General features: G+C 40.7%; 1 protein-coding gene and 1 non-coding gene across 3 annotated transcripts; one reads left to right on the top strand and one right to left on the bottom strand.

Annotated features, from left to right (window-relative positions):
• The first annotated feature begins 7,168 nt into the window (after window positions 1-7,168).
• On the top strand, window positions 7,169-7,275 carry LOC142461897 (U6 spliceosomal RNA). The gene has a single exon (XR_012787066.1). It is a non-coding gene; the product is annotated as a U6 spliceosomal RNA (small nuclear RNA).
• Window positions 7,276-19,393: 12,118 nt separating this feature from the next.
• GCC2 (GRIP and coiled-coil domain containing 2) lies at window positions 19,394-87,441 on the bottom strand. Of its 2 annotated transcripts, none has more exons than XM_075563356.1 (23): window positions 87,240-87,441; window positions 86,848-86,904; window positions 84,175-84,259; window positions 80,593-80,660; window positions 70,953-71,057; window positions 67,107-69,575; window positions 66,393-66,465; window positions 58,896-58,996; window positions 58,699-58,797; window positions 52,797-52,916; window positions 52,136-52,300; window positions 51,889-51,993; window positions 50,026-50,188; window positions 45,395-45,495; window positions 45,221-45,298; window positions 44,467-44,604; window positions 41,748-41,869; window positions 40,187-40,363; window positions 37,531-37,748; window positions 34,267-34,461; window positions 33,446-33,585; window positions 31,628-31,739; window positions 19,394-20,998 (listed from the first exon to the last, which is right to left on the bottom strand). In XM_075563356.1, the coding sequence occupies exons 1-23, from the start codon at window positions 87,312-87,314 to the stop codon at window positions 20,928-20,930; spliced, it is 5,037 nt and encodes a 1,678-aa protein (XP_075419471.1). In that variant the 5' UTR covers window positions 87,315-87,441; the 3' UTR covers window positions 19,394-20,927. The 2 variants fall into 2 exon arrangements, with proteins under 2 accessions (XP_075419471.1, XP_075419469.1); XM_075563354.1 differs by having other exon boundaries at window positions 19,395-20,998; window positions 31,538-31,739.
• Window positions 87,442-119,814: the final 32,373 nt, after the last annotated feature.

Below are 119,814 nucleotides of genomic sequence, written 5' to 3'. Positions count from 1 at the left end.
GCCAGAGAGGCATGCTTGCCTGCAAGGCTGACATGAGGCTATCCTGTCTGAATAACTGTAGGTCTCACGTCTGTAACCTGTTACCTTCCTAAATAAAGCCCATAATTGTGAGTTTGTCTGTGTTCTGCGTGGCCATTGCAGTGAATTATTAAACACAGCTAGGAAGCAGACAGTGCCCTAGGAGGGACAGTTGGTGTCAGAATTGGGAAGAGAATCAGAACATTGAGGCATGTCTGACCGCAGTGTCATAGGAACTAGCCTTGGGCAACTGATGTTCACTTTCCCTTTTCCCTTCTAAAGTCAGAGGAAATCAAAGGAGATTAGATACCACCACATGCCATTCTTTGTACATCTTGCCAGCAGTAACTGCTCACTTTGGTACTGGAAAGGTGATTTTCTAATAATTCTGTAATTTCTGGCGGATAATTCAAGAAGCTGGGCTATCTGAAGAATGGGGAATCAGCATCGAAGGAAGACTCACTAGCAACCTGCAATCTATAGACGACACAACCTCGCTTGTTGAAAGCCAGAAGACTTGAGCGCTTGCTGATGAAGATCCAGGACTGCAGCCCGCAGTATGGATGACAACTCAGTGCACAGAAAACCAAACTCCTCACAGTGGATTACGAAATAACATCATGGGGGAACTGATTACAAGGATCCACATGTGACCTCCTCCCTGGGAGAGGGACGGCAGAGAAGGGGGGGAAGGGAGACTCCGGATAGGGCAAGATATGACAAAATAACGATGTATAAATTATCAAGGGCACATGAGGGAGGGGGGAGCGGGGAGGGAGGGGAAAAAAAAAGAGGACCTGATGCAAAGGGCTTAAGTGGAGAGCAAATGCTTTGAGAATGATTGGGGCAGGGAATGTATGGATGTGCTTTATACAATTGATGTATGTATATGTATGGATTGTGATAAGAGTTGTATGAGCCCCTAATAAAATGTAAAAAAAAGAGGAATGTGGCATCAAAGAAAAAAGAATATTCTAAAAAGTTTTAAAAATGTGTAGAAATAATTTAATTAAATTTTTCATCCCCCAAATGTAAATGTTTTGAAGAGGAATGCCACTAAGGTGCACTGGACCTAAGCCAGGCTGTTTTCAATCATCTTATATGCATCTGAGAGGTGGCAAATGGTTAAAGAAGAATAAAGACAAATATATTCTTTCGAATTAAGAAGTCGGCAAAGAATCGTGACTATGCCATAGACTGTCAGAATTTAAAACATCTATCTTGTAAACTTGTGCGTCCAGAATTCACCTTAGGAGCGAGGAAGGTGAGACTTGATCTTCGGCGTCAGTTCCTGGAGAAAGTCATCATCCTTGGTGAAGCAGAGGGTCAGGGACAGCAAGAAGGCCCTCAAGGAGATGGACTGACAAGGTGGTTTCAGCAGCGGGCTTACGCAGGGCACCACCTGGTGGCTGGAGCGGAACAGGGCAGCGTTGTGTTCTGTCATGAGTCAGTGCCAGCTCAATGCAACCTAACCATATCAGCAGGTGCTTGGACATTGGTTAATTAGGATTTATCTGTGTGGAAGAGTTGTCCCTTCTCCCCAATTTATTTACTTATGCATAGAACTCGTGGGCACTTGTTTTATCCGTTGGCATTGTAACTCAGTACGATTTATTTATTCTCAGCCTTGGTTGCTAGGAATTCTTTCAGGTTGACTGTTGTGTCTATTTTTTTAATAGTTTTATTAGGGGCTCATACAACTTTTTTTGGCTGTTCAATAGCTTTTAATATTCTAGTTGCGACTCAACAAGAAAGATACAGAACATTGTCTATGTGAACTTTGCTATGACAACTGACTTAGTTATTCCCTGAGCTCCCAGGTCCAGTTAGTTACTCATCCCCACAAGGTGGTTATTTAGGGCTAAAATTTCCCATTCCATTGCCCCATTTATTCAACCATGTACATGTGTTTTGTATATTTATGACATATTTTTGTTGTTGTTGTTTTAAAACATTTTACTAGGGACTCATACAACTCTTATCACAATCCATACATACATCAATCAATATTGTAAAGCACATCTGTACGTTCTTTGCTCCCCATCATTTTCAAAGCATTGCTTTCCACTTAAGCCCTTTGCATCAGGTCCTCTTTTTTCCCCTCCCTCCCCGCTCCCCCCTCCCTCATGAGCCCTTGATAATTTATAAATTATTATTTTGTCATATCTTGCCCTGTCCGATGTCTCCTTTCACCCCCTTTTCTGCTGTCCGTCCCCCAGGGAAGAGATCACATATAGATCCTTGTAATCGGTTCCCTCTTTTCAACCCACTCACCCTCTACCCTCCCAGTATCGCCACTCACACCCCTGGTCCTGAGGGTATCATCCGCCCTGGATTCCCTGTGCCTCCAGCTCCTATCTGCATTAGTGTACATCCTCTGCTCTATCCAGACTTGCAAGGTAGAATTCGGATCATTATAGTTGGAGGGGAGGAAGCATTTAGAAATTGAAGGAAAGCTGTGTTCTTCATCGGTACTACATCGCACCCTGACTGACTCATCTCCCCTAGACCCCTCTGCAAGGGGATCTCCAGTGGCTGACAAATGGGCTTTGGGTCTCCACTCTGCACTTCCCCCTTCATTCACTATGGTAAGTTTTTTTTTTCCCTGATGGGGCTCATACAACTCTTATCACAATCCATTCATACATCAATTGTGTAAAGCACATTTGTACATCATTGTCCTCATCATTCTCAAAACATTTGCTCTCCACTTAAGCCCCTGGCATCTGATCCTCATTTTTACTCCCCCTCCAAGTTCCCCCTAGGATATAAATATTTATGGAGGCAATTGCCACCACTTTCTTCTGCAGAATTGTTTTGGATTTCAAGCATCGGCCTGTTAGCAGTTGAACTGTGTGTGTGTGTGTGTGTAGGTATAGCCATCTTTCATTTTTTAAAAGCATGAATATTTAAAAAAATCATTTTATTGAGGGCTCATACAGTTCTAATCACAATATATACATCCATCCACTGTCAGTATTTACATCTTAAAGGACATTTTACTTGGTAGAGGCTGCAGTCTCTCTTCTCCATTACTCTTTTACTCACACCCTTCTCTTTTCTTCTTCTTTTTAAAAAATTTTATTAGAGGCTCATATAACTCTTATCACAATCCATGCATATACATACATCAATTGTATAAAGCACATCTGTACATTCTTTGCCCTAATCATTTTCTCTTTCTTTTCTTTTTTTACATTTTATTAGGGGCTCATACAACTCTTATCACAATCCACACATATACATACATCAATTGTATAAAGCACATCCGTACATTCTTTGCCCCAATCACTCTCAAAGCATTTGCTCTCCACTTAAGCCCTCTGCATCAGGTCCTCTTTTTTTTTTAATTCATTTTTTCTCTTTTCTTCTTAAAAAATAATTTTATTGAGGGCTCTTACATCTTGTATCATAATCCATATATTCATCCAGTGTGTCAAGCATATTTGCACATATGCTGCCATCATTTTCAAAACATTCTCTTCCCACTTAAGCCTGACGTCAGCTCCCCATTTCTTCCCCCTCCCTCCCCCAGCCACCCTCCCTCATGAACCATTCATAACTTATAGACGATTATTTTCATATCTCACATCATCCTCCGTCACCCCTTTTCCATTGTTCGTCCCCCTGGGAGGGGGGTATAGGTTGATCCTTGTGATCAATTTTCCCTCTCTCCCCCACCCTGCCCTAATCCTCCTGGTATCTCTACTCTCATTGTTGGCCCCGAGTGGTTTATCTATCCTGGATTCCCTGTGTTGTGGGTTCTTATCTGTAGCTGTGTGCATGTTCTGGTCTAATCCGATTTGTAAGGTAAAATTGAGGTAATGATAGTAGGGGGAATAAGCATCAAAGAACTAGAGGAAAGTTGTGTGTTTCATCAGTGCTATACTACACCCTGACTGGCTCATTTCTTCCGTGATCCCTCTATGAGGGGATGTTCAATTGTCTACAGGTAAGCATTGGGTCTCCACTCCATACCCCACCACATTCACCTTGGGTATGATTTTGTTCTGGGTCTTAGATGCCTGCCAACTGATCCCATAGAAACTTCAGGATCACACAGGCTGGTGTGCTTCTTCCATGTGGGCTTTGTTGCTTCTCGGCTAGATGGCCATTTGTTTATCTTATAGCCTTTAAGGCTCCATATGCTATATCTTTTGATAGCCAGACACCATCAGCTTTGTTCTCCACATTTGCTTATGCACCCATTTTGTCTTCAGCGATTGTATTGGGAAGGTGATTATCACAGAATACTGGATTGATTGTTAGAACAAAGTGTTCTTGTGTTGAGGGAGTACTTGAGTCAAGGCCCAACGTCCATCTGCAACCTTCATTCTTAACATATAGATATGTGTACATAGTTCTATTCCCCTCTCATTATATATATAAATATATATTTACATATGTACATAGTTCAATTTACATTTTGAAAGAGGAACTTAACAGTCCCATTGCCCGTTATTTAGACCTCTAAAAATGTCTATTGCTTCCTGGTTCTTTCCTCTATTTACTTTTACTTTTCCCCTTGTCCCACCATCATGTTCAGCCTTCATTCGGGTTTAGTAATTCCTCACTGCTACATTGCCCTTGATTAAGCTCCACTAGGCATACTATGCCCTTCTCTACATTGATTTTAGTTCACTTGTTGTTCTATTATCCCTGGGTTGGTTCCCCCGCACCCCCTTCCTTTCTCCCACCTCCCCTTCTCCTATAACCCCCCAGAACCATTGATCCCCTTCTTTTCATCTCTGAATTGTTCATCCCAGCTATTTTATCTAGATAGATATGCAGATACATTAATAAGTGCAAAAACCAAGCAATGCCGAATAAAACAACAAAGGGAGTCAAGACCAACAAAACAATAAAACAACAACAAAAAGAAAGTCACTGACAAAAAAGAAAACGCCTATAAATAGTTCAAGGTCTGTTTGTTGACCTTTAGGGGTGTTTTCCTGTCGAGTGTGATAGGGTGCCACACTCTGTCTCCAAAGCCCATTTTTGGTATTCCCCAGGGATTTCATCACTCTGCTCCCCTTGCTGCTCTGTTGCATGCCCTTAGGGTTTCACCCCAGCGTGATGGGGTCAGTTTGTGCACAATTCCTGTACTGTGTCTCCAGTATCGTTCCCCGCAGCCCTATGGGTCAGTGAGGGACGTGGGTCTTGTGATGGGACCGGCCCTATGGTCCTCGCTGTGCGTTGTCTGCTCTGAGCAGGAATACCATCCTCGGGGTTTGGTGGGCCAGGATGACCTCCCCTCCTTCTCCTTCCCAAAGCACGAGTTCTACTGATACCGCTGACTCCAATATTGGCTCTCTTGGCTTCTTGGTAATTTCTTCCTGATGGTGAGCAGCCTGGCTTTCAATGTGCGAGGCTGAGTTCTCAAAGCCAATGTTAAATGCTGTTTGGTAAAATGGAATGATTTTATACCCGTGTTTAACTCCGGACTCATGAATTTTTATTACTCTAGGGGTTAACATAAAACATTTACATATTTTCTATTCTTCCGGAGAAAGCAAGATTTTAATTCAGTCTGTAATCCCTGAATCAGATCCGTAGTAAGCATTACAAAAGGAGTCTTGAGGTTCTTGGAGAGCTAATTTTTCTTGGCTAGGATTTTCGGAGAGCAATCTAATTAGCTGATGGATAATTGGCACTAAAATAGGACTGACCCTGGCCTAATCTACTGAGTTCAATGTACACTTTAGAAGGGGAACTTAGCATTCCCAAACACTATGTATTAGTGGACTGGAGGAGGAGGGTGCATACTTTGAAGGGAGAGAAGATATTTTACTCACTCTTGGTGGCTTTTAGAAATTGAAGGTCAAAGACCCTAATTTGGCACTGTCTTCCTAGAAGTTATCTGGGGTTAATTGCAGGCCTTAATAGAGTGACTATATTAGCATTTCTAACAAAGTGTAACACAGGACATATATGGGGACCCTATAAATAAATTATTTTCCAGTGTAGACAAATAGAAACAGATAAAATTATTTTTGGCAATATAGTTTATTGAATTAAGCTTATTTGCAATGTGAAAATTCCAATGTGTTGATTCATTGCTAAGTATTGCCATTTTACTATTTTTTGTATTAATGTTATCAAATCTGGTTAGTTTTTATACTTATGGTACATCTAAGTTTGAACAGCCAGAATTCAAGCTTTCAATAGTCGCATGTGGCTAAAAACCCACTGCTATTGAGTCAATGCTGACTCAGAGACCAGGAAAGGGTCTGAGACTGGAACTTTTTACAAGAGTAGAAAACTCCATCTTTTTCCTGCAGAGGCTGGTGGTTTTGAACTGGTGACCTTGGGGATCACAGCTGAACACATAACCACTATGCCATCAGGGTTCCCACATGTGGCTAATGGCTACCACATTCGTCAGAGCTATTCTCAAAGGAATTCCTTTTAGAAAATATTTCATAGTTGTAGGCTAGGCTGAATAATTTTTCCACTTCCAGGAAGGGAAGCATAAATAGTGTAGTCATGAAATTAACTGAGCTGCATATTTTATGGGCCTCAGGGGAAACACACATGATCAGAGAGAATGATCTCAGAAATTCAGAATGAATCATATGAATTAAACATTAGGCAATGTCCAACTCAACACGAGTTTGGGTTTACAGTAAGATCACAGTGTACCATCAAATAGAAAAACCCAAACCTACTGCCACCAAGTCAATTCTGACACCGAGTGACCTACAGATTAGAACAAAGTAGAAGTGCCCCACAGGATTGCAAAACTGTAATCTTGATGGAAGCAGGCTGCCAGTGCTGGCTCCTGAGGGGCAGCTGCGGGGTTTGAACCGCTTACCTTTCTGTTAGCGGCTGAGTGCTCAACCCTGCTCCTCTAGGGCTCCTTTCCACCAAGCAGATTTCCCGATTATACCATGAATTAATCGGCAACAGAAAAGTGGGTGAAGGGATACGTCGGACAGTGTAAGATATGACAAAATAATAATCATTTATAAATTATGAAGGATTCATGAGGGAGGGGGAATGGGGAGGGAGGGGGAAATGAGGAGCTGATATCAAGGGCTCAATTAGAAAGCAAAGGTTTTGAGAATGATGATGGCAACAAATGTACAAATGTTCTTGACACAATGGATGTATGGATGGATTGTGATAAGAGTTGAAAAAGAATTATCGAGTGCTTGCTTCGGTAGCACCTATACTAAAATTGGAATGATACAGAGAAGATTAGCATGGCCCCTGCGCAAGGATGACACAAAAATTCATGAAGCATTAATAAATTAAAAAAAAGAATCAATCGATACATTGTTCTCTAGACCCCTGCAGATCCATACTTTGTGAAATGATAGTTCATTAAAAATTGGGATTTAATATGTATATAATATCATTCCATATTTTAATTGAGATTTATTTATTTATTTATTAAGCATTTTATTAGGGACTCATACAACTCTTACCACAATCCATACATACACATACATCAATTGTATAAAGCACATCTGTTCATTCTTTGCCTTAATCATTTTCGAAGCATTTGCTCTCCACTTAAGACCTTTGCATCAGGTCCCTTTTCCCCTCCCTCCCCGCTCCCCCTTCCCTCACGAGCCCTTGATAATTTATAAATTATTATTTTGTCATGTCCTACATTGTCCGATGTCTCCCTTCATCCCCTTTTCTGCTGTCCCTCCCTCAGGGAGGAGGTCACATGTAGATCCTTGTAATCGGTTCCCTCTTTCCAACTCATACAATTGGGATTTAATATGTATATATCATTCCATCATTCATTTTTTTGGACATCGTATCTTACTGAAACATTGTACCTTAAACAGCATTCATGAAAATAATATAAACAAACAAACACATTGCTATCAAGTCAATCCTGAGCCATGGCAATGCCACGTGCCGCTGAGTCGAACTGCTCCGCAGTTTCCTTAGACTTCCTATTGACAGAGCAGATAGCCAGCTCTGTCTTCTGCGGTGTTCCTTCGGGGTGCTGCTGGTGGGCCATCTTTTAGGCTAAGACACAAGCGCAAGTCATTTCCGTATGAAATCCATTGCCGTAGCACTCCTTCTGACTCTCCGCACCCCTGGAGCAGAGTGGAAGGGTCCCATGGGATTCGAAGGCTGCAGCCCTATGGAAGCAGTCACATCTCTCTCGGACAGAGGGGCTGGGGGGTCCGACGACCAGCCTGTGGTTAGCCACCGCGACGTCACGACTGAGCGCCTTTTGTGTCCTCCAGAGACTAGATAGTGAATCAGAAAGCCCTAGGGTTTTCTAGGGTGTGATAAAATTGGTTCACTGTCAATAAAACCCAACTCCACGGCACCTAGCGAGGTTGTATTAGGCAAACCTTTGGAACCTGGAAAGGAACCCTGTGGCACAGTGCTCAGGAGCTCAGCGACGATCCAAAAAGTTGGTTTAGGCCTTGGGACTGTAATTGCAAGGTCAGCAGTTCACACCCACCAGCCTCTCCTGGGAAAAGGGAGAGGCTTTCTACTTCTTTTAACAGTTATATAATCTCAGAAAGCCACAGGGCAGTTCAACCCTGACTTTTTTTGAAAAAAAAAAATCATTTTATTGGGGGCTTGTACAATTCTTATCACAATCCATCCATTGTGTCAAGTACATTTGTACAATCACCATTCTCAGAGCATTTGCTTTCTACTTGAGCCCTTAATATCAGCTCCACATTTCCCCCCTCCCTCTCCTCTTTCACCTGAACCCTTCATAATTCATAAATTATTTTTTCATACCTTACACTGTCCGACGTCTCCCCTCACCCACTTTTCTGTTATCCATCCCCCAGGGAGGGGGTTATATGTAAGATTCTTGTAATTGGTGCCCCCCTGCCACCCCACCTTCCCTCCACCCTCCGGGTATCGCCACTCTCCCCACAGGTCCTTTAGGGACCATCCCTCCTGGACTCCCTGTTCAACCCTTTCAGTGGCACTATGAGCTGGAATGGACTTGATGGCACCGAGGCTCTTTTTTAATCTTTATGATCTGCATGGGAGCTCAGGGTTTTTATTTGTTTGTTTATCTTTAGGTCTTTCCTATTGTGGGCTCAAACTGTCAACATTGCAGATGCAGCCTTTGCACGGAGGGCGCTGCTCTAACAGTTCAGTTGATCTGACTCAGCGATCCGCTGGGGCAGAGTAGCACTGCTGTCCGGGTTTCCAAGGCGGTACAATTGGGACACAGACACCCTTGTCTTTATCCCCTGGAGGGGCTGGTGGGTTTGACCTGCCAACCTTGTCGTTTGTCGTCTAACACCTAACCCACTGGGCCACCAGGGCTCCTAAAAAGTATTATAAACAAAACAAAACTCATTGCCGTCAAGTCAGTGCTGACTCATGGCAACGCCCTGTGGGTTTCCGAGACTGTAACTGTTTACAGGAGTAGAAAGCCCAGTCTTTCTCCTGAGGAACTGCTGGTGGTTTCAAACTGCCGACCACACAGTTCGCAGCCCAATGCATAGTCACTACACCACCAGGGATCCTACATAATATAAGCCACCTGTTAAATTTCTCAGAGTATGCCCGAATCCCTGCCTCACACTTTTACATACAAACTGGACTGTGACAGTGTCAACATAAACTAACAGTGCTCTTAAAAAATGTAACTTTTTCTAGAACCTGGTACAGCTATTTAATGTAAGCATGGTCATGAGTTTTGTTTATTAATTGCTCTTCATGTTTATATGTCTTTTTAGTATTATAACTAGTGGAAAAGAATCTCTCCGCTGACAACTTGTGATGAGACTTTTAGGTCTTCAAGATCTTTTCTAAACTACCACGGGAAGCTGAAAGAGTTCCATTCTCACCTATGTCTTCTTGTTACTTGTTTTGTTTTGCTTTTTCTTTTGGTGGGAAACACACACATGCACACACAAATACCAGTCAGAAAAACAGGTCATTAAATAACACCGGAATTAAATCTTACGGCTCTTAAGATATGCAGGCTAGCCTTCATTTCTTGGGAAAGTTAAGACTGAAGTTGAAACCAAAGGACTTCTCAAGGGAGTGTGACCTTCCGGAAACCTCCTGGGGGGTCAGCAATGAGGCAAGACATCATTTCTCAAGAGAACTCACTGCTATCGAGCCATTTCTCTGAGTCAGACTGCCAGGGGAACGGACTCATCTGCTTGGAAGGTTCATGGGCAGACTGCTCCTTCGAGGCTCAAATGGTGAGTCGTATCACGCCTACACTGGCTCTGTCACCAAGAGGAGCCAGTCCGTGGAGAAGGGCAGCATACTTGGTGAAGTAGTGGGTAGGGCAAAAGAGGAAGCCCCTCCCTCAGGGAGATGGGTAGACACAGTCTCTGCAGCAAGGGGCGCAAACACGGCAGCAATCCCGAGGGTGGTGCAAGACCAGGCAGTGCTTTGTTCTGTTGTGCAGAGGCTGTGTGGTAGTTACATAACCTGGTGTCAACTTGAGACTTAAGAGTGAAGGGGTGGAGTTTAGCCTGTCAATCAGGTCACAGCTTGAAGACCTCATTTGGAGGTTTAACAGAAATAAATAGTTCACTGGAGGCCACTTCCTGCTTCATCTTCCTGCTGATAAGACATATGGAGCTATGCTGATGGAGCTAGAGGCCTGGAGCTGGAGGAGCCACATAGAGAGCCACACCAGTGTTAAGATGCTTCCACTGCCAGTGGATCCATGAGATTTTCCACCCTTCCACCCACTGCCATGATCTTCCTGCATTTGGCGTCACTGCATGTGTTGTGTGAGTCTGAAGAATTTGTACACTGGTATCGGACATATGGGTTAATATTGGACTTAGGGACTTGATCTGGGGTATTTTCTCAATATACAATTGCTCTTTCATAAATACATGAGTCTCCCAGGACTTGTTTCTCCAGTCAACCTACTAGACTAACACAGGGTCCTTATGCATCAGACTTGATGACACATCAATGACAATAGACAGCAGCAGCGTATAGCATGTATTATGCTTGCTGATGTTGGGTGGCACAGAGTCCACTCTAATAGTGACCCTATGTACAACAGAAACAAACGACCCAGACCCTTTGCAATTGTTCTTGTGTTGGAGCTCATTGTGGTAGCCACTGTGTCCGTCCATCTTGCCTTCTGCTTTTTCTCTGTCCCTTTACTTTTCAAAGCATGGTTCCCTGACTGGCTTTTCTTCACAACATATCCAAAGTACATGAGACCAAGTCTCACCATCCTTGCCTCTAAGGATCAAATTGTACTTCTTCCAAGACAGATTTGGTTGTTCTTTTGGCATTCCATGGTGCTTCCAATATTCTTCACCAGAAACATAATCCAAATGCATCGATTGACCTTCAGTCTTCCTTATTCAGTGCTCAACTTTCATGCAGATGTAGCAATTGAAAATACCATGGATTGGGTCAGGCACATCTTAGTCCTCAAAGTAACATCCTTGCTTATCAACACTCTAGAGCAGGCGTCTTTAAACTACAGCCTGTGGGCCACATGAGGCCCGCCGAGGACATTTATCTGGCCCGCCAGGTGTTTTTGCCCCATTTGTTTTTTTTTAACTTCAAAATAAGATACGTGCAGTGTGCATAGGAATTTTCTCATAGTTTTTTTTTAAACTATTGCCCAGCCCTCCAATGAGTATGAGGGACAGTGAACTGACCCCCTGTTAAAAAAGTTTGAGGACCCCTGCTCTAGAGAGGTTTTGTACAGCAGATTGACTGAATTTACCCAAGATCATTTGATCTTGATGACTTCTTTCATGAGCATTGATTGTGGATCAAAGCAAGAAAATCCTTGACAACTTCAACCATCTCTCTATTTATCATGGTGTTACCTATCGGTCCTGTTGTGAGGATGTTGGTCTTCTTTACAATGAGTTGTAATCCATACTGAAGGCTGTAATCTTTGATCTTCATCAGCAAGTGCTTCAACTTCTCACTTTCAGCAAGCAAGGTTGTCATCTGCATTTAGCAGGTGGTTAAGAAGTCATTTCTCCTGGCTCACCAGGCCTTCCTTGAGGACGATGACCCCAAATTAGAGCAGCCAGTCCACAGAGAGGACCACATGGCCAGCCCCACTATGAGACATGATGCCCTTTACTGACCCATGCCCCTGCGGGGGACAGCACCAGAGACACAGTGTGGGAATTGCGCCTCACCTGATCCCGCCACACTGAGCAAAGCACTGGTGAAGCGCAACGGAACAGCAAGGGAATGGAGCAGCAAGGTCCCCAGGGAATGCTGAAAGTGTACTTTGGGGCTAGGGCGTGGTGCCTCAACAGACTGGACTGGAAAAGGCTCCTAAAGGCCAACAAACGATCAATCCTTGAACTAACTACAAGTTTTTCGTTCTTGTGTTTTGTTTTAATCATTGTCAGTGGTTTGTTGTTGTTTTGTTGCATATTATTGCTTGGTTTTGCTGTCTTGTTTTTGTGCATGTTATTATCTCCACAGGTCTGTCTAAATAAGATAGGCTGGATGAACAATCTGGAGGAGAAAACAATGGGACCGACAGTTCCAGGGGGACATGGGATAGGGGAAGGTGGGGGGAAAGGAAGTGGTGTTAACAAACCTGGGGACAAGGCAACAAGTGATTCAAAATGATGGTGAGGTGGGAGTGGGAGGCCTGGTAGGGCATGATCAAGGGTAATGTAATGAAGAGGTATTGCTGAAACCCAGGTGGGGACTAAGCATGATAGTGGGACAGGAGGAAAGTCAAGGGAAATAGAAGAAAGAGCTAGGAGGCAAAGGGCATTTATAGAGGACTAGATAAAGACATGTATATATGCAAATATATTTATATAGGAGGATGGGGAAATAGATCTATGTGCCTCTATTTATAGGTTTAGTATTAAGGTAGCAGAAGGACATTGGACCTCCACTCAAGTACTCCCTCAATGCAAGAATACTTTCTTCTATTAAATTGGCATTCTATGATGCTCACCTTCCTGACACAACCGCTGAAGACAAAGTAGGTGAATAAGCAAATGTGGTGAAGAAAGCTGATGGTGCCGGGCTATCAAAAGATATAGCATCGGGGGCCTTAAAAGCTTGAGGGTAAAACAAGTGACCATCTAGCTCAGAAGCAACAAAGCCCACATGGAAGAACTCACCAGTCTGTGTGATCACAAGGTATCAAAGGGATCAGGTATAAGACATCATCAGAACAACAAAAAAAATCTTACCATAGTGAATGAGGGGGGGAGTGCAGAGTGGAGACCCAAAGCCCATTTGTTGGCCACTGGAGATCCCCTTGCACAGGGGTCTAGGGGGGGAGAGGAGCCAGTTAAGATGTGATGTAGCACCAATGAAAAATACAATTTTCCTCTAGTTCCCAAATGCTCCTTCCCACCCCCACTATCATGATCCGAATTCTACACTGGTACAGATAGAAACTGGAAACACAGGTAATCCAGGGCAAATGATCCCTTCAGGACCAGTGGTGTGAGTGGCGATACTGGGAGGAAAGAGGGAGTGGCTTGGAAAGAGGGAACCGATTACAAGGATCTACACGTGACCTCCTCTGTGGGGGATGGACAACAGAAAATGGGTAAAGGGAGACATCGACAGGGTAAGATATGACAAAATAATAATTTATAAATTATCAAGGGCTCATGAGTGAGGGGAGAACGGGGAGGCAGGGGCAAAAATGAGGACCTGATGCCAGGGGCTTAAGTGGAGAGCAAATGTTTTGAGAATGATGAGGGCAATGAATGTACAGTTGCGCTTTACACAAGTGATGTATGGATTGTGATTAGAGTTGTATGAGCCCCTAATAAAAATGATTTTTAAAAAAGTCATCTCTAGTCCTGATACCACATTCTTCATCAGATAAGTTAGCTTCTCTTGATTATTTGCTCAGCATACAGATTGAATAAATGAGGACACAAGGCTGACGTACACCTTTCCTGATTTTAACCAGGCAGTCTTTCCTTGTTGTTTATGCAACGACCTCTTGATGCACACGAGACAATGAAGTGTCCGGGCTCCTATTCTTGTCAAGACTATTGAGTTTGCTATAATCTAGCCAATGCCTTTGCAGAGTCAAAACACAGGTTAACACCTTTTGGGTAGTTTCTGCTTTCAGATAGTATCCATGTGAAGTCAGCAATGATATCCCTTGTTCCATGTCCTCTTCTAAATCTAGTCTGAGACTCTGGTAGATCCCTGTCAATGTACTGCTGCAACCAATGCTGGATGATCGTCAGCAATGTTCTACTTGCATGTGACGTCAATGATATTGTTCTATAGTTTGAGCATTCTGCAGTCAAATGCTCTACCACTGAGCTATACCCCCATTTTGAGCATTCTGTTGAGTCACCTTTCTTTGGATGGGTACAAATATGGATCTCTTCCAGTCAGTTGGTCAAGGAGCTGTCTTCCAAACTGTCTGGCATAGATGACTGAATGCTTCCAGTGCTTCCTCAGCTTGTTTAGACATTTCTATTGGTATTCAATTCTGGAGCTTCGTTTTGGGCTAATGCTTTCATATAAGCAAAAACAATCCTACTGATCAAAGAAGTTCAAGGCGCACTGAAATAATGGAATATCGACTAATTCTGTTTGCTACAGTGACTCTGTGTATTTTCTTTTGATGCGTCTGAATCAATCAATATTTTCCCCATAGATTCTTTCAATATTGCATCTAGAAGTTTAATTTTTTCCTGAGTTCTTTCAATTTAAGATATGTTGAAGGTGATCTCTTTTGATTTTCTAAGTCTTTGCACATTTCGTTATAATACTTGGCTTTGTTTTGTTGAGCAGCCCTTTGAAATTATTTGAGCCATCTAAGAGAAACACCAAAAATGAGGTACCAGGGGAAACTGCTTTTATGAAAAAATTAACTGTGACCAGAGTTTCCCCAGGGGATGCCACTGGGTGCACCCATTCAGATCAGGGTGTTTTTTTGGCCCTCTTCGTATGTTCTCCACTGTGAATCTTCACAGGGCTTACCTTTCTCCTGCAGAACAGCGAGGGGTTTGAACTGCTGACCTCGTAGTTAATCCTCCAACATGGACCCACACCACCACCAGGGTTCCTTTTCTGTTTAGCAGCTCACAACAGAACATCCTTTTACTGGTAGACTAATCAAATAAGGGTTTTATTGTAATCAGTAAGTAAATAAGAAGGTTAGGGAGAGTTCGCCTCATGAATTAAAACAATTCTTTGTTCTCAAGTGGATCACTCTTAGCATATCTAGCTGTGGTACTAGTTCTTTGAAAGCTGGGAGAAGAAGTGGTGCCTTTCTTATGTTAAATCATATGGCCTCCTGGGTGCCCTGAAGATTTCATTACTCTCTTCATTGGCCAAACCTTGGCTGCCAGGCCAACCCTGGGTGTTACAGAACTTTGCACAGTATCTTGTTAAAATCTAAAAATGGAAAAGAAAGTGGGGATGGTTGATGTGTTAAGCTGGGTTTTCTAGAGAAGCAAAACCAGTGAGACACTCACCCACATACTTTTACACACAATACAGATATATATGTATAAAGAATAAAGGGGGTTTATGTTAAGAAAGTGGCTCACATCACTTCAGAAGCAGTTAAGTGTAGTCTGTATGTCAGATGTTAAACCACAGCCCTGATGGAGTAACTACCGGGGCTGGGGGTTGGGGGGAAGAGGAGGAAGGGAGGGGAAGGTAGGGAAAGATGAAGTGATAAAAAGAGAGAGAGGGAAGGGGAGATCAAGTAGGAGAGGGACACACACACACACACACACACACACACAACACACGCTCAAGCATAAATCATAGGCTGCAACCTGTCTTAAAATGTGTCTTTACACTCAATACATCTCCAGCTGTAGCATTAGCTAAAATGTTTGGAAAAGAATAAAGTACTGTATATGCCATTAGTAAATCTGTTTTGCTAGTTCAGTTAAAAGCCTGCCAGTTTACTTAGGTAATTGTCAAATCTAATACATGGAGCACATGCAAAGTTCACTGTGTATAATAAATGCCCCAAACCAGAGGGCAGGAAATGATGAGGTATCCACCTTCGAGGAGTGTACACAATCAGCTCTAAGACTCCACAGAGTGAGTCCCTCTCAGCACCCCAGCAAGATGGACCCACAGTTGCCAGCTGCTTTGGACCAAAGGCCACTCAAGGGCTGTGACTTTTCCTGTTTTGTTGTTTTTCTCCAAGGTCTGTGTGGTTTCCTTCTTCGGGCACTTCTGTTCGTCTTCCCCATTTGCCAGTTTAAGTTTCCAGAATAGATAGTAGGAGGCCAAGTCAAAAAGTATTGCTACTGGGGGTTCCAGTTCGTATATGGGTTTCTTCCATAGAAAATGTGTTTAAACATACCCCTGCCACTCGTGGATGGCTTCAGACAAGTCTCGGTTATTCACTTGTCTTAAAAAAAAAAAGGTTCAGTGGAAACAAGTTTGTTAGGGGATCTGCAGGGCCAGTTCAATTCAAGTCAGACTGATATGGTGATTCAAGTCAGCTGAGAATGTTATGGTGATGGCTTCCTAGTATTTCAACAGGCTCATCTTGTTATATTTTCTCCCTGTACACAGTTCATTCGTGGAAGCCTATTAGGAAGATTTGAAGACTGAAAACTGAACTGGGAAGAATAAGGCCAGGAAAGTGGAACCGAGAATTGTTTCCCATCATGACAATGCACCTGCTCATTCTTTGAGGGTAGAGAGTGCTGTCCTGTGAGAATTTCATGGCACCAGGAAGTTTACCCAGGCTTAGGGTACACAGAGCCCAGTTCAACGGAGAACGGTGTGGAGCAATACCTCTGGGTTGAGGCTCGCAGTGGAACGGTACTTGCATAGACTCCGCAAACCTAGTGTCCAAAATGACACGTCACTGGAGAAGCTGATGTCACAAGTGCAATTGGCTTAAACCCCAGGGGGATGATTGGCGATGTTCTACTGTTCACTCTCTGTGGGTTTTTGTTTCCCCACCTTTAGTTTGCTTGTTTTTGTTTGTCTTTTGTTGTCTGCTAGTTGGTTTGTTGCTGTTCTTGGGGTAGATGGTCTTATGGGGTTTTTAATTTGTCATATTACGGCTGACAAAATAAACGAGTCATGCATATCGCAGGGACAAGCAGATGTGGATCCCGGGTCCCCACTGAATGCTAGCCCCAATCCAAGAACAGTTAGTTCTGAAAACATGGCCCTGCTCCATACTCACCCTCATGTAACAACCATTGAAGACAAGGGTGCTACAGCAAAGTGTGGTGAAGAAAGCAGAAGCTGTCTGGCCATCAATCAGAATAGTGTCTGGGGTCTTAAAGGTTCATATTCAAACAAGCATCCATCTATAAGCAAGGCATCAACCAAGTTCACATGGAAGCAGCATACCAGTTTGTGTGATTTGAAGATGACAATAACAAAATTCAAATATGACAAAGGCTTAAATTGTGAACATCCAATTTGTACATGGCTATGGAAGGCGGTGGGAGCCTACCCACCAACAGACTCTCTAGTCAGATTAAGGTGCTGTCAGATCCCCACTGGCCAGAGGCAAGGGTCTCGAACAGCTCTACTGTAAGATAGGGATAATTGTAATCATGACTATACTGGATCGATCGTGATACTTGGTTACTCCTCCCTCTTGACCCAATCTGAAATTCTTCTAGGTGCAAGGATTTCTTGTTACATGACAAAAATTTCTTCCCTGGCCTTTTGAATATTCACTTTATTTCTGTTGGGTTTTCCAGTTTGTAAAGCACAGTAGATACATACAGACAAGAACTGATGCATCTGGCCTTCTGTGATGCTCACCCCCTGACAAGATCACTGAAGACAAAATAGGTGCATATACAAATGTGGTGAAATAAGCTGACGGTGTGGTACCTGCTATCAAAAGATATAGAGACAGTCGTAAAGGACTGAAGTTGAACAAGCAGCCATCTAGCAGAGACGCAACAAGCCCACATGGAAGAAGCACACCAGCCTGTGCGATGCTGGGGTGTGGATGGAATCAGCTAACAGGTACCAAAAAACTCAAAACAACTCTCACTCTCATGTTGAGTATGAGAGGGGTCAGAGCAGAGACCAAACACCCATCTGTAGACAATAGGACATCCCCTCAGAGAAGAGTCACAAGGAAGGGATGAGTCAACAAGGGCGCAGTATAGCACCGATAAAACACAACATTCCTCTGGTTCTTTGAGGCTTCCTCATCTCCCACTATCATGACCCCAGTGCTGCCTGTCAGTGCTGGTTAGACTGGAACATGAACACTAGTACAGATAAGAGCTTACCACACACAGAATCCAGGTCAGACAAACCCCTCAGGAACAGAAATGCAATTAGCGATACCATGAGGGTAGGGGAAGTGGGGAGGAAGGGAGATCCGATTGCAGTAGTAAGACACATAACCCCAGTCCCCCGCCACCCCACCTCCCAAAGGGGGTGAACAATAGCAACATGGGTGGAGGGAGACAGTGGTTGGTATAAGTTATGACAAGAATTGTGAATTGTAATTTATAATTTATGAAGGGGTCATGAGGGTGGGAGGGGTTGGAGTGAGGAAAAAAGAAGAGCTGATACCAAGGGCTCAAATAGAAAGTAATTGTTTAGAAAATGATGGCAATATATGTACAAATATGCTTTATACAATTGATGTATGGAATATAAGAGCTGTAAGAGCCCCCAATAAAAGGATTAAAAAAACAAACGAATGCAAGGGTTTATAAGGGAGGTAGGGAGCACAGAATTAATGGTGATCACACAAATCATTTTAAAGTTGATTTAAAATGGGGGAAGCAAGATAAAGTATTCTAAAATTGATTGTGGTAGTGACTGTACAACTCTTCTTGATGCGAAATAAAACAAAAACCCAAACAAAACTCTTCTTGATACGATTGAACTATTGGATTGTGTGCTATGTGGATTAAGTGCCAATAACATGGTTAAAAAAAGATAATTTCACTGGAAACCTACTCCATCCACCCTATAGCCCTAATATCGTCCTTTTCAGGTGCTTTTGTTGCCCAACATCAAAGCACATTTAAAAGAGCACCCATGGTTTGAGTCCAAGCTGCTGTTTTGATGTGATGTGCTACAAATCGCACAACACAATTCTTTGGGATAGGATCAGAAAGAGAAACATGGCCATCAGAAATACTGAGACCTAGACGGAAGGAAATAGCTTTGCCTTTTAACATGTGTTTGAAGTTTCTATACTTTCTGTAAAAATACTTCTGGACTTCCCATCATAATCTCTGCCAAATTATTTGTCCTATTGCCACCTTTTCAGAACAGAAAAAAAAATTAACTCAGTGCCCCCACTTGGAGATTAAAAACCATCACCCAGGCTAAAGTGTAGGTACCTGCTTTTGCAGCCCCCTGGGTCGTTCCAGCGCCCTCCACCTGTGGTATCAAACCCCCACAGAGAGACTAAGAGAAAAGAGAATAGTCACATAATATAGTATACAGTGAAACATATTTAATAGTAATATTAAAATAATCATGACATTTCCTCTCATTGCAGAAACCATGGAAGAATATGTTTTATGTAATTAAAGTAAGTTTACATCATGCAAAAGGTATTTTAATGATTACATTCATTGGCAAAGGCTATATTTCAAAACAAGTTTTTATAGATTTCAGAAAGCCCAGACTCAGAGAAAGTGAAATTTATTTAAATACTATTGAAGTTACAGTGTATGCTATGGGCATACTCATATTCACAGTTTATAAAGTAAGAAAAACTAAACATTTTAAATGTCAGCTTTGAAAATTGCTACATTTTCAGTATGACATTCACTAGTTAGGTTTGTTCTTCTAAAATGGAAGGAAAAGACATTTAGCAGAACATATTTTTTTAAAGAACAAACTCAACATGTCAGCAGCAAGTGTTTGTGACACTGGAAGTCAACGTTCGGATCAACCAAAGTGCAAAGATAGCTCTCTGAGAATGCAAAAGCAGAGCATAGGCTGGAAGGCTTTGGAGAACCTCACAGAGCACACTGCGTGGTGCTTTCACGTGAAAGCAGTATTAAAATCGAATTCTCTAATGTACAAGTGAAGACACAATTTTGATCTGGGCAATTAAGTATATTCAGGGGCGTCACAGGGCAGCAGTCCCAGTATTCGTGGTTGTCGATGAGAACCGTGAAGCTGGAGCACTGGTTCACGGGTCTCTTTGAGATCTTGGATGGAATGCTTATGGAATAACATGTTCTGAGGAACCATATGCTCAGAATAAGTCACTGTTCTGATAGGCGTTCGCTTAGGGGATGAAATTCCCCACACCTTTATGGTACTCAAGTAGTACATTATCACAAGAGTTGGGGAAGACCCCAAGAAATTACCTCCGAGACACCCAATGGTGTTATACCAGCCAATACGGGGCTTCTGAAAACATAATCAGTTTTGATTTTGCAAGAAAAAAAGAACAGTTTGTATTTTCTTAAAAACTTCATTGTAAAGGTAATAACTAAATAAACTTTCATTTTAATTTAGCCCATTATCAACTGCAGTGTATTTATAGTCTCTTACTTAATACTTAGAATGATCAACTTATCAATAAAGCATTCTCCTTCATATCCTAACATCAAATTTTATCTAGCAGTTTATAACTGACAGCAATCTGATTGTGTAAGAAAAAGTGTTACCATCTTATTTGAGTAAGTTCCAGTTACATTATTGAAATTTAGTTCAACTTTAAAATTCACAGTACTGCCAAGGAAGAGGCGGGTCCTGAGGGTTCAGAGAAGAAGGAGGAATGAATCCATTCTTCACGTTTTAATTCTGGCAATGAGCAGGGAAGACGACAGAAATGCTGGTCTCTGTGACACTGAACCGAAGGACAGTGGACTGCTATCAACACTCCCAACTGTTCTGCAAGCAGAGACCTTTTAATACATCTGTCATATATACACACAAATATACGTAGATGTAATGTCATGCACATACTCTTTGACAAAAGGATGACAGCAATTGCCTTGAATCATTTTTTTGCCAAATGGACTCTATTTGGTTAATAAGTGAAATGTTTTCTTTCCACCTGTCTATCGGAGTCCAGACCAACTATGCAGATAAGATGCCCATCCAGAGGAACGGGAAGCATTTTCTTCCTCGCCTTTGGAAAGTAAAAAGGAAAAAAAAGGTATTAAGATTTCTCAGTGTAAAAACCAACATTCCAGAACCATGGCAGTATGAAATTTCATTCTCCTTCTTTTTAAACTGATTATATACTATCATTTTATGCTTCCGATTTTACTTAAAAATAAAACAATGAAATGATATGCAATGTTACATAATCTAAAACTGAAGTTTCGGATAAATGAAAACTTAGCTATAATTTTAATTTTAAAATTAGCTCTAATTTCTTAGCTGAAAAATGTTTCTTTACAAATAAACAATGTTAACAGAACCAAAATAAAACAAAACAAAATCCCAATCCACAACAACCTGGAATCCACTGCCGTTACGTCACTCCGGAGCCATGGCGACACCATGGAGGGTAGCTGAGGTTGTAAAACTTAAAAATCAAACACAAACTGCTTGTTGTGACTCAGGTGATACTTCACACAGCACAGCAAAGGTTTTGCCTTCAAGAATTTATGCACATTGTTTCCGTTTATCCGTCTTCTCAGTGTAACTATCCCTTACCATGGCCATTTCCTCCCTGTGCTCCCAGCTGCGTTTCTCTTCACCTCCTACCCCTGCCCTTGGATCAACTCTGTGCTCCTTCCACTCTTCCAGGATGCGGCCACCGGGGCTCCTGCTGCGTACAGTGCAGACCCCAGGGAATAGTCACCATTCTACACACACTTGGATGCTATGACTCTAGTCTGCTTTGGAATAGTTACATATTTTTATTACATAATTCTAAAATAAAGTCCCTAGTACAACTAAGTTTCATGAAAAGGTTTGTTGTTTTTTTAAGCATTCATTTAAAGTAGAGCCCTTTGTATAAGCATTCATTTAAAGTAGAGCCCTTTGTATAACTTAGTGTAGAATCTAAAAACCTTAGAAGATTCATGGCAAGTCTAAAAAATAAACCAAATCAAACCCAAAAGACTGGGTTTTGTAACTCATTTTAAAGTCAAGTTTGTTTTACTGATGGTAACGCTGACCTCTTTTAAGGTCTAAAAGGCAGCACAGATCCGATCCCACGGACGAAGTACAGATTGTTAGTAAAGGAGAAAGAATGGAAACAGGAAAAACTGGAAGTGGGATGATGACTGTACATTAAAGGCACTGCAGTCCACGAGAGGAAACAAAACGTGTATGAACTCTCGAAGGTAAAATCGATAACCTGAAGGGAGGGGAAAAAAGAGGAGCTGACACCAAGGACTCAAGTAGAAAGAAAACGTTTTGAAAAGGATGATGGCCAAAATAAATAAATAAATGAATAAATAAATGGGAAAAAAAAAGAAAGGAAAGAAAAGGATGATGGCAGCATATGCACCAATGTGCTTGATATAACTGATGCATGGACTGTTATGAGAACTCTAAGAGCCCATAAAATGATTTATGAAAAATAAATAAAATAAGAAAAAATTGATGACTGCTCTGTAAATCTTCACCCAATTCACAATAAAGCTTTTTTTTTTTTTTTAACAATAAAGCTTTTAAAAAAATCACGTTTCGGTATGTAATTTTATGAGTTCTGACAAATGCATATTTGTGTATCACACCTCCAACCAAGAAAGAGAACATTTCCACCACCTCAAAGGAAATGTCATGCTATTTTGTTAACACGTCTGAGTCCTTGACAATCATGGATCCGTTTTCGGTGTGCCCTTTTGCCCTCCCCAGATGTCATGTAAGCACCATCGGTTGGGGTTCCACGGACTCAGCGCACGGCCTGCATGTGCACCAGCAGCCACCCCTTTGGATTGCTGAGGAGTATTCCACTGTGCTGCACGACGGATCAGTCATCCACAACCTTAAGGCTAGCTAGCTGTTTCTGGTATTAACAGTTTAAAATAAAGCTGCTAGAAAAACGGTTCACAGGTTTTTATTTGTAAAAAGCTAAGGTATTTATTTACTTTTCAAATTCATTTTATTGGAAGCTAACACAGTTATTGCATTATCCTATAGTTCAATCACATCAAGCAGTATTGCACAACTGTTATCACAATCAGTTTCAAAACATGTGCTTCTTTGTCGAGCTCCTTGCTATCAGGCCCCTTTACCCCAGTCTACTTCCCAGGAGCCCTCCTTACTCCACTGGCTGCCTGCATAGGTTCAATGCTCACAGGTTTTAAACTAACAGTATTTTTGGTGATAGATTCATATTTTAAGAGTAACATTTTGTGGGTTTTGGTATATCCACAAGGCACACGTGTCGATATATCTGCCTGGTCAGCTGCGGGCAAAAAAAGAGAAGGAACTTGCCCAGGCAGGATGGGCACAGTGGCTGTAAGAATGGGCTCAAGCGTGAGAACAATTGTGAGGCTGGCCTCTGCTGCACCAACGGCCACGACGACTCAGACCAACTAGCTGGCACCTAACAACAAGAGCGCACAGGCTTTTATGTGAACATAGGTTTTAAATTTCTCCTGGGGATATAATGAGTGGGATTGTTTGAGTATATGTGTAATTTTAAAAGAAACTGCCAAGTTCTTCCAAAGTGGTTATATTGTTTTGTAATTTAAAAGTACTTTATGATCCACAGAAATAAATCCATGTAGTAGTTTAAAAGTTTAGAGACATTCTAGAACTTCCAACCAGTTTCAGAAAGAGCATCCTTACTTTTTCCTTTCTGAATTTCTATACCTGTTAAACAACAACAATAAAGAAGGAACATGTCATTACATGTCACTGCTTCCCCCTTCTCCTTCTGAGAAGGTAATGGGAAGTTTAAGGAAAGTAGCCATCATTAAGCTGCCATGCGTGTTACCAGACCCCCTACCTGCATTTTCACATAGATCAATCAAGCTAGCAATGGAGATAGGACAGCACAGCAAAAGCCGAGTTTAGTCCTCAGGCAACCGAATTCTGCCAACTACCATGTGAGCTTGGACATCAATCTCTCTGTTGAAGCCTTTAGAAAAAATCTCAGCCTGAAACCCAGAGACAATAACTGGACTGAGTTTCTTGGGGTGAAGGCAGGGGAACATGGGGCACTAATGAGTACAAGAAAGAAAATGTTCTAAAACAGATTGAGCACAGCTCTTTTTAGGTATGGATAAACCATTGAATTATATATGTGAATTATCTATAAATAAAACTATTAAAATTAAAAACCCAACACAAAACCCAGTCCTAGCCAATACCTTAATTACAGACTTGTAAAAGGCCACGAGAGAGAAGAACTTATTAAGGTACTTCAGAATTCGTGATCCACAGAAACGGTGAAATCATAAATGTGGATTATTTTAAGTTGCTAAATTTATAGTAATTTATCATGCAACAACACATAACTAATACACTAATCAAACCAGATGCTAGTAGAAGAAGATATGAAAATGGCTTGTAAGTACAGAAAGAAGTTCTCCATTTGAATGCTTTAAATGCATGAGATTCATTCTTAGTGGCAGACACTGACTGGGGTGCCTCAGTTCCTTGCCAGACGGCAGCTGGCTTCATTAAAGAGTACAAGCTGAGAAGTCTGCAAGCACGACTGAGTCATAATCCAGAGACTGGTGGGGTCTCCATGACTGTGACCTTTAGTCCCCCTTCAGGTCTGGAAATGAACTCACCTCTGTTTTAGGATAATCAAGCATTTAAGTTAAAAAGAAAGGGCAGTATTTAACCAAGAACAGAGAAGAGAGGGTTAAGCCATCAAACGGAATCCCAGGAGGCAGTGGGATAAGTGAGGATACTTTGAAGGGAATGCAAGGATGAGTGGAATCAAGATGTGCATGAATTGTTGAATGTAAAACCTATGATCTGCTCTGCAAACTTTTACCTAAATCATAATAGTTAAAAAAAATACAGGTCATAATTCTTTCTAACCTAATCATGGAAGTGACAATCCATTCATCACCTTTGCTGTAATCCACTGGCTAGAGGCAAATCACGAGTGAGGACTACATTCAATGGGAGGGAGCAGATAATCAAAAGCATGAATGCTAAAAGACAGGGATGATGGGAGACAATGCTGTTAAATTACGTCTTCTCGTTTGCATGGATCCACACTGCCATAAAGCTGGAGGAAGAGATGTTCCGTAGGGAGCTGGATGGATACCTGGCCACTGACTATGTCTTCCCCCTAACAGGAGTTGGCCTTGTTCGCAAGAATGCGCGTCTGATGGCTGTAATCACGCCTAAACTGAAATGCAGATGCTAACATGTTCACACTGAATGGGTGGCATACACTGAAGTGTAAGACTTATGACACAGTAAGAATTCAGCTGCAATGGAGATCCCCTCATAGAGGGGTTTAGGAGAGGAGATGGGTTAATTAGGGTGTGAGGTAGTACCGATGAAGGACACAGCTTTCCCCCTGATCCTGGATGCTTCCTCCCCCCAACTACCATGATCCGAATTCTACCTTGCAAGCCTGGATAGGACAGAGGCTGTACACTGGTACATATGAGGGCAGGAGGTACAGGGAATCCAGGGTGGATGATACCTTCAGGACCAAGGGTGTGAGGGACGATGCTGGGAGAGTGGAGGATGAGTGGGTTGGAAAGGGGGAACTGATTACAAGGATCCACATGTGACCTCTTCCCTGGGAGAGGGACAGCAGAGAAGGGGGGAAGGGAGACTCCGGATAGGGCAAGATATGACAAAATAACGATGTATAAATTACCAAGGGTACATGAGGGAGGGGGGAAAGGGGAGGGAGGGGAAAAAAAAAGAGGACCTGATGCAAGGGGCTTAAGTGGAGAGCAAATGCCTTGAGAATGATTGGGGCAGGGAATGTATGGATGTGCTTTATACAATTGATGTATGTATATGTATGGATTGTGATAAGAGTTGTATGAGTCCCTAATAAAATGTAAAAAAAGAAAAGAGGAGAAAAAAATGATTAGGGCAAAGACTGTACAGATGTGCTTTATACAATTGATGTATGTATATGTATGAACTGTGATAAGAATTGTATGAGCCCCTGTATGGATTGTGATAAGAGTTGTATGAGTCCCTAATAAAATGTAAAAAAAGAAAAGGGAAAAAAAGAAAGAAAATGATAAGGGCAAAGAATGTACAGATGTGCTTTATACAATTGATGTATGTATATGTATGGACTGTGATAAGAGTTGTATGAGCCCCTAATAAAACGTTAAAAAAAAAAAAAGAATTGTATGAGCCCCAATAAATTGTTAAAAAAAAAAAAAAGAATTCAGCTGCGTTTTCGAGTGTGACAGGACGCTATTCTGTTACTGGCCACGAGTATCTCCCTGTGGACAGACAGTCTGCCGTTGCTCCTGCCCGGAGTGGCTGCTCTCTCTCGATACGGCTCCATAGCCTCAGCAAATGAAATCAGGAACGTAGAGTGGTATGTGGACGGGCATTCTCTTCCTGCTCGGCAGTCTCTTCCTAGTGTCATACTGGCTGCGATTTACTCTTTGCTAGCTTCTAATTTTGACTAGACCTTGGCCTAAGTGTTTTCTAATTGGTAACCATAGGCACTTCTGTAATAGTTGACCGAACTGGAGAGGTAAAGCGGCACAGAATGCACTTTCAGCTCTTGCATGAGCAGCAACATTGAGACTACAACTCTCAGAGAGAAGTACCATGTGGCTCCTACTTTTTTGGAGAAGCAGAGCTGATTCACACACGTTGTTTCTTAAGTAGAAAGAAAGGTACAATCTTTGAACTGTGTTGGGCTCTGCTATGGGAGACACTGGGTTTCAGTGAACATTTTCATGACAGGCAGAGGAGCAATCTATACTTATTAGCTGTATCAACTTGGTTAAGTGTTTTGGGACTAATTGTACAATGTAAGTTTGTTTTACCTAGTGATTCAAAATGCATTTGAAAAATGCTCTTATAACCTCTACCCAAACCACAGATTGTGAAACACTGCTTCCAAGGAGATGAAGTAGTCAAGAGGTACTGGTGCTTTTTAATTCTAATGTTCCCACGTTTTCTTCAGTGTCAGGAAGAGTGGTCTTCTGACCTGCTCCTCGTCCTGCACCCACACATGTGCAATGTTTGCTATTGCTGTCAGGGTCTTGGTACTGAACTGCCCCTGTTACGGCAAGGGAGGCCTAGGCCTCACCTTTCTGTACAAGGGAACAAGCTAGCTTCCTTTATATGGCATTCCTGCCTGCATCTGCTGCACTTGGAAAACTTACTGTGGGTTTTAAGTACATGATTTAAAATTCCCAATACAGGAAAATTACAAAGTTTTAAAGAAAGTATCATGAAAAATATTTTCACACAGTTGGCAGTTATTGCTTTTACCACAATGAAAATACTCATCACTCCTATTAAAAAGTCCATTTTAAATTTATTACTTCTTAAAAGGAATGAGGAAATGCCTTTTATTCATTGATGGGCTTTTAAGATTTTAGTCTTTTTTGGCTTCCTTACGGTTTCATCTTAATGCAATCACATGGGACCTTTTAATTACTCTACTTGAGTTTTAACAATTATTTATACATTTGCCAATGCAATAACTTGCTTGAACTTTTATTGGGCTTTTTGGATCTGCAGACTGATATAATTTAACAATTCCGAAAACTTTTTTAGTTACTTTCTTCAAATAATGTCTGTCTCAATATTTTAATTTTCCTTCTAGAACTTTAATTATTAAATATGTCAGGTGTTTTCCATCTTGTCCCCACCCCTGCCTTTTTGTTTCTCATTGTTTCTCATGCTGAATTCTAGAATAATTCCCCTCCATTTTTCCAGTTTAAGATTCCTATTAATACAGAACTTGAAGTTGGTGAAGAGGAAAGCATCAGAGTAAAAATTATGAACAACCAATTTGTGTAGCGCTACCGGGGACGTGGGAGGCAAGCCTCATCTGCAGAGCCATCTAGTCAGACTGAGCCACCGGCCGATCTGCTCAGGCCACAGCTAAGTCTCAATCAGCCTTACTATCAGGCAGAGCCCACTGTAATCGTGATGATGCTGGACTGAGCATGACACTTGGACAGTTGACCACCCTATAGACGCAACTTGAGTTTGTTCCAGTGCAAGTGTCTTCTTCCCTGGCTTTTTGATTATTGTTGGAGTTCTTTTCCTTCTTATGCATTATTAGTAATTTTGTCTGTATACTGTTATGTTTTACCCTTATCACCTTAGTGTGATTTTTAAATTGTTTTATTTCGGGTCTCCCAGCTATAGAGCACAGGAGGAGTGGATGCATAATGATAAGATGTATACAAGGGGATATAGGAAATACAGGGGGGGGTGTGTGGGGGTGGGGGGGCGGAAGAGAGGGAAAGGGGTTTCGGGAGTAACTAACTAAGACCACGGGTTAGGGAAGGGAGCACTAGAACAGACTGTGATTCCATAAATCATCTTAAAGGTGATGGGAGTGGGGGATGAAGGTACAATTCTCTGTGATATGACTGAATGATTAAACGACTGAATGATATCATATGAGGGGACAACACTGGAGACACAGTGTGGGAATTGTGCTGGATCTGACCCACCACACCGAGGCAAACACCAAGGGTGTACAACAGAACAGCAAGGGGAACAGAGCAACGGAGTCCCAGGGAACACCAAAAATAGACTTTGGGGCCAGGGTTTGGTGCCCCGACAGACTAGACTGGAAAACACTCCTGAAGGCCAACAAATAGCCTTGAACTAAAAAAAAAAAAAAAGGTATGATATGTAAATTTCTTGTCAATAAAACCATTGGAAAAAGAACTTGAATTTTAAGAAAAGGACCCTCCCCCACACCCGCCGGTGAATTTAGCCATTTTAGGATCTGCTCTGAACCACTGAACCACTGTTGCTTTTATTTCTTGTATGTTCTTTTGTATGCTCAGATAAGAAGTAAATAACCTATAAAGGGAAAATAATTTAAATCCTGTAATGTTTTTTTTTTGGTGTGTGTAGTAAAAGCACACTGCAGAATTCTGGGTGACTAGTGTACTCTGAGGAGCCCTGGTGGGAGAAGGTCTGTCTGTGCTTGGCTGCTAACCTAAAGGCTAGGAGCAGACTGGTCCACGGGAGAAAGGACCTGCTGCTGTAAAGCTTACAGCTGACAAAACCCTATAGGGCAGTTCTGCTCTGTCACATCGGCTCCACATGAACACTGACTTGACACACACTACTTTCACAACAATGAATTTTTGGATATATCTTTTATAGAATGATTTTAAACAATTGTGGTTAGGACTCTAGCTTGTTCCTTTAAGATCTTTAGTCAATGAACTTGGACTTACAGGAGTCAGTTGGGCATTAGCTACATTACATTATAAACAAGTTGGTCTTTTAAAACAAGACCTCCTGGTAATGTTACTTTTGAGGTCACACTGCTAGTTTACTAGTGACTATGCTCTAACTGAAAAATACACATACTCTTTGTAAAGTTCCGATCTAATTTATAACAAGAAGCTTTAGCTATTCCAGATCTGGAATACATATAGTACATAAAAGCAAATTCAATAATTTAGAATACATAATTAAAAATGTACACGATGTATTCTTATTTTGGACCTTCTGATAAAAACTGCTATGTGGCTACAGTAATGTATCTTATGCTTAGCAGTATTGAACTTACTATCAATGCTAAGTGGACTCCTCTCTGATCATTAGAAAGATATACTGTTACTAAACATTTTTAAAGAAACCACGACTCCAGACTGTTTTTTTTAAAGAGCTGTTTATGAAGGATTCTTGTAAAAAACAAAGTAAGAATCCTAAATAAGGAAATCTCAAAATAAAGTCAGAGGCATCAGCATTACCTGCAATCTAGGTAACAATGTCAATTCCTGGGTTCCATTCATAATGGATTGACTCAGGAATGAGGGCAGGATCAGTAACCTGGTTTAACAGGTGCGCCAGGTGAATCTGACACCTGCTCGTTTTGAGACTTAATTGCTAGATCATCAGTTTGGTTAGGATTTATAGTTAAAGTGCCAACCGACTGAGACAATCTGGTAAATCCAGAGTGTAGAAAATTTTGACAGGACAAACAATTGGTTTCTTTAACAAATAAGTGAGACTCAATAAAAGGAAGTACAGGGACCCATTATGCCTCTTAAATATTTTAAAATCTTTAATTTAATAAGTAAGAATTATTTGAATCACAATTTGAAAACTCAAGTAAAAAGACCATGATATATAGCTACATTAAATAGATAAATATGAACCTATGAATAAAAATGGGCTAGAAATTAGACATTAATGAAATATTATTACCTTTGTGGAGCGGTCTAAACTTTTTTCCATTTCTTAGATTTTACATTGACACATTTAAAAATAAAACTACATGATATCTCCTACGGTTTAATATAGTCTAGAAAAAGGAAAAGGTTTTTTTGGAAAACATTAAACAAGATTTACAGTATGTTGATAGTTGTGGGACTTAGGTGACAGGGAACATAGGGATCCGTTGTAAATTTTCCTATTTGTAAAAATTACTTTAAAATGTGATACTGACAACTGAATACACTGCTGTTCAGTTACAACATTTTCTGTCTACTGGCGTGATGTCAGAAGGTCACATCACCACCTGTAGAGTACTTTGCCCCTCCCCTCTTACCTGGATCAGAGATCTAAGTTCCAATTTACTGTCAATATTAGAACAAGCTAAGTGATAAATCAAGAATACAGGACATTCCATATGACAAACTATCAGTTTCTTTAACAAAAAAGTTATATATTTAAAAAGGGGCACAGCATTATTACAGATCAAAAACCAGAAATACAAACATCTTAAACAATCTAAAACTGATTTGTGGTGATGTTTGTACAGCTCTTCTGAATATAGCGGAACTACTGAATTGTATAGGAGCCCTGACGGCATAGTGGGCATGTGTTGGGCTATGATCTGAAGAGTCTGCAGTTTGAAATGACTAGTTGCTCCTCAGAAGAAAGAGTTTTCTATTCCCATAAACAGTCTTGGAAACCCACAGGGGCAGTTCTACCCTGTTTCTAAAAGGTCAATGGTAGAAAAGGTTGTTGTTGTTTTTTAAATTAAACTGTTATAATATGTAAATTATATGCCATTAAAACTGTTGTAAAAAAAAGCATACATTAACCAAAAGCAATGTGTGAAACCAATTTCGTATCTTATAAGAAGACATTTTTGCAATAATCAAGATGATAGATGCATGGGGTTCACTTTCATATTTCTAGCTCTACCCTACTCCGAACAAAAAATTGCTCGGTGAAACAAAATGGCCCACGAATTGAAAATTGTTGAGTTATGAGGGTTCATTATAATATTCTGTTTGTCTCAGTTACCAATAAAAACATTGAAAAATAAAACTATCCTTATGATGCAGTTTGAAATAATGAAATGTGATCATCAAATGCGAAGCACTTTAAAGTTTATGAACTCACCATATTAAATGTAGTTGACATTGCCCACCCCCCTAAGCAAACCCGCTGTCCTAGCGCTGCTGCTATATACGTCAAACAGCGCTGAATTCCCCTGGGGAGGAGGACAGCTAGATCTGGCGCCAATGTTATAGTTTAAAAAGTCCTAGGGTTGTGAAAAAGACTAAGCACACACAGAGACAAAGTCTCAGTGATGACAGGTACAACAGAGAGGGACACAACTAATGCTCCTGAGATTCTTTTCACTTACCTTGAGCAATTACAACCAGCTTCCCTTTTTCTTCCGGACTGAGCTGCAACATTGTATCAATAACAGGAAGAAGCCTTTCTCTCTCACTACCTGGTTTAAGAAAGATGAACTGCAGCAAGACATTCTTCAAGTATTCCAGGTTAGCGACAGACTTTTCTCGTTCTTGATTTCTTTCCAATCGTCTTATTTCACTTTTGAGAAGCTGATGTGAGAAGAATGAGTTGAAAATAGGTTACTGGAATTCTGGTGGACAAAATAGACTAGAATCCTACCAAAAGGTATGAGAGAGAAAGAATCTAAAAACGGTCTAAAGAGAACATCTGAATCCGCCATGAACCTCATTCCCGTCTGTTCTGAAACCATCAGTGATTAAGATGTGCCCAGTCAAATCATGTTTACAAAGCAACAGCACAGTCACATCAACAAAAATGGGTCAATGTCCCAAAAGGATGACATGGAAAAGGAAGATGCTAAAGTGAAGATTTCGTGTGGCTTTCTTTCTGTAGGCTGTTCCCTAAGCCCTCGTGGCACAGTGGTTACATGTCAGATGCGATCCGTAAAGTCAGCAGTTCAAAACCAGTAAACACACCGAGGGAGAAAGACAGGGCTTCCAACTCCGGAAGTTTCAGAAACTCACAAGGGCAGTTCTATCCTCCCAGGTCACTATGAGTAAGATTTGACTATTTGGCTGTAAGTCTGATTTTTATAGACTGTTCCATTTTTTATATTTCATTTTAGGTTAGGTCAAGGAACGTTGCCTAACTCGGACTTATAAAAACCGTGGTAATTTAAAAAGGTGACAATTAGGTCTAAGATAGCAAGAGAGTGAATGCACATGTAATAATTAGTCATTTGGGTTCACTGGGCTAGTTAGGTATGGTGTAATTTTTTGACTGTATGAAAATGTAATTCTGAAAGATGCATAATAAAGTGTTTACTAGTGAGATGTCATTGTATCTTTTAATTTTCTTTAAAGTGCTCCAGCATTAAAACAAAACAAAAACATTAATTGGCACAGAGGCAGGGCAAATCTACTTGGAGCAGCATGGTGTGAATTTTGCCCCACCGTTGATCAGCTTCCAGTTCCCTCTGAGAGAGGCTGATGGTGACTGAACAGAATGTGTGGCCAGCACGGTACATGCAGATTGCTCAGTAAGGAGGATAATGCACTGAGACGTGGGTCATAAAAGAACCAGGGGTTGAAAACACCTTGAGTGACCCTCCAATCCCCAACTGACCTTCTTCCTAGGGATTTTTTATTTTCCCCTCAGGAGTTTTTGACATTTACTCTAACTAGGGAAAACCTCTTACGTTCCTTTGTCATCTCTACTGACAACCAGTAGACGAGTAGTTTACTGCCATAAACAACTGAATAATTTAAATTGTGGCTTTATCTTCACACTTTCAGATCTATGACCCACTGCTGCTGAGTCGATTCTGAGTCACTTCCACACTATGGGACAGGGTAGAACTGCTCCAACGGGCATCCAAGGCTGGAGGTCCACAAGCAGACCGCCACATTTTGCTCCTGTAATGTTGCCAGTGGGCCCGAACTGCTGATCTTCTGGCCAGCAGCGCTTGGCCACTGTGTCGTTATGGTTCCTTTGTAAGGACACACACCTATTTAAAGTTAAGAGTGTGCGGTTACAATGACTTGTAATCATCTATTTATGTCAGAGGTTCTTAGAAAAAGTTGGGATTAAAATAGTACTTATGTATTAGAAAGAAAAGCAATTAATCTTCTACCACTAGTAGTCTAGCATAAAGAATCAGGATGTTAAGGAAGCACCTGAAATGTGAATTTTTAAACCAGGGGTTGCGAGTGCGGAGAGGGAGGGTAAAAATCCAAACAAACCAGAATCAAACCAGTGCGCAGTATTTTCTGGTGGTTAGGGATTTTGAATTCACCTTGATTTGCTCCATTAGAATGGCATTGGTAGCTTCTGTCTCTCGCAGCAGGCCGTTTAGATGGTCAGCACTTTTCGTGGTGGAGGCGAGTTTCTGAACCAATTCTTCTTTGGTAAATTCAGCATGCCATAGAGTAGGCTCTGTAGCATATTTTTTCAAATAATTAATTTTTAGAGTTAGAGAGGAAACAGAAAGATGACAAATAGATTCTTCTTGAATTGGGATCATTAATAATCACTAGAGATGAAAATTTATAATATTTAGTAAGACAAAGGAATAAACTGGAATTATCAGCTTGTTGGAAGGGTGAAAGAAGAGTTTATAACACTTTTATTATCACAGTACTACTTATTATTTTCTATTGCTGTTGAACTTTCCCAAGAATCCTGGTGGTACAGTTAAATGCTCAACTGCTAACTGAAAAGTTTGATGGTTCAACCCTTGCCAGTCCTTGCAGGGAGCAGACCTGGAAATCTGCTTCCATAAAGGTTACATAAAGGACGCCCTAGAGGCAGGCAGCTCCACTCTGCTCACATGCTAAAAGTTAGTACCCACTCGACAGCACCCAGCAATCTAGAACTCCAACTGCTGATTTCTTGCTCAAGACTAGAGCAAAGCAAGCATTTTTCTGTGAAAAATGTTTTTCTTTAAAACAAAACAAAACAAAACAAAAAACACTTTAAAGTTTATGCTTGAATAAGGCAGGAACATGGAAAGAAACTTAGTTGGAGTGAACCACGAAAGCATTTATAATTTGGGGTAACATTTATCAAGTAATACAGCAAAATTAAATAGGGCAATAATGTTTAAAAGGCACATACCAAGTTTCGTTTCAGGAGAATTAAGAAGCTGCTCTAAAGACTGAGTGTAGGTGCTGCTGGAAGACACAGACTCGATGTCAGTTGTCTCCATGCCTTCTCCTTCCTCCCTGGTTATGGCATGCATGTCCAGAAGGGGAAGGTCCGTGTTTCTCCTTTCTCGAAGGTTCTTCAAAGGTTGATGTGAAGAGGCTGGGCCTGTTAAAATCATTTTAAAAAGGAAACATGTGAGGTGAGCTTGTTAAAACTGAGGGATTCCATCTTAACAGGGAAACATAACAAAATTAAAACCATTCTAGGGTATTTATTAAATGAAAAGGAGAGAAACAGAATGACTGAAAAAATATATAAAGGCCAAACCAAACTCACTGACATCGAGTCAATTTCAACTCCTAGCCACCCTATGGGACTGGGTAGCACTCCCCCTGTTGGCTTCTGAGACTAACTCTACTGGAGTAGAAAGCCTTCTTTTTACCTCCCAAAGAGTACCTGGTGGTTTTGAACTGCTAACCTTGCAGCCTGATGTATAACCCCTATGACGCCGGGGCTCCTTGAAAAAGCATATAGTGTACATTAGAAAAAGTCTAGTGATTGCTCAAGACAAATGGGTGCAAATGTGGTGAAAGCTGAGGGTGCCTAGTTATCAAAAGATACAGCGTCTGGGGTCTTAACGGCTTGAAGATAAATGAGCGCCCATCTAGCTGAGACGCAACCAAGCCCACATGGAAGAAGCACACCAGCTTGGGTGATCACAAGGTGTCTAAGGGATCAGGTTTCAGGCATCAAAGAGGGGAAAATCCTATCATTGTGCGCTCACCTTCCTGAAAGGATCGCTGAGGACAAATGGTGGCATAAGCAAGTGTGGTGAAGAAAGCTGATGTTGCCCGACTATCAAAAGATATAGCATATGGGTTCTTAAAGGTTTGCGGGTAAACAAGTGGCCATCTAGCACAGAAGCTTCAAAGCCCACATGGAAGAAGCGCACCAACCTGTGTGATCATGAGGTGTCGAAGGGATCAGGTATCAAGCATCAAGGAACAAAAATCACATCATTGTGAATGAGAGGGAGTGCAGAGTGGGGACCCAAAGGCCATTTGTGGGCAACTGAACATCCACTTCCAAAAGGGTCTCGGGGAGGAGACCAGCTGGTCAGAGGGCAGTGTAGCAACGATGAAACATACAACTTTCCTCTAGTTCTTAAATGCATCCTCCCCATTACTATCATGATCCCAATTCTACCTTACAACTCCAGCTGGACTGGAGGATGTACACTGGTATAGATGGGAACTGGAAACACAGGGAATACAGGAGAAACGAACCCCTCAGGTCCAGTGGTGAGAGGGGTGGTACCGGGAGGGTGGAGCGAAAGGTGGGGTAGAAAGGGGAAACCGATTACAAGGATCTATATATAACCTCCTCTCTGGAGGCTGGTCAACAGAAAAGTGGGTTAAGGGAGACGCTGGAGTGTAAGATATGACAAAATAATAACTTGTAAATTATCAAGGGTTCATAGGAAGGGAGGAATGGGTAGAGAGGGGGAAAAATGAGGAGCTGATGCCAGGGGCTCAAGTGGAAAGCAGATGTTTTGAGAATGATGATGGCAACAAATGTGCAAATGTGCTTGACACAATGGATGGATGCATAGATTGTGATAAGCATTGTATGAGCTCCCAATAAAGTGATTAAAAAGAAAAGTCTAAAAACTTATCCACTGAACTTTTAATCACCTAAGTAATTTTAACATAAATCATCTATCTATCACTACTAGCTCCATAAGGAGGAGCCCTGTGACTTAACAGATAAGCGCTTGGCTGCTGAAACAAACATTGTCAGTTCAAACCTGCCCGCTGTTCTGGGCTGTAAAATCACAGCCTAGGTAAGGCCCCGTCACACGGGCTGCCTTTAGTTGAAAATGACTTGATAGTATATGGCACATAAGCTGAATTCACAACGTGACACAGAGTTCATAATATGCTATCATTCAGTTTTATTACAGTAGAGAACCATACTGTGGCTAAATATTAAAAAATTCTAAAACTAGAATCTAGTTATTTTGCGGATTAGATATTTCAGATCCCTGCACTTTTCACTCGCGTGTTGAAACGTGTGTACTAGAAGCTCTAGTTGGTCACCTGCACTTACACTCTTGCTCTGGGAGGGATCCCTGCAGCCCACTCACTGCTCCTCTATGGTGGGCAAACAGTGAAAGTGCAGAATTCAGGGGAGCTAAGTAATTGATCACATTTCTTGGGAAATCTTTTCCTGCTCGCTAATAATGACCTGTTACATAGGGCTTTGAGACTTGTAAGACACTTACAAATAATACATTACTTAATCGCAGGAAAGCTAAAGTTCAAAGAAATTAAACGACCTTGCCCACAGTCTCGTAGGCAAGCACCAGAATCCAAACACAGATTTTTAGCTTCACATTCCACTTCTTTCCTAGCCCATGGAGTTGCTACCCTTGCTCTTTTTTCCAGCCATCACCTTCTCCTCATGCACAAGCATTTTCCTAGATTGCTGCTGCTTTGCCAAGTGATTCTTCCACATTCCACTGCTAATTCCTACATTACAATCTCTTGTGAAATCTGTGTTTTACCAGCTAGTTACTTTCTTTGTTGATTCTTAGCATATAAACTGAAGCTGGTTCCTGACCCTGCCAAGTGACCTGCAGCTGTCATTGCCCAAGTGACAATTTCCAGGGTAAAAAACCACCCATCGATTTACTATTAACTATTAAAATACAGCCCTCCTGTTGGCTGATACCTTTTCCTGGAAGCAGAATGGAAGACACCATGTGAATAAGCACCCAGTGTAATTATGCATTTGAAAGGGAAGTAGCTGCATTATTCAAGACATTCTACAAATTCCGTGTTGCTTCGGTATTTATATGTCATTTGACTTCTCACTGATGTTTCCGATTAGAAAGCGACACATTGGGACACGGCACATCATGAGGCTGACGGAAGGAAGCAGGAGGTGGCGAAGTCCAATAAAAGTAAATACTCCTTTACCGGAGGGGTAAGAAGTACATGCAAATCAGGATTCTAAGAGGTTAATAGGCTGCTGCTACATAAAATCAAGAGGGTTCATGGTTATTCCCAATAAAAAGCCCAAAACTCATTATAGGATCAAAACTGGCTACCACTTGGTAAAATGTCTATTTTGTTAAGAATTTGTGAAGAGATTTATTAAAAACAATTTGAAGAGTTCCTGTGTCATAAATACACAAAAAACACGACCAATACTTCCATGGTACAGACATACTTCTTGTGGCAGGTTCGCTCTTGAGCTGGAAAAGCTGCGCTTCCACCTTGGAGAGCTGCTGCTGCAGAGTCTCTATGGTCTTTCTGTGCTCCTCCTGCAAATGTCGCACCTGCTCCCGGGAACTGCTACGAAGGGCCTCGTTCTGAGACGTGAGCTGATTCACAGTGTGTGCATGTTCAGCCTTCATCGCCATGTTCTCTGATTGTACTGAACACAACCTAAGGATGAGAGAAACGTCGCAGCAGCTTAGCAACTTTCAATGTTCCATGCTGATTCAGCCTTTCTTAACCGGGTTCTACTAGAGAATTAAGATTTAATGTCTCAAGGCATTCACTCCCTGTGTACATTAACTACCCTTTTTTACATCTGCATTTGTAGTCACTGTGAGCCACCTTGGGAGAATTGACACTGCTCACCATCTACTTCAAATAATTTTGTGTGTATCAAAAGAGGAACAGTTCAGAGAGGAACCTTGGTTAACAAACTGTTCTGTCGTTCCAACGAGGGACTCCGTTCATGGTTTATCAGAAAATAGGACTATACTTAAATATTAAAGCATAAAGAAAACATACTTTTAATTACCATGTCTTCAAGTCAACTTACAGGGTAGTTCATAGAAAAGTATGGCTTAGAAAACAAAAAACTGTATAGCTACAGGCTCTCTCCATTATCCTGGAAATAGCAAACACTTGATTCATAAGGAACGCCTTAAAGAGAAACTACTTTCATATAAATTAAAATGAAATGTGAAAGTTGCTTCTAAATCTTGCCATATTATTGAACCACTGGAATAATATAGCTACTGAGTGCTATCCTGGAGCTACTGATTGAGAATCTTCTGATAAGGTTTCAGTTTCAGGGACAGCTGTTTTTGGCAGTTTCCTATGTAACTTTTCGATTGTCAGCCTGACACTCATTAATGGACCTACAATTTGGGAACCACTACTTTTAATGGTTTACTTGTAGTGCTGATGTGTTATGCATGGTTTTGATAAAAATACTCTTTTCTTCCTCCTTGTTTACAGAAGGGATCAACAAGCACATTTTCAAAAAAGTCAAACAATACAGAAAAAAAAAAAAGAAAAACGTGAAATCCCCCTTTACTCATGTCCCACACATCTACTCCCATCACCTCCCAGGCCGGCCCAGTGAAAAGTCCCAATCCCAGGAGTAAACGCTGTGTATCTTCTAAGGTCCCAATCTATGCATTACACACATGAATGACACACAGGTTTTAAAAAAAGATTTCGTGGAAGAAAAGACATATGCAATGCAAACACGAGACTTTAGAAAACTTCTTTCAATTGTCAAGTTCATAATAATGAATGTAGAGAATATTCATGTAATGCTGCTCTTTGCACATGCTTTTTCTGGGTAAACAAGTTTGTCTGTACACTAGCCACCAAAATCTCGTCAAAGAAGTGGCGCCGGCATTCACTAAACAATTTTGTATGGCGTAAAAAGTCACACTGAGTGCCAGGGCAAGGCTTTTCGTTTCAGGAGCTATCAGTATCACTTCTAAATTGTTTACTTGAAAATTAAACTCTCAGTTCCCACATCTGGAACCAGCACAAAGACACTAATGGAAGGTCACTGCTCTCTTTCCGTGCCTGCCGGCTGTTTATATTAGCTGCCCTCTGGTTAATGCCAACATTGGCTGACAAGCCTAATTACCACATTCCTATGGAGTGGTTTTATAATCTCAAGCTAACTTTCTTAGAGAGAAGGTAAAATCTTAAAAATGGCTTAAAAGTAGAATGTACAGAAAGAAAAGCCTATTTATGTCAGGGCACAGATAATATGAATATCATGAGATTTTAATATTTTGGGGAGAGGTGGGGCAGCAAAGACTTAGCTCAAAGTGTTCGGAACAGTTTGCACGATCTAGAAGAGCTCCTGGCACATTAATATACACAGACAGGGGCTACTGAATGCTGATATTACTTTAGTGAAATCAATTATACTTACATTGTGTTCAAAAAATTGTTTGTGGATTACAAAGCCAAGAAAAAGCCAACTTACACTTAGGGCTGGCATAAGATGAAGTCTGTGTTGTAAGCAATTCCTGAGCTATCATATGCATCCAAACATCCTGGATGAAAGATACTTAGCGGTGGACTCTCCTTACTCAGTCTAAGATCAAATAAATATTGCCACCCTATTTCTCTATTAGAGGAGTTCAAATTTCAAAATCTGTTTATTCGGCCTCTATTTATATCCATACAATTTATGAGATATAATTAACAAATGTAACAATGTTGAAGACAGAGTTCTAAAGATAAACTGCATATTCCTTTTTAGTCAGCAGCTCTTTGAATGTTTTCCTCTCGAAAGAGAAAAGTAATGCTTGCAATTTGACACTTGTGTAAGACAGCAGGAGTGGTTTTTTTTGGGGGGGTGAGAGGGGGACAGCTTGGCCATGAAGGTCACAGGAGCTACAGAACACAGGACCAGCAGATGAGTATTAATTGTTCATGAACATGATAAGCAGAAAACAACCATCGGGGAGAGAGCTGTAGGGCAGAATGAACACAGTTACCAAGAGTTTAGAAACCACATCTCTCATTTTCAAACGTGTTAGCCCACGGAACAACACAGGAGTTCTGAGACAAAGACTGAGAGGCCACCATCAGTGTTAGCGCTGCAGCAGGCTTACTTTTCCCGGAGCTCTGCCTCTTTGGACACGGTGTCCTGCAGCATCCTGTTGTGCCTTTCCAGCAGGGTATCGTGTTCAGACTGCAGTGCCTGAAGCTCAGACACACTCATCTGTAAATTACTCTGAGTATCTTGCAATTTGATTTTTAGCTGGTCAGTCAGCATTTCCAGGTGTTCCCTACAACAGATAGGAGCCATTAAAAAATTGTTTTCTTCTGAAAAGAGTGAGCCTTTAATTCTTCAATGTGATATTTTTGTTATTTTTATACAGGGATCTAAAGGAAATATAACTGCCAGAGAAATTCAGAGAGACCACAACATGGACCCTATTTTGCATATTTTGTTACAATAACTAAACCCTAATGCTCTGCTGGTGAGCTGTTCAGGCACAGAGCAATCCTATAAGACAGAGCAGAACGACTCCATTTGTTTCTGATGTTGTAAATCTTTATAGGAGTTGACAGTCTCATCCATCTCCCATAGGAAGGCAGATGGACTTGTGTGATCAGAGTCCAATGCTTAGCCCACTGCATCACCAGGGCTTTATGTTTTATAAGACTGTGATTAGTTTAAATTTTTTTACATAACAATTATAGAATATTAGATTAGATCAAGTTAAAGTAAAATCAGATATGTAAAACAAGAGTTTCTTCAGTTTTAGAATAAAAACGTAGTTGGAGGCCAGTTAAAATACAAATACACAATTTTGCCACAATTAGTATAACACATGGTTAAGATGTAAGAAGTAGAAGGAATTTTAACCCCAAATGCAGCCATGACTGTTAAGATGATTTACAAATACTGAGAGTTTTGTATTTACTCATTAACTGTGCCAATAATTTTCAGCTTTAAAATGATCTCAGTATTTGTATGGACAATATCTCACAATCTTTCAGTCTATAATCCCTATGTTTAATATTCCTAAACAAAAATCTGCAGTAGCACAAACACATAAACTGGCAGACTAGTCTGTACTGTTTAGAACCGTGAGGGGTAGATATAAAATTGCTTTGAAAACACACATTCCTACGGTATTCCAATTTAACTTGTCCCCAGCATATTTTTAAGTAACTTATAAAAGGGATTTACATGCTATCTTAAAGAAGCATTTAAGAAGGAATGTACTATTCAAATAGTAATCAAAATGTTCATAAATGTATTTTTAAAATCATTTTTAGGGGCTCATACAACTCCTATCACAATCCATACATACATCAATCATAAATATATTTTAAGAAAATAAAGTTCACACCAAAATTTGGTCAAGACTTTGTGAAATAAGTATATGTTTTAAGTAACATATGGTTAGCCCGGATCCTTATCAGATCCTATGCAGACATTATTTAGTTTACAGCTCATAAATGCTATCCGGGTTTCACTGTTCACTTTTACGCATTACTTTTTAGGGCCCTTAGGAATGAAGTTTTTGTTCCTGTTCTGGAGACACAGTGAAGTCAGTAGGTTGTTTCAGTCAAAGGGAATCAAAGTAGCATTTTCAAACTACTTATGAGAAACCCGCTGGGGAAAGATATTCCTGCATGTGTTGTTAATGCAGGCCTTACCTTTCTGGTTTGTCTCCCGCAGTGTCAGCCTGAGACACCCCTTTATTTTTCTGTTGCTTTAGAACGTTATGAACTCTGACTTTGTAGCTTTCAAAATCGGAAGTGATAGCTGCTTGTTCTGCCTATAAGAATTAAGAGAAAGAAAAATCTTTCTATCATCCTTTATTGAAATATGACTTATTCTTTCAGATATTAATGAACTGAGATGAAAATCTGTTGCTGAAAGTGAGAAAACAGCTGACCTTCTTTTTAGCTCACTGATTAATTTCACTAAAATATATACTTATTTTGGTTTTAATCTTAAAAAATAAATTTAACCTTTGAATGATACAATTTTCTTGGTCAAGATGAGCCTACCATGTTTTCTGTTGATAAGATTAATTTATGGCTTATAAATTGTATTCTTTGTTTTTAAAGCTTTAAAAGATCTTCACTTATGATACTTTCTTTTTTGGTAAATACAAGAAAAATTAATAAAAAGAAAGTGAGTTATAAAATAAAAACAGAATTACCAGATGACCCAGCAATTTTATTCCTAGGTAAAACTCAAGAGACTCCAAAGCAGAGACTCAAATATACTTTTATATGAACTTTCATTGCAGTACTATCCACAATAGCCAAAAGATAGAAACATTTACGTGCCCATAACTGTGAATGGGTAAACAAAATGTGGTCCTTAAACCCCTTGGAACACCATTCAGCTAGTGAAATATGTCAATCACAAAAAGACAATACTATACAAATATGACCTCACTTTATAAGAAGTACAGATAACAAAGCTTATTAGTGGTTACCAGAGGGCTGAGAGGAGGAAATTGAGTTACTGGTTATGAAGTATGGCATTTCAATTTAGGGTGATGGGAATTAACATAATTACTGTCAATAAGTTATATTCTGGAAAAAACAAAAGTTGTGTGACAAATTTATGACCACCCCCCACCAAAAAAATAAAAAGCAAGCAAAAAAACTGGGTAGTTTGGTTCATGGAGATTTGATTCTGGGGTTTAGAGGTTTAGGTTTATGGTTTCATGGGACATCCCAGTTAACTGGTCTAAAGAAACGTATATTTCTATCTCTAGTATATTCAGCAGTGCTGTGGTAGTTACATGATCTGGTGTAAATTTGTGAAGTCACAACTTGATGACCTCATCTGGCGGTGCCACGGAGACAAATAGCTCACTGAAGGCCAGACCAAGATAGACTCTTTGCTACATCTTCTTGCTGACGAGACAGTTGAAGTAATGCTAGAGCCCTGGAGCTGGAGGAGCCACGTGGAGACCCCTGGCAGCATTGAGATGCTTCCACTGCAACGGGATCCACAAGACTTTCCACCCACTGGCCTGTGATCTTCCTGAATTTGGCGTCATTGCATGTGTTGCGTTGAGTCTGATGAGGTAATTTATAGATAAGTATTGGACATATGGGTTAATATTGGGCTTATGGACGTGATCTGGACGGGGCTGTCTTCTTTGAATACAATTACTCTTTGATTATAAAGTGCTTTCTTACACATCTGAGTGTCTCTGGATTTGTTTCTCTAGTCCACCCAGACTCACAAAAGTGCCTGTAGTATTAAAGCACGCAAGCACCCATCCAAGGTGGAACAATTGGTTTCTGTTCACTTGGAAAAAGAAACAAATAATCAGGAAGGATAAAAGAAAATGGAATATGTGGCTAATTGCCTCCATTAACAACTACCTACTTTGCCACAAGACCAGGATGATGGCAGCTATCATTACTTAACAATTTGATCAGAATTTGAATCAAAGTAGTACAAATGCTGAAGAGAACTCAAATTCTTGTAAACTCTCAACTTTCTGGAGCCATGGAGGATGGATGAATCCCTAACCTACTGCACTGAGAAGTCTTTAAACCCGAAGCCAAAAATAGTCCCAGAAATCTTCTTAAAGAATAGTTTAGCTTCACTACACAAGAATTATCTGCCTTGAGCACTATGGCTCTCCACCCCCGTATATATATTTATTCTCGTCCCCCCAACATTTTTATTGGTACATAATCCACTTATCATACAATAGTTCAGCCATATCAAGAAAAGCTGTACAATCATGACCACAATCAAGATGTAGAATACTTTCTTCATTACTGGCTCCCAATGTCCCCTGCCGTGCCCCAAGAACCCCAGTCCAGTTACTGTCTGTACAGAATTGCCTATCCTGGATTTCATATGCAGAAAATCATCAAAGAGCAACGCTAACAATAACAAGGTAAAACATAAACATTTCAATAGAAAAGAAAGCAGAAAATACTGAAAACTAGAACTGATTTAAGTCGATCATAAGGGAGATCAAATCACAGAGTCCTAAAATTTTAACCTACGGTAACTTCATCTGCCAGAAGCACTGTGCGCTCTTAAGATCTATTTACATGGGGCCAAATGGAAAACAGCCACTTGGAAGGTTTAGAGGGCAGTGAATGTACATTAATGAGGGAGTAAAGATAAGGCAGGAGCGGGAATGAAGACGGTCGCACAACTCAAAGGAAAAAAAAATGGACACAACAAAAAAGAAGGCTGAAAACAGGGTGCCATTCAAATCTAAGCCAAGCATAAATGAAAGTTGTCAAAGAGGTGGTATGGTTGCAGATGGTGCTGGGATAGGGTCATATGCTCTGCAGGAGGCTATCCAATTAAACAAGTGCTCTTAAATAACCACTAAATAGTGAAAGTGGAAAACATAACGTTTTTGCAAGCTTTGCGTACCTTGGCAGTGTGACACTCCTCCCGCAAAGCTGTGACTCTTTGTTGGTAAGCACTCAGGGTGCGCTGGTGCTGCTCTGCAGAGGTCTTCAGGTGCTCGTGAAGTTTGTGTTTCTCAGATGTCACTTCCGCCAACTGAACCTAGGGCACAAGTCTTTAAATTAAAATCTAGTAAATCAGGAATGAACTGGTTAAACGGCTTCTCAACACAAAGCCAGAGTTTGAGATGTAAGTATCCGTATATAAGAAATGTAATAAAAATGTGAAATATTTTTATCTCTCAATTATTATTGAAAGGATAGAGACGGTAAAAGCAGGGGGGGGGGGGATTTTCAGAACAGTAAGTAATTTAGTGTTCCTTAAGCCCAAATAAATTTTCTATTAATTAAAAAAAAATTCAGACACGTTATGTCTCCTTGTTAAATATCTCGGAACATTATATACTAGTAGGCTTTTAGGCTTATTTCATAAACTGATTCTTGCGACTGCAGTTATCACTCAGCAAGTTCAGGTGCAGGTTGGCCACTATGTCTATTTTATTTTGCATTAGTATTAATGTACAAAGAATTTTCAAAGACATAAAAAAATCTAGGTAGACAGTATCCTAGTTTATGGCCCTGTTTGGTTTACTATTTGTTTCCTAAAAATGTTGAGAAATCTTGTCTAATGGAGTAATTAGGAAAATACCTAAATGATACCTTACTTCTGGTCAAAGGAACATTTTGAAAACCTTCAGTAAATGTAACAAGAGTCTTACTTTATAGGCTTCAACTTGCTGCTGGCTTGCCTCCAACTCACTCTTCAAAGTCTGTTGAAGCATTAAGTGATCAGTTTCCTACAGAAGGAGAATCTTGGTTACAAATGAGAAGCACCCAACCAACCACAAGGGTTATGAATAGGTTTTAAATTTAAAGTAGAGAAATTAACATACTGCTTGTTTGGAATCTGCCAATTCTTTTTTGGTTTTCACCAGCAATTGCTTGATTTTGGTGTTTTTTTCTTCATATTGTTGTACTGAAGACTGCAGTGAAGCTGGTGTAAGAAGTCATTTCCAACAGAAAGAGGTGAAAACAATTTTTATAAGTTCAAAAACACAAATAATGAGTCTCTGTACAACCCCACTTGAGGGGAGTGAACAACACAATTGCTTATGGATGGATGGATGTATTGGATAGTGTGGTCTGAGTCACTCAATCAATTAATAATTAAGAGTTCCTGAGGGGTAGAGTGTGGGAGGGAGGGATAAAGGGGAGCTGACGTTAAGGAGTTCAAGAAAGCATTTTGAAACTGATTGTGGTAGCAACTGTAAACTACTGCTTGATGTAATTGAACTATGGAATGTTGTGATAGCTGTAGGAGCTCCCAATAAAATGATTAAATAAAAAATAGTCTGTGCTCTGGGGATTGATGTTGAAAACACATATTTTAGGTTTTTATTATGGAAAATTTTAAACATATATGACAGTAATGACATCAGTAGACAGTAATGACGAGTACCCGTTACTCATCAGCCAGCTTTAACAATTACTGATAAATGGGCGATCTTATTTTACTCAGTCACATGGCTGGCAGATTATGTCCACAAGGCATATCTGGATCTAGTTTTGTCAATACTGTTTCACCCGAAACAGTCACACTTATTCATGTATGTGTCATTATGGCTACTTTCGTGATAAATGGAAGAGTTGAGTAGTCACAACATAGACTGTGTGGCCTACAAGCCTGCCTTTAAAGAAAAGTATGCCACTTCCAACCAATACCATCAACCAGTCTCTATACCATACTTGGACTATTTTAAAGCAAATCCACTCATCTGCATTTCAGTATGACCTCTAAGTAAAGTCAGGGCTATGCCCCCAGGAAATGAGCGCCCATTATATCACAGGTTTCTCCGCTGTTCATTCAAAGCCCTGCTGACACTGCAGGACTTTGAATGTTTGTTTACTCACATCTAACCAATCAGAGCTGTCCTATGATGTGGATGGCTCCAATTCGCAGAAGGACCCATAGTGATTCACTTACGCCGGCAGCTGAACTGGTAAGGATGTGTCTGTGGCTGCGCTCTGTCTCTCCCCTCTGGTCTCTGTGTTAATTCACTTCCTGTATCCCCTGCCCACATGGACTACCCCACCTCCTACTGGCTAACACTTCATGGGGGACGGGGGGAGGCGGGGGCGGCATTACCACTAAAGTTCTTTTTCAAAGTCTTTGTTTTTTATCCTATTAGAAATGGATACTATTGAACCAAATAAAAAACACTGGTCACATGAGGCTGGTTTCAAAAATGATGGTCAAGAGCAGAAGAGAGCAATAACAGTATTGCAAGTAGGGAATTCTGTGTTGACGAAAAGCAAGTAAGGGAGTGGCGGAAAATGAAGGCTGACTTGGAACACATTCCAAAAGCTAAAAAAGCTTGTCGTGGTTTAACGTCTTTTTATAGGGCTCTAGACAGTGAATTGCATAAATGGGTTATGGAGTGTCATCAAAATGGTTACTGTGCAACACACATGGGAATCCGCATACATGCTCTACAAATGGCTAAGGATGACAAATACAAAGCACCAGCCATTGAAAAATTTGCTGCATCAGCAGGATGGTGTACCCGCTTCATGAATAGGTTTGGCCTACTGGTATGTTTGAGACAAAGGACAAAGATTTCCCAGAAACTGCCACAAGACCTTAAAGAAAAAATTACGTTATTCCAGTCATTTATTATAAAACGAAGAAGGATTTATAATTATAACCTGGCAGATATGGGGAATATGGATGAAACTGCCAAGACTTTTGATCTTCCAAGCAACAGAACTGTGGCAAGTTTAGGAGAAAAAAACCATTTTCCACAAAACCACAGGAAATAAAAAAGAAACACTTTATAGTTGTTCTATCATGTTTGGCTAATGGAACTAAGCTGCGACCTGTCATTGTTTTTAAAAGAAAGACCTTGCCTAAAAAGATCAATTTCCCACCAAGAATTACTGTGCATGCACATGTTAAAGGCTGGATAGATGAAGACAGAACAAGAACACGGCTGGAAGAAATTTGGAACTGATGACCAGGAGTAGCCTTAAAGAAAAAGCCATCGTTACTTGTTTGGGATACGTTCAGAGCCCACCTATCAGATGACATAAACAAAATTGGCAAAATCTAGTAAAGTTACTTTAGCCGTTATTCCAGGTGGGCTTACATCTGTACTGCAGCCTCTGATGTATCTTTGAATAAGCCTTTTAAGACCGTGTGTGAAGGATGTGGCATGAAGGGATGTCATCTGGTTAAGCCCGACTAACAAAAGGAGGAAATCTCATGAAGCCTGACATAGAGTTAATAGCAAAGTGGGTTCGAGATTCATAGGAAGACATTCCAGAAGACATGGTGCAACGTGCCTTCCAGAAATGTAGTATTAGTAATGCACCGATGGCAGTGAAGACTGCGCTTTGTATGAAAATGACAGCAGTGATTGACGGAGATCTCAGTGAAGACAGCGTCTATGATGACCTCACACCAGCTGAAGCTCTGCATTGGGATACGAATGATGATGAGGAATTCCAGTTTTGAAGGATTTTAACTCTTTACATTTTAGCTTGGTTGCTGATTGAACTTAGGGAATAGTACTCTTAGGGTTATCATTGTTGATACCTTATTGTTTTTGTTGAACCTATTTTCCACGTACTGTGCTGGTTTACTAATGTTAAATGACTTGTTCTTTTATTTATGTTTTTTATTTAATATAAATATTTAAATACATTACCCCACTGATGTCTCAATTTTTAGTAATTTTATTTTCATTTGTTTTGATTATCGAAACTCACCAATAGCTTCTGCATTTTCCACCCTAGGCTTATACTCGAGTCAATCAGTTTTTCTGGTTTCCCAGGTAATAGTTAGGTACCTCGGCTTATATTCGGGTCGGCTTATATTCGAGTATACGCGATAAGCAAGCCAAAAAACAATGAAACAACCTTTCATTTACTCAAAGGGAAAAAAACCCCAGTGTCAATCTAAAATTCCATAGTCAACAAAGTATCTTTCAAAATATGAAAGCAGATTAAATATTAGCAGACCAACATAAATTTAAAGAATTTATTGCCACACTATAAGATATGTTTAGAACAAATTCCTAAGGAACAAGAAAGGATACCTGATTGAATCTGGACATGCTGAGAGGAAGGAAGAGTACCAGAAGCAGCACGTACACCGAATGTTCTGAGAACGATGAGGGCAACAAATGAACAACTGTGCTTGACACGGTGGATGGATGGATGGATGGATGGTGATGAGTGTATGAGCTCCCAATAAGATGATTTAAATACAAACAAGCAAAACAACCCCCATGTTTCCCTTAATTTTTAATTTCTTTGAGTAGAGGCTGTTCAGTCTTTTGCTTATAAACCTAGATAGAAATGTTTTAGGATTGCAGGCCATCATAAGGTCTCAGTCACAGCTACCTAACTCTGTCACAGGAGGATGAAAGTAGCCAAAGACAATACAAAATGTCATATAAATGTACAGTTTCCACATTAATTAAAAATATTAATTATATAAAAATATAAATAGAAAGCCATATCTAAAAATAGATTCTTCTGGAAAGGTAGGTACTTACAGAAATGCTGAAATTTCAAAATTTGAGGCTACCAAGTCATATAAATGGTTAATATAATGCCAAAAATAACTTCCTTCTTGAAATCTTATTTTTCAATGTGTATTTTTATGTGTTTTGGGAAAAAAATGGGTGTGGATATGTTTAAATAAAACCTTATTTACAAAACCAGGTTGCTGTTCTATAGAGGTATTTGCTGATTTTTGGTTTGAAAGAAAATGATTTCCTAACAGAAATAGCAACAATGTATTAACATGTAGAAGTAAAATACATGATATAATATAAAGGGGAGGGAAACTATATAATTACTAAATTATTTTACTATGCTCGAGGTAAGTTCAGGATATATACTATAAACCATATAGCAAGGCTAAAAGTAAAAATGAGGTATATCAAAAAAAGATTAAAAGGGGGAAACGGGGGAGCTAATAAAAATTAACACAAAAATGAAGAAAATGTTGGCAAACTAATTGTAGTTATGATTGTACAAGTCTTCTTGATGTGACTAAACTACTGAATTCCATATGTGCACTATACGCCAATAAAACTATCGGAAATAATAACAAACAAGAACCCCCCCCCCACCAAATCATGAAAAAAATTAATTTAAAAGGTACCAAAAATGAGGAAGTGGTGAGCAGTAGTAAGGTGATAGAGTTAAAAGAATCATATAAATAATTACAGAGCTGAGACTGTCACAGGTTGGAGAGAAAACGAAGGTTCAGCTAACTTTATGTTATCAAAAAGAAACTCACCAGAATTTAGAAGCGTAAATAGGTTAAAAGCCAGAGGATGGCAAAAGAACCCACGTAAAAGCAAGCTAGAATGGCTACCTTAATAATAAGATGGACAAGAAACAACTTTTGAAAATCTGGTTGATAAGTCATGCATGGCGAAATGATCAACATACACCAGCCCTCTATGATGACATCATAAGTCAGAGTTAAAATGTATTTTGTTTTACTCACTCATTTCTTCTTGTAGGGTTTCTTGTTTCTGCTTCTGAATTTTTATTTCTTGCTCTAAATCTTCAATCTTGCTGTTTTTATTAGTTAACTTTTGATTTTGTTCTTTCAGCAAACGTTCATAATCAGCTATTTCCATATTCATCAATGTGGTTTGTTGAGCATCCTATATATATATACACCATAAAGTAAAAAACCCACAAATACTACATACATGAGAATGTTGTAACAATGTCAAGGACTAAATTATCCTTTTTCTGTAATAATAATTAAAAAAAACCACGAAAAACCATCGAGTTGATTTCAATTACAGCCACCCTCCAGGGCAGAGCAGAAGGGCCACACAGGGTTCTGCCGGCTGTAAACCGTTACGGGAGCAGAAAGCGTCAATCTCTTTCCCTGAGCGACTTGTGGGCTTGAACTGCGTGTGGTGAGCAATCCAACTGTCATCCACTGCGCTCCCAGAGTTTCTAAAAATGGTCAGAAGTCAGATACTTTCTACTGCCCGACTTGCACGGGTTCTTGTTTCATGATTTCACAAAGTGAAGTATTTTTTTGTAAGTTAACCCTATCAACCTCAGCTTTATTCTGTTTTGTTATCACTTTCATGAACCATAACTGGCAGTTCTAGTCTTGTGAGGCTCTTATTTATAACATGCCAATATTGCAATGGACTTTTATAGGACCTTTCTTTTTAGCTGCCTTTGAAACAGGAACCCTGGAGCACAGAAGGTTAAACATTGCAAAGTTGGCAGTTCAAACCCACCAGTTTCTCCTCAGACGCCCCATGAGACTGCAGGCTTCTGTGAAGATGCCCTGCCCCCCCACCCCCCAGTCCTTACAGCGCAGCACTCTACCCTATCCCACAGTTCCACTGTGACCTGGGGGCAACACACAGGCGGTGAGGTGAAAAGGTAGCGAACAGTTAGGCAGAGTTCTGTCATTCATTACATCTTTATCTGTCACATGCCAGTCATAGAGAGGAATTAAGTAGCAAATTCAAATATAGTAATTCCTAATTGCTTCAGGAAAGACAAGAACTGTGGGGGGTCAGATGCTCACAGGCCTCCTCCCTGAGGGTGATCAGTTGCCAGACTGCAGTGGGCCCCACTCCCTGCTGTTAAGGACAATGGAGCCTGCAGTCATCTATTTGGCTCCTGCAGGTGGAGTTCACACCCTACTGATAATGGTTCCTATGGAGATCCAGGGAACAGATCAAACCTGCTCGGTGACACCCAAAGCTAAGCTGCCATCCTAAATCTAGGACCTGCCCCTCTTGTCACATGTATACCCCAATCCCTCCTCTTCCTATTGTGTGTATGTCCCTAGACCACCCCCTCTCATTGCTGTAGAACCTATAGCGCAACCCCTTCCTGTGAGGTATGTCTTTATCTGTAATTAGTGGGCTGGCACATCCCCAAAAGACATATAAGCCTGGGTTAGCAATAGAGACTTCTCTCACTGGTCTCTCCCCGCCTCTCTCCTGGCTCCCTCTCTTCCCGTTTCCCTTTCCCCATGTCCTCCTTCCCTTCCCCCTCTCTCCACATGGACCACCAACTGGGGCTGAGGTGAGCAATGCTACCATGAAATGTGTCTGACCCCATTACTGCAATATATCTTTTACCTCTTATGCTCTCAAAGACTTTAATATACTTATGTATCTCAATTACAATTGTGCTTACTGAACCCATGATTAGTGGTAGGGGGCTGGCACCCCCAACTCATACCACAACACACTAAGCTACATTTACTTTTTGAGGTTATGCATTTTTAATATCGCAAATAATTCCCTTCCTGAAATGTTGCTTTTCAATATGTACAGAGTAGCTGTGTAAATGTTGGCACTCTGTTTTGGGGTTTTATTACCTTTCTAACAAGCTCTAATTCTTGCATGGTTTTCTGAAGTTGTTTCTTCTCCTTCTGAAGTTGCAGCTGGAGTTCTTCAAGTTCACTTAGAGCACTGGCATGTTCCTAAAATTACAATGAAAAGTCACGCCCCAAGCACAGACACTAAATGCTGCTGTCCTGTAAATCTCTTCTTCAATTAAACAATATTGAGATTGAGGACAGCACTCTATGCAAAGGAGTCAATGACTCTCACAGGCCATTTTACCTTCATCTTCTGTTCTCTGTGAAGTTTCTCGGCTTCTAACTCTTTTTCCAGCAGTGCTTTGGCTCTTTGGGCTTCTAAAACTTGTACTTCTAGCAACCTGGCATTATTCTGAAGTGTCTCCACACGAGCCAAGAGATCTTCATTATCAGAATTTAATTTTTCACACTAGAATGACAGATAGTTCATTTCCATAAATATGCAGAATACATATACAGGAACCGAAGAATAAAATAGAACATTAATATAAATGGCAGGATGTGAATGGCCTAATCCCAACACAATGTGTAACCTAGTACAGAGTCAGGGCTTTGGGTGTGAAAAATAAATACTTCAAAAGTATTTTTGAATGAAAATACAAAATCAAGAATAAAGTAAAAAACCAAATAAACCATTGTTCAAATTACTGTGGCAAAGCTTGGACGAAAGTAGGGAAACCAACAGAGGAAAAGGCAAAAATGAACAGAAGGGAAGTGACATGGGGGTAATAAGCAGCAAGAAGAGGAGGTTTACTAGTTGCTGCTACATTCCCCTCAAGAATGGAAAGCAAAAGAGAAAAATTTGTTTCTGCTTACATATTAATTTTAACTTTATAAGCAAAAATATTGGGGATGAAGATATATTTATTACAATTTTCATGTTTAGATTTACTTTTAAGAGTTACCTGAACAGTTGAATTCTTTAATTGTTTTGTAAGGTCTTCTATATGATGCTCACAATTATTAGCACGTTCTTTTTCAACATCCAGCTGCTCTGCTTGCTTATCATATTCTAACAAAAGATTCTTCAATAAAAGACAAAAAAGTTTACAACTTTTAAGATATATGAAACGTACAAATGCGCTTGACACAATGGATGTATGTATAGATTTGTGATAAGAGTTGTATGAGTCCCCAATAAGATGATTAAAAAAAAGATATTTTTAACTCATGGATCAGACTGAATCATAAAGCTGTTTTAAGATTTAAGAGTCCATACTAGATGTTTAAAATATTTGCTCAAGTCCAACAGTTACAGAATATTCAACTGGTATTGAATAATACAAGTAATATAACTCGAGTAATTCTTAGGGTATGAAAAGCTATTTAAAAAGATAGAGAATTTCACTGTCACAATATATTATTGCCAATACAATCCACAAACACAAATTCCTAAAACTTGAACAAAACCAAAGGAATGAGGGTGAAAGTTTAACCTGGACATCTTTGAATTTCACGTAAAGAATTCTGATGAAAGAAATGTTCGAGGCCTGGCCTAATTAAGGTGGAGGTACTAATAAAAAACATATTATCTTATAATAAGATAGACATTTAGCATTTAACTATCAGTATTTACTGGGAAATTCAAAACTTGACAATTTTCCTTCAATTTTAATTGGCCAGTGCAAGACAAAAATACTCATTAGATTGACATTTTTGCTATACACGATTCAGTTGATTCCCTAAAATCTGTACATTAAATTCACTGCTTTCATACTGCCAGTAATTTTTTTCCTTTACAAATCTTGCTTTTGCTCCTGAATAGCTACTGACTACCCTCTTGCAAAAAAATAAACTTGCATTCAAAATAAATAATGAAATGTCTCTAGGCTTTTGTTGAAAGTTAATTTTGGGAATTTCCACTGAGACATTATAGTTCACCTGCTTCCTAACATCAGAACCAAGAAAACGGACTGAAAGTAAGACCTCATCTGAACCTGGGGGCCTTCTACTGTGGCTTACCTTCCCTGGGATTCTCTGGTTAACTAACACATAGAGCAGATGAGTTTTTTGGGTGCTTGCTCATCATTATCTAAGACTTGGCCTGCTAATTTTGTTTTAAATTTGGATTTATGTATGATCAATTATTTATCCATCTTAACAGCTAAGAGTTAAAATCTGAATTTCGATTTTATGGTCTGTCCATAATGGAACCCTGATGGGGTTATGAACTGGGATAAAAACTTTAAAGTCAGCAGTTCAAATCTGCTGGTGGGAGAACTAGGAGATTGCCTGTTGCCATGATTTTGTAGCCTCTGAAACAGAGTGGGGCAGTTCCTGTTGCTCTGTAGGGTCACTATGTGTAGAAATCAACTGGATAGTAGTGGATTTGGTGGTGGTTTAGACTGACCAGTCAGTGATTTATTTTGACTAACGGAAGACAGGACTTAGGTATTTAGAATTTGCGTTATTTATAGTTCTAACATTTGTTGATAGCTATAAAAACTGAACTGTTATACCAAGGTGGACTTTTATAAATGATGGCTACCTACAGATGTTGGAACTTTAATCAAGAATTATTCATAAGGGGGGCCATGGAAAAAAAAAGGTATACTGAGGTTTCTAAACAAATAAATAATTACACAATATTGTCCTTTCAGGACGCTTACACTCAAAAGTCCTAAAACTCCTATAAAATATCCACTAGAACAAAGAATGTACAAAGTATGAATCTAAGAAAATTGGCTGTCATTAAAAATGAAATGGATCATAGAATATTTTAGGCATTAGTGAATTGAAATAGACTGACTCTGGCCATTTGGAATCAATTACATGGTTTACTATGTCCAGAATGACAATTTCATTAGCAACAGTGCCACATTTATTGCCTAAAAGAGCATTTCAAGATATTTAAGTACAACAAAACAACAACAAAAATCTTTAAGTACAATGTTTTCTATAGTAGGCTACACACCTTTAAGAAAGTCCAGTTAATACAACTACTATTCAAATTTACACACTAACCACTCATGTTAATTATGAGGAATTTGATCAATATCATCAGTGTGAAATAGATCAAGCATGCAATGAAGATGCACTGAAGGTTAATGGCAACTAAAATGTGAAAGTTGGAAACAAAGAGGGATAGGGTAGATGGAATATATGACCTTGAGGACAGAAATGAAGTTGGATATCACATGCTAAAATTCTGTTTAAGACTAATGACTTCTTCAATGAAAATACGTTTTTGCAACACAGTGACTATATACATAGATATCACTAGCCACTCAAGACCAGCAGCCAAAATGAGGCCAATGGCCGATGGTAGGGCGGATCTTCAATTGCATACAGGTTAAGCTTAGGTTGAAGTTGAAGAAAATTCAAATAAACCCATGGGAGTAAAAACACAGCATGGATTATGTTCCATCTGAATTTCAAGAACATCTCAAGATCAGATGTGAATCCTTGAACATTAATGACAGAAGAACTGACAAGCTGTGGGAGGACATCAAGAACATTATACATAAAAAAAGAACGTTATACAAGAAGCAAGATGTCATAAAAAGATAAGGATGTGAGAGTCAGTCAGGGTGTGATGTAGAACGATTAAACATACAACTTTCCTCTAGTTCCTAAATGCTTCCTCCCCACCCCACTATTATGATCCCAATGCTACCTTACAAATCTGGCTAGACCAGAGGATGTACACTGGTACAGATCTGAGCGGGAAACACAGGGGATCCAGGACAGATGATCCCTTCAGGACCAGTGGTGTGAGTGGTGACACTGGGAGAGTGGGGGGAGGGTGGGTTGGAAAGGGGGAACCGATTACAAGGATCTACATAAAGCATAGTCCCCAAGGGATGGGCAAAAGAAAAGTGGGTGAAGGGAGACATTGGACAGTGCAAGATATGACAAAATAATAATTTGTAAATTATTAAGGGTTCATGAGGGAAGGGGGGAGCGGGGAGGGAGGTGAAAAAATGAGGAGCTGATGCCAGGGGCTTGGGTGGAGAGCGGATGTTTTAAGGATGAAGGCAATAAATGTACAAATGCGCTTTACACAATTGATGTATGTATGGATTGTGATGAGAGTTGTATGAGCCCTTAATACAATGATTAAAATAAATAAAAAGAAAAGATCTGAGTAGAAAATTTCAAAGGGCAGCTCAAGAAGACTAAGCATTATAGTGGAAAGTGCAAGTTCCTGGAGTTAGCAAGCCAAAAAAGGAAGCACACACTCAGCACAGACCAAGCTGAAGGAACTAAGAAAAAAACTCAAGCCTTGAGAGTTGCAATACGGAAAGATTCTAAGGACAAAATATTGAACAACTCAGAAAGCATCAAAAGATGATGGAAGGCACAGTCGCTGTACCGAAAGCCCTGGTGGCACAGGGCCAAGTGTTGGGCTGCTTAACCATGAGATCAGCAGTTCAAATCCACCAGTTGGCCCTCGGGAGGAAGATAAGGTTTTCTTTACTGTACTCCAGTGAAGAGGTACAGTCTTGGGAACCCACAGGGACAGTTCTACTCTGTCCTACAGGGTTCATCATCACTCAGAATTGACTCGATGGCTGTGAGTTAAATATCAAAAAAGAAATGGTCAATATAGAACCATTTTATGAGGTAGCACATGATCAAGAAGTAATACTGACGGAGGAAGTCCAAGCTGCACAGAAAGTATTAGTGAAACACAAAGTTCCAGCACTCTTTCATCTATGTCATCAAGTTTGTAAAACAGCAATTGGCCAGCCAACGGGAAGAGATCCTTATCTGTACTCATCCCAAAGAAAAGTGGCCCAACAAAACACAAAAATTATTTAACAGTATCACTAATATTACATGCAAATAAAATTTTACTGAAGAGAATTCAATAGTGGTTGCAGCAGCACATGGACAGAAAGCTGTCAGAAGCTGAATCTGAATTCACAAGAGGACACGGCATATGTGATATCACTGTGTGGTACCATGGCATGTGTGATGTCAGATGGCTTTTAGGTGAAAACAGAGAATACCAGAAAGATGTTTACCTGTGTTCTATTGACTACACAAAATAATTCAACCATGTTGTTTATAACAAATGATGGCTAACACTAAAAAGAGTAAGAATTTCTGGACACTTCATTGTGCTCATGTTTAACCTGTACACGGAACAAGAGAGAGTTGTACACGGAAATACTGAGTGACTTAAAATCAAGGAAGGTACACATCAGGATTGTATCCTTTCACTATAGTTGTTCAATCTGTAAGCGGAGCAACTCACAGAGAATGTGGCAACAGGATTGGAAAAAGGGTTATTAGCAGATGCCACACTTGTGATATGCAGATGGCACAACCTGGATTGCAGAAAATCAAGATAGACTCGAAGCACTTGCTAACACAGATTAAGTATGGATTACAGTACAGATTACAAATCAATGTAAAGAAAACCCAAAGCCTCACAACCGAACCACTAAGCAATGTCATGATAAAGGGAGAAAGGCTGAAGTTGCCAAGGATTTCATTTTGCTTGGATCCGGAATTAATGCTCCTGGAGACAGAAGTCAAGAAATCAAATGATATATTGCATTGGGAAAATCTGCTGCACAAGAACTCCAAGTTATTGAAGAACAGGGATGTCACTTTGAAGACTCAAGTGTGGCTGATCCAAGCCACTGCATTTTCAGTCATGTTATATGCATGTGAAGGTGGGAAAACGGAAAAGAAAGACTGCCGGTGAATTGCTGCCTTTGAATTATGGTGAAGAACAGTGGAAGTACCAAGGACTGCCTGCCAGTGGATCAAACAAGTCTATCTTGCAAGAAGTGCAGCTAGAATGCTCCTTAGAGGAATGGAGGGATTTTTTGTCACACACACTCTGGACATATGGCATGAGGAGAGCTCAGTCCTTGTAAAAGGACATGGTGCTTCGGAAAGCATAAGGTCGTGGAAGAGGAGGAAGACTGTCGAGGAGATGGACGGGCACAGTGGAGGCAACAATGGGTTCAAACATAGTAACTTAGAGGAAAGCACAGGACCTCGAAGGGCTTTGTTGGACACAGGATTTCTGTGAGTCAGCAATGGACAAGAACAACATAAATTACAAATCAGTGACAATGATACTTTTATTTGGTTTGTCTCATTTTTCCCCCCTTATTTTTATTGGTGGCTCTTACATCTCTTATTAGTTACTTTTATTAATTGACTATCTAGTTAAAAGTCAGAAGTGAACTACCAAATTACTCAAACCTTAAAAATTATGTTCCCTGAGAAAATAATCAGTAAGTTCATTTTTAATTAGATCAACATTCTTAAACCTATTGAGCTTTTGCTTTAAAATACTGTTGCTTTATCATAGAATCTTCAGCTTTTCCAAAGATTGAGGAAATGTTCTAACAAAGATACATACATTTTTAACCAACTAAAGTGGTATGCCTGTTTACCTTTGGAGGGGACTCATAGATTACATAGCCTCCTGAAAATGAAAGCAGCAAGCTCAGAAATCTAGAGTTGCTTCTAATTCACAGTGCCCTCCGAGGTAGAGAACTGTCTCCACAAGGTTTCCACGGACGGATCCCACTTATAGCAAGCCTATAAGGGTTTCCAAGACTGTCCACCTTCCGACGGGAGAAACCGGCCTACTGTTTCTCCTGGTGGTTAGTAATCCACTGTCTAACCCACTGTGCCACTAGGTCTCTGTATTTGCCGCCTGTGACTTAAATTTCTGGTACTTAAGAGTTTACTTAAGTGCGCACACGCACCCACCCCATTTCCCATTCACGAGCACAAAGTGACTGCTGGATGGGCAAGAGTTTTACAGTTCCAATGATTTTCCTATTGTAGCAGTTAAGAATCCAACTTGTTCATATTGAAAACACCTATTTTTACCTTATAGCTTTCTGCACCTTGAATGAGATCTTTCATGGAAGTGGACAACTGTTCCTTTTCTGATCGCACAGAGTCAAGTTCTTCCCTTAGAGTCTGGGCCTATTTTAAATATACATTTGAGTTAGAGAGTGCTTCACAGCCAGAAAAATCAAGATCTTCTCGAGTGGGAGATTCAGAATGTCATGCAGTCTTATTACCTCTTTTCTGCTGGAATCGAGTTCTTTCTTTGCCTTCACCGCAACTAGCTTTATCTTATTTATTTTCTCTTCTTTGTCTTTGGATTCTTTCTCCAGATTTTCTAAAAATGAGGAAATAAAAAGGTTATATATGAATTCAAAAGAAAAAAAGAGGCAAAATCCAGTTATTTCCTTATTTTAGCTTTGAAAATTCATCATTTTTCTGAAATAAACGGCACAATTTGAAATGAAAAGCAGCAAAAACATTCTACATCAGCTCTTAAGAAGTGAGTGCTTATTCAATAAGGCAAACACAATGCAAAAGATATTTTTCCATCCTACACAATAGCCTTTTTTTTGGAAAGCCATTTCTTAGTACCTAGCACTCAGAGAGGATATTAGGACTCCTCTCATGTTTTATTTCCTGGCAATGTGAGCATCCGGATTTTAGGTGGTTAATTTGAAGATTAGGATGAAGTAGTAGAGACGCCAAGTATTTAATATTTATGCTCTTTGGCACATTCTTCCTGAGATGCCTGGCTTGGTTTTTTACAACTACACCTGTAATCTGCTGTTTCACGTATCCAATTTATTCCTTACCTTAAACTTTTTAGTTCCCTGTTTGAAGTCCAGTGCTGACTTTCCTTCCTGGACATTTTTGCTCACCTTAATAGCACAATCTGACGTCCTTTCCTTCTAATCTACTTGCCTCTGTGCTCAATTTCTCTGCCTTCTATCTGGCTGCTCTGCTGCAAGTGAACTGGTTAGTAGCAAAAACTTAGAAGGATTCTTGCTCTCTCTTCTATATCAATTCGCCACCCTCCCCACCACCTAATTTTTTTTTTTTCTAAAAGCCTACAAACATGCAAGAAAGCAAAAAAATGTCAGGGGGTGGGAGAATAGAAAATAGTGGAGGTGACTGATGGGTAAGGGAAAAGAAAGATCAAGATAGGTGAAACATTACAGCATGGTATTGTATTTCACATAAAAAATAAACCACAGTTCACCTTTAGATATTGTTCATCTGTTCTTTCCTGTATAACTCCATGAATAAATGCTCTTCATTTGCTTTCAAATTTCTATTGTTATCCAGATTGAATTTAATCAAGTTTCTTGCTCCAGCAACTCCCTGAAACTTATCCAAGTTACTAATAACCAGTGTGCTGCTTAATCCACTGGCTAGTTTTCAATACTCATTTTATTTGACTCACTGACCCATGGCAAACACTTTTTCCTTCCTGAGAACACTTAGAAGACATTTTATGCTCCTGATCTTCCTGCTCCATTAGTTTGCACCCTCTTAGTCTCCTTGGTCGTTCCGCTTTTCTTGATCTGTGCATAATGGATAACGCTCTCTAGTCCGCATCCCTATCTTTAACACTTACTTCCTCAGGCTCTCAATCATAGATTTAAAGTCTGTTTAATTTAGAAAGTTAACTATATTAAAATAAACTCTCCAGCTTCTCTCCAGATGTGCATATTAAAAAGGTTGCTTCACACCTTCATTCGGACTGTGAAATTTGTAACAGAGCTCCTCTTTTCCCAACTGAACTGTTGTTGGTAGGTGCCATCAAGTCCGCTGGACCCACAGTGACAGGATGCACAACAGAAGAATCAGTGCCTGCTTGGTAATTGTTCCCATGCCTGAGACCACTTTGCAGCCACAGTGTCAATCTCTCTCATCGAAGGTCTTCCTCTATTTTGTTTCCCCTCCACTTTAACAAGCATGATGTCCTTGTTCAGGAATTGGTCATTCCCGACAGTATGTCCAAGAAAGAAAGACAAAGTCTTGTTATCCTTGCCTCTAAGGAGAACCCTGGACATACTTCTTTCAAGCCCATCTGAATGCACCCCTTTAGTCATTCTGTCATCTTAGTTAAAAACAAAACCAAACCCAGTCATACTTTATGGAAGACAGCAGTACACAGAGGCGGGGAAGTGCAGGGAAGGGCAAACTACTGGGGAGTTTGATTAATAATTTAAACTCTTAGAGACAAAGTTGATGATCCAAAATGTAACCTCCCACCTAATTTGACAATAAAAAATTAAAAAACAAAATTGAAAAATATTTAAAAATTGTGTGGTGGAAAGGGGGAACTGATTACAGGGATCTACATATAACCTCCTCCCTGGGGAAAAGACAACAGAAAAGTGGGTGAAGGGCGACATTGGACAGTGTAAGATATGACAAAATAATAATAATTTATAAATTATCAAGGGTTCATGAGGAAGGAGGAAGTGGGGAGGGAGGGGAAAAAATGAGGAGCTGATGCCAGGGGCTTAAGCAGAGAGCAAATGTTTTGAGAATGATGAGGGCAATGAATGTACAAACATGCTTTACATAATTCATGTATGTGTGGATTGTGTTGCGTTGTATGAGCCCCCAATAAAATGATTGGAAGAAAAAAAAAAGAAAAACATTATGCTTTCATTCGTTTCTTTCATACTACTGCATTAGATTCCTCAATATGTTTCCTTTACATTACCATCAAGACACATCTAGAATCCAACAACTCTTCATGGCGTCTACTGTTACTACCAAGTCAAAAGCCATGGTCATGTAGATTACAATGGCCTTGCCTGATTTCTCTTCTTCTCTTGCTCTATCCAATCAATGTACACTTAACCAAGTACTCAGTGTGACTGATCCATAAGTCACTTTGAATCTCTTCTCTGTACAAAGTCTTCTGATTTGCTTGTCAGTTCATGAGAAGAAAAGTCAGACTTTACAGTGGGATGAAAGGCCCTACAAGGGTTGAGTTCCTGTGACCTCAGACCCCATCTCCTATTATTCTCCTGTCCTTAACTCCATTCCAGTGATACTGGTCTTGTTGCTTTAAGAGGCATGCTATTGATTCAGGCTTGGTGTTCTTTCTGCCTGAAAACTTTTAATTCATTTGTATTACTTGTCTCCTCACTTCCTTCAACCCCCAGTAATCCAATAGCCCTCAGGCAGGCCTACTTCAACTCAGAGGGACCCTACACTTGCTTATGAAGATCCAGGCCTCCAGCCTTCAATATGGATTACAAACTAAATGTAAAAAAACTAAAAACCCCACAACTGGACAAAGAGATATCATCATAAACCTTGAAGTTGTCAAGGATTTCGTTTTGCTTGAATCCACAATCAGTGCTGATGGAAATAGCAGTCAAGAGATCAAGTAACACATGGCATTGGGTAAATCTGCTGCAGCTCTTTTAAATGTAAAAAAGCAAGGATGTTACTTTGAGGACTAAGGTGCGCCTGACCCACGCCATGGTGTTTCAATAGTCTTATATGCATGTGAAAGTTGGGACATCGAATAGGAAGACCAAAGAATCAATGTGTTTGAATTAAATGACATTCGGCACTGGCCAAATCTGCTGCACTAGAATTCTTTAAAGTATTGAAGAGCAAGGATGTCAATTTAAAGACAAAGGCGCACCATGGTATTTTTAATCAAGTCAAATGCATGTGAAACTTGGACAAGGACTATAAAAATTGGTGAATTTGAATTATCGTGCTTGCAAAGAAGATTTAAAGTGCCAGAGCACAAACAATCTGTCTCGAGAGGAACACAACCAGAATGCTCTTTAGAAGTGAGAATGGCAAGACTCAGTCTCCTGGCCTCTGGACACCTTACGTGGACAGACTAGTCCTCGGAAGAAGACAATATGCTTCACCAAGTAGAAGGTCCAAGAATGAGAGAAGAAAAATCACCAGAAGATAGGCTGATGCAGTTGCTGCAACAATGGCATCAACTGAAGTTAATTGTGATGATGATGTCGGACCAGGCAGTGTTTCATTCTGTTGCTCAGAGGGCTATTTTGATTGGACTGGACTTGATGGCACCTGACACCACCATGAGCAAAATATTAAATGTTGCAGGAAGCATCAAAAGAAGGTGGAGGATACACAAAGCCGCAGTATCAAAATAAGTTGGTCAGAATTCAACCACTTCAACATAGAGCATATGATTAGGGGTTAGTGGTATTACTGAATGAAGAAATCCAAGTTACACATTAGCAAACAGCGAATAAACAACAAAATAACTAGCTCCATTAGCTGATGGAATACTTATTGAAATATTTTCAAAAACTGATGCAGCACTGGAAGCCCTTGCTTGTCTCGATGCCAAGAAATTTGGAAGACAGCTCCTGGCCAACAGACTGCAAGGGATCCACATTTGTGCACATTCCAAAGAAAGGTCACCCGGTAGGAGGGAGTGGGGAGGGGAAAAAAAGAGAGCTAATACCAAGGGCTCAATACAAAGTAAATGCCTAGAAAATGAAGGCAACATATGTACAAACATGCTTGATTCAATTGATGTATGGATTGTGATGAGTTGTACCAGCCCCCAATAAAATGATTTTTAAAAAAGGTCACCCAATAGATTTGGGGAAATTATAATAAAATTAAAATCCAAGTAAAATTATTCTAAAGATAATCCAAAAATTGACGCAGCAGTTTATCAGCTGGGAGCTGCCACAACTTCAAACTGGAAAGGGCCTGGAATGAGGGCTATCATCACTGATGTCAGTTGGATGTTTACTTGTATTTTTACTATGTATGTAAAGGGATTCAACTCTATCATAATCAAAATGGATGACACTGTGAGAAACGGGAATGACAGAACACCTAATAGTGCTACGTGGAACTTGTATCAAGTGGCAACTGTTTACACAGAACAAGGGTACATATAAGTCATGGTTAGAAATCAGGAAAGGTGTATATCAGAGTTGTGCCCTTTCACCATATTCAGTCTCATGCTGAGCAAATAATCCCTGACGCTGGACTGTATGAAGAATCTGACATCAGGATTGGAGGAAGGCTTATAAGCAAGCTGTGATATGGAGATGACACAACTTTGCTTGCTCAAAGTCCAGACTGCCACCTTCAGTCTGCATTGCAGCTTCATGTAAAGAAAGCCCGAACCCTCACAGCAGCAACATCATGATACATAAATAAATAAAAGATGGAACTTCTGAAGGATTTAATCTTATTTGGATTCACAATCAATGCTCAAAGGACATACTGCATCGGGCATATCTATGGCACAGTATCTATTTAAAATGTGAAGGAGCGAATCTGTCATTTTGAGAACTAAGGTAAGCCTGACCATGGTATTCACAAGTGCCTTATATGCCTGTGAAAATTGGATAATGAATAAGGAAGCCTGCAGAAGAACTGATGCATTTGAATTATGGTACTGGTGAAGAATATGGAAAAGTACCACGGACTGCCCAAAGAACAGAGAGAGCCATCTGGAGGAAGCACAGCTGGAAAGGCTCAGGACAAACTGATGCAAGGAAAAAGACATCATGCTTGGTAAAGTAGAGCATCAGGTAACCAGATGACAACCCTCAATGAGACAAACTGACATAGTAACAGCAACAAGGGACTCAGATATCATCAAAGTGTGGCTCAAGACTGTGCAGGGTTTCATTCTGTTGTACAGAAGATCACTATGAATTGGAGCTGGCGGGATGGCACCTAACAACATTTACTTTATAAGAAGTCATGGTGATTCAGTGGTTTAGCCTTCAAATACTAATTGAAAGGATGGCTGGTTGTTCTAATTCAATGTGTTGCTATGTGGGAAAAAGATGTGGCAGTCAACTTCTGTAAAGATCTACAGCCTTAGAATCCAAATGGAGCAAGAACTACTCTGTACTATAGGGTTGCTGTTAAGTCAGAATTGACTTGATAGTAATGGGTTATTAAATGTATACTCTCAGTCATTAAGTTAAGTACTTACCATTTGCTATATTATTCACAGTAGGACCCCTGGTGGTGTAACGGTTACATGTTGGGCTGTGAGCCACATGGTCAGCAGTTCAAAAACACCAGCAGCTCTGAGAGAGAAAGATTGGGCTTTCTACTCCCATAAACAGTGACAGTTTCGGAAACCCACAGCAGATTTCCTATGAGTTTTTATTGACTCGATGGCAGTGAGTTTGGTTTTGATTTTTTCTAATGTTCATAAAAGCCCTATGATATATTATCACCATAGGGAGTCAGTCAATCAACTTGGAAGTATGTGTGTGCACCAGGATAAAAACTCAGGTTTACTACACTCCTTCAAGTTGTTTTTTGTTTTAAAATAAATCATTTTACTGGGGGCTCTTACAGCTCTTATAACAATCCACGTAACATTAATTATATCCAGAACATTTGTGCATATGTTGCCATCATCATCTCCAAAACATTTTTTCTTAAATCATTTTACTAGGGGCTCTTGTAGCTCTTATCACAATCCATACACACATCCATTGTGTCAAGCACATTTGTACATATGCTGCTATCATCATTTTCAAAACATTTTTTTTTACTTGAGCCCTTGGTATCAGCTCATTGTTTCCCCTTCCTTACCCACCCTCCCTCCCTCATAAACTCTTGCTAATTTATAATTTATATTTCATCCTAAGTTTGAATTGTTTATCCTTTTACAAAACATATTTCTCTCCTATTTGGGTGAGAGAAGTAAATTCCAAACACTCATTCCAGAAACTGGAGACTCATTCTACACCCCTTTCTATACCCCACCAATCTAACTGGCCATTAAGGTGAGTAATCATGGGCAGATAATACAATACTCCAAGGTCTTTGTTTTTCAATATTAAATGGGAGTAAAGAGCTATCTCATAACAATTATGAAAAAAATAAGTGGATAGGATAAAGTCCCAAGCCCCTTAGATACTAGTACTTTTGTGTTTGGACTTCTTCTCTAGGAAGTTCCTAAGATGGCTCTAAATGTTATAGAAGTTACACCCACACCCCACACGTACAACAAACACATTAAAGCATACTATCCCCTTGCTAGAATACTTTTCTTCTTGTGTCAAATTTCTTGTATACCCATCTCAAATATAATCTATTCTGTGATGCTTTTCCTGACTACAAGAAGCTCATGCCTTCCTGTATTGCTCCCACTGTACCTTATCCATAACACAATCTACTGTAATTACAGTTTCACTTAAGCAGCAAGCTTTTGGAGGACTAGGGCTGTACCATAATTATTTTCTTTCTAGTACCAGTACCGAGAATAGTTAAGAAGCCATGGTGGCACTGTAGGTTAGGCACAGGCCTGCTAACTGAAAGGTTAGCAGTTCAAGTCCATCAACCACTCTGTGGGAGAAATATGGGCTACTTGCTACCATAAAGATTTACAGTCTTGGAAAGCCTATTGGGTCACTAAGAGTCAGAATCAACTTGATGGCAGTTGACTTTTCAAAGAATAATTAGGTATTCAAAAGAAAGTTTGAATGAGTGAAATGTCCAAAATCAACAATAAGACCATTTATAAATATGGGATCTCACCAGTCCCGTGGTTTGGGCTAAATGAATAGAAAGACAGTTTTGAAGTAAGACAAAACAGTTGGACAACTCAGAAGGGTAACAGCATCAGGCAAAGATATTTACTTAATATGCTTCTAACAACACATCAATTGGCTACTATTATTTCCCATCTATTTTAATACTAAAAATAATCTGCCTAGTGACATTATAATTGAGACAACACATGTAAGACTATTTACCTATTTTTTCTTCCAGTTCTTTGATTGAAGAGGTTTGATCCACTTTTACAGAGGATGATTTCTCTAAGGAATCCTAGATTTTATTGGGGAATAAATAAAAAACAGCACTTATTTCATTACCTGGGATAAACTAGATATCTTATTAATCATTAAAAAGATTCAGTATAAAGGCAATTTTATATAAAAAGCTGTTTTGGTAGTCATCTTTTCCTTGGTAGATGTTGTAACACTGGTCTCATGCAAACAGCATTTATTGCTTTTGTTTTGCTTTAAAGTAGTATCCAAGGTCAAAATAAATAACTTGATGTTTTAAGTATGTAATGGGGAAAAGTTTTTTTTTTAAAAATACTGTTCATCATTAAATCGTACTTCACGATTTTAAAATAATCTAAACCCCTCCAAAATAACAAATGTAACAAAAGATATACAAATGAAAAGGATGAATGCAATTTACAGAAATCTGCCATTTGAGCTCAAATGCTTAATATTACTTCAAGTTGAAGAGTAAAAATATTTATATATTCCCCAAATGTCAATATATATGAGGGGCACCAAAATGTTCATGGAAAAATGCCATTATCTTTTAATTTCATTATTCCATGATTGTGTTGATGCCCTTACATATCAGAATATATACTTTTGGTTTTACAGAACTAAATTTTCCTTCAAGTCAACGTACTAGAAATAGAAAATTTAACCAAGTTTAAATAGTACCTTCAACAACACCAACTCTGATCTTATAGCTTGCACTTCAGATTCTTTTTGTTCTAACAGTAGCGTTAGGTTTTCATGCTCCTTTATATAGGAACTTTCTTTTTCATCAAACATCTCATTGTTCCTATTTAACAATTGCTGTGATGCTTCTTCAATTTTATGTAAAAGATCCTGGTTTTCAAGTCTTGCGTTTTCATTAGCGTTCTTCATTTCTAGAAGATCCGACTGCAGCGCCTCTTTTTCTGACAAGGTTTCTCCCAGCTCTTTCTTTAGTAGTACTTTCTCTTGTTCATAGTCTTGTAGTAAAGACCGAAGTTCCTCGCATTGAACTATGTGTTCTTCTTGAGCGCACTTAATCTCGTTTTCCAATTGCAACACCCTTTCATCATATTGAGAAACTAAGTTGTGTTTTTCCTCATTCATTGTTGTTAAGGATTTACCTATCGCTTGTAGGACATTCATGACATCTTGTTCTTCATTTTCTTCAGAACTTTTTGACCCCATTTGTTGAAGAAAACCACATAACTGAGTTTTGATAGATAATTTCTGAAGTTGCTCATTTTCAAAAAGTTTACTTAAATGATCTCTTTCTTTAACTGTTAACTGAAATTTATTTTCCAAGTCGGCAATCTGTTCTCTCCGGCTATCATCCCATTCTTTTTGTGACAGAAGAGCTTCCACATTGCTACTCAACTGGCTCTTTTCTGAACTTAGTCTTTTATTTTCCTCATAAAGGGACCTGAGTTCGGATGACAACGTTTCCTGATCTTGATGGAGAGTTTTCATTTGAACCGTAAGCTCTTCTAGTTTTTGGCCATTTGGGTATTTTTCTTTGAAAGTCTCTTCTAGGTCTTCTGTTAATTCATTTACTTTTTGTTTTACTTCAGTGTTGTACTGGGTGGTTTGCTCCAATTTCTCTCTAAGTTCTACAATCAGGCCTTCCTCCTGTTTACATTCTTTATAGAGATTATCCATCTCTTCGTGAGAACTTTTCATTTTATTTATGAAACCGTCTTTTTCTTCAGTCAGAAAACTTATTTTTGTTTCCAATTCTTGTAGCATGGTATCTCTCTGATCGAGACTACTTAAATACTCTTCATTCTTTACTTGAAGGTTCTTTATGGTTTCTTCAAGTTCTGGTACTAAATTTTGTAGAAATAATAATTTTTCCCTTTCTGCCTGGAGACAACTCACAGTTTCAAGAAGAGCATCTTTTTCATTGAAAGCACTTCTAAGCTTCTGCTGCAGCTCATGAACATCAGACGCTTGTTGTTGCTTCATCGACTCAAACTCTTGACTTATTTTCCCGGCAGACTCCCCTAGTTCTGTTTGTAAAATTTCCATAATGTCTCGCAAACTCTCATAATTTAAGATGGCATCTTGCTTTTCTTGCTGTAGAGTTTCACATTGGTCCTTAAGACCCTGTATTTCAAACATTAATGCTAATCTTTCTTTTTCCGAGCCTGACAAAAATGTCTCATTCAGTTCTGTTATTTCTTTTTGATGTTGTTCCCTAAGCTGTTGTACTTCTTTGTTATGTTGTTCTGCAACACAATCAAACTGTTTATTTGAATCTTCTAGGTCAGATTTTAATTTTTCAATTAGCCAGCCCTGTTCTTCTTTAGCTAGTAACAGTTCATTGATTTTAAATTCTAAGTCTTCACGTTCATGGAAAAATTCATCCTTTGTATGTTGGGCGTCCATTTCAAGTTTCAGTTTAAGATTATTCATGTAAGTTACTTCATCTTTCAGGATACTATGCTGAGATTCTAGTTCTTTCAAGGTATCTTCTAAGTGTCTGACCTTCTCATTTGCCACTTGTTCTTCCGGTAAGGGCTGAGAACACCCCTGTTGTTGTTCTTGGTCTGCATTGGAGGTTTTCCTCAAGTTTTCTAATTCACACTGGTACTTCTCCTGGATGCTCTTCTCATGTGCCTCACATTCTTTTACCAAGTCCTCCCTCAGTTGATGTAACCCACTTACTTCTGCTTCATGTGCCTTAGCAGAGGCTTCAATTTGGCACAACAAGTCTTTAACCTCTTCTTGGTGTGTAGCTTTTAACTGTAAGAGTTCTCCTTGTAAACTATTCATCTCTCTTTGGTAACCATGAGAATTAACTTCAATGACTTTTTGTAGATCACTAATTTCTTGTTTCTTTTCATTAGTGGTATCTTCTAACTGCTTTTGTAGAGATAATATTTGCTCCTCAAAGGCCAGCCTAATTTCCTGAATCTCATCTTGCAGTTTTTTAACTTCATTTTCAGAGTCATTCTGAAGTTTGAGTTGTTCTGAGAGCAGTAATTGTTTTTTCATTGCTTCTTCTACTTCCTTTTGCAAACTATCTTTTTCTTCACTGTGTTTGGAATGTATTGCTAATAATTCATTCTTCAAATTTTCAATTTCTTTCACATAGTTTATATGTGATTGTTCCAATTCCTTTTGCAGGTCTTCCATCTTAGTCGCAGAACCCTTTAAAAAAAAGTATACATACATTACCTAAGTTTAAAAAAAACTCAAAAACTCTACCATCAAAAAATTAGCTACAGCCTAGCTTAAGAGACAAGAACTGAGCAGAAATGAACATTAGGGAAATATGATGGTGAGACCTAGAATTCTAAGTTAGTCCTTTCCAATCATAAAAATGACAATTGTCTATAGACAATTGGATATCCCTCATAGAAGAGTCACAAGGAAAGGCTGATTCAACCAGGGTACAGTATAGCACTGAGAAAACACACAACATTCCTCTAGTTGATGAATGCTGTCCCCCACCCCCCACTTATCATGACCCAGTTACAAATCCGGCTAGATCGGCGGAAGTACATTGGTACAGATAAGAGCTCTCGATACACGGAATCCAGGTCAGATAAACCCCTCAGGAACAGAAATGGGAGTGGACATACCATTAAGGTAAAGGGAAAGGGGGCGGGGGAGAAAGGGGGTACTGATCACAATGTTGGATATATAACCCCCCAGGGGGACAAATAAAAGAAATGAGGGTGAAGGGAGACAATGGATGGTGTAAGATATGAAATAACAATAATCTATAACTGATCAAGGATTCATGAAGGGGGAGGGAGGGGAAAAAAGAGGAGCCGTTACCAAGGGCTCAAGTAGCAAGAAAATATTTTGTAAATGATGATACAACATATGTACAAGTGTGCTTAATACAATTGAATTATGGATTGTTATAAGACCTATAAGAACCTCCCCCCAAAATGATTACTAATAATTAAAAAAATCACAACAGATATCAGCAGTACTGTATCTATTACTTAAAGTGAAAACTAAAATCTGGAAAATATTTGATATTATGTTAGTCACAAGGTTTAAGAAGCTCTTAAATGGACCAAAGGGACACTTTTTGGGGAAAAAAATTAGCCCAGACTACAATAAGAAAGTAGAACAATCTAATGAATAATGTTATATAGAGTATATGTTAATTTATTTAAATCAAACTCTCCATCAAGCCAATACTGACTCATAAGGAATCTATAGGAATTTCCCTGGCAAGTTTCCAAGACTATAACTCTTTAAAGGAGTAGAAAGTCCTGTCTTTCTCCTGAGGAGTCATTGGTGGTTTTGAACTGCCAACCTTGAAGATTATGGCCCAATGCATAACCACTACAGCTCAAAGGGCGATTGAAAAACATAAGTATATGCTAGCTCTGTCCTTGACAAAGTTACATAATTTCAGTTGTTCGTTTTAAAAATCTCAGTCTTTAAGGTTTCTGATTTTAAAAATGTTAAAATTGGCACAGATATTTTTTTAAGGACTTAGTTCTCATGACCAAACTACTTTAGAACTGAATATAATGAAACAAAAGTATTAAAATAGGTCCTTACCTTGGCCTGTTGCTTCACTTTAACATTTTCTTTCTTCAGAGTAAGACATTGTTGTTCAGTCTCGGCTTTTTCCAGAAGAATAGAATCCATTCGCTCAGTCAATGCCTGTTATGAAATAGGATGATTTGTTTGCCTGCGGTTAAAACGGTATTTTTAAAGCAGTGTGAGAATAACATGTTTTAAAAGGTAGAAACACATGACAAAGAATCAAAGAAGAAATATCGGAATATCAACAAATTTTTTGAAAACGGAAAGTGAATTGAAGGAGGAAACGGAATTAGAGCAGGAAAGTTGTAGCCACAGACTCACACAGAGAAACACCGATGAGAGGCAGGTGAACACTTTGTGGAAAATGACTCAGAACCTGGAGGCAGCAGTTTCTTAAGGAGCTGTCATGTGGAAAGCTCCAAAGTGAGAGCTGGGTGATATTTCGTATACAGAATAACTAGAAGAAGAGACAAAAATAACCAGTGTTCCTTCTCCCTTAGATAGCTTCTGCACGAGTTGAGTGGGAGGGGTAGTTAATGAACAGTAGAGAGTTCAACAAGCCAAGTCAGTTCTTTAACAAACTAATAAAATAGACAATTTCTATCAACCCTGTCAAGAGAAGACTACTTACCAAAAAATAGTACAAATGAAGAGAGGACACAATTATGTATAAATGAGACTAAAAACTACAGAGAATCATAAAAAAGGTGCCCTGGCGGTGCTGTGGGATCGGCACTGAGCTGCCACCTGAGGGTGGCACTTCACCCCATCTTCAGGGGGGGGGGGAGATGAGGCTGTCTCTTTTTTAAAAAACATTTTATTAGGGGCTCATACAACTCTTATCACAATCCACACATATACATACATCAATTGTATAGAGCACATCCCTACATTCTTTGCCCTAATCATTTTTTTTCCTTTTCTTCTTTTACATTTTATTAGGGGCTCATACAACTCTTATCACAATCCACACATGTACACATCAATTGTATAAAGCACATCCATACATTCTTTGCCCTAATCACTCTCAAAGCATTTGCTCTCCACTTAAGCCCACCTCTGTATCAGGTCCTCTTTTTTTTTCCCCTCCCTCCCCGCTCCCCCCGAGGCTGTCTCTTCTTATAAGTATTTGCAGTCTCAGAAGTTCTACATAGGGTTGCTATGAGTCGGGATCAACTTGATGGCAAAGCATTTGGGCTGTTTCATTTGCCAGTAATACTGAAAATAAATGAAATGGATCAAATCCCTAGAGAAATACAATTTTTGTGACCCAAGAGAAAAAAATGTAGAGGCATCATCAATACTGTTAAATATTTAAGAAATTAAAGAAATGGCTAAACATTGTTCAATAAAGAAAATAGGCCTAAAAGTACTGTGGGTTACCCACCACTCTGTGGGAAAGAGATGAGGCTGTCTGCAGCCCCACCTAGAGTCTCTGAAACCTTGCTCTGAGTTGGAAGCAACTTCATGGTAGTGGGTTTGTTTTTTCACATATGGTTTTATAGGTGATTTATATACCATATATACTCATGTATACGCCGAGTTTTTCAGCTGACACTGCGGGGCTTTGAATGTTTGTTTACTCACATCCAACCAATCAGAGCCGTCGTATGACGTGGACGGCTCCAATTCACAGAAGCACCTGTAGTGATTCACTTATGCCAGCAGCTGAACTGGTAAGGATGTGTCTGTGGCTGCGCTCCGTCTCTCCCCTCTGGTCTCTGTGTTAATCCATATCCTGCACTTCCCACCCTAGGCTTATCCTCGAGTCAATCAGTTTTTCTGGTTTCCCAGGTAATAATTAGGTACCTCGGCTTATACTCGGGTTGGCTTATATTAGAGTATATACGGTAATATTTTTAATGAAAAGATCTTTCCAATTCCGTATATATTTATAAGAACAAAAAACTATTATTGTACAAAACTGGCAAAACATGATACCCAAATTCAAAGACTTTTCAAGGTATTAACAGACAAATTTCATTCATGAAGATAGATGTAGAAACGAAAAGTCTTGTTTACCACTTCTAATCAGAGTTCTACTAGAGATTTTAGTGAGTAAAATAAAATTTTAAAAAGAAAAAGGGTAACAACCGTAAAAGGAACAAAACTTACTGCTTGCATATGATATGCCTACTTAATAAAAATAAATCTAGAAGAATTTATAGATAATTAGAAACTATGAAGAGTTTGGCTCAATGGCTGGATAAAAGATTAATATATAGAGTCAGTTTCATTTCTGGACACCATTAACAGATAATTAGAAAACATAACTAAAAAGAAGGCACCATTTATAGTATAATCAGAAAATATAATTTACCTAAGAATAACTTTACACAGAAGACATGTGAAGAACTTTCCCATTTAAATTATAAACCACATATTCTATGTAATCTTAACAGAGATTTTATTAAATCAGTCAAGATTTTAGAATGTATGTGGAAACATAAAAGACCAAGAAATAATAATAGCCAAGAGAGAGCTTAATAACAGAGACAATAAAAGAATGGCAAAAGGAATCAGTAGGAAAACCAGAGTCCAGAAACAGACTGAAGTTTGTTTCGAATGACAGTACTACACCAGTTTACAAAAACTGTTCAAAAGACAGAGTTATTCACATTGAAAAGACGAAACTGGAGTTTTACTTCACATCACATTACATGAAGTCTACTCCAGAGGGACTCAGCCTTAAAATGCCCAAAATAAAACGTACATTTTTTAGATTAGGATAAAGATTTCTTAAAGTACTGCCTATAAAAAAGCTTGTTATAATTACGAGCTTTTGTGTATCACACAATATCAAAAATGAGAAGACAAATGAAACTGGCCGATACCACATATACAACAATAGCAAAGGATTATATATTTTAAAATCCCACAAATCACTATGAGGACTAATATTTTAAGAAAATTCATGTTTATAAGAAGTTGATGGAAGCAGCCCAAATGCCCAACAGTGGAAGACTAGATAAAGAAACTATAGTCATTATACACAATGGGATCCTACGTGTCCCTAAAAACTGATGAGACCATGAAACCCCTGACAGGGAAGGACCAGGAACCCATCATGCTGGGTCAAGTGAAGTCAACCACCAAAGGGCAACTACTGCATGAGCGCACGACTGTAAGGAGAAACACCCCAATTAATCAAATCTTAAAGGCCATTTCCCAAAGGAGTAGAAAGTATGTCATTAATCATATCCTGCCCCCCACCTGCCCCACCAACTTGTATATCAGAATTACTTCAAAAGAAGAGACTTCACATCTGCTGGGGCCATTCCTTCAGGAATGGGGACAAGGGAGCAGGCTAGCTACTTGATGCCACAGAACAGAGATGAGGCTATGACAAATCCAAAGACCCTCCACAGGAATGAGGAATATCAACATTTCAGAGAAGGCACTAACAGTTCTGTTGGTGAGTATGGTGGGTAAATGGGGAGGAGCAACCTCACATCGGAAAGGGATGCTAAACAATAATTGTAGGTAACCTAAGAGGACAATAAACCCAGTTCTATGTTCCTGGGGAGGCACTTTGAATAAGTTTCTAGCCAACCTTCCATGGTTGGGGGGTCACCACAACATGAGGAACTGTATTGAAGGGTTGTGGCAGTAAGATGGTGGAGAACCACTGCCTTAGATGCTGGCCTTACAGGGAACATGGCATCCCCCAAGGGCCACACAAGAAAACTTGATGTGGAAGCCCGAATAAATGAACTGGACCCTACCTCAAAACTACCTGCACGCCTTGGACTTAGGACTGAAACTCCCTGATGGGAGAGGAAGCAAAGCATGGCCACTCCAAGATTTTGGAAATGGCAGTTGTTGGATCTTGGATGGGACCCCTGGCATCGCGGGCATCCAATGGAAAGGGGACCCCAAACCACTATGTACTTAGCATCTCAATGCTCCCCTTACATTAGTGTGACAGGTATTAATCTGCTAGGCAAGATCTGCCCTTGTAAGGAATGTCATAGGAAATTTTCCCATAGCACTAACCTCTATGCTTAATGTAAACAGAGTTCAATTATTTTAGATTTCAGTCTGTACAAAGCAACAACTCATGGATTGCAGTTCGAAGCTGGAGTATTCTCACATAAACTCCTCATCCCAACAGTACCTTAAACTCTGTGCCAGCGTTTCTCAACCTGGGGGTCATGGCCCCTTTGGGGGCTGAACGACCCTTTCACAGGGGTCACTTAAGACCATCGGAAACCACATATTTCCGATGGTTTTAGGAACCGCGACACTGCTTCTCTATCCATCTCCAGGCGGGTCCACCCACCTGCAGATATGCCCACATACGAGTAACAGGCATGAAGACTGTTTCCCACGCTACACCACACTTCAAGACAAAATTTCACTGATTTGTAATTAGAAATAAATATTTCACAATATATAATTACATATTGTTTTTGTGATTAATCACTATGCTTCAATTATGATCAATTTATAAAAATACATCCTGCATTGTCAGGCATTTACATTACAATTTAGAACAGTAGCAAAATTACAGTTATTAAGTAGCAACAAAAACAATTTTAATGTTAGGGGTCATCACAACATGAGGAACTGTATTAAGGTGGCGGCATTAGAAGCTCGAGAATCACTGCTCTATGCCTTTGGATAAATTACTGATGTATTGACAGGGCAAGATATGACAAAATAATTTATAAATTATCAAGGGCTCATGAGGGAGGCGGGGAGCGGGTAGGGAGGGAAAAAAAGAGGACCTGATGCAAAGAGCTTAAGTAGAGAGCAAATGCTTTGAAAATGATGAGGGCAAAGAATGTACAGATGTGCTTTACACAATCGATGTATGTATGGATTGTGATAAGAGTTGTATGAGTCCCTAATAAAATGTTTGAAAAAAAATGTACACACATGTGCTTGACACAATGGATGTATGGATTGTGATAAGAGTTGTTTGAGCCCCTAATAAAATGATAAAGATAAATTAATATGACTGCTAAAGTAAACCAGTCATTCATAACCTGTAGACGAGCAAATGGACTCTGAGCTCCCATGTAATTTCAATCCTAATCTAGTTAGTTCTTATTACACAGCCCTACTAGATACCCGCCTTCAAGAAGAGCTTGCTGAAAGGTGATACAGCAAAGTGTGGTGAAGGAAGCAGATGGTGCCCAGCTAACAAATGGAATAGGATCTGGGTCTTAAAGGCTTGTATTCAAACAAGCAGCCATCTGAGTGAGGAGTCAACTAAGTCTACATCCATGATGTACACCAGCCTGTGTGATCCAAAGATGATAACAAAATCTACATATGATGAAGGGAGAAGTATCGGGGCTTAAATTGCGAACACCAATTTGTAGGAGGCTATGGAGAACAGGGGGCACTACTCAAAGACAGTAACTGATGCAATGGTTTACTGGGGATGGGAGGTAGGGAGAGCAAGGGGAAACGGGGAGCAAACAATGACTGTGGGAGGGTAGAGGGAGCAAGTGGATGGATTTAAAGAATAGAAACGTATTGCTTAGTTTCTGGTGACTGTATTTAATCCTTGGCATTCTTTAGCACTTGTCTTCTCCATGTCTCTGAATATATTCTGCTCTATTTATAATTCAGAAGTGATTAGCTCTAGGATCACTCTGTTCTGCTATAAACTACTTAATGTAACAGTTCGATCTATAAAACAGTAAGATTTTATATAAAAAGAAATCAAAGAAATGGTACACATAGGGGGATTTAGGATAATGGCACCTTGGGTACCATCGAGAATGAGCTGAGCTGGACAGAGCTGAACTGAGAGCCAGGTGACAAAGTAATTGGCACAGTGGATCAACACAACAAGCATAATGAAACTAATAGCACAGCCTTTTAACTACTTACTTTTGAGAGTATAAGCAAGGCAAATTGGAGAAAAGCAATCCTTGCACTGATTAGTGATTAGAGCATAATGCCGAACTAAGGACGACGACCAAGTCCACTCTGTCCACTGGTGACCCAAGGTAAGACAAAAAGAAAAAGGAAACTGACCCAACTCAGGGTGACCAGAGACAAGATGCAAGGCTGAAAATAAGTGAGGCGTGAAAGTTCTGCATACGAAATGATGGGCCTACTTCCTGCCTGCAGCCCCTGGCTTTGATCCCAGCACGTACACTGCTGACTGTTAGGTGTATCCTTCACACACCACAGTTTAGAGGATTATCTTCTTTGAGAAAATGAACAAGGGCAGACATCTGACAGAGGAGCACCGCCCCTCAAAGCCTGCTCTCACTGGCTCCCTATAAAAAAGCCTCACTCATTCACAGGGAGCGCCCACGCAATGTTTCAGAGAATCACTCAAAAATCACCAAATATCTACAGGAAAATAAAGTTTGAAAATAGCAGCAAATACATGCACACACACAAACAAAAAAAACCCAGGCAGAAGTTAATTACAGAAGAGCATCCATTTATTTCCTTGGACAGAAAATAAAACATGTTCAATCTTGAAGTAAGGTATCATGAGAAGAATATTCTGCTAACAACCCCAAGCTCTTTGAAATGAAACAAACAAAAACACCAGAAACTTCAACAGAATGGTTGAAAAATACCTTCCAAACATTCTACGGTAACGCAGGAAGCTCTGTGGCACTCTGAGGATGGTCTTATTCAATTACGAGAGTCAACTCCATTTCCCTTGCCTGCCTCTTCCTTAAGTGATAAAAGCTAAATCCTAGTTTATGAAATTAAGCGATAAAAGCTAAATCCTCATTTCCCAGGTTCACTAGCAGGCAGGAGTGCTTATTCGAGACCATCACTGCGAAGTAGCCCCATTCATACTTTTTTCTTCCTCTTATTGATATTTTTTTTTCTGAAAAGAACTCAGATCTTTAGCTTGTAGTCTTGTGATCAGAAATGCTAAAATTCATGCTGGTGGAATGGTAAGATGAATATTACTTAGAAGTGGAAATAATTTTCAGAAGTTATTTTGTATTTTAATAAGTTATTTAGATTTGGGTATTATTTATAAATCATGTGCATATATTAGTGGGGGGTGAGGAAGCCTCGAAGAGTCAGAGGAATAGTGTTTCATCGGTGCTAGACTGCGCCCTGGCTGACGCATCCCTTCCTTGTGATCATTCTGTGAGGGGATGTCCCATTGTCTACAGATGGGTTTGGGGTCTCTGCTCCAATCCCTTTCCTTCTCAACCATGTTTTTTGTTGTTGTTTTGGGTCTTCTGGTGCCCATTACATGATTCCATTGACACTTCATGTTGGCACAGTCTGGTGTACTTCTAAAGTCACACATTTTTAAGGTTATATGAAGAGAATAAAATGTTGTTCTCAAGCCCCAGTGGGTTTTTCTAGTATTCCCCAGAGATGAGAAACAACTGAGGAAAAGGCTCTTCAGTTTTAAACAGGTGCAGAGAATAGAGCATTACATTACAATGCATGTTTTTTTTTAAAAATAGAGCATTTCCTTGTAGCAGCTGAACAACCAATAAACCATGTCTTCCAATCACTCCTTACTTTTCTCATTAGGGTAAGAAAACAAAGATTTCATTCCTATTTAATTTACCAAAACATTACTTTCTGAAAACTGACATCAATAGCCTGAAAGGTAAAGTTGTTTAACTAGGAGACATTTCTTTCATCTCCAAGAATCCTGATAAAATGGGCAAACACGTCAAGTGGTGATAACGAGTAGATCAGGAGCAACTACTTACATGGTGGGCTTTCTACTCCTTGGACACCCACACGGGCAGTTCTACTCTCCTACTGGGTTGCTAAGGGTTGGGATCAACTTGATGGCAGTGAGTTTTTGGGTTTGAGATTCTGAAAACAAGTTGTTAAAAATAAGTTTTCTTGTAAGAGCCCCCCAATGAAGTGATTAATTAAAAAAAAGTTTTCAGGATTATAAGAAGCTTAGAGTTAAGAGAAACAAAATTAGAGACTATTCTCAGCCTCTGTCTTTTAAAAGATCTCTCTTCAAACCTGCATATGTACAGGTATGTATGTATGTGTGTACATTGACATATCCATGTAGCATCACAAAAAGTACATAATCATGATGACAAGCTATTCACAAGTATATGACAGACCCAGCTTAAGTGTTGTCTATTTATGCCCTCATATAAACTTGTCCTCTCCATTTACAGATGAAGGAACTAAGTCACAGAGAAACAAAGAAACTTAGCCAAAGTCACAAGTGTTAGAGCAACCACACAGTCAAGGTTACAAATGTCAGAACAAGCTACCACAAGGTCATCTTTTGGCCATCACTGATTAAGAAAACAGGTGGTGGCCAGAGAAACAAGCAGAATTACTATGAATTGAGAGAGACTTACTAAGTAAATTAGTAAATTACAAACCCCAAAGGCATTTTCACATTGTTATTCAAGCTTCATATACTGATATAGCTAAATACAGGACAAAATGATAGTGTTTGATATATGCATGGAATTAAAGACCCCTTGTAGTAATTCCCTGGGAGTTCTTCAGTGAGCTACTGCTCACAAGTTGGGAACTACCTAATGAGAAACTAAGATAATAGTTAAAGAATTGGCAGCAAGACTTAAACGCTAAGTATTATGAAAATGCAGGAAAAAATTATTGCAAGGCTTAGAGAAAAAAACAAACAACCCAAATTTATAAGAGATCCCCAAAGGCATATGGCAAAAGGGAAAAACGAGGAAAAGTAAGCAAAAAGGCATAGAAGTAATAAAAATCAACCTAGATTCATCAGCAGGGACTAACAAGATTAAAAACAGTATTTGGTGAGCTGTCAGGAAAGAACCCAGTCAGAAGGCTATTAAAGTGAGTCAGGTGTGATGTGATACGCTTAATTTGCAGCCGCACAAACGGTAAACCGGAGCATCACTCTGAAGAAATGTCTCTGGTGCCTGACTCATGCATAAACCCACAGCCATGAAATGGGCTCTGACTCCTAGTGACGGCAGAGGACACAGGGGAACTGCTCCCAAAGGTTTCTGAGACTGGAAATCTTTATGGGAGCAAAGAGCCTCATCTTTCCTGCCATGGAGCTGCTGTTGGGTTTGAACTGCCTACCTCAGGGTCAGCAGCCCAAAGCTTTACCTAGTGCGCCATCAGGATTTTGTGGCACATGTTCAGGATTAAGGAAATTAAAGAGTCTTGACAGCCAAAAGACAAACTCTGCGACTGTTGCCACAACCAAGAAGGCAAGGGGGTCAATTAAATGACTGGAGGGGATTTGGTCATGTTGAATTTGAAGGGATGATATGGAAATATATGAAGATTACCATGAAAACAGCTAGAAATACCTTTGTGAAATCTGGATGCAGAATCATTACAAGAGATACAGATTTTGGGATTAACAGCCCACAAGAGCAATCCCCAAAGTCATGAGCATGGTTGAGTTTTCTGAGAACAATGAAAAAAGCAGGACAGAGACTTAACCATAAATAGAGACTGTGTGGGAAGAAGAGAGAAAGATATTACTAATTTTAAAAGAGAAAGGGACTTTGAGGTCATTTCATACTCTTTTGACAGTGACCTAGAGTTAACCAACTAGACCAATGCCACAGAGCACGTGGCAGAACAGCGGATGGGAATCAGACAGCATTCTTGCAGGGTGACAGCCACACGGAAGTTTGCTTTCTCGTTAGACATCTCCATCTCTCCAAATAAATGAGTGCAACTTAAATGTATATTCACAATGGTTTATTACCTTAATAATATCATCAGATCCTCCAGCAACACCTTTTGATTTAAGTTCTTCAATTTCTTTCTCCAATTCTAAACAAGCAACAATAACAGAAAGATTAAAGTTTAGAAATGCAGAAAGTAATGGAGAATACGTTGTGAAAGTATTAACTTTACCTGAGTAACAAAATTACCTTTCCTTGTTCCTTTTGATTATGGAAAACACAGAGGATATTATAATTCATCTTTCCTCCCACCACCCTGCTTGAGCAATTACATGGCCAATCTTGTTCCATCAAGCCCTGTACTCATCACCAGTACGCCCACCGCCTTACTCAGCCAGGTAATTTAAAGCACGTCCCAGACATCACAGCATTTAATCTATGAACATCCTTTCTGTGTATAATCTGAACGTAGAAACTAGGCCCATATGAAGCACAGATGTTAAGCTCAAGATGTTTTTTATCAAAGTCAATCTATGTCTGAAGTCTAATAATCCTTTCCAAATAAATTACTGTCTTCATCACAAGTTGGTGTCCACTCCCAAAACATACTTTGATCTTTCTTAGTAGAAAAAAAAAACCCTCAGCACTGAATTATATATGTAAAAGTTGTTGAATTGGGGAATGTTTTGTCATATATATAATCATTTTATTGGGGGCTTATACAACTCATCACATATCCATTGTGTCAAGCACATTTGTACATTTGTTGCCATCATCCGTCTCAAAACATTTGCTTTCTGCTTGAGCCCTTGGTGTCAGCTCATTTTCCCCTCCCTCCCAGCTCTCCCCTTCCTCATGACACCTTGATATTTATAAATTATTATTTTGTTATATCTTACACTGTCCGATGTCTCCCTTCACCCACTTTTCTGTTGTCCACCACCCAGGGAGGAGATTATATGTAGATCCTTGTAATCGATTCTCCCTTTCCACCCACTCTCCCTCCACCCTCCTGGTATTGCCACTCTCAGAACTGGTACTGAAGGGATCATCTGTCCAGGATTTCCTGTGTTTCCAGTTCCTATTTGTACCAGTATACATCCTATGGTCTAGCCAGATTTGTAAGGCAGAATTGGGATCATGATAGTGGGGGAGGAAGGAAGCATTTAGGAACTAGAGGAATGATGTGTGTTACATTTTTGCTACACTGCACCCTGACTGGTTGTCTCCTCCAAGAGACCGTTCTGTAAGGGGATGTCCAGTTGCCTACAGATGGGTCTTGGGTCCCCAATCTGCACACCCCCTCATTCACAATGATTTGAGTTTATGTTCTTTGATAACTGATACTTGATCCCATTGACACCTCATGATCACAGGCTGGTATGGGTCTTCCATGTGGGCTTTGTTGCCATCTCAGCTAGATGGTCGCTTGTTTATCTTCAAGCCTTTAAGACCCCAGATGTTATATCTTTGGATAGCTGAGCACCATCAACTTTCTTCATATTTGCTTATGCAGCCATTTGTCTCTAGCAATTGTATTGGGTAGGTGAACACACGATAGGATTTCTTTTTCTTTGATTCCTGATACCCGATCCCATCAACACCTCATGATCACACAGGCTGGTGTGCTTCCATGTGGGCTTTGTTGCTTCTGAGGTAGATGGTCGCTTGTTTGCCTTCAAGTCTTTTTTTAGACACTATATATTTTGATAGCTGGGCTCCATCAGCTTTCTTCACTACATTTGCTTATGTACCGTGCCGCTTTGTCTTTAGTGAGCTTATCGGGAAGGTGAGCATCATGGAATGCCAGTTTAATAGAACAAAGTATTCTTGCATTGAGGGAGTACTTGAGTGGAGGCCCAATTTCCATCTGCTACATTAAAACTAAACCTATACATAGATGCACATAGATCTAGTTCCCCATTCTCATATATTTACATATATACATACCTTTATTTAGACCTCTATAAATGCCCTTTGCCTCCTAGTTCTTTCCTCTATTTCTTTTTACTGTCCTCTTGTCCACTATCATGCTTAGCCTTCATTTGGGTTTCAGTAATTCCTCTCGGTTACATTATTCTTGATCATGCCCTACCAGGCCTCCTATACCCTCACCAACGATTTGGATCACTTGTTGTTCCCTTGTCCCTGGGTTTGTTAACACCGCTTCCTTTCCCTCTACCTCCCCTTTTTCCATATCCCCCCCTCAGAACTGTCGATCCCATTGTTTTCTCCTCCAGATTGTTCATCTATCCTATCTTAGACAGACCTGCGGAGATAATAACATGCACAAAAATAGGACAGAGCAAAACAAAGCAACATAAGAAAACAAAACAACAACAAAAAGCCACTGACAAAAAAATAAACCACAACAAGAAGAAAAAAAAGCCTATAGTTCAAGGATTGCTTGTTGGCTTTCAGGAGGGTTTTCCAGTTGAGTCTAATGGGGTGCCAAGGTCTGGCCCCAAAGTCTACTTTTGGTATTCCCTGGGGACTTCATTGCTGTTCCCCTTGCTGTTCTGTTGCATACTCCTAGTGTTTTGCCTCGGTGTGGTGTTATCAAATGGGGAGCATTCCCACATTGTGTCTCCAGTGTTGTCCCCTGTAGGACTATGGGTCAGTGAGGGATGTTGTGTCTCATAGTGGGGCCAGCCATATGGTCTTCTCTGTGGATTGGCTGCTCTGAGTGGGAATATCGTCCTCGAGGCTTGGTGGGCCAGGATGTGCTCCACTCTCTCTTCCTCTCCCTTCATTTGCTCCCATGTGCTCTGATCAGACATCCCTCTCCCTGAGTTGCCGCTTCAGTGCTATCCTCTGAAGTAAATTCTTCTGTGGGGAGGGGAAGGTGTCGTGTATATTTTTGCCACAATTTTAAAAATTACACAAATAACAATGAATATAATTAGAAAATGCTCTAAGATTAATTGTGGCAATGATTGTACAATTCTTCTTGATTTGACTGAACTACTGAATTGCATAACATGTGGATAAAGTACCAATAAAATTGTTAAAAAAAGGAAAAAAGAAAAGAAGCCTTGGGTTTGAGGGAGGACAATAAGTCAATCGAAATTCGAGAGTTTATCCACTGAAACACATTTATCAATGAATACTAAAATAATTTTCTTTTTGGAATAAAAGAAAATGTGGGCAGAGAATCAATCAACTCCAGCAAATGAAAATACTTAAAAATCCCAGGAATCGGAAACTTTTATTACTATATTTGATACCTTTTTTTACTTCTTGGGACTCTGCCTTATTCTGCTAGTATTTCAATTAACTACTCTCGGAAAACTCAATCCAAACTCACTGCCATAGTCAATGCCGACTCATAGCAATTCTATAGGACAAGGTAAAACTGCCCACGTGAGTTTCCTAGACTAATGATTTACGGGAACAGAACGGCCTATATTTCTCCAGCAAGAGTCTGGTGGTTTCGAACTGCAGAGCTCAAAGAATACAGGCCAACTCATAACCACTCCACCATCAGGGCTCCTCTAACTACTCAGGGGAGTGGGGGACAAGGGAGAACTATCTGAGGGACCTACAATTCCCATAAAGAAAAAAAATCCTTAACCTCAACACATCACATAAATAAACAAATACATAAATTTAACTATGGACAGATGAGGTTGGTCAAGATAAAGATATGTTCAGCCCAATACCTGAACACCTTGACTTGGCTTTCTGTATTAGTATCATCTGTTTCTTGGCAAACTTGATGAGATCTTCCTTGGGCAATGTTTCCAGCTGAAAAAGATTGTTAGGTTACCAATTTGTTATAACTCTTTATTATATCACAAAAAGGATATACACTGCTTATCTAAAAATAAGAAATTTGAATGCATAAATCTGCATGCTAACTAAACATACTTTAAAAATTAGCAGTCAATTTAAACTTAATTATTTAACAATCAACCACAAACCAAACCAGGTGTTATTGACTGATGCAACCCTGTGTATTTGAGCAGAAGAGTTCTCCATAGAACTTTAAAAAAAAATCATTTTATTGAGGGCTCTTACAGCTCTCATCACAATCCATACATCCATACATCGTGTCAAGCGCATTTGTACATATGTTGCCATCGTTTTCAAAATATTCTTTCTACTGGAACCCCTGGGGAGCTTTCAATAGTTCTTATCTTAGGATTCTTCCACAGTGCCTCTGGGTAAGTGAATCTCCACTCTTCCTGAAAGTAGCCCAGTACTTAGTGATTGTACCACCCTAGGTTTCAATTATGTAACTAACCCAAAATCTGCTGCCACTGAATCAAACTCATGGCAACTAAAGTTTCCAAAGCTGATAATCTTTCTGGAAGCAAACTGCTACAATTTCACCCAATAGATTAGCACAATTTTTATACCACCTATGAGCAAGTGATGTAGCGTTTCCAGACTGGGATGTTAACCACAAAGACAGGTTGTCTACTCTCGTAAAGAATTAGTTTTGGAAACTCACCAGGGCAGTTTTACCCTGTCCTATAGGGTGGCTATGAGTCCACATTGATTGATTTGATGGCAGTGAGTTTAATTTTGTTCTTTCCCCTACAGAGGAGCTCATGGGTTTGAACGTCCAACCTTAAACAGTCCAACACTTAATCCACTGTATCACTAGTTCCTTAATTAAACTACTCTGAAATGTTAAAACTACAACAAATATTGCAAATACCTTCTTACATAAAGATACTGTTGTCACAGGTTAAAATATTCTTGGATGGTTTTGATTCTTTTAATTATAAGGAGTTGGAACTCCTTAGTATGACGTAAGTTTCCTTAACATTGGAAAGTTTTCTTCATTTCATTCAAGGCTGAGAAAAATCTCTGAAAACCCAAACATTGCTACAGCAACAAGATGAGCTGAGTTTCATCTAAGTTTTAATTAAAAATTAGACCTTACTACACTATTACTGGTTGCTCTGGAATCGATTGTGACTAATGGTAAACATATGTGTGTCAGAGCAGCACTGGCTCTGTAGGATTCTCAAATGGCTGATATATATAAATATACCCATTTCATTTACATATAATTTATATATCATACAATTGAATAGTTCAATTGTTCAGTCATACCAAGGGGGAATTGTTCAATCAGCACCACATCCATCCTAGAGCATTCCCTACCCTCATGGTTCAATTGCCCCCAAAATGAGCTGTGCCATCGTCCGCTCTAGTGCTGCCTCCCCGCTCCCGCCTTCATTATCTACCCCTCAACTCACAGTCCCCTCCCTGTTTCCCACCCCGATATTCCCTGTAACACCTTCTATCCGTTATTATCATCATACATCCACTCCTCCCCCAGTGCTTTACAGCTGGGAAGCCCCGTAGAAACCAATGAAAAACAGATTGTGCAAAGGTGGTAAGGTTAAGATCAAATTAGTATAAAGACCAAAAGACAAATGGCTGACATTTTTAAAGTAGATCCATAAGCCTTTCTTTTGAGTTGCCTCTGGATGAACCTGATCTTCCAATTGTTTGTAACTGGGGGCATTAATGTTTGCATCACCCAAGTGAAGCCTCACTATCTGGGCAAAATATGCAATGCCCACAGGCTCAGTTCTCTCCTTTGGAAAATGTGGTCACTTCATGGTGACCAGGAAGCTTAAGAGAAGTAAGTGGCTCAGGGGAAATAGACTGAGCCCTTAGACAAGTACCTAAAATGTGGTATACATGCAATCAACCTTATCCAGTGATACCTGGTCTCTGCATTGGTATCGACTCAATGGCAGTGAGTTCACAATTTCTTTGAGAGTCATTGAATATTTACACAGTACGGGGCCTTTATAACCTAATTCAGCATTGTCTTTTTATAGCTTAGCAAGAGTCTTGCCAAAAGCCTCTCCTGGTAACAAGCCGGGAGTCCCTTGGCTCCAACTTTTGTTACTGTTTTTTTCCCCACAACAGTTTCGGCACACTCTTACTCAGGACAGCCTCCTATATCAGAACAGAACTGTGCTCAAAAGGGTTTTCCAACAGCTTATTTTTCCATATAGATGCTAGGCTTTCCTTCTCGTATCCCTCGGGGAGCCAGCAGTGGAATGTATCACCCAGGAACATCACTGTATAAAACCTCCTCGTAAATTAGATTGCTTTATTGAATGTTTGAAGAACTGCTAAGTCTCTTAGTGCCAACGCAGGGGCAGGAAGTAAAACAAAGAGCCAATACTTTCAGTACCAGATAACTTACCCAAAGAAACACTTAAGTGGGCTGTGTAAATTAAAACTGCGAGTCCTTCTAACAACGTGTTTCTTTTCAGTAAACCACCCCCGTTTCCTATGCCAACGTTTTCGGATCCATCACCCTTCCACTCTTCAAGGAGTCTGTGAAGTATTCCACGCACCTTAGATTTTCCGGGTCCAGGATTGGCTGGCGAAGGCACCCCATCTTGAACAGGTTCCTGCAGAACAAAATCAAACGCAGGTGGTCTGGCTAACTTCTGCTAACCCGCGAGGAAAGGCACAGAACCTTAGCGGGGAACCCCTTCCCGCGAGAAGGAGAATGACGGAGCTGTGGCTGGGGAAAGAGTACGTAGGGCTGTACGGGGACCGATACTCAAAAGTGACAGTGTTTCAGGAAGGTGGGCAGGCTGCAAGGCGGGAGGTCGCGGTGCCCCTCACATGGAGCCGATCCCCACGTTCGGAAGCGCAGGCGCTGCAAAGACACCGCTCTGAGCGGGACGACAACGCGCCAGTCCCGGTCCCCAGTCCCGGCTCGCGCGCACCGCTGCGTTACCTCCATAGCTGGTGGCCGCGGCTCCGCAGCTCCCGCAGACGGCGCCGCCGCCGCCGTCTCACTTCCGTCAGCCATGCAGACTCCGGCTGCTGTCTCTGACGTAGCTTCAACGGAAGGTCAAAGGTCGCGCTTCTCTCAAGGCCGGCCCTGGTCCTCGTGTTGCCATGGTTACGGGCCGAGGTCCCGGTGGCGGCGACGTCTCGGCTCCGCCTCTAGACCCAGATGACGCATCAGCTTCCGCTTCCCGAATCCGGGAGGCGGTCCCTGCCTTGTGCCCCGCCCCCGCCCCGTCCGACCCCGCCCCTCCCGGCCCCGCCCCGCCCCGTCCGGTCCCGCCCTCCCCTCCCGGCCCCGCCCCGTCCGGCCCCGCCCCGTCCGGCCCCGCCCCGTCCGGCCCCGCCCCTCCTTTCCCGGCCCGCCCCCGCCCCGCCCCGGCCCCGCCCCGCCTGTGGCAGGCCTGTCTCCTGCGCGTCTGCGCTTTCTGACCTGCCTGCCCTGAGTTCCTGCGAACTTGCTTTTGACTGTGTCTCCTTCGTGCAGCACTTTAAATGTGCAAACTTCTCATTAACATAGGGCGGCGAATAATACACACATGTTCACGTGGGGATGAATTTAAGTCTGACTAGTCAACCCAAGCCAGTGATTTGGGAGAAGGATCAGACTTGTCTTCCCCACTAAAAATTTACAGTCTTTGAATCCAGAGGCAGTTCTGTCGTATAAGGTCACTGTGAGTCAGAATCCACTTGATGGCAGTGAGTTTAATTCGGCGATGAGTTAAAAATCCACCCCATGGTAGTGTAAGGTACTGTGACTTATTTAAATTCTAAGTTTTTTTCTAGACACCAAGACTTTTGGGTTTTCTGCAGCTGTCTGGTGGTGAAGGGGCTTCAAAAATTTCGTGGCAAACTTCCAGTTTCTTTTAATTCCATTTTTCCATATTCCTTTTGAAGCCTCCTTGGATAATTTTAAACGTAGACCGAGGCTGTTCCTACTCACAATGACCCTCGAGGGTAGGGCAGAACTGCCTTTGTGGGTTTTGAGACTGTAACTCTGTAATGGAGTAGCTCCCCTCCTCTTCTCTGGAGCTGCTGTTGGTTTCCAACTACTTGGGGTTAGTGGCTAGTCATAATTCACCCTATAGCTGTGAATTTGCTTTTGGTTAAAAATCTATTTGAATTTGATGTCACAATCCCTGATACATTTGAAATCTGACCATGTCATTTGTTTGGCTGTGTGAATTTACTTCTCAGGGACATGGCTTCTATATCTGTAAAATGTTGTAAGGCTGTTGAAAATATTAAGTGAAATAACAAGTGTGTGTTGAGGGGCCCACTCAACTGCCATTGAGCCAGTTTTGACTCATTAGGGACCCGATAGGACAGAGTTCAGAAAGATGCTTGCCCAAACTGCTCTCTAGGGAATGCCGCAGAGCGCCTGCCAGACTGAGCCAGACTGACGGTTACTTGTGAGGCTTTTTTGAGGCCTGCTATGCCCTAGGTTAGGCATTAGGCTGCTAACTGCAAAGTCAATGGTTCAAACCCACGGTTTCTCTGGAGGAGCAAGATGAGACGGTATGCTTCTCTAAAGACATACAGTCTCAGAATCAACTAAGCCAGGGGTCGGCAAAGTGCTGCTCTCAAGTCATATGTGTGCTCTTTTGTACATACATGTGGCTGTGAGGTAAAATTGGAAATGAAAATAAAACTATCATAGTTTTATCAAAATTGTAAAGAATATTGTTCAGACAACTGATTTCATTTGTTTGTAAAAATATATTTATGGCTCTCAAATAATTTTTAATTTGCCATGAGGATTGGCTCTTCCATCTCAAATATTTGTAGACTCCACACTAGAGCAGGGCAGGGTTTGTTTTGTCATGAAGAGAAACATTTTTGTTTAGTTTAGGAGGCCAGAAGTCCAAATCCTAGCACCAACTGTAAGGGAAAGCCAGCTCAAGCTTCCCCAAATCCTCTCTCTCTCTCTTTCTCTTTTTCAATTCTGGGGAAAATAATTTTTGTCTCTGCTTCTCTAGCATTCTTCTCAGAGTTCCTTGGAGATCTGCATGTGGCTTCTGCACCCATCTTTGCTTTATTTATTTTTTAGCCCAACAGTTTTATTGGCATGTAATTCACTGATCATACAAATTCAATCTTTCAATCACTTCAAGGGGAGTTGTATAATAACTACCAGATCTATCTTAGAGCCCCCTCGCCCATGGTTCCATCCCTTCACACTGAGCTGTGTAATCACTATCAGTTCTAGTGCTTCCTCCCTTCTCCCCTCCCCCTGCCCCTCTTCCTTCCCCCTTACTAACCGCCCACCCCTGCATTCTTTACAACATCTTGCATCAATTATCATCATCATATATCCATTCCTCCTGTGCTTCACAGCTGTGAAACCCAACAGAAAACAGTGCAAGACAAATCGCACTAAGGTGCTGAGGAGAAGATCGTTTTAGTATAAAGGCAGAAATACAAGTGATGCGTCAGAGGGAGAAGATCCTCTTCAATGCTCAAAAAGCCAGGGAAGAAATTTCTGTCATGGGTCATCTAAGAGATACAGATGCTTGCACCCAGTACTAATTCAGGTCATGCCTGTAGGGAGGACAACTGGCCTGGTGCAGAGGGCTTTTCTTATATTGCAAAAGTGATTCATTTAAAATACATCGTACACTAAGTTGACATCATTAACCTAATAAAGAACCTCTCTTACCAAATGGGAATGATAGATAAGAAGATAAGGGGTAAAGGGAGTTGTCTCCTTTGAATGCCTTTGCTAAACAAGAATCAGCTGGCCACGACCCAATAACGGGATTGGAAAGAAATCAATCACTCACTAGAAACGTATAGGGTGGGGAGATGGGGAAGATCCAAAGCTGGGTAATACACAGAGAGAACATGAGCTGGAGAAAGCTCTGGGGCACACGGGGATATCCTGCCCCACTATATTTCTACTCAAGTTGAGGGCTCAGGTTGGTCTTACTCAGCAGTAGTACAGCAAAGACTCAACCGAACGGGAAACTGTTTTTTACAGGTAAAATAAAGGTGGACGTTACTTCTTTTCTCCATCTTTCTCTTTTGACATAGTCTATTCACAAAACATTGGTAAACTTTTAGAAACATAAGTAGATTTAAAAAAACAAACAAACTCAGATCTAAGGGGTAGGGATGGAGAGTCACTCATTTCAAACCTCAGTGGTTCCTCATCTCAGATTAACCTCAAGTACTTGAAATTGTTTATAAGGTCCCGCATAATGGAACGCCAGTTACCTCAACTCTTATTACTGTTCTCTTGGCGAACCCTGCTACAGCTGTGACTCTCTTGCTGTTACCTGATTGCACTTGACAAATGCCTGCAGCCTGATGCTCTTTCTGCCGGGGTGCCATTCCTCCCATCCATCTTCATGGCTCACTCCCTAACCTCCTTCAGATCTTTCCTGAAATTTCATCTCAGTGAGGCCAAATCTCGGCATTCTAATTGATGTTTTTACCCCATTCTACTTCTGCGCCATATATTTACTGACTTTCCAGCTTTTAAAGACCTCAATTCATAGTAACTCAATTCAACTAATTGAACTCAGCTCTCCTGTCTTAACAGCTCTATAGCACAGAATGGAACTGCCCCTGTGATTTTCTGAGTCTTTAAATCTTTATGAGAGTAGAAAGTCTCATCTTTCTTCTGAGGAGCAGCTGGTGGATTTGAACAACTGACTTGGAAGTACACAGCTCAATGCATAACTCACTGATCCACCAGGGATCCTTCAATTTATAGTAGGAAATAACAGTGTACTGGCCATTCACATACACACTTAAATACATCTAAATGACTGAAAAGAAAATTCCCAAACTGCTTACCATTGCCATATGTAGAGCACTATGGTTTATTCTTACCAGTGATATAAAATAGACCATTGAGAAAAAGTGTTCCTTTTGTGTTGTTCATGCACATATCCAGTGCTTAGGAAAGTACCTGGCCCTTAGTTTTCTCCTTGCCAATGAGTGAATGCTCACTCATAGCAACCCCCCCGTGGGTTTCTGAGACTAACTGTATGCAAGAGTAGAAAGCCCAGTCCTCCCTCTGAGCTAGTGTTTTCCAACTGCTGGCCATGCACACCGCAGCCCAATTTGTAAATACTACAGTGCCATGACTCCTGGCATTTAGTAGCTAGTCAATATTGGTTGAATGAACTAAATCAACATGGGCAGTACCCAATTTACTACGGGATTTTCAGGTGATCCATTGGAAGTAGGTTCTGATATAGGTTAAGTGAGTGTAATACTTTTATAAAATATTTTAAATCATTACTGCCTTTAATTATCAATATCTTTATAAACCTGATATTTGTTTCTGGGGGCTGGACACATTACATGAATTTACAGAGAGGTTTAAACTAACCATCTGATGTAACGAAAAAAACAGTCATAAGTAAGGATTTGTTGTAACTCAAATATGTTGTAAGGTGGAGACTACCATTAATAAATTAGAATGGCATCATCAGAAAAAAAAAATCTTACCATAGTGAATGAAGGGGGAAGTGCAGAGTGGAGACCCAAAGCCCATTTGTTGGCCACTGCAGATCCCCTTGAAGAGGGGTCTAGGGGAGGCGATAAGTCAGTCAGGGTGCGATGTAGCATTGATGAAGAATACAGCTTTCCTCCAGTTCCTAAATGCTTCCCCCCTGCCCCCCCCCCTACTATCATGATCCAAATTCTACCTTGCAAGTCTGGATAGAGCAGAGGATGGATGTACACTGGTGCAGATAGGAGCTGGAGGCACAGGGACTCCAGGGCGGATGATACCTTCAGGACCAGGGATGTGAGGGGTGATACTGGGAGGGTAGACGGTGAGTGGGTTGGAAAGAGGGAACCGATTACAAGAATCTACATGTGACCTCCTCCCTGAGGGACAGACAGCAGAAAAGGGGGTGAAGGGAGACGTCAGACAGGGCAAGATATGACAAAATAATAATTTATAAATTATCAAGGGCTGATGAGGGAGGGGGGAGCGGGAAGGGAGGGGAAAAAAGAGGACCTGATGCAAAGGGCTTAAGTGGAGAGCAAATGCTTTGAAAATGATGAGGACAAAGAATGTACAGATGTTCTTTACACAATTGATGTATGTATGATTGTGATAGAGTTGTATGAGTCCCTAATAAAATGTTAAAAATAAATAAATAAAAAAGAATGGAAAGGATGGTAAGTGCACAGTAATTTTTAAAATGTTGTCTTAACTTTAGCTGTGGGAAAAGATCCGATGTCTATATAGACATGAGATTGCCCAGCCTTGGGAGACAGGCAGGATCCTGGTGCGAAGGCAATACTGTATTGATTTGCGTGGAATATAGCTATCTTGAGTAGCCTGTAGACAAAAACCTGTGACACTCAGAATTAAATACGACAGGAACAAACTGATCTTTGCAAACTGGCCTTTCAAGTTTCATGTGTTTTTCTTAGTTATTAAAAAAACCCTCTGTTTTAGCCTTTGGTTGTCATTTTAACGATGGAATTTTGTCTTAGTTGTGATCAGAAGTATGAAAGGAGTTTTTTGGAAAGCAGTTAAATAAGCCAGAGCTTTGAAGGGGCGACAGGAGTCTCTCGCAGGTATGGCAATAGAAAGCACCGTGAGAGGCCCTTCTGACAAGAGGAGGACTCACGAGATAGATGAAATGTGAAGATGAGTCTCTGGTTTGCTCCCTTGTGCCTATGGTCCCTATGAGGCAGAATCAGCTTGATGGCATGAGGGTTTTTTTGGTTTGTTTTAGCAACAGAGGATAGCAGACTGAAGCTTTTGGTCAATTTATTTTTGCCTTTTGGATGTTCTAATTCCAGGGCTAAAGTTTTGAAAATGCTGTCTTTTATTAAGTGAAAGCATCTACATTTTAAATTATTTCTCATGTGATATTTTCCTGGACCTTCATCATTCAAGCCTCTTTCCATTCGTAGTTTCACCGGTTGTCCATTGCCGTTTTAGATAATGCTTCCACATGAATGCAGGATTTGAGGTTTAGCCCCAGTGGTAAGGAACACAGCTTTCCCTTGTGCTGGGAACCATTCACCTATAGATTAAGTGAATTTATCTCGCTCTCCCAGGTGGGCACGGAGCCCCGATAACGGAGTGGGATATGCAGGGTCTGCAGTGGGAACAACTGGCTCTCACTCGTGTGAAGGGTGAGGCTTTCTGCTCCAGTCGAGATGCACAGTTTTGGAAACCTCCAGGGACTGTTCTGCCCGCAGCTCTGTAGGATGGCTGAGTCCGCTTGGTTTTGGTCTCTATGTACCAAGTACTGTGTAAGGTGATCAAGACAGCAAACAGACACTGCTCTTCCCTTGGCAGAGTTTATCGTCCAGCTTCCAGTTTTCATGAAGCCTGAGGTTAAATGATTTTTTTCATTTTAAAACTATTTTATTGGGGGCTCATACAGCTCTTCTAACATTCCATACATCAATTTATCAAGCATATTTGTACATATGTTGCCATTAGCATTTTCTTTTTTTTAAAAAAATAATTAAACAGTTATATAGGTATACAAGTCACATATAATACAATCCAAAAGTGTGATCACAACAAGAATTGTATAATCTTAGAACATTTTCTTCATTCTTTTTTTTAAATCATTTTATTGGGGGCTCGCACAACACTTATCACAATCCATACATACATCCATGTGTCAAGCACATTTATTGCCCTTATCCTCAAAACATTTGCTTTCTGCTTGAGCCCTTGGTATCAGCTCCTCATTTCCCCCCCTCCCTCCCTGGTGTAGTATTGTATTACAACCAAACTTACTGTCATCCCGTAGATTCTGACACATCTAAACCCTTTAAGTCAGGCTAAGACAGCCCCTGAGACTGTAACTCTCTACCAGAGTAGAAAACCTTGTCTTTCTTCCATGGAGCAGCTGGTGGTTTCAAACTGCTGAACTTTTGGTTAGCAGCAACCACCGTTATCCCATTTATTAATTTAGTTTATAATTAATGACTATTGGCTGATCCAAGTATCAATAAGACCTTGCCTTCAATATACAATGGGGAAACTAGAGTATGCTTTTAAATGATAATTTTAGAGGATATGTTTTATTAACTCCTATAAGATATTTATTGTCATTCTTATTATATTTCTTTGTTTTATTTTATTTATATGATCTTTAATTATATATTTCTTATAATTATACTTCTTTATCTCATATAAGATATATATCATATTTCTTAAACTTAGAGTCCTTACCTGCAGTGCTGAAAACAAATATTCATATTGCCCTGTGAAGATTGAGCTTAGGGAACCAGTGCAGGGAAATGCTGATTGAACTAGTATGATAACATGCTGTAAGGAATTAAAGTTTTTAGCTATCACCCACAATCTCATGTCTTTTTTTTAAAGCATCCATTAAACTAGGACAAGCTTGCTTAGTTCTCTTGAAAATAGGGTAAAATATCAAACCCTCACCTCTTGATATGAGGTGACTTCAAAAAGTTCATGTACATATTCTTTGAATTCCATTTTTATATGAATTTTTGAAGTCTCCTCATAGATGACACTCAAGTCCTTTCTACCTCACTCTTAAAAAAGTTTTATTGACATATAATTCATGTACCATACAACTCAGTGGTTTAAAGATATTAATAAGAGTTATGTAATCAGTACCATAATAAGTTTTAGAACATTTTCTCCATTCTTGTACCCATTATCATTAGCTCCCCATTTTCTCCCAACATTCTCTGCCACATGCCTAAGGAATTATTAATGTAGTTACTGTCTCTATAGGTTTACCTATCCTGGCTTTCTTTTAAAAAAATTTTTATTTAATCGTTTCCTGGATTTCATATAAAGAAAATCACACCAAAATGACAACAAAATAAAACACAAAAACACTCAAATGAAGAGAAAGCAGAATACAAATGAGAACAAATTAAATATGGGTCAAAATGGAAAGGAAGTGATAATATATTAAATTTTAAACCAATTATATCTGGATCAAGCCACTTTGCAATGAATTCTGTCTGACAGCAAGCCTATGCACATCCTGGTCAATGGGCCGAGAAAGTTGGATGCATTTGCCTCACTCTGATTCGCTATTATGCAGCTTTTACAGCGATCTCTATTATGCGGCTGTTACTTCCTGTCCCAGGGCTTCTCTAAAAATCACTTTTCTGGGGCATGTATAACTCCATTGAATAATCTCTAACCAATGTGGAAGAAGAGCCTTTTCCACCTTAGCAGCTTTGCAAAGAGTAATCTTGGTGAGGCAATTCAGAATTTTGTTTTGTGGTTACTGAAAGGTCAACACTGAGACACAGAACAGAGTCTCAGGATTGAGACAGAGAGCATGAGATTAAGAGCGGCTTTATTAGGGTAGGGAAAGAGCAGAGAGAGGGACAGGAGCTTCTTAAGGTCCTGGTTCCGAGACCCAATGAGTTGGGTCAGGGAAATTGCAGCTTGTCCGTGAATCGGTCGAAGACATACAGGGCTCAGGCTAGGAAGGAGACAAGAAGGGAGATTCTTTGCTTGCAGCTGCAGGACCTTGGGTCAGGATGCGATCCGTGGGAAGTGCCTATGTTGTTTGCCAACCTACTCCCTAGAGTGCTGGGACAGGGGCTGCACAACCTTGGTCTGGAGAGATAAGCTCCTTAGAATGTTGGGGCAGAAGCTGCAGACTTCGATGGGTCATTTATCTTCCTGAGAGGCTGGAAATGGGGGCCTTGAAGTTCTATCTTCCTGAGGAGCCAGAGAGGAGATGGGGGCTGCCTAGTCTGGACCCGGCCCTAACAGTTGCAACATAATTGTTGTGCTAGGTACTACTGATGAATAAAATAGACTTTTCTTCAGGAAGCAGTAGGGGAAATACGACCTATATGAAATATTAATAATTTTTCTAAGATATTTCTGGTATGCTAGTCAAACCCATATGGAGAGGCTAAGAAGGCAATTGGCGGTGGTCTGTAGTTTGGGGCTGTCTGGCTCTGTCCGAGCAAAACAGGAGAGGGCGCCGTTTTTGTTTGGATTTCAATGCAGTGGGCCGCAAGGGCATCTCTGAGGAAGGAAGGTGAGGCCGGAAGGGAGCGTAAATGTTTGAAGCAATTGCTGTCAGAAGGTTGATCATAAGTGAGGGCTGAAATGACCCCAAAGAGATGGTGAGTTGCCAACTAAAGTAATGTAGAACCGCATCATGGGCCTGACAGCATATTTCCATAATTTTTTTCTTACGAGTCTTAATAGTTCAAAGGCAGGACAGGAACATAGAGGGAGCTATCCAATTCTCGTGTTTCATGCAATGGGCCCAGCAAACTAAAGAAATCAGAAATGTCAGCATGGTGATTAAAACATCTTCGCGTGTGCAAACCACGGAGCCTAGGTTGGGTAAAGGAAAGAGTTAAAAATAAAATGGAGAAGGGGAAGGACTAATAAAACTGAGATCCAAAGAACAGATGATATACACTGGTGAGGATATATACGGTTGAAAATAAAGGCCGGAACACAGAGGAGAAAACTCAGCATTCAGAATATCCGTGTGCAGCGTTCCCTGGAGTGCTGATGGTCCGCATGGATAACCAAGCCACAGCACCAAACTGACCGCCTCTGCGTCTGTCAGTTTTGACTCACAGGAACTCCATGGTACAGAACACAACTGCCCTTCGTGATTTCTGAGGCTGTCAATGTTTATAGGAGTAGAAAGCCTTTATCTCTCTCCCTGGGGTTGCTGGAAACTCGGACCTTGTGGTTAGCCTCCCGACAAGATAAAGCACTATTTTCCGGAGGTTATGTTAGGCAGGCTAGTGCAGGGCTGGGGGTTGCCGGGTAACGCATGCCCAGAAGGCCAAGCTACGGAAGCAAAGGAATGGCACTGCACATGCTCAGAGGTTCAGGTTTCCCTCCGGTAGGCATGGGTGGGCGCTGAACTTGGATTGGCCCACCGAGGCCAGGTGAATTCAATTCAGCCAATGGGGTCGATCAAGGGTCGTCCACAATGCCTCCTCATGATCCTGGGCAGGAGCCCAGAGTCCAGTGAAACTGCGTGACACGGAGCAACTTCCAGCCAGGCTGCATGGTCAGGAGGAGTCCTATGGGTGCCGTGTAAACCTGAAGCTTCTAACTCTCATAAAACTCACTTGGATCACGAACCAGGCTTTGGCGTGAATTCTTTCTTGCGCAGAGCCAAGGACCGAGGTATAGATCTAGTTCCAGAGAGATCTCACAGTTACTGCAATTGGACTGTGAGGCCCAAATAGGTGGATCATAGTCATGGATACAGATGTCTCTGTGCCCCATGACATGGGGTCCAGGAAAGAGGAAAACAGTGAGTCTCGGGAGTAATGAGAACGGTTTTCCCAAGATTACAAAAACAAGTTCAGGCATTTCTGGTTGGGTATTTGTTATCCATTCGCCTCCTTTTCTTTGCGGAGACAGTTCCCGTGTAACCCAGGATTAGAGCAGCCATCTGCTCAGTCATGCCTGTTTGAAGCTTTTAAAGTAGAGAGTTCCTTGGACTCATTTCTCGGCAGTGGGATGAAAGAGGCAGTCTGTTGGGGGGTAGATTTCTGGGAAATATTTTGCTTTCTTCATGAAAAGAACAAATGGTGCTAATGTTTTCTCGTTTACCTGCTGCTCGGCATCTCTTTTTTGATCAAGAGAAAAGGTAACAGACGTCTATGGGCGGGTGGGGGGCGGGTGGGACCCGTGCGGTGACAGAGCAACATGTGCTTTTTACACAGCCGCCTGGGGCGGGTAGGGACCGGTGATGACCCTCCCACTTCATTCATTACATTATTTTAAAATATACTAAAACTTCAGGTGACACTCCAAAGTCTGGAGCTGAGCACAGTCGGCCCTGACACCCAGGGCTCCAAACATAACCAAGGGGGTTGTTTCCACACCCCACTCAAACCAACCCGGCTCTGATTCCTTGCCTCCCCCCCGCTGCACCCTTTACCCCCGGGGCTCTCTAGACCTCTAAATCCTGGAGATCTGTGGGCACTAGAAAGGACTAGGACGGGCGTCTGGTGGGCGAGAGCTGCCTCGTTAAAATGCCCCCAGTCCAACAATCCCACTGAACTGATTTACCCGCCCCCCCCCCCCAAAAAGAGAAAAAGATAACAAAATTACAGAGAGAGCAAACTGCTCTGTCCGCACTTCAGAATGGGAGAGAACCAATCTGTTCCAACCAATTCAGATGCCATTCTGCTTGCAATGAATAACAATCCTTACTTGATAGGATTGTTGTCCTACCCCCAATTTGCATAAGCAAGCAAGCAAAAGCAAATATTAGCATAAGCAGATTGTCTGTTTTGACTCACCATTTCAACTTTTATAACTTACAGTTTCCCTAGATTCATGCTCCATACAGTTAATGTTCTAATTATTAATGTATGCTTGCAGCTGTTTCTCCTCCTTTTGAGTAGTGCCCACTCAGCAAATGAAGATTTTAGGAATCCATCTCTTAGCTATCAGCTAGTACAAAAGTGGCTCAACATAAAGGAAAACATGGATTAATGAACATTCAAACAGAGTTTTAATGCTTTGGAATCTCAGGTTTTAGGAACATTAACGTGAAACCCTTAAAGTATTATCACCCCATTTTATTACAGCTTGTCTTCTAATAGGATAGGAAAACTTACTGTTTTGATTTTGTATGTATACTTTTAGTGTAAGACAAACTGTATCCCTGTTAGGTCATATGTACTTCTGTTGGATCTCTATGTCTTCCTCATTGTTGATTTTAATTCCCTAGTTGTTTCCCTTTCTATGACGTGAACCATGGGTCCCATTGCATTCTCTTCTGGCTTCCATGCCTATCTTAATCTTATATAGATAGGCAAATCAACAGTAGTGGAGACAAAACAAAAAGAAAACAGAAGATTGAATAAAAAGAGAAAAATGAAAAAGAGGCAGCAAAACACCCCCCCCCCCCCCAAACATACATAATTCCAGGATGACCACCTTCCCACTGGTGGGGGGGGGGGTTCCAGGAACTCTCTCTCCCTCCTAGCCTGAAGTCTATTTTGGGGGCTCCTCAGGGGCTTTGTCATTGCTTAGCTCCCTTCTATGCAAACTTTTTTGAAGGAATTTGAAGACATTGAATGTGAATAGCTGACTGCCCTTTTGGATGTTTGTTTGCTAACTCACTTCCTTCATTGACTTCACATCATGGGTGTCTCTTGTTTGCAGACTTAACACACATTATGAAGAGTGAATACAGCATGGCCCAATAATTGTTATATAACACCATGTGCCCGCTCTTACTCAGTGGTTCTCAACCCGCTTGGGGGTCAAATGATTCACAGGGGTTGCATAAGACCATCAGAAAACACATATTTCCGATGGTCTTAGGAACTGAGAAACCACTCTTTTATCACTCTCCAGAGGGGTCCGCCCACATACGGGGTCACCGGGATGTGAGGAACTGTATTAAAGGGTGGTGGTCTTAGGAAGGTTGAGAGCCACTGCTCTTACTCCATTCTGTGTTTCCCATCTCATTGTATGTGACTCTAGCAGCACAGGTGGAATGCAGTCTTTGGAATCCACTAGTGGATCCAGTATTAGAGTTAACTGTGATTCTGGTCTACGGATAAAGGTGCCATGCACATTAGTAATTGTAAAACCCAAAACTAAACTCATGTTATCGAGTTGATGCCAATCATAGCAATCCTGTAGGCCAGGGTAGAACTGCTCCTGTGAGTTTCTGAGACTCTATGGTGGAGAAAGCCTCATTTTTCACCCAAGGAGTGGCTGGTGGTTTCAAACTGTTGGCCTTGCGGTTAGCTCTCCTACATGTAACTACTATGCCACCAGGGCTCCTGGTAGTAATGACAGATACACAAGATTGAGGCAAAGACTGGGTTTCGAGCCAGCTCTTCATGGGTTCAGTCTGAATCTTTAAATTATTCGTTACCACATTCAATTTCTTCTTCTCCCAGTTACCTCAATCTTTCTAATACTTTGCTTCCAGATTTTGTCCTGCTCTAAACTAAAATCTGTCCTAAGTTACCCTCCTCTCAAAAGAACCGGTCATTCAGGTTTTTGTTGTCCTGCACAGGACGCCACATTCTTGCATAAAGATGCAATTATGTAGCATTAAAAATATAATTAGGCACATGTTCATTGTTGCTGACCTATGTATACACAGTAGAGGTCTGTTTGGCCACAGAAAAAAGGACGTTATTCAGTTTTTTGCTTTTGAATACAAATTACAAGATAGCTAGTTTGATTATCCACTAATCAAATTTAGAGTAACTCAACGGAAACATTAAAATACTTTGACTCTTGAGTGTTCATTCGTAGTGTGGATGGATTTGTTCAGAGTGGAATCGCTAGGCAGCAGAACAGGAAGTAGAGATCTTTCCTCTACATACCAAGGCCTCCCCGCCCTACAGGAAGTTGGAAACCAAAAAAGGCTAAAGAACATGCCACAATTCAGGCCCTTGAGCCAAGTGGGCGGTACATGTAGGTGGGCAGTGGAAGGTCCCCAAAGGCTAGAACCTGGAGGCCACCATGCTCTTTTCCAGCTGCTTCTTGACCTTCAGCTTGGTCGCTCTCTCTCTTTCTCCCACCTCTCTCAGGCTGCCACGTGTGGGTGTGCAGTTCCACGAGGGTGCCTGTGTTCAGGTAACTGTAAAGCCTGCAATGTCTTCTATCCTTTATAAAAACCCACTTGGATCACAAAACAGACTTTGGTGTGAATTTCTTTCTCGTGTGAAGCCAAGAACTAAGGTATTTCCCACCAGAGCAATCTAACAGTATTATATGCAGAATATGGTATTTAGGCTCTTTTCAAGTCCAGTGTTCTGTATGTCTATATTATTGGTTCACAGTCTCGACAGTCAGGGAATGGTTTTAACATTATTTTCCTTCAATTATCTTGGCCTCGTTTTTTAAAATTTTATCACTTTATTCTAGGAACAGTATTTTAGCCTGGGTTCTCTAGAGAAGCAAAACCAATAATGCTTCTTACATACGTATTTGTCTATATGGAAATTTATCTCAAGAAACTGGCTCACCCAGTTGTAGAAGTGGGCCAGTCTGAGTCTAGGCAGTCTCCTAGTCCTTGAGTCCTATCTTAAGCAGAGGCTTCTCCTGACTGGACTTCCAGGAAGACCACAAGCTTGTGATTGCCGAGGTGGATGAATCTAAGGTCAGCAGTTCAGGTGGCAGATTGCCGATGGCTCCTGGACAGGTAATTGCTTCAGGGCTGTCACCTGAGTAAGATAGATGCACTCCACCCTAATCTTACAGCTCATCGTTTGCTAACAGCACATTCCTTTTGCAGTTGAATACCTCGTGTTAGGTCACATCACTGAGTATTACTAGGTCTTAACTTCCCAAACACGGAGAATTTTGGCCCAGCAAGTTGACACAAAATAGGTAGCAAAGTTATTACAAAGAGCTCCATACACAAACTGTCCAATGAAAAGATCTGGTTAATTCTGGAAGGACTACTACAAGAGTGAGACATTTCTTGCAAACCAGACTTCTCTAGCTTCTTCCTGGTTCTAATTGTACAAAATATGTTACTTGATTGTTATGTGCTTGATTCTCAGTGGCTTGGAAGTTCCGGTATCATCATTTCTCATGAAGAGATCTGATATAATCTTCTCCGTCATGAGATCTGATAAGACCAGTCCATCAGTTGAAAAGGAATTTCCTTAGGTGTGTGTCCTGCATTCAGTAGAAACGGACCTTCTGGCAAGTCTTTCTAGCTCTTTGTTTGCTCTAGGTCTGTGTCTGGTTCTTAACATGTGACATCCATTCTTGAGACTTGAGTCAGTGGCCTACGCTGTTGCTTACCGGTCTTGGGATTTATGAGCCTCTGCAGCCCGTGGACTTTTCTGCCAAGCTTGGATTAGTTAGGCTCTGCAGCTTTGTGAGTCGTTTTAACCTGAGTAAACTGAGATTGATGTTAGGACTTGAGAACACTTTGTGAGTCATTTCCTTGAGAAAAATCAAGGGTGACTTATGGAAAATGGTAGCAAGGGGTAATGGAACTCTTTGAAGTACCTTTGCATATACATTTATAAGCTTCACTCATTTTGATTTTTTAAAATAGAATCTGACCTAGGATATTGATACTTCTTAAATTGATCATTGCCTGGGGAATGGAATTATCCTTAGCCCATCAGACTAACTCTTGCAGCAGGAGAATTGGAGGGCAGTTTCCCCTGCAATGCATATGTGGGTGGTCCTTCGATAGGCACTGGGTTCTGCTGGGATGAAACAAGAAGTAGAAGCTAGTAGGGTATGACGAAGTTTCCAATATGGTACGAGTGAAAGAAATTTATGAAATGTAAAGAGACTAACAAAGAGCCTGAACTACCAGCGCCTCTCTGTCAAGATTACAGCCTGGAAAACTCCATGGTGGCAATTGTACTCTCTCCTATGGGGTAGCTAGGAGATGTACTCAACCCCCGAACTGGGATCAACCAAAGAGGGTAAAAAGTGTCATGTTAGTGATGTGATATTCAGAATGAGAGAATAAATTGAGGATGACACACAACTTTCCAGCCATGGCAATTCGCAGGATTATAGGCTGTGTGGACTGCTCTACTCCAAGACGGGGAGAGATTCTTTGCCTCCTAGCTCTTTCCTCTGTTTTCTTTTACTTTCCTCTTGTCCCACTATCATGTTCAGTCTTCCTTTGGGTTTCAGTAATTCCCCTCGGTTACATTGCCCTTGATCATGCGCCACCAAGCCTCCTACACCTTCCTTGCCATCGATTTTGGGTCACTTGTTGTTCCCTTGTCCCTGGGTTTGTTAACACCCACTTCCTTTCCTCTGCCTCCCTCTATCCCAGTTCCCCTTCCCCAGAACCATTGGTCCTGTTGTTTTCTTCTCCAGATTGTTGAATCCCACCTATCTTCTCTAGATAGACCTGCAGAGATAATATACACAAAAATAAGACAGAGCAAAACAAAGCAACAAAGGAAACAACAACAATAACTAATGTCAAAAAAAGAAAAGTCTGTAAATAGTTCAAGTTCTGTTTGTTGATCTTTAGGAGTATTTTCTGGTGGAATCTGATGGGGTCCCACATCCTGGCCCCCAAATCTGTTTTTGGTGTTCCCTTGGGACTTCCTGGCTCAGCTCCCCTTGCTGTTCTGTTGAAAACCCTTAGTGAAAAACTAATCTTTTCAGGAATAACTGTTTCTCCAATATCTTGAATTCTTCTGTGGTAGACACCTAATCTGGTGTCAATTTAAGGATTAAGAGTTAAGAGTGTAGGGGTGGAATCTAGGCTGTCAATCTAGAAATAGCCAATGAGACTTCTGTGGGCATGGCCTTCTCTTGAGAATTCTGGGAAGTCTGGTACTTCCTTTCACACAGGAATAACCAAAAACAACAACCAAACAAAATAATTAAAAGTTTAACTTCCCATATTCTTTTGAGAAAATAACTGAGTAAACTGCACGGATATATCTGACTTCTAGCCAAAGAAGAAATACTACTATGCGATACAAGTCAAACAAACACCTACTCTCCATTTTTATGATTTGTTTCTCTAGTTCCCCACTCCCAAGGTATCATAATGTGTCAGTCTGGGTAGACTAGAGAAACAAATTCATAAACATGCACATGTATATAAGAGAGAGGTTTATATACAAGAGGAATTGAGCATGGAGAAAACATCCCAACTCAGTCCAGTCCAAGGCTATAAGTCTGATATTAGCCCATATGCTCGATACCAATCTATAAAGTCCTCTTCAGACTCACAAAACACATGCATTGAAGCCGAATGCAGGATGATTACCAGCCAGTTGGTAGAAAGTCTTTGGGTCCACTGGCGTAAACATCTCAGTGCTGGCAGGGGTCTCTCGGTGGCTACTCCGGCTTCTAAGGTCTGGTTGCATCCATGTGGCTTGTCTTCTGAAATGTCTCCCAGGGAGTAATACAGAGAGAGAGAGAGAGAAAGAGAGGTCTTCTGCCTCCAAGGAGGAAGTACCAGATTTCCCAGAATTCTCAGGAGAAGGTCATACCCACACAGAAGTCTCCTTGGCTATCTCCAGATTGACAGCCTAGACCCCACCCCTACATTCTTAATCCTTAAATTGACATCAGATTAGGTGACTACCACACCTTCTTTTAGGACACTTTTAATTTTAAGGTTTTCATGTTTCCGTTTTATCGAGGGTTTATACAGCTCTTATCAAAATCCATACATACATTCATTGTGTCAAGCACACATGTACATATGTTACTTTCAACATTTTCAAAACACCAAATAGTCTATTTTATAACACAAATCTCCCCTCCTATATTATACTTCTGTTCCGAATAAAATGTTCTCTTTTTCACAAAATACAATCCTTAGTCTAGTAGATTTAATTCAGTATTCCCCTTGAGATTTTTTTTAATTAAAATACTTCCTTCATCATGAAAAGACCTCTGAACTGGTGTCTTTTAGACACCAGTAATTCCGTTTCCACACTACATGGTTTGCTTTGGCTTTATTTTTCTGATGAATTTGAAATCTTTGTAGTTATGTCATTACCCAAAAAGCAATAGTTATTAGGTAAAGGCAAATTCAAACCACAAGATACCAGTTTATACACACAAGAATGGCTATACTAAAAAATAGAGTAGTCATGAAGACATGGAGAAATTGGGATTTTCCTTCATTACCGGTAGACATATCAAATAGTATATAGCTTCTGTGGAAAAGAGTCTGCCAGTTGCTCTGGTGGTTAACCCAGATGGCCCAGAAATTTCACTGCTTGGTGTATATATGCCAAAGAGAAGGGAAAGCATCCCTTCACATCAAAAGGTACACACTAATGTTCAAAGTGGTATTATTCATAATAGCCCAAAAGGGTGAACAACCTAAATGTGCAATGAGTAAAATAAAATGTGGTATATACATTCAATGGAATATTATTTGGGAATAAAAAGAAAGTACTGTGGCATGGTGCACCATCTATGATTCATCTTATATGAAATGCCCAGAACAGGCAAATTCTGGTTATGATGCTTGGTTCGTGTTGGGATAGAAAGGTCTGTAGAGAAATCAATTTCTTTCTTGGCACTATAAAAATTGATGGAGTAGATCAGTGGTTCTCAATCTTACTAATGCTGCCACCCTTTAATATAGTTCCTGTATTATGTTGTGGTGACCCCCAACCATAAAATTATTTTCATTGCTACTTCCTAGTTGTAATTTTGCTACTGTTATGAATCAGGCAACTCCTGTGAAAGGGTCGTTTGACCCTCTAAGGGGGTCACGACCCACAGGTTGAGAACCACTGGTGTAGATGGTTGTACAACTTTGTGAATATATTAAAAGTCACAGAATTATATATCTTAGGTCAATAGTGTGATTGTAGATTCTATCTCAACAAGTCGAACGAAAAGATAATGCAAATTTCCAATGGAATTTTTGAAGCCAAGCCCCCTTATCCATTAAAAAAAATCTTTTTAGAGGTCCTAAATATACAATAAAAGGGTCCTGGTGGCACCCTGGTTAAGCACTTGACTTCTAATGGCAAGGTTGGTGGTTCAAATCTACCAAGAGCTTCTGAAGGAGAAAGATGTGGAGAGCACCTCTCATGAAGACTACCCTGTCGCCGTGGCACCCCACAACAACAACAACAATAACAATGACATCATAAAACATATGAATGATCATCATAATACCTAAAGTCATGGTACCTTAGACATAACATTCTGCACCATTTAACCAAGATGACATAGGTAATAGGTGATGAAGCCATCAACTCATATCTGATATTTTGACTAAATTTTTAGCCTTTTGTACACTAGAATTTTTTGAGCTTTCAGCATGGAGTGTTAAATTTCCTTAACATATTAATAGGTATTCATTGGAAAAAAACTTTTGCTGTAAATAACAGCTTCTAAAATGAAATGCGTGGCAAGAGCCCTCCAATAAAATGATTTAAAAAAACATTAAAAAGTTAAGTGTGTGTGTGTGTGTGTGTGTGTGTGTAGTAACCTCAATGATGTTAAGCACTTGTCTGTACCTTTAAGGTCCACAATTCAGATCCCCCAGCAGCGCCATGGGAGACAGATGTGGCAGTCAGCCTTCATAACAATGTATGGCCTTGGAAGTCCCGTGGGACAGTTACCCTCTGGCCCTATAGGGTTTATGAGATTTGGAATTGTCTTTTAGGGGACTAGGTGTGTGTTACATACATATGCATTGCTTATATAACAGTGCGCTCAGGGTGCCCTGTGACTGTGTGTGTGTAATTATAATGAATATATTAAAAGTTGTTCTTGTTATATAGTAAGCCAAACCCTGAGAGTACCAAAATGGTATAGGAGTGATGTGTGAGTAAATTATGCTCTTTGCATGAGTCTCTCACATTTTTTTTTCTGATCAAGTCTCGTTTATTGAGTAAAAGGCTACAGCTTATATAGGCCAGGGAAAGGGAAACAAGCCGCAGGTGTTTCCCTGAGAACAATGACCGCAGAAAAAACAGTTCCTGTGGAAAGTTACAGAGCTCAGGCAATACAGATCAAGACAATGGCCAGGCCTCATGGCTCCGGACAGGCAAGGTTATGGCCAGGCCTCATGGCTCCTGACAAATGAGTGAGTGAGTTAGTGAGGGAGTGAGTGAGTGAGTGAGAGAGTGAGTCAACTCTCTCACATATTTGCCTAAACAGATATTGGTTGCAACTTGTCTTAGGCAGTGAAGCTTTTATCTGTATATATAAAAATTGATGTGCAAAAATGACTCCAACTCCAGACCAAGTGCAAATAGACAGGCTCTAAGTCCAGAGGCCTGATATTAGGCTGGGGGCTTCCCTTGACTTAACCAGCAGTCAGGGCTGATGACCCAAAGGCCAAAAAGAAGACAACAGACTTATGACTGTAGAGGTGAATGAATACAAGGTCGGGAGGTCAGACAGAAGGCTACTGTCGATTCCTAGGATCTGTAGGCAATGTACTAGGTCACTGGCTCAAGGTCAAAGAATTGGCAGCCAGTGAGCCAATTGCTGGATTCACACTCAGCAAAAAGCAGGCAAGCTTGTCCACAGTGTACACCAATGGAAAGAGGCCACATCCCTGAGGAAATTTCCTTTTAATTTCTTCCATCAAGGCTGTGGTCTGAGTAAGGATATTGCATTCCATCCTAATCTTCTTCCAACTGATTGGTGCTCAGAGATCACATTATGATTAGGCTACCTCATGTGGAGATTATTGGACTTAACTGCCACACCACTGAGATTTCTGGCTTAACCACCGTGACACAAATTCTATCACCTACTTGACAGACACACTCGGTGTTAAAGTTTCTATGTTAATTTCTTGGTTGTAATCTTCTGAAAGTAGATGGCCAGGGCTTTTTTCCCCAACATGCTGCTGGGTGGACTAGAACTGCTCATCTTTACATTAATAATTAAGCACAAATCATTTCCCCATTAAGTGCTTTTTGCATATTTACATTGTCTTACACTTTTGTTTGTGTTCCGTCAAGTAAGTGCGAGGAAGACTACATTAGGGGATGCGGCTTTCCACCTTCTTTCTGATTTCAGAGAAGGCCTAGAATGCAGCATTGGTTTCAGGTTCTCCCAGTCTTGTCCCAAGGTCATGCCACCGACTGGGAATGGGAACAAGAATAGGGACACTGAGTGCCATCTAGAATCTCACTGAAAGGGGAATTCATGACAAAGTGGGAAATGTACCACACAGAAAGTAATTTTCTATTTAATTGCAACAGAAAACTCCAAATAAGACAAAAACTAAAATGCACAAACTCACTGCCATCAGGGTCCTCCCACGTCATTGTGACGCTCCAGGACAGAGCAGACTTGCCCCCATGGGTTTCTAAGGCTGTAACTCTCGATGAGAGGAGGGAGCCTCGTCTTCCTCCTGTGGCGCATCTGCTGACTTTGTGATTAGCAGCCCGACAAATTTGCAGTCTCTGGGAAAGATTGCTATGTGTTGAAATACTTGATCATGGGTGTGGTAATTCTGCCTGAGCGGGGTGCTCACACTCTGTCAGCATGCGGGCTGCTTATAAACCGATCAAGTCAAAATGACCTACCAACCACCAAAATGCAAAACATATATTTATTTATTACATTTATTCATAAATGCATTGAGAATTCTTTGTATGTACAATGTAGGTTTATGTACCTTGCACAATCGTGTGTGTTCATATTGCAAAACACAATTAACTATGTTCATTTTGGGTCATGACCTGAGTTCACTCTAATGACATGAACTGAATGGACTGAGCCAGGGATGCATAGTCCGGACAGGAGCTGCTGACAGCCAGCCTCAAGCACACTTCCAAGTGACCATGCGTCATGGTGGAAGGGTACTTGGACTTAATGATCTTTATGTGGGAAAAGGCTGACTCACATCAATACGTCGAGCTGCATACTGCAGTCAAGGAAGTAGCACATTTTCTCACGTTTGGGCACTTTCCCCCTGCGAATAAGTTCCAGAACTGTTCATACTCTCTGGACTTCAGCTGAATGTCGGCTTGTAGTGTCAACATCTCCCATTCTGTATGAAAGTGATACGTTTTTGTCTTCTTAGTTGGTCCAGCTCCCTTACTCATTTTAATACCCTTTCTTACATTAAACAAACAAACAAACCAAGGTCTAAAATTGGCGATAATTTAGCTGGTTAGTTTTGCTACTTAGCGCAGTTGTTTGCTCATGCATTTGACACCTAAGATTGCATCTGATTGGCTGTGCTGTATATCAGTTAAGTGATGGGATTGGTGATAGGCTTATGTGTATTTTTTTAATGCCATGCGATCTACGTACACTACATTTGTGATCGACTAGTAGATCGAGATCGCCATATTGAACACCTCTGTGCCAGAGAATTAATCTGTACCTTTTAATTCTCTCTCTTTTGTTAGTCAGGAAACCTTCAAGATATTTATTTATTGGAGATTTCTGGACCAGGAAATGCTTTATTGCTTTTTTGGAAATGGTAATAGGACACTAAAATCCCCTTCAAATTGAATGTCTCATATGTACCTGAGAATGTGGGGTATTGAATAGAGTAAGGAAAATCATGGAAATTGTATGGAAGGGGGACATAAAACCAATTTCACAGTTTGCAACTGTTCATATATATATGTAGATTGTGTATTATAGTTTATAACTTACGCTGAACTGATTTTGAGAGCCTATTTTCTTGTGACCACAGTTTTTGTGAAAGACCAGAAGAATTTAGCACCATTCAGGTAGAAGTATGTTAATTCGGCAAGCTCTCTTTGCGCTTGTGTTCTCGGGGTGACAGTCCTCAATAGTGTTTTGGTTCATCAGGGAATGTTGCAGTGGAAAAGTGAAGAAAGTTTTCTATGCATTTCTATAAGCGTGTAATAGTCACATTGCAACAAAACAATCTTTTTCTTCAGTGTCTTGGCTTTTAGGCCACACAGAACATAATGCTGGGAGCAGGAGACGCACACTCCCTTCCAGGTCCTCAGTTTCTCACATCATAGTTAAAATGAGAGTGACAACTTCATAAAATAGTATAATTTAAGAGCTGAACATGTAGTGGAACACCACATTGGAGAAATGAGCTAAAGTGGTCTATTTAACATAATTTTCTGAATCAACACCTGAAATAACCCCAGGAACAGGCCTAAAAGCCAATACACTGGGGGAAAAAAAACACATTTTTTTTTCTTCATGGGCTGCATATCCCATGGAAGAGTAATTGGATTCTGGGCTCCTACTTAACTCCAGCCCCAATCCAAGAACTAGTTCTGACAACATGGCCCTGCTTGATACTCAGTTTCATGAAATGATCACTGAAGATAAGGGCGGGACAGCAAAGCGTGGTGAAGAAAGTAGATGGTGCCCAGCTATCCGTTGGAATAGAGTCCGGGGTCTTAAAGGCTTGTATTCAAACAAGCAACCATCTAAGTGAGGAGTCAGCTAAGTTCACATGGAAGAAGCATACAATCTTGTGTGATCTAAAGGTGACAATAAAAAAATCCAAATATGATGCAGGGAAAAGTATCAGGGCTAAAATTGTGAACATCCAATTTGTAGAAGCCTATGTGGACAGTGGGAGCCAAAACTCATCTGCAGAGTATCTACTCAGGGTAAGGTGCTGGCAAGGGTCTGAATCAGGTTTACTATCAGAGAGAGAGCATTGTAATCTTGATTATGCTGGATTGAACTTAATACTTTATGATCCCCCGCTCCCTCTTGAGCCAACGTGAATTAGTTCTAGGTGCAATTATTTCTTGTTTCCATGTATTCCATGACAAAAATTTCTTCCATCACTTTTTAAATATTGTTGATGGATTTTCTTTCTTACTCATTATTTGTATTTTTATATTTATATTATTATTATTTTACCCTCACCACTTTAAAATAAAAAAGAAAAGCCCCTTGGGGAAATTGTTATGGGTTCTGGTCCAAATTAACCACAAGTGGGAAGACAGTCCAGAAACCTCTTTCCTGGTGCAGACAGTGTCAGACAGATTAAAAAAGACCAGGCCCGTTCATAGGGATGGTAATTGGTGCTATCCTGGGGCTTATCGCCATTGCTACCACCACTGCTGTTTTTGGAGTCGCACTTGAAGAGTCCATCAACACTGAGCATGTGTGCAGGACTGGCAAGCTGACTCCCATCAGTTTTTGGTGTGGTAGTTACCTAATCTGATGTCAGTTTAAGGATAAAGAGTGTAGGGGTGGAGTCTAGGCTGTCAATCTGGAGATAGCCAATGAGACTTGTGTGTGGGCGTGGCCTTCTCCTGAGAATTCTGGGAATTCTGGTACTTCCTCCTTGGAGGCAGGAGACACCTCTCTGTGCTAATCCCTGGGTGACACTGCAGGAAAAAAGCCACATGGACGCAACCAGACATCGGAAGCTGGAGAAATCACGAGAGGCAGACCCCTGCTGGCACTCAGATGCTTATAACGCCATTGGATCCAAAGACTTTCTACCCACTGGCCTGGGATCATCCTGCATTTGGTCTCATTACATGTTTCGTGAGTCTGAAGAGGACTTTATGGATTTCTCTTGTTGGCTAATGTCGGACTTATGGACTGGACCTGGACTGAGCTGAGATGTTTTCTCAATGTTCAATTCCTCTTATATAAATCTCGTTCTTATTCACAAATGTGTGTCCATGGATTTGTTTCTCTAGTCTACCAAGACTCACACACTGGGTTACTCAGGCAAAGGTGGATGACAAATTGAAGGGGAAAGTGGCTGGACCACAGCAGACTGTTCATTGGTTGGGAGATCACATAATGGACTTACAACACCTAATGCTGCCGTGTGACTGGGGCAGCACAGATTTGTGTGGCGCCCGTTACCTGTATAATCAAACCTTATGTGCTTGGTCCTTAAACACCATCTGCAGGGATTTAACAGGAACATCTCATAAACATTAACCAGCTGAAGAAAGACTTTCGATGCATTCAGGAATGGGATAAAAACATCTCCTGGCACTGTCATGGTTAACCAGTGAGTGGGCTTGAAGGGCTTGACCCCAAGGCTTGGGTACAGAGTCTTACTCATGGGTTGGGTTCTGGTTTGACTGTATTACTTACTGTCACTGTTTTAATCTTTGCAGTCTCTGAAGGCTTTTACAGAAGGGCAATAGAGACCAATCATGTCATGTCTATAGCTTTTTTGAAGTTAAAAGGGGGAATAGTGGGAGGCTGAGTACCTGGAAGTGTGCGTGGCCTGCTCCCAGTGCCTCAATACATAATATTCCAGAGAGGTGTGAGGGTAAAGTTGGCAAATTGGATCAGACCATTGCCTTTCACGATTCATAGCCTGTGGGAAAATGCTGATGTCTCAGTCATGGGAACTGATGAAGCAATGGTTGACCTGTCTCTCTGCCTGAGATAAATGGACATTTGCTTCCTGTTCCCTGACTAAAGTTGTAGAAGACAGCAGTCTGCAAACTTATCAGTTACTTCATGCTCCCAATCTTTTCCTCCCCATATGTGAATACTTGACTGATGTGTCAATGCGTTTTTTTGTAAACCTCCAAAGAATTGTGAACTACCCTTTGTGTAATCCTGGGAATGTATCCACCCCGATTGTCATAAAGTTTGAGGCCTTGGGGTGTCTATGCTTCGGGGGCTCCAGGCTCCAACTTTGGCTATCCTCTTTTCTCCTCTATGTTTTCCTGTCCTGTTTGCATGGTGAGATAAGAGCTGCTCTCAAGATTATCCTCAATTTTGGTGGCTGATCACGAGACCCTGAGGATCTGTTATAAGATCATGGAAGAAAATAATTATCCCGGGAAATGAGAAGTAGAAGAAACACAGGCAGTCTGCAAGCCCCCAAGAGCAGCTCTGTGAGTATTTGGGGAGGATTGTGGCGCAAGGCAGTAGCCGGATAGCGGGGCACATGCAGCCCCTTCTTTTCCTTTCTCAATTCAGCCAACCCAACAGTGCTGAGATAAAAATGTTCTTTCATGGTAAAAGAGTATGACATATGGCTCCTGGAGGGAGGGATATACAGTGAAGAAACTTTATATATATATTTCCAGGGAGGGGAAAGGTAGGTTTAGTAAACGGTAGATTTTGGAACTTGGTATGCTGAGTAAAAAGTTGTAAAAGCTGCTGTGCTGTGAGCAATATCAAAGAAATGTGAGTACAGAGAAGCCAACTTAGCAGATGCTGGAGCGTCTAAATAGTGGTGGTAGAAGAGTGAATTATTAAAAGACTTTTCTGATTTCCTTAAGCGGAGAGCAATGTTTTCTCACAAGGAAGCAGCATTTTGTAGGGAGATCACATATCTGTGACACTAGTCTTTAGAAGTGTTAGTTAAATAGTTTTAGAGCCATTAAATGTGGATGCAGGAAAGTGCGACGGTACACCTGTGCACGATTCGTAGCCTGATTGGAAGGCGACTGTGATGGACGGCTCGGCAAGACTGGACTTCTCCTTTTCCCTCCTGCCGATCAGCCAACGCACTGCTGCCCAGTGAGCTGCTCTGCCCATGTACCGTGCCACCTGTGGGCCTGGGCAAACCCATGACCCGAGGTGTCGTTGAGACTTGCTGCTCCACACCGCGGCACCACCCACCTTGCTGCTGTCTGCAGGCCTCATCTGCTCATCTTGCCAGCGCTCCAGACACCACAGCCTGCGCCAACCATTTTGCATGGCTCCACCTGGACCTGCTTCGCTGCCTGGCCTCTACGCCGGGATATCTCATCTCTTGCTTGCGGCCTTGGTGAGTTCCAAGGACCTTCAGTAGATTAACCGCGGCACTTCGACGAACCCTTGTCCGCAGTAGCTGGCCCGTGGTCTCAAACCCAGCACAATGTTCTTTCAGCCCTCGTGCAGGAGACACATGGGCTCCACGTGGTCGTCTGCCACTGAGCAGCCATAGGCCACAGGGACTTGTAGAGCCACCTCACAGCCAATGGCAGCTCCAGAGTTTTCTGAGCAGACGTTCCCCATTGCCCATGGGCTGCAGCAGAGCCCGTTCACACTCATCCTGAAGTTCCCAAGGAACCCCCTCAAAGTTGGGTGCCTGGATTTTTTTGAGCTACAGGTTGGAGCATCCCCCAAAGGAGTCAGCCAAGGTGCTCTTTTGGGAAAGGTCCTCTGGCTTTATGTGACTGTTCGGATGAGTCCTAAGAGAAACAGGAGCTGGGGCAGAGAGCAGCCTGTACTTCCGTCCGCTCCGTAGGTGTCTCCTCCCGAGTGGGCAGCACTAGGCTCTGTGTGGCCAGAGCTCCCGAGGGCTTCTGAGGTATGTGCACATGCAGCTCGCACTATCCAGGGCATGAGCGGAAGGTGACCTCAGGGTGCCCCTACCCCAGGATAGTTAGGTGTTTTCTGCTAATGTGGCGCTCCTAAGAACCTGTGGTCACAGGTCACAGCCTGATTCCAAGGCAACTGTGATAAATGGCGCTGGGAGGCCGTCTTCTTTTTCTCCCTGCTGATTGGACCAGCGAGTGCTCCCTGAGTGAGCCGCCCTGCCTCCTGTCCTGTGCCATCCGTGGGCCCGAGCCAACCCTTGGACTGGGGTGTAGCTGGACTGGGGTGTAGCTCTTCCACGTTGCTACCTCACCTGTCGTGTCAGCTGCCCTTGTACTCCCGACACTTCAACATGGTCACATGGTGAGACTCCATCTGGACCTGCTCTGTGTGGCCAGAGCTTTCAAATTTTGAACGCTCATGTGTTCCTACTTAACTGTAGTCTTAAAACAAGGGCAGTTGTTCTGATAATATGGCATTATTATGGAATTGATCACTGAAGAGTTGATAAGCAAATGTGCTCAAGACACTGGGTAGTGCTAAGCTTGAATCAGAATAGTGTCTGGGGTCTTAAAGGTTTGTATTCAATGAAGCTGCCCTCTAGCAACGAATCAACCAAGTCTACATTGGAAGAAGTGCTCCAGCACGTGTGATTCATGTGTGTCAAAGGAAAAGGCATTGAAGCTAAAAATGTAAACACCTAGTTGTGAAAGGTTGTGGAGTACACAGCAACCCAAAAGTCATCTGCAAAGCAGTTAGGAAGCCACCTGAGATTGACAATATTTCTTGTTTAACGTTTTGTGGTTTTGTTGAAGCATTTTTCTTAGTAATTTTCTTACTTATTAATTGCATCTTTATTGAAATGTGTTTGAAGTGTTTTTGACTACTGTGTTGTACAATCAAGTGATTATAACACTTATCAATTTGACTCTTCAGAAAATAAAAAAGGGTGAGATGTGAGAATAAAGTTGTTTGCTCCTAAGGCATGAGAGACAGGACCACCACCTTCCATGTTTCAAGGGTGAATGCTGATAGCCCAGCCGGGAGTACTGATGAAGGAATGGCTGGCCTGTCTCTGTCTTTATCTCCTTTTCCCTGAGTAAAGTTGCAGAAGGCAGCAATCTGCAACCTTGACACTTACTTAGTGTTCCCTCCTGTTTGAATAACTTGGTTGATGTGTTAATGCTTCTTTGTAAACCTTCACAGAATTGTGAACTGTCCCATTGTGTAATCCTATCACCAGTTACAGACTATGTGCAGGGAAGGCATTTAAGCCTACCTTTAATAAACTTAGGGACCCTGAAGTTTCTATACTGCAGGTTCCCCATGTCTCAAATGTTGCCATCCTTTTTCTTAACTAAGTTTTCTCATTGCAGATTGTGCCCCTCTTGAACCCGTTATGTTTATAAGTTAAGAGCTGGTGTCAATATTGTCTTACACATACTTCATACAGTCCAAGGTCCAATTACTAATTTGCTTGCCGCTGTTCATTTTCACCTTGAATCATGCCCCTTCAGCCTATGAAAGTCCAGGTAGCTCTACTCCCCAAGGCCTTGCTTCATTCACGTCACCCTGGTCAACTCTACTTTGAGAAGGCAGCTCTTATTGAGAGATTCATCTTTAATCTCATTAATTCTCTCTTCCAGCGACTCAATTATATTTCTTGTTATTTTGTTTCTGAAATCGTAGCATTGGCCTTTTGGATTTTTATTTACAGTAGAACCTCAGACCTTGATGCTAATCTGTTCTAGGAGTGTCGGATGTGATATAGTTGAGTTTTGAATCAATTTTTTCCATGAGAAATAACTGAAAATGGATTAATCTCTTCTTGACCACTGAGTTTTTACCCTAACCTTGCCTTTTTATACAAAACCTTACACATAAATTTCAAAGTAAATAAGTTCAGAGTTAAATAATATAATTTAAATAAGAAACACAGTGTTTTAAAATTAAATACTTTTATTAGGGGCTCTTACATCTCTTATCACAATACATACATTCATTGAGTGTGTGAAGCACATTTGCACATATACCACCATCATCATGTTCAAAACATTCTCTTCCCACTTGAGCCCCTGATATCAGCTCTCCATTTCTTCCCCCTCCCTCCCCTGCCTGCCCGCCCTCACGAACCCTTAATAAGTTATAGATTATTATTTTAATATTTTACATCTTGCTCTGTCACCCCTCACCCACTTTTCCATTGTTCGTCCCCTTGAGAGGGTGATCCTTGTGATTGATTTTCTCCTATCTCCCCCCACCCTCCCCTAATCCTCCTGGAATGTCTACTCTCATTGTTGGTGCCTGGGGGCTCTTCTCTGTACAGTGTACATGTTCTGGTCTAATCCAATTTATAAGGTACAATTGAGGTTATGATAGTGGGGGGAAGGAAGCACCAAATAACTAGAAGAAAGTTGTGCGGTTCATTGGTACTATACTACACCCTGACTGGATCATTTCTTCCCTATGACCCCTCTGTAGGGGGATGTCCAATTGTCTACAGATGGGCTTTGGGTCTCCACAGCAGTCCACCCACCCCCATTCATCTTGGGCATCATTTTGTTCTGGGTCTTAGATGCCTGGTACCTAATCCCATTGACACCTCATGATCACACAGGCTGGTGTGCTTCCTCCATGTGTGCTTTGTTGCTTCTGAGCTAGATGGCTGCTTGTTTATCTTCAAGTCTTTAAGACCCCAGATGCTATATCTTTTGATAGCCGGGCACCATCAGCTTTCTTCACCAAATTTGCTTATGCACCCTGTTTGTCTTCAGCGATCAGGTCAAGAAGGTGAGCATCACAGAATGCTGGATTGTTAGAACAAAGTGTTCTTGTGTTGAGGCCCAATGCCCATCTGCTACCTTAATTCTTAACATATAGATATGTGTACATAGTTCTATTCCCCTCTCATTATATATATTTATATATTATTTACATATATAAATATTTATACATAAATATAAATTTATAATATATAAATATAAATGTATATTTAAATATTCACATACCTGTATTGAGACCTCTATAAATGTCCTTTGTCTCCTGGTTCTTTCTTCTATTTCCTTTTATTTTCGCCTAGTTCCACCATCACTTTCAGCCTTCATTCGGGCTTAGTAATTCCTCACCCTTGATTAACCCCCACTAGACATCCTATGCCCTTCTCTCCATTGATTTTAGTTCATTTGTTGTTCCCTTGTCCCTGGGTTGGTTCCCCACACTGCACTCACCCTTCTCCCCTCCCTGCTCCTTTCTCCCACTTCCCCTTTTCCTGTATCACCCCCACCCCCAGCCATTGGTCCCGTTTTTTTCATCTCTGAATTATTTATACTGCCTATTTTATCTAGATAGACATGCAGATACACTATAAGCATTAAAACCCGGGAAAGCCAAATAAAACAACAAAAGAAGTCAAGACCAACCAAACAATAACAACAACCACAACAACAGCAACAAAAAGAAAACCACTGACAAAAATGGAATGGCCTATAAATAGTTCAACATCTGTCTGTTGGCCTTTACCAGTGTTTTCCAGTTGAGTCTGATGGGCTGCTACACTGTCTCCAAAGTCTATTTTTGGTATTCCCCAGGGACTTCATCACTTTGTGGCCCTTGCTGCTCTGTGGCATGCCCTCAGTGTTTTGCCCCAGAGTGATGTGGTCAGATTGTGCACTATTCCCACACTGTGTCTCAAGTATTGTCTCCCACAGCACTGTGGTTTAGTGAGGGACATAGTGTCTTATGGGGACAGCCCTATGGTCCTCTCTGTGTGTTGCTTGCTCCGAGCAGGAATATCGTCCTTTGGGGCTTGCTGGGCCAGGATATCCTTCCCTCCCTCTCCACCCTTTTTGTTTCTCCCATGTGCTCTAATCAGGCACACCCCTCTCCCCAAGCTGTAAACCCAGTGCTGTCCTCTGAAGTGCACTCTTCTGAGTGGGTGGGGAGGTATCCACATAGTTTGGATTGGGGCCGGCCCTGCAGACTTCTCTATTGGCTCCCTGGTCCATGCTGATATGTTGTATTCATGTCTTGACGCATCTAGTTGAAGCTTGGTCTCTCTCTCCCTCTCCTGTGGAGATATAAACAATAACCTCCCCTTGAGTGGGTTAGTGCCTTGCTCTCCACCTACCCAGGACTTCCCCCCCCCTATTTCATTCCCCCTCTTATTAGTTGTATGCCATATCTATCCCTGGATTGGGTTTGGCCCCTGCCATAGTTACTGGACACACCCCAAGGATGTATGTATGTAGTAGCTGTTCCCCTATGCCCCATTTTTGTTTCTTAATCTTACCTCAGTGGACTTATGTTGTACTTGTCCTTTTGTGTTGACTTACTTCACTTAGCATGATTTCCTCTAGTTCGTCCCATGAGGCGATGTGCTTCATGTGCTCATCGCTGCTCTTCATGGATGTGTAGTACTCCACTGGGTCCCACAATTTTTAATCCATTCATCTGTTGATAGAAATTTGAGTTGTTTCCAACTCCTTGCAATTGTGAACTGTGCCGTGATGAACACTGGAGCACAGATGTCTGTCCGTGGTTCCTTTCTTTCCTCTTCTGGGTATATGCCCAGTAGGAGGATTCCTGGGTGATATGGTAGCACAATTTCCATCTGTTTTAGATAATGCCAAATCGATTTTCATAATGGCTGTGCATACCTACAGGTCCACCAGCAGTAGATGAGAGTTCTTATCTCCCCACAGTCCAACACTTGTTACTTTCTGATTTTTTGAATTGGACTGTGAGGTAGTTAGTTTATTATGCCAACCTGCCCCATAAATACATGTGGGGTTAATTGAAATGCAGAGGGATAAATGACTCAGTGAGCCTTGCCTTTCTAGTTCTCGGGTCTCTTGCTTTGTGATGTTCGCACCAGAGTGCAGCTGCCTTAGCAGTTCCCTGCTTCAGCTGGCAAGGCTCACTTCCTGCAAGACATCCCCAAGAAGAAGCCACATGGACCTACCCTGATGCAGCCCTGGGTGCTGGAGCAGCTGTGTGGAGACCCCTGCCAGCACTGAGATGCTTACACATTCACTGACTCGGCTTTCCTCCTACCGTTGGCATCACAGTGTGTGTTTTGTGAAATGGAGGAGGACTTTGTGGATTGGAGTTGGACATATGGGTTAATGTTGGACTTGTGGGCTTGGGCAGCACTGGGTTGGGATGTTTTCTTGATGTGCACTTACCCTTTGTATAAAACTCTCTCTTTTACATGAGTTTCTGTGGATTTGTTTCTCTAAAGTACCCAGACTATCACAGGCTGTCTTTGAGGTTGTTAGGTGGTATCTCACAGTTGTTTTAATTTACATTTCTCATGTGGCTAATGATTAGGAACATTTTCTCATATGTTTATTGGCCATTTGGAATTCTGCCCCTGTGAGACTCCTGTTTAGGTCCTTTGCCCACCTCCTCAGCGGGCGGTTAGTTTTTTCTTATGGTAAGCCTGCAAAGTATTGTAGATGTTAGTAATTAGGTCTTTGCCTGATGTGTCTTTGCTAAAGATGTTTCCCAGTCGGTGGGCTCTCTTATTACTCTCCTGGTGAATTCTTTTGATGTACACAGGTGTCTTATCTTCAGTATATCCCTTGTCAATTTGTGAGTCCTATGCATTTGTATCTTTCCCTATTTCTGATAGCCTATGTAATCCCTGTGCCAAGGTTCTCAGCTTGGTCCCAAATCCCTCATTAATGGCCCCAATTGTTCTGGGTTTTACTTCAAGGTCTATGATCCACCTTGAGTTTATTCTTGTGAATGGAGTGAGGTAAAGGATTTGCTTCATTTTTCTGCAGGTAGACATCCATTTTTTCCAGCACCACTTATTGAAGAGGGCATCTGTTTCCCATTTGATATTTTTTGGGCCCTTCTCAAAAATCAGTTGTCCATATGCTGGGTTTTCAGCTCTTTTCCATTGGTCTGGATATCTGTC

Source organism: Tenrec ecaudatus, chromosome 11 (assembly GCF_050624435.1).
Source record: "Tenrec ecaudatus isolate mTenEca1 chromosome 11, mTenEca1.hap1, whole genome shotgun sequence".
NCBI classification, from domain to species: Eukaryota; Metazoa; Chordata; class Mammalia; order Afrosoricida; family Tenrecidae; genus Tenrec; species Tenrec ecaudatus.
Note: the sequence above shows the minus strand (reverse complement) of the source record. Positions and strands in the feature narration are given on the sequence as shown.

What these genes read in the sequence shown, in the direction of transcription:
- GCC2 (XM_075563354.1), bottom strand. Translation starts at nt 87,314, where the DNA reads ATGGCTGACGGAAGTGAGACGGCGGCGGCGGCGCCGTCTGCGGGAGCT. An exon ending in TGGCAGATTCCAAACAAGCA is followed by an intron (nt 45,299 to 45,394) that starts GTATGTTAATTT and finishes CTCCTTCTGTAG; the next exon opens with GAAACTGATCACTTAATGCT. An exon ending in AGGAGTGTCACACTGCCAAG is followed by an intron (nt 41,870 to 44,466) that starts GTACGCAAAGCT and finishes TAATTCTTATAG; the next exon opens with GCAGAACAAGCAGCTATCAC.